This window comes from Fringilla coelebs, assembly GCF_963513975.1.
Source record: "Fringilla coelebs genome assembly, chromosome: 4".
Taxonomy (NCBI): Eukaryota; Metazoa; Chordata; class Aves; order Passeriformes; family Fringillidae; genus Fringilla; species Fringilla coelebs.
In genome coordinates, this window is record NC_140032.1 from 56,618,456 (window position 1) to 56,735,909 (window position 117,454).

General features: G+C 39.4%; 1 protein-coding gene across 4 annotated transcripts; it reads left to right on the plus strand.

Moving 5' to 3' along the window:
* Positions 1–20,906: 20,906 nt before the first annotated feature.
* Positions 20,907–93,724, plus strand: MAPK10 (mitogen-activated protein kinase 10; the record flags this gene model as incomplete). Of its 4 annotated transcripts, none has more annotated exons than XM_084204491.1 (12): positions 20,907–20,978; positions 30,442–30,611; positions 47,283–47,412; positions 49,279–49,337; positions 50,296–50,434; positions 51,376–51,541; positions 54,727–54,798; positions 76,065–76,247; positions 78,430–78,554; positions 87,912–87,975; positions 88,472–88,549; positions 93,582–93,724. In XM_084204491.1, 12 exons carry the CDS (start codon positions 20,913–20,915, stop codon positions 93,722–93,724), a joined length of 1,395 nt encoding a protein of 464 aa, XP_084060617.1. The 4 variants fall into 4 exon arrangements, with proteins under 4 accessions (XP_084060617.1, XP_084060618.1, XP_084060619.1 ...); XM_084204492.1 differs by having other exon boundaries at positions 20,913–20,982; positions 30,386–30,611; XM_084204493.1 differs by lacking the exon at positions 54,727–54,798 and adding an exon at positions 64,448–64,519 and having other exon boundaries at positions 20,913–20,978.
* Between the last annotated feature and the right edge of the window lie 23,730 nt (positions 93,725–117,454).

Consider the following 117,454-nt stretch of genomic DNA (forward strand, 5'->3'; position numbering starts at 1 on the left):
AGTGATAGAAGTACCTAACTCCTTCACAGCAGTGTGTTTCGAAATAGGCTGGTTTAGGCAATGCCATAGAAAGAAAGCAAAACAAGTCCATCTCTCTCACTTTTTGTCTCGCTCCCTTTTGCCCTTCTGCCCCAGCTACCAGCTGTTAAAGCTGTTCCAGTCTTCATCTTAAGTAAGTGCCATTCAGTGTTTCCTCAGTGAGCAGTGATTGCTTTGGATTCATTAGAATCAACTTCGTGCCGAGGGTTTACATTATTGTACACATGAGAGGTAATAGGTGCAAGTGTGGCAGCATGAATTCATACCTATAGTGCAATGAGGAAAAGAAATCATAATTAAACAGTGAAACAATAATGAGCTTATTTCCCTCAGTGATGTTAAGTTTTTGCATATATTCATAGTTCAATCTGTGTGGTTGAAAAACACTGCTTTGTTGCCCTGGCTGATGAGGAATTTGTTGGCTAGTAAGGGATTCTTTTGTCTGTCTTGCTACTCCAGTTCAAAACATAACTTCTGTTCATTTAGGCACTTGGATTTTGCACTCAGAGGGGTTGGATAATACCTACTGGGCAGAAAAAGCTCCTGTGTAATCTCAGTAGAAAAGGACAGTGGAAAGACAAACTCAATACATTATTGAAACCATCTTTGTGAAAGGCATCCTGTCTTCATGTTGAGCTGTGGCTCAGATGAAGTGCACGCAGGCTGCTCTTGGATGGGAATTTCAGCAACCTGACCTGAGGAAAGATGTCCTGGCCCACAGCAGGGGGAATGGACTAGATGATTTTTTTAGATTTAGATTCTGTCCAACCCAAACTATTCAAGGATTCTGTGGTTCATGCTTAAATGTTTAGCAGTCATTCTGATCATCAAGTTTCACATCAGTAGCCACTTGGATACTTGACTTGGGCCAGCATTTGGGAGGACAACTGGGAGGAAAATTTGAGAGTACAATTGTACACTTGGACAGTGTACAAGTAGTATTCTAGTCAGCTGTTGCAGCATAAACTGGAAAGTTGTCTGGAGAAACTGGATGTCAATTCTTACTGTTGAAAATGGTTTACACTTTTTATGCAAGTCTTTTCTTTGCACATTTTTGGTGTTCCGTGTAATGTGGTCATGTTTGCATAAAAACAAATATGTTGAAATCTCTTGTTACAGAGGGTCTCTGATACACTGGGGCATTTTCTGGTGAATAAAATCCTGTCCTGTAAGCCAGTGCCCTGCAGTTGCTCCTTCACATGAGCAATTTTTTCTCAAATTAAGCCAAGAAGATTTCAGTACTACAAAATCCCCAACACACGTACTTGTCTTGTATGTATTCATAAGGGTTGCAGTAGATTTATACACTGACTAGATTTTAAAAAATGCTGTGCAGTGCTCATGGTCACAGTGTAGATGAGATATTGTCTGTGTTTTGGCTCTGCATTACACCAAGCTGACCCTTAGTTAATGCCGCAGAATTTTATGTCAGTGGAAATTTCTTTCAGCAGATTAATTGTCCACCCTGCTGGCATACCTTTGCTTGGATTCTTAACTCTTGCATGGTGATTCAGCCTTCATTAACAGTGACTGACACCAGTCACCAATGAACCTGCTTTTCCTCCCACTGCAGGAACTGCTAGAGTTTCCTTTAAAGACTGGTGTTAGAGGAAGGCTCTTTTCAAGAAAAGAAACTATTTGAATTTATGGCCACACATTGGTTAAATAAGCTTATGCCTAGGTCTGTCTTTCATTTTTCATGTACTCAGAAATCATGAGTTGAAGTTGCAAGAGATTACTGGGTCATTTTTTTCTAAATGAAAAATCTTTGTATGATCTTTCTTTTTTGACCTTCTGAGACTATTGAATATGTTCTTTGTTGCCTTTCTGCAACTATGAGGAAGAGAAACATCCTTTAAATGAAAGATAAAATTCTTAATCTGAAGCTTTGAGAATAGCAACAAAAACCATTGGACTTTGTGATACCAAAGAGTTGTCAGCAATAACTGTAGTAGACATAGGAGAAGTGAGCAGAGGCTGGCCCTGCTGGGCAGTGGATCATGTCCTTCCGAGGACACTACACACCTGAAGTCAGAAGGGCTACACCATGCTATGGATTTAAGCAAATAATTAAAACATTTCTTTTGCTGAGGATTATTTATAATTGCACTCTGCTTCTTTGCTGGTGTTGGCCTTCCCATTAGAGCCTTGAAATTTATCTAAGGAAGACTTGTGATAAATTTTGTGGAGTTGCACAGGCCACATACCTTTTCTCCTTGTTCCCTTCCCTACTTCCAACTCAGTGCAGAACTCCTGCACATTCAGTTTCCATCCTGTCAGCAGCAACAGCTGCTTCGTGCCCTGCTGTCTTGAGAAGTTCTGATTCAGTTGTCTCTTCCATTCCCAGGAATGGAAGTGCTTCTGCTGTGGAGCTGGTGCAGTGTACAAGTAATTTTATTTTTATCTTCATTGAAATGCAGCTGGGATTAGGCATGAATGCACTAAAAGGTCTTGGAAATGGAAACATCTTTCTGTGACTGGTATAATGTGCCTTTCTGATCGAGAGTTGGAGGCACCCATCTTGCTTTTTAAACATCCCATTCATTATTGCTGCTGTTGTGAATTTCATTTGTGCATCTCTTTCAACATATGGATTGATAAACTGCATCCTGTGTTTAACAATAGGATAGAGATTTATTTTTTATGCCATCATTGAATGTTGTTCAGGAGTGATTAGCTATTGAACAGCACATGCTGGCTAGACTAGAAAAAGACCTGATTATCTTCTCTAACCATTCAAGGATTGCAGGTAAGCTCTGTGTACCAAAAAACCCCAACCCCCCAAAATCCCAAACACTGCACTATGTGCTCTGAGTTTCACTTTCAGACATCAGTTTGACATCAGCAAATGCTGCCTGGTTCTTTATGTCTGAAGACAATTTTACTGAATGAGATAGGCTTAATTTCTAAACTTCATTGAAATGTTAGGATTAGTCCAGAGCTTATGCCCTTTCTGCAACCCAGTAGAATTGTTTGACTGGTAGTACATGGCTGTGAGTTTGGGGGAAAGCCTGTTCTACTATACGACAGATGGATGTATGTCTCATAGAAGAATGGGCCATTTTACAGCTTACAGCCTAGGCTGTTCTGCAATAATGTGGGATTAGTAACCCACAAATATGACTTTATTTGTCTTTTGGTGTATCTTTGAGGTAGGAACTTCTGTTTAAAGTCTACCACCACCATTTTAATTGAGCAGCTTTTGGGCATTGTTTGGATTATACAGAGCTACAATTATAATAATACACACTGTAAAAGAAACAGGGGCAAATGATAAAACTTCATTGAGCTCTTCTGATCAGGTTGATTATAACCTGTTTAATCAGATTATGGTAATTCAAATTACAGTAGCTGTTTAAGATGATATTTGGCATGTGTAGAGCAACTGACACAAGAGGATACTAAACACACAGACTCCTCATTAACAGATACAACTCTCAGACTTTCTGGAGGAAAACATCATGGGAGTGGTCATAAACCCTAATTAACTTTTCTTCCAGCAATTAAATCGGTGTATAAATTTTCTCTGAATTCTTGCATATCTTTGTGAGCCTTGCACACTGTTGAGCACTGTTCTTCTGATGCTATGGATTTTATTCTCTGTAAACAGGAATTCTCCACTGACTGTAATGTAAATTGCAAGGACATGTTGCATTGTGAAGAACAAGTTATGAAAATATCTGTCAGAAATAATTACAGTTGATCCTGCTGTCAGGCAGGAATATAGATTGCATAATTTACTGGTGTCTTCCTCAGCAGTGTTTTTTATAGCACTGTTATCAGGAATATTAGCATCTAACTCAAAATAGTGATAAAGTCACTTGTAAGGGGGAAAAAAAGAGAAAGGAAAGGTTATTGATCATCTACTCTTGACTTTGCCTGGTGGTTTGTGACACAGGCCTCACTCATTCATGCCTGTGTAGAAAGCAGAGTATGATCATTGATGCTGTTTTTTTGAAGATGTGGAGGCTCTTGAATGTACAAATCCTGTTTTTGACTATCATGTAAGGGTGTCCTAAAGGCCTCAAACAACTGTTTGCTCCTTTTGAAGTTTGTATCCTAAATCAGATGTGGCACATAGTACAAGCCTTTGCAGGAACCTAAGGACACCTGGAGGTAAATGTGCCCTGTGGTGGGCTGAAGGGTGTATTTTGCCAGGTCATCCGTGCAAGTGACATTTAAGGATCCTGCAGAATGAGTAAATGGGAGAAGCTGCAAGGCTATTGATTGCCCTTGTCCTCCCTCCCCCACTCTATAGATTATGAGACCTGCTACAGTTGTTCAGGACAGCGAGGCAAAAGAGAAAGATGGAAATGTAGAGTTGGCAGGTAGGTTGGTAAACAGCTCTTGTAATTTCATGAGTTTGGTAGAAATTGAAGTGTCAGTATTATTCTTAAACAGTGGACAGTAATACATCTTTCTAATGCACCCTCTCCTCACAGATATGCAGCTGATAAGATTTTATTGATTTCCTCCCTTCCATTTCTACTCCTGATTACTTCAACACTGATGTTTTTGATTTACCTCTCCTCAGAATGTTTCTTTATTTCTCCAGATCCGGAGTTGTCCTTTTCACATAAGCCCTCAAGTCTGTGCAGAAAGAAGATGCAGGATGTGGACCCCTTAAACTTGTCTAACGGCACATTTAAGAAATAATGTATTTCTTGTTTATTTGCCTTTTGAAGAGCTCTCTATAACTAAAGGTCCATTGCAACAGAAATATTCTCTGCTACTGACTGGTATCTGCCTATCACAAGGCATCATGGTGATCTCCAGGCTTTTTTAATCCAACAGACTATGGCAGTACATGAAAGGACTGACTTTGGAAAAACTGCAGAGGGTTTAAAAAAACCCAGCTACTCTAATGAGAGAAAATGGACTGCTTGGTATCTGTGCTGTTTTAAGCTGAAACACGGTAAAATGGAGCAAACAATCCCAAAATGAGCTAACTGACCCAAGTCAGACCAGCTGAGGCTTCCTTAACCCTGCCTGTGTTTAACTCCTTTGACAGCTGTCTTCCACTGGGACGGAGGTGAAACTTCGACAGACCACATTTATTGAGCAGTGCTCCCCAGATTTGCAGCTCTCCCCAGGAAGACCTGAGAACAATTACAAGTGTGTCACCTGGACAAAATGTAAAACTTCGCTGTCAGACTATCCTATCCCTGGTAAGGCATCTAAGGCCACCTAATTACTGATGAAAACAAGCTTAATAAAAAGGAAAATATCCTGTAAAATAAGGGAACTACTAGGACATGTTATATGTTTGTGAAATGTTTGCATTAGGCTGTGATGAGCATACTGTAAAAATTGCATGCAAAGTAATAGGAAAAAAACTAGTGCTGGAAAAGAAACACTTTCTAAAGGTGTTCTGTTTGTTGCTTTTAGACATTGTTTTTAGTCTGCTTCCTCTGAGGAAGAACTGGTTGTGACAGTAGATTCATTTATGAAAAATGCCTGTATGTGTTAGGACAGAGCAGGTTTTGATTTGCCCTGTCAATGAATCCTGAAAAAAATATGGAATGAAAATATATAGGAATAGATGACAGTTCTAAGCCTGGACAGAATGGGGAGGCAGACCTGACCTATTTAGCTGTACATCTTACAGTGAAGTTTCACCACTAAATCTAGTTTTAATATTATTTCCCTTCTGTAAGAATGACTCTGCAGCTGTGGATCCTATGCAAAGCCTTATGCACATATTTACCTCTGTGGTCTAGAGAATATTGCACATGCTCCTATTCCCTTTAGGCCTGTATTTTTATTTTTTTTCCCAAAATCGAGGTCTCACTACACTTGTAAAATTCTCTGTGTAGTATGGATGTGTAGTACTAAGTATAATAATTGTGTAAATGTTAATATAAAAGATGAGTTAGCAGTACCCAGAACAATACCACTGTCCTTAGGTCATCATGGAATGCCCATGAATTAATAAAAAATGATTAATTGGTTTAATGTGCTAAAACACTAAGAAGGACTAAAGATAGTTCTGAATGACATTGTGTGTTAAATTAATTTGCTAAGCAATGCTGAGAACAGCTGCAGGAAATCGCAAAGCATTCTTGTATCTTATGTAGCCTAATTTTCTTTTTCCACCTCAGTGAGTGACTTACTTAAGTTTAACTTGTTCGGGTTTTTTGTGGTCCTTTCAGTTTGATAAACATAGTCAATTAAATTCATGATAGGATGGGACTGGGTAAACTCAGTTTCCTAGGAACTGATCCTACTGGAAGTACGACTGTTGACTGCATGTTAAGTGAATGCACAGGAAATTGGAATAAATGAGGATTTTAATGTTTGAACTTAAAGCTCTTTTCCAACCTTTATGATTCTATGACTCTATTTCCATTTCTGGGTCCCCAGTATGTTAAGATGACCTGCCATTAAACAATGCTTGGCTGTTGCTGGCGAGGAGGTACTGCTGCTGTTCCAGCTGTTCTGCCTGGAATCCCTCTCAGGTCAGCTTGGGAACACCAGTGCAGAGCCTGTACCAGGATTCATTTTGATGGGAACAGCATTGTCATGACGATGTTGAGGTCGGTTCATACCTGTCTAGGAGAGGTTAGAGAGGAGACAGAACTGCTCATTAGTCTGTGTTGGGGAAGAGTTGATGGCAACTCAAAATGCAAGGCAGACCCAAGCTGAGCTTATTAAGACTTCCATGTTCTGACTACATTAGTACAAGAAAAAAACCCTTTAAGTCCTTTTTACTTTGTGTCTAGTGAAACTTTGCTCAGTACCAGGGTTCTCTAACATTCCCAGCAACAAACCAACAACAAGAAGTCACTGAAATGGTGGAGCTGGCAGTTTATGGCTAAAGAGAGGAGGATTAAGGCTGAAGCATGCAGGCTCCATGCCTCCCCAGAAGTAATTTCTTGTACGTTTTTGTAGTTTCTATGCACTTAACAGAAAACAAAATGAGTCCTCTTCTCTGAGACCATAGTCTCTGTTGGCTAGGTGTACAGGGCTTACATTTCCAAGGAGGTCAGTGTTTCCATAGCTTAGGTGTGAAAAAACACTGATATTGTTGCCATTCATGCTCAGAATATCTACAAGTGTGCAGAAGCTGTGCAAATTCTTTATGTCTTAGAGCTAAGGATAGAAAGCACACTTCAGCACAGGAACATTTTCAATATGCTATACTGGATACTGAAATCCTGTCATTCACAAAATGTATCTGTTTCACATACCTAGTCTGCCAAACCTGTTCCATTCAGTTTAGAATTTTTTGGTGTTTCTTGAGACACAAATTTACATGGTCAATTTACATTTTTCAAAGTTAGTATCTTCAGCTGTAAATTCTGAAGACATGCTCCCTGCAGATAAAATGTTGCAGTTAATCAGAGACCCTGAGAGATTGTGAGAGGAAACTGAAATCAAGCACAGTTTTTGGGTAGGACTGAGGTAGAATCAGTTGCAACTCAGAGTAATCTCCTTAAATTATTCCCTCTTGTTCTTTCAAATAATGTGTTTTATTTGACTTACATAGCATGGAGCACTGAGCCCCTGTGTGAGCAAAGTAAAGACAGCTGGCACAAGGGATGAATAGTGATGCTTCTTTATTGCAGGGGTTTGGCCCTGTAATTTAAAGAAATAGGCCAGAGTCATGAGAAGGAGAACAGGGCAGCATTTTCCCTGCTGTTCTGTTGAGGCCAATTAGTGGCATTTCTGCTGATTGAGTTTCAGTTTTGGGAAGTGTTTGAACAGTTTTGTTTATATTGTGTATAATGCACATATCTATGTATATTTGTGGAAAATCAATAATGGTATAAAATGCCTGCCTTCAGTTTTCCCTTTTGTGTAAATCAGGGATGAAATGTTTTTATAACATTGTGTCTCACTAGACGTCTACTGCAGTGAATTTGTAGAACTCATTAAATATCATAGAGGACAAGATGCCCATAAATTCACTCAAATGACTTCATGAACAGTTAAACTACTAAAACCTGATTTTCTCCATCTTTCTTGCTCCTGATTAATCACACTTCCAAAAGTGATTCAGTGTTGAGGGACGAACAGACAAGCTTTATTCCATTAGGGAAAAAAAGAAAAAACTGAAACTTTCATCCTGCTTAGCAATGTCTGCAGGAAGGGCAGAGTTTACCCTGAGGAGCTGCAGGACAGGAGGTGTCTCAGCCTGTCCAGTTTACAGTGCAGTGACAGTCACCTTCAGGTGCCCTTCACTGGAATTGGGCTGGTTCAATGTGGCACCTTTCAGATGTGCTCTGCTGTAAGGCAGGAGGGCTGGTACAACTCACAAAAGGGTTTGTTAGGTAACAAATGGCAGCTGGACATAAAGGTTGGAACTAGAAAATAGCAGTGAAGGTTAACCAGATTTCAAGCATCTTATGGTGACAGTTCGTATTTATTGTTGTAAGTATCCAAAGTGTTATTATATTAAAGGTTTTTTCATAATGCAAACAGGCCTAATAAAAGTTGATTTTTTTATTTAGTGGATGCATTATTGCTATATAAAGATGTGGCATACTTTTGGAACTCTACTTTTAAGCAGATTTATTTGTGGTGGTCAGCTCAAGCTAAAAAAAGCCAGAAGACCATTCCAGTGTTAGCCACATCTAAAACCTAAACAAAACCTCAGACTTCAAACAAAAACCAAAGGAAAGATTTACAAACAAAATATATTGTGAAAGTAGCATCTGCTTTGATAAACAATGCATTTTGTAAGATTGTTATTCAAGCTGATGGGCTAATGAGATTAAAAAATAAAATAATATTTTTAAAAAATATATACTATTATAAAACACCTTCTTGTGAGGTCCAAATCTGGTGTAAGATTTTATCTTTTGTTTGTTTTTAAGGCTCCAACTTGTATATTGCTAGTGGTAGGTACTTAAATTACACAAAATCTCAGTTGCCTTCTTTGTCATGCCCTAAAGAGCAGAGTATTGAGGACAAAGAGGATCAGGGGGGACACAGAATGATTGATGCAGTCTTTGTAGAGAGGTAGGGGCATGGTTACTTTTGTAGCCAAATTTACAAGGGCTTTAAAGGCTCATCCTGCTTCAAAAATGTCACGTTCCTTTTCCTGTATCCCATCATCATTCGCAAATTTCTGCCCAGCCTAAATTGAAACTCCCTGCCATTCAAAAGAACATCTTATTATTCATGTAACTGTTTGACTTCACACCAAAATCCGGAAATGTTGTAGGAAAAAAAAAGGGAAAAAAAGATTATAGACATACATGATTTCACAGAGAAATATATCAGTTTATTCAGCTGCTCATTTCTACTCCAACATGTTTGGATTTGAAAAGGAAATGCAAAAAAAGAAAGCACTTGGTTATGCAAGCAAAACTGGATTTTGTTTCTTTGTTTCTTGGAAACAAGGATGGGTTTCTCTTAAGTCTTCCTTGACAGAAACACAGTCTTCCTTAACTTTTATTTTGTTTAGGAATTTGACCTTTCTTATTTATATTAATTTTCAGTAGGTGGATTAAGGCCAGGCATCCAAGCCACTATTCCTGACTGAGTGAACGTATAATTTATTTCCAGTGCCTTTGTTTTATTATCTGTCAAATGTGTGTGGAGGAACTCCTGAGGTCTTTACAAAAGAACCTATTTTTGTGAAACATTTAGATCCTACTTTTGCATGGTGCACTGTACTTGGAGAGGGGAGAGGTCTAAAATGTGTTGTTTTATCACCATGTTTGCAGTAAATTACTTTGGAAATACATTTACTATGCACATTTTTGCAAGGGGTTTACGTAGCATAGGGAGTGAAAGCTATCCTGTAGTCTACAAGACGCTGGAAACCATGTGAAGAAAATTTCTTATCTAAATTCAGCTATTTTTCATGGACAGAGAGTCATTTTTGTGCTGAGCAGCTTTGTGACATTCATTGCATGTTGCAGTAGCTCACACCACCATGTTGAAATGGAGAAGAGGAATCAATCAGCTGTTTCACAGTGGGATAATGCCTTGCAAGTGATGTCAGGTCAGTTGGATTTAAGTTGATTAATCTCATGTTTTGCGTCTACGGGAGCTGGAAATGATATCGGAAAACACTTAGGCTCAGTCATATCTGATTCTCTGAGCATCTGTTCTTGTTTAGAAGGCAGGCTCAAACTAACTTATGATACAGGGAATTAGTGCCTTTCAGTGCAGTGCTTTCAGCTTGGCACTGAAAAGCAGGCAGCAGAGCTGGCTGGTTGTGCTTTCTGGACACGTGGCCTTTGCAAGATTCAAGAGAACAAGGAAATGTATGAATATATTTTTTATATTTATGTATTTTATGTATACATGTTTTTAATAATATTTCATACCTGTTTAGAAGTCTAGAAGATATCAAGAGAGTTCAAGTAAGCAAGGTGCTGTAGCTTCTGCCCAGTTCAGGAGAGTTTATGTTTGTAGTTGAAGTATAAAAGCAGGAGGAGGTGACTTCATCTGCCCTTGCATTTGCTGGTCTGTCGCTCACTCAATCTGCAATTGGCAGATTCCTTGCAATTCCTTGCCTGCTGCAAGAAAAAAGCTGAGTGTGATTGGGATTTTAGTGGCCAACAGATGTTCCAGAGACAGAAAACGATCCCCTGCTGAGCCCTCAATAAAGGCTGCCACCCCAAGAAGACCAAAACTAAAAATGGTAAAGCCCTGAAACCTTAATCCCAAACTCCAGAGCTCTGGCATATGACCGAGTTCTACTTTTTTCTCATTCATGTTTGCATTTCTAGTTTAGGACAGTGAATGCCAGTGCTCCAGTGGGATTGGGCAAGGGCTGTGTTATGCTTTATGAGCATGGGCCTCCACTGAGACTAATGCAAAGCTGCACTGTCCCCATGGGAGCTCTAGGAAGCATTTATGCCTTGGGCACACATACTAAATGGTTGGGATTTTCCTAGAACAGAAAAGGCATTTGGGTTTATATCTCCCTTAAGAGCTTTCTCTTCTTCAGATGACCATGAGCATTATGAACAAGTGTAAGGGGTGTGATTATTATTGCTACTGATCTGATGGCTTGTGTGCATGAGGCTTTGCAGGATGTGTAGTGTTTGTACACTCCAAGCTTGTAGTCTGACTGGGATGCATATCAGGCAGATGGGTTAATGATTTATAGGGAATAGAACTAATCAAGTGTGAAAGACTGGGCAAAATTAAGGATATTTATCTTGCTGTTTTCTTGTGAGCCTAATGAAAGCTTGGCACTTTGGACATCAGAAGGTTTCTAGCTGTGGAGGAGCTCTGCTAATTGAGTCACAGCTGAAAAAGAAGCCAAAATCATGGGAAGAACAAGCTATGGATTGTAGTATTTTAAAAATTAAATAAGAAGGTTCTGAACCTGAGAATTATTCTTGCACTTACATTTAGGGAATCAAAAGTGGGATATGGTTGTGTTCTTATACTTCCTAAATTCTTTAGTATAAGTATTCCTGTAAAATATGTTTACCCTTTTCATCTTGGGTAGTCCAGTCCAAATTCTTTCAAAGTAATACCTAAGTTTGTAATTTAATTTTTCCTTTGGTCCTTCTTCCCCAAGTGCTTCCTTGCATTGCTTACCACAGAGTGCTGGTGGCAAAGGCTGTCTCAAGGATGCTCAGCTTTTTGTTGCTGGGGTGTGCCTCACCTTATTAATGGTAGTGTTTTGGGGGAGAGGACAGAAGTCCTCAATCCATCTGGTGTGCCCAGGTAAATTAAGCTTGTTCCTTTATTGTCTGTAGCTCCCTTGCCTTACTGGGCTAGATACCCATGGTTGTTGTGTTTGCCCCTTTTCCCAGCTCTGAGGGGAACTGGGATACAAGAAAGAGTAGAGTTTTTAAATGTCATGTCACATTTGAGTTACATTCAGTACCTGTGAAAATTTTGTTTTCGTATGAGGTGTTGGACCTTGTATGTTTGTGCAGATTTTTAAAGCCTTTTGTCCTTGTCTCTGAACCTTTGTTCCTCAGCAGAGTCAAATACTTCAGAAAACATTCCTCAGCAACCCAAGAATAGGAGAGGCAGAGTCACCTGTCTGTCTAAAATGTCTGTGCTTCAGTTCTGCTTTAATCAGTCCCAGCATTTCTGTCTAACTCTGAGGGCACCCATGCTTTGAAGTGGTGCTGTGGGCCTCTGCCTGGAAAAATCAATTCCAAATTGTTGTTTACCCATAGCAGGGAGACTTTCCCTGCAGTCAGAAAGATGTATGAGCTAGTGTCTCTGTGTTTTAGAGGCAATGAGGAGGGAGGAATTATGAAATAGCCTGTTTTGGTTTCCACTTTTGCTTTTCCCAAGGGATTTGTCTAGAAAATTGCAGACTTTGCCTCTTTGGCTCCTTTATTTCCTTACCGAAGAAATTCCTATCCCCTGACTTTATCAAAGTCACTTTGTTCCAATGCTACAGAACAAAGAGAACCAAAGAAAAAGAAATTTCTTGTGGTGATTACCTTTTGTATTTTAACATGCTTTTCCTTGTTTTACTTTTATATAAGAAACTAAAGGGAACGTGGCTTGGTTTTGATCATTCCTTACCTGTCCAGTCTAAGTTCACAGGACTGTGAATTTTTTCCTAATGTGCTAGCTTGCAGTTATCTGTATAATAGGAAACTAACAATTGCCTTCATGATTCTGTATTTATGCATTAATCACCTACTGTATTTCTGGTTTTGCATATGGAAAAGCAAATGGCACTTGCAGCAGCACCCCTTGGCAGCAGCAGATACGCTTTCTTTAAATAGCTCATCTCCCATTGTCCTGTGATACTCTGGAAATTTAACCTTATTCAGTGCAAAAATAATTATCATTATTACCCCTTATGCTTTGAAGAACTTTGACCCAGCATTATCTACAGCTAGACTGGAGTAAGGGAACACCCACTTTTGCTGGTTTTGTATCTGCCTGGATCAAAGGAGTGTTTCTTTCTTTAGCCATTCTACATTAGTATTCTAAATAACAGCAGCATAGGTGAACGGCTACAGTCCAGCAGTAGACAAGCTGTTCTTTCCTGTCAGTTATTGATCATCAGAAACACAGGTATTTTCTTACTCCATTAAGAGTTGGTTTTTTTTCTCATAAATTTAGGGTTTTAATCAAAAGCAGCCAGAAAGTATCAAAATATTTTCTGTGTTTTGTAAAACAATATGTAACTGCCATTTGATATTAACAGCTTGCAGAGATTTTACAATAAATCCTGCTTGCGTCCTGGAGATGAGTTGTTCTAGTAGTGTTTTGTTATGGGAGTAATTAAAATTTGCAAATATTAAAGCTTAGAAGGGGGAAAAGCTTTTCAGAAGCAAATGAATCTGTATTTTAATTGTTTGAGAAATAAGCTGTTTTATAGCTGCAGAATTTACAGTGTAATCTGCTCATGGCTGCAGCCTTGCACTCCATAAATAAGCTTCTTACATTTTTTAGAGTAAGAGTGTTTTTAGTTGTGTGGCTACTGGATGCACCCACACAACTATTTGTAAATACAATATGTATCTGCAAATATGTAAATACAAACCAAGGCAGGGATTGAGCACCCTAACTTTGCAAATAATGAAGCAACTGTCCTTGTTTTGATTAGAAAGTTTGGATTATAGGTGTAATAAAGTCCCTTCCAAGGTGAGTGATTTTTTCACTCTCTTCCTGAATAAGCTTGAGGTGTGAATTAGCTGGCTTGGTTCAGTGGCTAGTTACACAGCCCTTTTAAAGTTGTGATGATAAATACAGATGTTGCAGCTGAGCTGAGTCCTGAACAGCTTTTCATATCTCCATCATGCATACTTTGATACAGGAAAGATGGGCATTGGTAGAATGTAATACAATTTTTATCAAATAAGTAAAATCATGGCTAACTATTATTTTGGTTGCAATTATTTTTTCCTCTTAAGTGACCAAACCTGTCAATTTTTCCCCTAAACTGAATGAAACTGACAAAAGTTGCTGTTTACCTCTGTGCCACATAATTAAGGAATGCTGAAACAGGATCTATAACAGTGCCCTGGCCTTTCCTACATTTGTCCCAAAGTTAGAATTTTGCTTTTGGCTGGGATATTAATTCTTCTTACAAGCCCCCTTCATTAATGGGGTGGTTAACGTGTAACAGAGCGGCTTGTAAGAATGAGATCCAATGCCATATCAACTATCAGAAATTAACTTCAAACTATTCAAATTTAAAATATATGTTCTATTCAAATCTAACCATTTTCTTGATGCTGCTTGATACAGACAATAATCAAGTATTTTTCTCTATCCAGTCCATAAAATATAGGTCATTTTCACCCATTATAAAGTGCCAGGGACATCTGTGTTGAAGGCAAATATAACTGAATTTGAATTAGGTTTGGAGGTTGACTTGGGAGTTTATTAAAAATAGTTTTGATGTGATTCAGTGCATACCTTCAGGCAGCTTTGCCACTGACATTTATCCAAGGAACAGCTTTATATTGATTTTATTTTTTAATAGAGAAAAACAAAGTTCTGAGAGAGCAGAATTTTTCATTCAGCTGTGCTGAGACAGTTACCTCAATTTTTTATCTTTTTCTTTTTTCCTCAGAAAGAGAAAGCAGATTAAAATCAAGTGCTAAAACAGGAAGAATGCATTAAAAAAAATAATCTTGCTTCCACTATTGTGATAAAGGTTATCATATGTGATGCAGGCAGTGTTTTACTGCACTCATCTCTTTCCAGTTAGCTTTTCTTTTTTTTTTTTATTTAACAGTAGTAGCCACAGTCTCACACTCTTGCCACTCCAGGTTCATCCTATGCAAATTCAGAACTGCTTCCAACATCAAAGTTTAATTTTATGACTCTAGGAAGTGGCTAGGATTTATTTAGGGAGTGAAGATATTCAGCTGCAAATGAAAAGATGGTATGAGAGATTATGACAAGATCATCATAAACTTTGACTAACTAATCTGCTGCAGCATCTTGCAGGAGTAGGCTCTTTTCCTCATAATACCTGTTTATAACATAAGTATTTCCTCTGGATGTGGTATCTTGGGCTGTATAACTTGGACATTTAGACCAAATATAGTCAGGTGAGGAGTTCTCTCTTGTAATAACTGGCTGGAGAAAAACCAAGAAGCTGGTAGCAGGACCAGACTGAGGGCTCATTTGTTCCTGTCTTCTACATGTGAGCTGTGCTCATTAGGAATATCTGCCTATCAGTCCCTTGTCTTCTCAGTTTGTTTGTTCTTTTTTGTTTCATATATATTTCCTTTTCAGTGCTATTCCAAAATTGTTTCTTTCCTTTTCACTCTCTTTTCCAGCAACTGTTTTAGAGCTACTTGCATGATTCTTGTGAATTTTAACATGCCATCACTTCTCTTCCCAGTGGAAGATGATCTGTTTCTGCTGGGATATAACCTTAATAATTACATTGTTCACACCACTGCTTTCCCCGGTTATTCCAAGAATAATTAAAATGGGAGAGTAGACACAACAGAAAGGCACTCTTTTGCAGCAGGAGTACTCTCCTTGGCTATTAGGAATCCACTTGCAATTGTCAGTTCATATTTATCCTCTGAGGTGTCTTTAAGCTTCTTGTTAAGCAGTGGGATTCCTGTTGCAGTGCTGTACATCAGAGCTGAAAGAAAAAAAGTTATATAAAAAAGCTGATAACCCTCAAGATTTGGTCTCTGAAGTGAAGACCAATTTGATAGGATATTTGAACATGCAGATCCCTATTATAACTGGCAGCAATTATATGAAAAAATGTGGGTGAATTGCAGGACTTCTTTCTTGATCCAGCATGCTAAAGATGTCAGAGCCCACCTTTGAAATTCTGTAGGAGTTTGGGGATCAGACACTGCCATTCTCTGCTGACACACTTTGTCATGCTGTGTGAGTTTGTTCAGGTCTTCATTATTTCCTATGCTCTTGTTTACACAGAGCCAAGTTTCAGTAAAGGAATAGCCAAGTTTCAGTAAAGGAAAAATATAGTTACAGAAGTTAGAACATTACTGAAAGCTTCAGAGAACTTATACTGTGGTGAGAGTACTTATTTTCAGATGAAGGAAAGAGGAATTCCAGTACTGGAAATGCATGAAATTGTTCAAGCACATTTTCAGAACAGGAAGCATTAATAATTCATGAAAGCTAATCTTTGAACATTAGTGTTTTTAAAGGTTTTTAAGTGACAACTGAATTGATCAATTGCCCCCTCTCATTGAATTAGGACAGGAAGAGTTTTTTAAATACCTTTAAGAGATAGTGCGATTTCATTTTTTTTTTCATGCCCTTCATTATGTTCATGAATGAAACATAATGAAGCAGTAATAAATACTTTAATTCTCCTTTTTCAGGACAAGTAGAGAACTGCAAGTTGGTGAAGATAGGGAGCACATTCACTGTGCCCATTGTACATATGCCATGTATTTGGGTGGTAATATCAAATAAACAGAAATGCTGGATTTGATTACTTGATATGACTATATATTGCTTCCCCATACTATTGAGATTATCACAATTGATGGGACTTGGCCTAGATATTGGTGGATGTCCTGTGATCCTTTTACAACCCTCCAGTTTGCAGCCACAGTATGCCAGGTTTAAATCTAGTGGAGTTTTACATACAAGTAGTTCTTTCTACTTTATCTCCTGCTGCCATTTGATTCCTGTTAAAATTGAGACTTGCATTTCTAATTTTTTTTTTTTTAATTCCATGTGGGGCTACTTTTTACATTGGGAATTTAAGCATTTGTTTCAATTTTTTCGTAGGCATGTAAATACCTCTCAAAGTATAGGAGCAGGTGGGAGGTGATAAGAACAGCAGCAGGGCTAGTTTGGGATATTCATTTCAAGGGCAGCAACAGTGGTTTAAATACAGGTCAAAGAGCTGCTGCAGTTTTTCCTCATGAAGAGCCTTGTTTGAGCCCTGGGTCAGTGTGTTTGACACAGATGGTTGTGCTGTGGGGTGGGATGAGCAGCCCTGCCTGCCTGGGCTGGGATGAAGGAAGCAGTATTGCAGCAGGGCAGCTGGCTCCTTTATCTCTCTGAATAAAAAGTTACATGGGACTTTACTGAGGCTCAACATTGGCCTTCTGACCTTTCACAAAAGGCTTTAAATATACTGTGTCAGGCTGATGCCCTGTCCATTGGGCATCAACAGGGCATCCCTGTTGATTAAGGGATGCAGAGATGATAAACCATCATGAAGGTATTTTCTCAAAAGAAAGTGATGCTTTTTCCAGATGAAGGAGCTCAACATGGTGAGTGCAAGTGCTTAGGCTCTCCTTTGGGCCAGCAGAGCAATAGCCCAGACCCCTCAGACTGGAGGTCTGCATCTCTGAGCCTTAAGGCAAACACAGTCTCCCTGTCCGTGATCCAGGAACCACTTATGTGAAGGATTAGGCAGCTTGGGTAGAAAACAACACTCCTAGGCCAAAAGATTTAATCTGACTGGGCCAAACTGCCCAGACATTCCCTGGGTACCAATATCATATAGCACTGAGGGTGACGAAAGATTTCAAGGATGAGCAGAAAGGTTTACTGCAGGAGGCTATATTTGAGAGCTACAGCTACTGTTGGTTTTCTGGTCTGTTTTAACTACTCTCATGGTTTTTTCTCTGTTCTCTGTAATTATACTAATAGTATTGATTTAATCCTTTCAGTCTTCAAAGAGCTGTTTGAATAATAATTAGATAATCCTCCTGACCCCTGGAGAGACAGATAACCATTATTAAAAGTAAAAAAAGCCCGAAAAAGTCCTTGTACAGAAAAGGAAGATTTGATAGGAGCACTGCAGGTAAAGAGAAGTTCATGCCTGAAATCTGGACATGTCTTTAGCCCACACTCTGTTTTGAAGAACAGCTTTCCATAAGGAAGGAAGAGTGGAGTGAAGAAGAGGATGGCAAAGCAGCAGGCTAGGTGGAGGCCAAACCTCAGTGGGTCCAGCCAGCAGTTCCCTTGGGGGCTGTGCCACAGCTCAGAGGATTTTCAGGATTTTCTTTATCTTGCATTCATGGCTGGTTTCCTCTTCCTGATTTTAGTGCCTCCTAGTTTTGTTTTGCCTGGAAGTATGTCATATGTTTGCTGCTGAGTCTTGTATGTTTTTGTGGCTTCTGGCATACAGATGCCTTGATCATAATGAAGATTTGGGATCCAGTTGTGGCTTTGCTGTTTCACCGGCAGGTTTTCTCCCTGTAATGCTACAGAAGTCTCTGGCTTCCCAGAGTATCTTATTCTGTCAGCAATACTGTTCTCCCAGTTCTCCGCCCCTTGGGAGATTTCACTCAATTTTGAAAAGGGAGAGTGTCAGAGGTGGGGTAAAGAAATATTGGATGCTTATGCTCTCACGTAAAGCTCCAGTTGCTGGTGAGTGATGCTGTTTGTCTCAGTAGCTTCTTGTTTTATAACTGGTTTATGTTGTAACGCAATTATCTCAGCATCAGGCCAGTTCTTTATTCTGACACTTCTTAAACATCTCTAGTGATGTGGTGTCAGCTCGCACCAGAGGAGATGTGATCAAGGAGATCTGCGCAGCTGAGCGTGAATCTGTTTTTTCCTGCCTGAAGGAATTAGAAGTTACATACACATGGGATCCCTTACAGGGCACTGAAGGGAACCTTGTATGAATTTAGTAAACATTTTAGAACGTTTAGAACTCAAGTCTGTTTTGTCCTGGGTACACCTTTCTGTGCCATGGAAAGGTGGCATTCATTCCCGTTGTACAACTGGAGGAACTCAGCTCTGTAGTGATTCATTTGGTGTATCTCATGTACTGAGGAGTATGAGGATTGATCTAGGCCATTAAAACATACCATACTTCTATTATTTTCTAAGCATTAACTGCCCACAAGGACAACATCATAAATTTAAAATGTATTCCAGTTCATAAAACTCAGCAGTCTGTTGTTCTGCCCAGGGTGACTATTAACAGTCACAGTAATTCCTGTGGACAGCTGAGGAGCAGGGAATGACTAGTAATGCATGCATAATATGAAGTATATCTTCTCAATAGACCCTCACAGCAAATTCAGGGAGAAACCAAAGTCCCCCAATTTTCTTCCCTTCCTTTCTTCACTTTCCACCATTAAGATCTGTCTTGAACATGGTATACCACAGCTATTGACATTTCAGTCATTGAATATTATAGCAATGTAATGCATACAGCCAGGGAGTATATCTGCAGCATGACAATGTAATTACCTGCTGGCTTTCCAGAAATCATTGGCAATATGACTAATGTTAAAAGCCTTTTTTCCTTTTTTAAAAAAAAACCCAAAACTTCCTTTCTTCTTTTTGTTTTAATATAAACTGTAAAAACCCTCTGTGGAATATGAGACTCTGGTAATGACTCAGTGGGCAGTGAGACAGCAATCTCAGACACTGTAACGTGATGCAGAAAAGGTCATAAACTTGCTTTCATAACAGGATTATTCATATATTCATTCATTAAAAATTAAACACATGTGGGAGCACATGGTGCATTGAAGTTGGCAACTATTGGTGAATACTTTCTTATAGTTTTTTTAGTCCTGATCAGTTGGCGTGAGTTGAAATTGCTCCAAATTAAGTCTTGTCTTATTTAGTGCCATTTACACTTGAAGTTAGTTAGCTCCTACTGAAGACAAGTGCCACAAGTAGCTACATAGTGTTTCAGAATCATAGCTTTGTCTTTATGGAGTGATGGTTGGATGGTTGTTTTGTTTCCATTTTTAAGTCTTTACAATATTTAACAGAAAATCATTAAGTTATATATAATATATCTAATTTTAGCTGGAAGTTGCTCATTTTTTCATTGTACTGTTCACAGGTTTTTGTTGTTGTTTTCTGTGTTTGGCTGGGTTTTTTGTGGTTTTTTGGAGTCATGCAGAAGAATCTATGTGCTCCAAAGTCCTGTGACGTAGCTGCTTATCCCAGCCTGACAACATTGCTGGGGGTGTTTGTCACTGATGTGCCATGCTAGAATACAGCTAGGACAGGACTGGCTAGGCAGAGCTGGATGGGGTGCTGTGGAACTAAATTAAAACAGCTGTGATGGGGAGGCCTGTCTAGTCTAGCCTATGGCTCCCTGGGCCAGTATCAGATGACTGGGAAATCCAGAAATAGGCTGGGCATGGAGTGGCAGACTGTGACTCAGGGGTGTCTTGAGTCAGGGGTGATATTTCTGAGGTTAATAGCCTTCAGCAGATTTCTTCTTATGTGAATTTGCCTAATCATATTAGTGCTTATGTTGACTTCTGGCTTCCACAGCAACATGAGACACAGTTTCACTGTGATGAAACAGTGTATGAAGAACTATGTCCTATTGTTGATTCTAACCCTGATAACATAACTTGGTGCCTTTTTTTAATTTGAAAAAAAAAAGGATGAGTGTTTTCCTTTCATTTTTCAATATGCCGCTCATTTTATGTATCTCCAGCATATTTCTGCTCAGACAGTTCTTTTCTAGGCTAAAAAAAAAAGTCTTTGTGCTTTAGACCCTTCTTACTGCCCTTTTCTGTAGCTTTTCTAGTGGTAGAATGTTAAGAACGAGAACTACATGGGATGCTCACAAAGTGGATGAATTTCCACAGTGATGTAGCTAGTGTTTCCACTTCTATAACTTTCCGAATACTTGTCAACTTAGGACTTGTTTTTCCTCTGTTTTTCCTCCCCATAATAAGAAGTGTCTCCTATTCCCACATTGTTTAGAACATTATTGACCTGATTTTGTTGGTTTTATTTTGGGTGTAAGAATATGCAAGTGACATGATAAACTTTGAATTAATGGCACCAGTTGCTGTAAAGTTTTCCAGATCTAGCCAAGTCATATTTGGGGCCATAACCTTGACAGGCATTGACAGAATTTAAAGCTTTTTTACAGTTCAGTGTTACGACATTTCTGGTTTTGACAAGCTGGGTAACAAATCAGGTTGGTTTTATAATCCAAATGAAGCTAGAGCTGCATTATTCTTGCACATCAGCAGCCAGACAAGAATTCTATGTCTACTTTTTTTTAATTGCAGGTATTTATGAGCCGCCATTTCTTGTATTATTGTGCTGAACCTACTCTGGATGTGAAGATTGCCTTTTGTCAGGTGTGTGTTCCTTACAGGTAAAACAAGGTACAGTATATACTTGTACTTCATTTTTGTAATACATGCTATAATAAGAGAAAAATAGAAGTGAGTTTCAGCAGCTTACTGCAAGTAACTAGTTATAAAAATGAGAATTAATTTTAAAAAATAGAGAAATACATCACAGAGAATTACTTTTCTATTTGCCCTCAAGTTTATTTTGTAATTTGGTCTTAATGATTTTTGCTTTTGTTTTGATAAACCATCAGTTAATATTCTGAGGTTTTTTTAGTGGAAAATAATGGCACAGTATTCAAACAGAAAAACTTCAAATTAAAACTATTTTTTCTTAGTTTCTGTTCTTCTGATACAGAGCCTTTTACATTGTAGCCTGTGACTAATTTTCTGTTTACCTATACTGGAAGTGGAGCAAGTGTAATTAGAATTGTGGTCTTTGTCTTGTCTCCCATTGAACACCATGTGCTCTTGAGGTCCTGGAGCCATGAGGCTGCACTAAAGCCAATTCTCTGTTTCTACATCACCCTTGAAATGGTTTGGTCACAATGTATGGAAGCCCACAAAGCTGAAACTAAATCTTTGATGCAAAGAAAAAGGTTTTTGATTTATACAGTTTTTAGTTTTCTTGGTTAATTTAGTTAACATATTTATTTGCAAATCTGTGTGCATAATTTTCCCTTGTGAAGGAAAGATTAATTTTTTTGCTCACTTCTGAACAATGTTTTGTGCTTGAATTCTGTGCCTTCATAATTTTAAGGGCTTTTTGTGAGGTGGGACATCAGTACTCTAACTGGAGACATATTAGGGACATTTCACTTTTTGAAGTGGAAAATAATGCTGAATTCTTAGAGGAATTTATGATAAACGCTATTTTTTTCTTTTATATTACATGTGGAGTCCAAGTGAAAGCACAATTGTGAAAAAGGAAAGGGATATTACTTGTGTGAAAGCATTTAACATGAGACAGTGACAGGTGTTAGAAAATTTATGTTTTTTAACCCAGGGACACTAAATATTAATTTTACTGAGAAGGTTGAATCTGGACTTAGGAATAATCAGCTGTGGGACGGGTCTTGGCTATTCAGTTTGATAATCTGCTTAACTGTATTTTCTATTTTTTTTTATTCATGTGCATGTGTTTAACTGGCTTAATTCTTCCACTGCCAACTTTGTCAAACGTAGTATTTTTGTAATGTTTTGACAGAGTTTGCTTCCAAAAAAAAAAAATTGCTGAAATTGCAATTTTTTTTCTCAGATTGTATGAGAGAAGTGTTATTGATAAAAAATACTTTCACTGTGCAGAATAGAGGTTTTTGCACAGCTCTCCTCTCCTTTTTACTTAGACCATTTTGGATGCATTTTATCACTGAGTGAGATAATTCCTATTTGATGGCTGCAGCAGGTACCCAGAATGGCGTCATCCACTAAATGCATACAAAGAGATACTATCCTGGCATTGTAGGGAACAGAATTCCATCCTTCAAGCACTTACCACACACCTTTTCAAGGTCTTCAGACCTTCAGATTAATTCTCTTGAGGATAAAAACTGGTTTAAGCTTCATGTTAATTTATTTTCTCCATAAAGATAGGCTCTGATCCAAATAACAGCTGTAACTATGTGCAAGAACAGTCTCTAAATTAAGTGTCTGCTTGCATTAAGATCTGTCTTGGGTGCTGTTCATTTGTATTGTTTAGAGTGGGATGGGGGTTATATCTCTGTCCTTGGTCCAAGCGTCCAGATCTTTATTTAGAGACTAGGAATAGTGTCCAGGTGGTAATATTGTTTAGTCCGTTCTTATTCCTGTTCCATTTGAAATTTATGCTTCACTGTAGACTTTCTTCAGAGTGTTTGTGCCTAAGTGCCTTTCTTAAAGCTCCAATATTGAGGAGAACCCCGATTATTTTTAGTACTGGGGGTGTATTTTTCTTGTACTATGTATTTTTGGCCTAAAAGCTTTATGTGCTCTGAAGGAAAGTGACATATTTATAATTACAGGCTCTTATCTTTGACATGGAGCTTATGTCACTGAGCATACCAGTTTTGTACAATGAAATGCTAATTCAGCAGGAATGGAATTTTAAGGATTTCCAGCTTAAGGAAAAAAGAGCTGCCCTTCCTGAGAAACACTCAGTAGCACAAGTAGGGTAAATATGTACCTCCCCACCCCTTCACCCTGTTTGCAGTGTAAAAACACCCAGGTCTGGAATTACTGGGCATGGGTAGCCAATTCATGTTCTGAAACAGCCACCTCTTTTAAGGCTGAGGAAGAGAACATCTGTTTTTCTATCATAATAGAAAAGTAGGACAAGAATTTCACTAGACTTCTGTAGAATTTCGCTAGACTTCTGTAAGGCTGGTATCACCACCAAGCTTTTATCTGTAGGACCCTACACATTTTTATTGTAGCACAAGGTAATGCAGAGTACTGTGTCATGAGTAGAATGGGACATTAAATTTCAATACTAATATACTAACAATATCTACTAATTCAAAAAGAATACTGACTTCTTCATCCATATTTTTCTCCATTTAGTCTTTCAGTATCTTTTTTTTAATGAATATCAAGACATGTATAGCCTGCCAGAATTTACATGTTCCCTAAGCTGTAGGTATATGGGATGCCTTTATTTAAAATACAATTCTAAATGTAGTGTGTCCTGTGATTATGCCTTCTACCCAAGGGGAGATTAGTTGATATTCAAAAGTTACCAACAATTGATGTATTAGATTTTTATGAATAAAATGATTCTTCATAGGGTCAAGTGCTCTCTATTTCTAGCTAAAGGTGTGATTATTTAGCCCCATATATTCTTTAATTGTAAAAGGGAGAACCCTTTCATTAGCCATTTTCTTCACATCACATACTGTAATTATATAGTTCTATTGAGAAATCTACTTTCTCTCCTGTATCTTTGGCTACATTTTGCATTTGGATCACTGATTTAGTTCCTCTCCATAAAGAAACCTCAGTCTCAAGGAACCTTTCAGTGTTTCTTGATCAGTCCTTTCAACCTTCTTTGGTGTGATGGCCAGCCCTGGATGTCACCTGTGTGTCAGCATTGAGTTCTTCAGGCATCAGGGGGAGGAGGAATCATTTGAAGTAGTGTTTTCTTGTGCAGACACTCTCAGATTGCTCATTTGTAGGAATCTGGCCTGGAATGGGGGCCACACCTCTGGGACACAGTGACTTCTGAGCAATACATGATGCCACAGTTAGAAATGAGCTATGAAAATTTGGTTTCATAGGAAGGAAGGAATTAAAAGCACCAAGAACTCAGTGAACATGTGGAGGACAAGAGAAGAATAAGTAAATAGTGCTTTGCTTCATGCTTTGAGTAGATACAATTGAAAAGGAGAAGGCAGACCTGCTTCTTAGTGTGTAATCAAAACTAGGTAAGAGCTAGGTAAGGCGATAGGTTTTTGGTATCTCAGTTAGAAGAGGCTGAACAAGGACAGGGTGTTTAAACAGACAGACAAAAAGCAACAGCTATTCAAAAAAAACCCCAACCTTAAAAAAAAACCCAAACAAACAAACAAACAAAAACCAACCAAAAAAAACCCCAAACCCAACCAGCACTTAGAAACATTGTACTACATTTAATAAAATGCTTTAATATGGTGTATTGAAATAGAGTGAATAAAGCAAATGTAAAAAGATTGATCACTGATCCGTCAAGGCTGAGTTGTTTGCAGGGGTCTGTTGTCTCCTTAAAAGGTTAAGTGCAGAAAGCTCCCTGTCTGGGGGGCAAGGCAGCTGGAGAGAGATTAAAAGAAGGCCAGAAATTAGCTTTAAAATCCCACTCAAAACACTAACATCAGGAAGACTGGGTAACTAATACAAGCTTCACAGGAGGGGATTGTGGTGGAAGAATGGAGAACTGGGGTAAGATGTGGCTGGTAATATCAAAATATGTAATATTACATCCAACCACACACACATGAGATGAAACCCTGTGTAGGAGATTGGATCATAGTTTATGGACTTTTGAGTTCAGGGAGAGCCAGAAGAAGTGAGAAGCCTGGCTTTATGGAGAGAAAAAAATAGGTAAAATTTCTGCCATAAATGTGTCATATATAGAATACACAATTTAAAACAAAATAGTAGATCTTTCTATGCAAAGACACTCTCTATTTCCCAAGTGACAGCTTCTGTGGCCATTCAAATTTACACAGCAAAACCTGTGACCATGAAATTTGAAGCAAAGGGCTCAGCAAATTCATGTTCATGCCAGAACTCTGGCACTTGAAACTTCTGTGAGAATTGGAGCTGTGCAAGTGGGAGGACAGCCATTAAATTCCTAGTGCTGCTGGCTGAGCAGATGCACCCAGGTGAGCAGGGCTTGCCTGTGTGCACATTTGCAGAGCTGGCCAGAAGCCTGAGGGTTTTACCAGACTCTTGAATGCCCGTCTGTTCAGCCTCAGCATTTGTCTTTCAAGGTTAAATTGTAGCTTTAAGATATCCTCTCTATCCTGAGGGATCCAAAGGCATCCACCTCTGCAATGTGCTGTGGTCCACCCAGATTCTTTGTCTGAGGCTGGGTGCAGATGTGGGGGCTGCTGGGGAGCCATCGTGGTGTCTGGCTCAGAGCATCCTCTCTGCTTCATCCTGCTCATCTCTGAGCTCTGTGCCAGCTGGAAGTCAGCCCCTCAGCCTTCCATCTGATTCTTTCACTCACCTGTCTTTACACACACCTGGAGGGCTTTAATTGATTTCAGAAGCTTGCATCATGGCACCCTCGAATGGGTGTTCCTGCCAGGATTTCTGTGGGTAGACAGGGAAGGATACCAACCCTGAGGTAAAGTTTCCCCTCTGCTGATGCTGCCAGCAGAATCTGTGACAGTGCTCACTGTCTTGGAGATGCAAGGGAGAGCAATTTGCCTTAAATTGCTGCTAGCATGGTTTGTATTTATAAAAGCTGAAATGAATGAGATGCTGAGCTGCAAAGACATTGCTCTTCAATAATAGAGGGAATGGTGTTCAGAAACAAAGGTCTGTCAGTAAAATATGATAAGTGTAGTTATTTTGTAGGATAGAAATGGACAAATAAAATGGGATATCAGGAACCAATTCACCTTACATTATAGAAAATAACATAATTTTATTTCTATTGGGCTTTTTAGCTGTCTTGCTCTCTGTACTCTGAAAGAAAGGAAAAGAATACAGTTTGTAGCTCTGTGTGAGGCAGTGAGTTATTTGAGTTCCACTGAATTTTTAGATACTTGTCCTTTGAAAGCAAAATACATGCTCTCTAAGCAATTAGCAATGGTGAGAGTATCTTTTTCCTTCATGTCAGATGCTTGAGTCTTGACAGTTTATTTTCTTTTCTCTTTCTCACTTGTCAGGTTACTAAGCAAACATCATTGCAAATATGGCTATGTGCTCAAGTGAGCTAACAAGGATAGTTAGGTTTTCAGGGATGAGAAACTTTCACTTTTCTTACTCTTAAATTTCTCAGTATGGAGGAAAGAGAATGGCATTGGGGAACGTGTGTGTGTGCACTAGAAGTTTTCAATTAGGTAGTGAAAGGAGAAAGTAATGGTTCATGCATTTTTGTACATATAAAATGAAAGCTAAGTTGCTCTCAGTGTTGAAGTAATGTAATTTCATTGTCCAAATGTTTATGGAAACTGAGAACAAATGGTATTTCCATGCATACTTTGAGGAATAATCTTTCACCTTACACAGAGGTCTGAGAAACTTTAATGTGTTTTGTTCAAAGTTTCACAGCTTCAATGTTTCCTGTTCTGGGGCCTCAGTATTGTAGCTTGCCCAAGTTCATTTGAAGTTCATCTGAAAATGTATTAACTCATTGGAATTCACTTTACTATATGAGACCTATATATTTTTACTGTGATATCCTGATTACAATGTGTATCTATAAACTTCCTCCCCCCATCTATTTCTTAATGAAGTGCTAATTCCTGGTTTCTTACTATGTTAGCCTCAATCCCATTTGAAAGGAGTTTATGGTTAGGTGCATCTAGAGAAGGGTGTATACTGGAAATTGCTCACCCTGGGTTCCTTTCTGATGCCCCATAATCAAAGCTTTAACTTAAGCTGCCTGTACAGGATTTGTAAGCACTGTGCAGTAAAACCTGAATCTGAAATAACTTAGTGGTGTACAGAGGGGCATCTGGGGGAATATCAACATCTGTAACAACACCAAGGCTTCTGGAAGGGGGTTTAAATGAGCACTGAGGATGTTAGAGGAGAAGAGCAAAATGTAGTGTGTAGGCTTCTTTAAGATGAGCTATGTGAATTTGAAGATTGGGAGGAAAACCTTTTCATCGGGGTTTGAAATGAAAACTAACATTGGCAGGCTCTGTAAAGAGTATGAATTTCCTTGCTAAAGGGAAAAATTTTTTTATCTTAATTTTGGAGTGAAACAAAACTGCCATTTCCTTGTCCTCAATAGGAAGTGGCTGTTGAACCAACCAGAGAGGGTTCTTGATTATGTGTCAGCTTGGTTTGGGGATCTGATCAAATGTGATTAATCCAATAATGCTGTTAATTCATTGACTTAGGGATTTGGTTTAAGTCAGCATCATGACAAGGATAGTTATATCATTCATCTCCTGTTGTTATGGAAGTAAGCAGTGCATTGGACATTAGTAACCTTACTGTGCTTTTGTTTTGCTTGTTTAGGCTTTGGTAAAAACTGGAAAATAGAGAGTAGGGTAGGTTTTTTTTGTAGTTTTTAGCAGTGTGGGTTTACAGCGAGGAGGCAACTTAGACCTTGGCCTGTCCACAAAGCTGAAATTTTTGTCACTCAGAGGAGGCATTCTGCTCAAAGTAAACTTCAAACTAAATCAGCCTGCCTTGAATTTTTCCAAGTAATGCTTGGTGTTTGTTTTCTATCAAAGACCTCATGGGGGCACAAATTTTTAAGTAGGGAAAAAGATACTAATCTAAAAAGAAAAAATGATTCCATAAAAAATGAAACAGTCTTTACCTTTCCCTCTGTCACACAGTTAGGAGCAGATTGTCATTGGAATGGTCTGTGCTGTGCAGAGGATGAGCTGCTCATCAGGACATTTGCATTTTCTTATCAGTTGTGGTCTTCTGGGTCCGCCACTTTAATTGCTGTTGACTGAAGCAATTGGATATGTTAATTACCCATATAACTGAGGTACTACAGAGTGGTTCTTCTCAGCTGTTTTAATTGATTTTTAAGACATTTCTACATTTAAAAGAACCAGCTGCTGGAACTGCAGCGGTTCAGAAACCCCGCTGTACGCAGCTTGAGTTTCCTGAGGCTAGTAGTTCACATGGTCAGGCTAACCTAAAAGCAAGTAATTTTTATTCTAGACATAGAGTGGTAAAATATGTGCTCCCATGTAGCTCCATGCCACACAAGGAGCTGTCAGGTGGCTTGGGAGTGAGGACACAAACAAGTTGTGGCAGGCCTGGCTCATCCAAGCCTTAACACAGTCATCCAATTTGTTTAAAAAATTCACTCTGTCTGTACTTCCAGAAGAGCTGGATATGAGTCAGGCTCACTCAGAATGCAATTTTTATGCTGACACTTTATATATAAACACTGGTTTCAGAGTAATGGGTGTTAATGCTGAAGATGTCCTGCATTGTTCTGATAATGACATCAGGAAAAACACGCTCCAAATGTGTTTGTCTAGCCAGAAGGAGTTGTGAAATTCCTGTCAATCAGGAGCATGTTATTAAAAAAAACCAAAAAACATCCCAGTTTCAGGTCTGGTATGAATGCCTGAGCTGAATAGCCAAATTTATGCATCTCTCTTCACAGATTGGAAGATGTTTTAAGACTGAGGCTACACAGTGTGAATCAGATGCAGCCTGTTTGTCTTCCAATGAGAGAAATTCAAACCTCTTTTGGAATTATTTCACTCTCTGGAAGCTTCAATTTAGCACTGTGTCAGTGTCCATAAATCTCTCACTTTTTGTGTTAGGGCAAGGCCTCTCCTGCTCTCCCCCTCACAATGTTTGATGAACAAGTTAATATAAAGTTACCAGTTGGTTTTCTGAGATGAGACTTTGTGTTTGAATGAAGAGCTGCATTGATTAAAATGTTTCAAAGTCTCTAAATGAGGTTTTTAGGATGATGCTGTCCAGTGCCAAAGGGCCTTCCAGTCAGATAATGGACAGAAAAATAACAATAATTTTTCCAAGGCAAACCTTAAAATCCAAGTTCTTTGAAAGGTCAGTAATCTGTTTTTAATGGCCAGATTTTTGGAACACTGGAAAGATGCCCTTTTTAATTGAACGAGTAATGTAATCAAAGTCAACTTTACTTTTTTCCCAGCTCCATCAAATTTCAATGTAGTAGTCCATAAACACATAATGCATTTGATCATTCAGATTTTTTTTGGGGAAAGAAATTTATAATAGAGCAAATAAGGGAATTTATAAGCTATGTTTGGGAGCACCAAAAAAAAGCATGCACAGAGGCATAGCTGGTTTTTTGGTTTTGCTTTATGGAAGGCATTTGGGCATGTCTTGACTTCCATAACTGAACTGTCAATTCTTTCAGGGCAGATTTGTTGTAATATGTTGAGCTTTTGATTGCTGTGCTCAGCATCACGTACTATAGAATCCTAAATGACAAGCACTTAATTCTGATTTTTATCTCAAATTACTATAAATTTGCTCTGTAATCCATAGGGAACTGAGCTCAGCAGTAGTCATAAAGAGGTTATAATGTAACTTGCTGCAGGGTAATTTTACAAATTTGAGGGAGGGTTTTTTAAGTCTTGTAAAAATTATTGGTTTTTAATTTTACAGTTTTGGGGAGGAGCACTGCTGTGCAGTGCTAGCTACAGTGCTTGGTTTTATGTCATCAAAATTGTTGTTTGCTGCATTTGTTAGGCCGTGAGAGCAACCCTCCCTCCTATCCTTAGGAACCCAGAACTCTTGAAGACCTCTGGAGCTTCTGTATGAATCTCCATGATACTGGGCCATGCTGGGTCACAGCTTGTCTCATTAACTGCTCTGTTTCTTTTGCAACCCCTGTTGAAAGGTTCTCAAAGCCTTTATCAGGTGCTCAGGGAAAGTTTTAGCCTTCATGGGAATACATTTGCTTGTTCTGTCTGATCCATAATGAAGGGCCTGATTCCTGTGTCTCCTGTCTCACTTCCACACTGAGGAAAGTCACCTTATTTTAAATTAATTGCAAAACAAATGAGGGCAGAATCAGCACGAGCTGATAATCCAGTAGTCATGAGGCAGGAGTGATGGCAGGCAGAGACCAGTAGTTGGCAGTGACTCTGTCACAAACATCAGCTGGAGAATTCACTGGTTTTCTTTAATCAGTGCCTTTTTATGGTGACTTCCTGGATGAAAGAAGTTTTGATACAGTCTTTATGAAAATGACAAGAATTTATATTGAAAAATTAGGCTGACAGTGCTTTATCAGTATTCTAATGCTTTAGCAGCCTTGGTTTCTCTGTTTTTACCAACCCCTCTCCCCTTCCCTTCTTCTGTACGACAGGGATTTGGGAAACAAGTGGATGTGTCATATATTGCCAAACATTACAACATGAGCAAAAGCAAAGTTGACAACCAGTTCTACAGCGTGGAAGTAGGTGACTCGACCTTCACAGTCCTCAAACGCTACCAGAACTTGAAACCTATTGGCTCTGGGGCTCAGGGAATAGTTTGGTGAGTATCAGCACTTTCTCTTATGATGCTTGGAAACAGAATTGGCATTTTGCATCTCCTCACAGTTTGCCAGCCACAGCTGTTGTCTAAAATTGCAAAAGTAGCAGTCAGGCAACAGACGTCCTGAGGCAGAGGGAGCCCAGTGGTTTGCTAATAAATTCCCCGGCTGGTGAGAGCGATAGCACTGGGTTTGTTTCTCCACACAGCAAAATGGAACTAGCAAGAAAGCAGGGGAGAGATCTTATCATAATTGACAACTGAGGCTCTATTTCCAGAGGCAGTGCAAATAATATCCCAAGAAAACCCCGTAATTTTAGTCTTTGTGCAGTAGAAGTCACTGGGAGCAATACAGAAACTTGTCACATCCCACAGCATTCTCAAATGTTCAGGGTGGATGCCTTTCGAATCGAGGCAACTGCTAATGTTTCCTTTATTTCTAAAAAGTGATGTTGCAGTGATGTGAATAATGAGAACAGAAGACGAATTCAGTAGCTCTCCTAAACAATGCAATTTGAATTTATCATGTTCAAAAGTTGTGGAATCCTGGGTGGCTTTTGCCTCTGCATTTTTAGACATGGCTTTTGAATTTCTGTGGCTTGTATTTAAATGTCTCTGTGCAGGCATTTGTTCCCTGTTTAATTATGAGGCATTTGGGTAGCTGTAACAATCTTTTATCTATAACTTGATCGGAGGTGAAGTCTTGATTCCATCTGTCACCTCTGTCACTGGTTTTTTTTTCAGAATTTGATGTAAAGTGTGTTGCTTTACAGGTGGAGGCAGTGGTAAAGCAAATGTTCCTTTAAGCCAGTGGCAAATGTTTTTTCTATGGATTGTTGGAATTGGCACCATAATTGCCCGTGTAACAGCACTGAGAGCACATCCTTATGTGTCAGTCCATGACTTACAGTGTTTAGTATACTTTGAGACCATGCAAGTCCAAAGATTGACCTAAATGACCATTTGCCATATTCCTTATCCTTAAAACAACTCAAGGCTGCTCTTAAATCAGCCTTGGGAAAGAGGCATATTTTGGGTTCAGGACTACTGAAATTAATTTTGCATTGTTTTTTCAATTCCATATAAATCAAAGATGTTTTTTCTTCCTCCTTTCTATTCTCTATTTCAGAGGAAAATCTATCCTCTGTTTCAGAGGAAAATCAGGGGTTTTTTTAACCTCTCTGCAACTGAATTGCTGTAATGATCAATTTTGAGCAGCAAAAAATAGAGAAATTAAGCTAAATAAAATCAAAAGCACCCTGTGAATGTTACTTTTATACTAAGAGTTGACAGCAAAATGTAAGAACTTCTTAGGAAAGAAAATCAAATCAGAAAACAAGCAAGTTCAATGAAAGTTCAATGAAAGTTAACACAAATCCCCTGAAATGGTGAGTAGCATGGAGAGGCCATTAAAGGCCTTTTTGATGATAGAGATATAGAAATATTACACGATAGATGGGGAAGATAATGAGCATTTTTTTCTTAGTTTGTGTTACATGGTAAACTGCCTTTCACAAGGCAGAATTTACCAGAAATACAATAAACCATCCATCATGAAGAATCAACGGTGAAGTGATTAATTAATGAAAAAACAGTTGAGAGATTTGTAGTTTAGCTAAGAGAAAACAATCCATGATGAGAAACATCTTCAGTTGTGCAAGTTTCTCCTTAGCTAATATTACTAATAAGCTTACACAATAAGCTTTATTAGAATAAGTTTCTACTGTAGAAGATTACTCTGTTTAGAAGGATTTTGATGGAAATAGAGTTACATCTAGAAAAAACTGATTAAGGCAAAAAACCACCAAACACCTGCCTATTTATGCCATACAACTTGCTCTGGTGGAGGTAATTTGCCCTGCTTGTCTTGTTCCTTTGCAAAGAATAGCCATGAGGAGTGCCTCCATGAAAATAGTGGGGAAAACTTAAGACATAGCTTCTTTCAGATCCAGTGGCTCTGTTTATACTCGATGGCTTGTTCAAGAAGTGTCACAGATCTGGGATGCAATTCTGTCGCCTGCTGCCAGAATTAGGAGAAGTGTTGAAGCCTAATGGGTGATTTCTGATTGTTCCCTCTGCCAAGGGCAGGCACAGGTAGGATGGCACAGAGGGGTTTAGGCTCAGTCCTCTCAGAGCATGGACACTTTCTGGATGTTCCTTCAGGATAACTGTAGGTGTGGACACTACCTCTTATTGAGTGGAATAGAGAGACAGCTTTGGTGCATAGTGACACTTGGGTTTATGGAGTGATGGAGCACGGCTGCTGAATGCTAACTCCTTTTAGGAGGAGAGGCCTGATGTTTTTCAGGCTCTGGAAGGTGTTGCCAGGGCTTCCTAGGCAAAGCCACAGAATACTGAAACCTTTCTCATACCTGTTCTCAAACTTGTTCTATGAACACGTTTCAAGATAAGCCGGAAAATGTCAGTGGAAAACAAATTATGTCATGGAACAGAAGCAGGCACAGGAAGCAGAAAATGTGGTTATGAAAAAAGTAGGCACTTGATTTCACTGGATTCTGCTGAAAATTACATCAAAGAAAAAATTATTTTCTTGATATGGAAGCATTAAAGATATTAAATCTTCAGGATATGATAATTCAGTGAATTATGTGAAAAAGAGAAGACCATATGGTGCGATTGTTATAATTGTGCCCATGTGAAATAATTATAAACCCAATGAGGAAATGGTATTTATACAGACATAGTATATGTAGGATCTTTGGAAATTAATCTTTGGGCTCTTTCAATGGGTTTTGTATTAACTATGTTCACAAAATGATTTTAGCAGCCGAAAGAAGGATACAAAACAAGCTGCTTGGAATCTCTTGAGCAGGGAAGCTGCTCTTCACCCTGCAAACACTATTCTTTATGAAAGTGTGGGCTGTTTTCCCACTGTACATCACAGTGACATCTGTGAGAGAGCCTCTAAAGGGTGTGTTTGCATATCATTATCATGCTGTTATTACCGCATGACGACGATGGGGCATGGCTGAAACACAGCTCGGAGTTTATTAAACCAAACTGTAGTTGTAAAAGCTGCACAGGCCTGTAACCACACTAGTTAATCCTTGAGTCTGTCACAGAAACAGAAAACAGTTTTCTGAGCTTAATTAGATATGTGCCATTAAAGTGCTGAGAGAAGAAGTAGCTGATACCCCTCTGCAATGCTAGGAGGGAGTTGACACCTACCTCACTTTGCAAGGGGCTGAGAAAGAGTGACAGGTCACTTTCAGCTCGGGTTTGTGCATGGTGGATGATGGTGGATGGAGAGGAATTCTCATAAAATCAACAGAAATATGCTGATGTTGGAGTGGGTGTTTCTTTATGTTTTAGATGAGGGCTTTTTGCCTGGAAGCAAGGTAATTGATCTGTAGGTTTTCTGCTGTGGTTTGCAAGCCATCATTTTTATGTTGCCTGTGATATTTCTGATACTGTCTGTGATGCCTAGAAAAATGGTGTTGTACAGAAATATTTCAAAAGCAATTTGAAGGGCCTCGAACAGTTTTTGAATTTACGATTGAAGCAAGGGTGAAGTCCAGGTTTCTGAGGCAGATAGGGAAGACATCACTTACAGGCTTGAGGACACAAGTAATTAAAGTCTTAGCAGTATCTTATAGAAGACATTTGGCCTGGTTTATAACCACATGGTGGCTATGCCTGTGTGTATTATCAGGAGAAAGCTATAGCTTTGAAAACTAAGTTATCTGAGTGAACATCAAATAAATGAGTCTGATGATGCCTTTCAGCTGAAATCTTTTATCTTGTTTTTTTCTGAAAAGTGAGCACAAGCTTTCATGCTGCATGATGTTGAGATGTGGTCTAATGATGTGTCAGCTGGACTGGAGAGGTTGGCTGGGAAGGGTTTTATTGTGTCTTGTCGATGCAGGAAGTTTCTGTGTGAGTAATGTTTGAGTGGAGGATATGGGAGCAGGAATTATGCTTTTATGAGAGCATTTCAGTGAATGCATTATAAATTTAGAAAGAACACCTCATCTGCGGATATAGAGAAGACTGTAAATATATTCCTGAAGTAGTAAATTGGGGAATGTGCTGCAGATATCTTTCTTTGAATTAGTGGTTTGGTAATACTTTTGAGCCTGAACCTAAAGGAGATAGCAATCTTTTTGTGTTCCCTGTAATAGGTAGAGCCAGCAAGATAATAAAAAGCTTCCTGTCTTGCCTAATATTACCATAGGTTCTCCCTTGCTGATTTAATTGTAATTTAGTGATTGACTCTTATGGAGTACAGGGTTCTTTCAGATCAGCCTGTGGTGATGGTGGTCCTTGTTGTAGCTAATAAATCTGCTGATTCTTTCCCTTAAGTAATCACAGCACCACAGAACCATTTATGTTGGAAAAGACCTGAAGATCACTGAGTCCAACCATTCCCCCAGCACTGTCCATCACTAAACCATGTCCCCAGGTGTCACATCTGCACATCTTTTCCAATACCTGCAGGCGTGGTGACTCAGCCACTCTCCAGAGTGTTCAAAGGCTGGAGGGGAAATGTGACAGGTATTGCCCACTACAAGGTGCAGAAACACTTGAGCTCTTTTGTACAATGGTTATTCTTCAGTTCTGGTTTTGTGTAGCACCACTGGCTCCTGGGATGGCTAGAAGGATCTCAAGGGATATTGCAATGGGAATATGGTAAAAGCCATAGAAAAGAGCAGTTGATGCTTCTGACCACAATCAATTCCAAGCTCATACTTTTGCTGTAGTGTAGTGGGAAAAACACAAAGAATAGTGGTCATATCAGTGTCTAACATCTAACACAGAATTTTATTTATATTGTTTAGCTGGACACTTGAATATTTTTCTCCATCATGGCCCTGCTATCCCAGCAATACTGTTTTGATTTCTTTGTGTCACTGAATGAAATACTGTATTCCCTGATAGAGATCAACATTTGTGCATGTATAAACTGGTATAGCTCAGCTGAAGTTCAGAGATGTTCTCTGTGGGATCAAACACTGATTTTCCTCAGAAGAGGAGAACAAAGAATGCATGTCATTCAGAGGCAAAAGGGGGTGAGCAATGTATTTGGATATGCCTAGAATTTCAGTGGCCCTGAAGAGAGTGGCAGCATTAATTTTGTCAGCCCCGGAGTCCCACGTGAAGCAGAACTGAGCATATGTCATGAGTTTGATTACTTTCATTCCAGTTACAGTTACATCTTGCAGGCTTTTTGTGCTTAACATTCTGTTGGCTGGCACTGCAGATTGATACTGTTCTGTTGAAGGTTTTTTCAAGCTGTGTCCATTAGTTCAGCCAATGTTCTCTTCCTCGTGCTGTTGTGCGCTTTGCTGATGTGCTCTGACATCCTGCTCCCGAGGAGGTTTTTGAAAACAACTTTTAGAGAGTTTTACAAGTGTGTTCTGTGAGAGGAATGTAGGAAATAGCTGTCACTTTGCTCTGGGAACTGTTGCTGTACTGATATTCCAGTGAACATTGCAGTATGAACAAATTCTGCCATGTTTCCCAGTGCTAATCCTATCATCCCAGTGCTATCATCCTATACAATGGCAACCCATGGTGATTTAAATTTTTTTTCTGCCTTTTTTTTTTTTTAACATTTTGGGAAATTCTTGTTGCAACACCAGAAGTTAAACTCACAGCAAGCTTCAAATCTCATTCATTTGTACATTGCAGGACTTCTCCCCAGCTCCCAGTTTGCAGTTACACTGCGGTATTCTTTGGATTTTCTAGCATGTCATTGCTCTGAAACACCAAAACCATGTATTGCCCATTGATCTGGTGTACATGTGAAACAGCACATTCTGCTTTGTGGTTCTGATGTATCTATGCCTTGGTTCTTGAGAGAGACAGGAAATTTCCCAGTTGTATTTGGAATCTGGATCACCAGCAGGTGACTTTTATGGTGCTGAGAGATTCCCAATGGGTACAGCAAAGGCTGAGTATCTCTCTGTATTTGACCTCCAGAATATTGAGTGGAGATGCTTGTTTAAGTTGGTCAGATTTGTGTTTCTCAGGCTGATTTATTAGAGTTTGCATATTAACACATATCCAGAGACAGTTTTCTTGCATATGGAGTGAGAGGTAGAGGCCATATCTTGGAGTGCTCTTGCAGCAAAGAACTGAGCTTGGATATGGAAGGAACTGCTGTTAGCATCACAGAGAACTGTTGCCATGTGACAAACTATACATAACATCTAAAAAATAGGACAGATGGATTGGATTGTGTTTGAGTCATTGTTTGCTTTGATTCTTGAAGCTTCTTCTATGTACTACAATTATCTATAAGTGAAAAATCTTCTTTTTCACTTATAGATAATTGTAGATATAGATATAGATAGATTTTAAAAAAAAAAAAGGATATACCCAAAAATATTTCTCAATTTCTTATTTTTCTTTTTCTTTTTGGTAATGTCCTTTTTCTATCAGAATGCAGAGATTCCTGGTAGGCAGGGAGTTGCCACATATTTCACATTTGTCTTCTTTTGTTTCATTTCCCTTTGCTTGTAGACAGAAATCTAAAATTTAAAATGTAGTGGTAATCACAAATTGTTTGTAATAAAATGTGCCACAGTATTCTTTTATAGCAAAGAAATCATGCCCTCTGTCTCTAAAATACACTGCCTATATTTCTATGTCCTTTTTTGACTCCTTTCTCCTTAAAGAACTCGTATAGTTTCCATGACTACAACAGTTAAGCAGGCAAAATCTATTCCATATTTATACTCTGCAAGTTTCTGGGGGAAAAAAGTAAATAAATTTGTGAGGGAGCCATCTCTGTGCAATCTGTTTTTGTGAACCCTGGCAGCAATGCTCCCTTTACCTGGTCAGTACTGTAAAGGCAGGGTCAGGCTCATTTGAGAGCCCTGGCAGCCAGGGCTTTCAGCTGGATTGGTACAATTCTCAGGCACAGAGCAGCTTTCCTTATAGCTGTGGCTGGACCTGTGGTCCCCTTGGAGCCATTAAAAAATGCATCAGCTGTTTGTAAATTCTGTGTCTGCAGGGAACTAACTGATGATTGTGAAACTTAAGCTGTATTTGTTGGTTAGAAACTCCATTCAATTTACACCTTTTGCTGTCAGACAGTGATGTTTTCAAGCCCTCTTCACAGATGTCAGGTGCCTATCTGTTCCTACACTGTCAAAAGCTTCCTTTTGGTCACTGACAGATCTCCCTTTTCTAATATTTGTCCGGGGTCACTACTGTGATGCAACTTACTGGAGCGATTTTTTCAAGGCTCTCTTTTCTCCTCCTGGAAAACCAGGACTGGCATTAACTACTGTCAGTGCATTGTAGCTGCTCCTTAAGAGACTTCAGGCTTATCCTTCCATGCCATTCACCTGAAATCCTATCCCCACTGACATGAACACCCTTGCCATCATCATCACTGTTCACCATGTGTTTCACATGAGACCAATTGCACAAAACGCTTCTGTTCCTTCTTAGGACCAAGGGGTTTCTCCTGGGTAGGAGAATGGCCATGGCCACATGGAATCAGGGAGGTGGGGCAACAGGACAGGGCATCTAAATAAAAGGGCAGGCATCAAAACAAAGAAGCAGTGGAACCAGAAAAACTGGTTAGAAGAGTGGAACTGTAGAAAAACTAGAGCCAGTCTGGAAAGAAGTGCAGCTCAGGTAATTCAGTGTTCTTTATCAGCATGTATTGCTGATATTTATTCTCTAAAATTAATGTTGTCTACAGATTTTTACAGTTCTTTACAGAAGGTAATATATTGTAATTAAGGCTTGTGTCTAAGGACCTGTCCTTAGACAATCGTAAGAGTCAGTGGCAGCCAAAAAATATTAAAAAGAAGTTGTGGAAGATAGACAGTATGAAACAAGATATTCTGTGTGAAGCCTGGGTGAAATTTGTGAACAATGCAAGGCATGTCTGTCATGACATGAGTGGGAAAACAGCAGAATGGGCAGAAGTCTGCAATAGAGACAGATAGTTAGAAGGGGAAGCAGAAAGTAGGAAGACTCAAATACAGGAGTCCCTTTGCAAGTCAAAAATAGGACATGGAGGAGTTGGTTTGTTTGTTTGTGGGTGTTTTTGTATGGAATTTCTTTCGGGGAGTTGGTTGGGTTTTTATCTTTTTTTCTTTTCTGGCTTCAAATACAGTGTTTTAAAATTCTGTATACACATCTAAGTCTTGAAGTTTCTGGTGTAACATGGCAACTCAAAAACCTCATTTTAGGGTGAGGGTCTGGAGTGATGCAGAGTGCCCAGGGAGGTGCCAAGGAGAGCTGCTTTATTGAAAAATCCAGGCCTTTTTAAGCAGTCAGGCTTTTCTCAGTTACATAGGTTTAAATCTTAACAAACATAATTCAGCCAACCACCATACACCAAAATGTGAACATGCTAGGTTTATATAACTTGTTTTTCTACCCCTAATTCAGCTGAGTCTCTTTGCCACAGTCCTTTTCAACATAGCCAAAGTAGTAGACCTGAGCCATGATTTTACGTGGCCTTCTCTTTGTAAGGTTTTACCTCCATGCAGCACCTAATATTTTTTTATTTTGTTCCCACTGGAAAAAGACACTTTGGCTTGTAATGCAGCAGGTAAAATATGCTGGTTTTGTCTGCTTAGAACAGCCTTGTGTAGATTGCAGGTTTAGTTTGGGGCGTAATGAGAATTTGAGTAGCCTTTTAGGGTTAAACTTCTTACCTTTTTTCTCCCATGATTATCATGTTGTAGGTGAAGGATTGGTAGCAGTACACTTTTATTCCACTCTTGAATTTTGGTTTTTAGGCATTTGAGAAATGCAGCAAGAAAAACGAAATAGCATTTCTTATTCACCCAAGTGACAGCTTTTGTTCTGTTTGTCAGGCAAGCAAGCAAGTCTTTTAAATTATGGTTGTGAGGGAATAATAGCAAGATAGTAACTGGTTTCTATTCCAGTCTGTAGGTCCAAAAAATAGCAGGTTTATCACGTGACTGACAGTTTGAATGTGGTAGGTACTCAGCTTCTGGCAGATGCACAGACTCTGCCTCAGTGCCATTATTTCCCATGTCTTCTAAATTGCTGTTAAACAAGGAAACTGGACTTTTTCTGGCTGTGCTGCTTAACAATCTTGAAAACTGTCCAAAGTTTACATTCCCTGCTGAGTTCAGAGAAGTAAATATCAGATCTCTTTGCCAAATTCAGTGTCTTATACCCATTTTCCAGATGTGGGATAAACATCTACTTAATAGGGTTTACCTGCAAATCATGATTAAGCTTCTTTTGCCCATGTGTTTCCTGCCACTGAATATTGATAGGCACCCCAGCTCTGGTCCATTTTTCAGTTTTTTTCCTTGCTCTGGCTTTGGTAAATCCTTGAGCATGCCAAGAGTGAGTAGTGCAGGATAATCTGGAAACCATGAGGTTGTCACCTCTTACGTGCTTCACATGTAGTAGAAACTGTATTGGTCTAGAGCCCTTTCAGAACAGGATGGAAAATCAACTTGGCTCCTTTTGCTGCCCAGGTTGATTTTCCTAGGCTGGCAGCTAACAAAAGCTCCTGGCAGCTAGCAGACTGTGTAGTGAGTTAGTGACAAGAGACATTCAAGACCAGAAAGTGCAAAGCGCTGATTTTACAGTGCTGTTCAGAAAAGTATTAAACAGCCGAACAACTTTCTGAGCCAAGTACAAAGAATTAGCAGAGCACATGCAGATGAGAAGTATGTAAACATGCTCCATACTCAGCATCCTCATGAATATTTTAATCTCCTGGCAAACAGAACCAGAGCCCATTGAGTGGTGTGCCAAGCAATGTGTGAACTTTATGGCTGTTTCCACATTGCCTTTCCCACTGTATCCCTGTATCCCCACTGTCTTTGTGAGAGAAAATGACTATGGGAAGAGTTTTAGCTTGCATCAATATGCACAACTGATAGCTGGTGGGTAAAATAGTCCTTGTTAGGGCATCACCAACTCACCTAATTAGAAAGATAACTAACTTTTATTGTAAATACGTTTATTAAAAATAAGTGTTCCATTCTTTTTTATCCTTGCAGCTTCTTTTACATTGTCTTATATATGATGGCTCAAACACCTTTCTTCAGACCCTCCCATCTGAAATTTTGGCAGATAAGAGCTCTCTCAGCGTGACTAAATTGTGAGATAGATTTCACAGAGAACTTTTCAGATCCAGCTGTCCTTAGAATTATGAATGAATTCTGCTTCCACTTTTATCTTTGCTGCAAAAGGCTGCTTGGCTTTGACATTTTAGGAAATGACTGTTGTAGTTGACAAAGAATGAGCAACACAGATTCAAAATTGGACTGTTATGAATATAGCAATGATACAGTTTAATCCTTTATGGGTGGGAGTAAAGGGACTGAATGATATGTGAGCTTGGACTTTGTGTTTGCATGTAAGCATGTAGGCTGTTGAGCCAGGTAATAGACGCCCCTACCAGAGAGAAGATGACTGAGATACTCAGTTTTTTCCCTCAGTCTTCAGGGGCAACCTCTCTTTCCCACACCTCTGCAATGGAGGGACAGCAGGATAGGGGCTGGGGGAGCAAAGTCCCTCCCACTGTAAGTAAAGATCAGGTTCATGGCCACCAAGGAACCTGAATGTACAGGTGTCTGTGGGACCTGATAGGAATCATCTCAGGGTGCTGAGGGAATTGGCTGATGTAGTTGCCAAGACACTCTCCATGATGCTTTAAAATCCATGGCAGTCAGGTGAAGTCCCAGATGACTGGAAAAAGGGAAACTTTGTACCCATCCTTAAAAATGATAGAAAGGAGGATCCTGGGAACTACTGACCTGTCAGCCTCACCTCTGTGCCTGGGAATATCATGGAACAGATCCTCCTGGAAGCTGTGCTAAGGCACATGGAGGACATGGAGGTGATTCAGGACAGCCAGCACGGGTTCACCAAGGGCAAGTCCTGCCTGACCAGCCCTGTGATGGAGTGACTCCATCAGTGGACAAGGGCAGTGCTTCACATGTCATTTCTCTGGACCTCTGTGAAGCCTTTGACACAGTCCCCTGTAGCATCCCTCTCTCTAAAATGGCAAGAGGTGGATTTGAGGAGAGGACATGTGCATCCAGAGGGTCAGCAGGTGAGAGTCCTGATGGACATCAGTGAGAAGTGGTGCCCCTCAGAGGTCCCTACTAGGACCAGGATTGTTTAATATCTTCGTTAATGACAGACAAAGAGATCGCGTGCACATCAGCAAATTTGCAGGTTTATGACCTTTAAGAAGACCAAGTACAAGGTGCTGCACCTGGGTTGGGGCAACCCCAGGATGAGCACAGGCTGGGGATGAACAAATCCAGAGCAGCCCTGCCCTGAAGGACTTGGAGGTGCTGGTGGATGAGAGGCTGGACATGACCCAGCCATGGGCACTGGCATCCCAGAAAACCAAACACATCCTGGGCTGCATCCAAAGCAGGGCAAGGGAGGGGATGAGTGAGCCCAGCTGTCTTTCCTGATAAAATGCTGAAATGTAAAGATAGAGCCACACACTTTGAACTTCTTTCTAAAAATTCTCCAGTTTTTGTGGCACGTCTTTGAAGTTTAAGCACTACAGAACTCACTATTACTCTTGACAGTAATGCCGCATTTTCATTCAAGGACTGGGATGATAATCCCAAAAAATACAGGCACTTCAGTCCTCTCTCATGTTACTTCATTCCAACACAGGATAATGGATCATATGTTTCACATGCACATTGCATCTGCAATGCAGGAAGGAACATTTTGAACCCAATCAATAATCTCTGCAGTGAGGAGGAACTTCATGGAAAACCTTGGCAACTGATTTATTTATTCTGTGAAACTGGAATCTGGTGATAGTAAAAAAATGATGACTTGTGTAGCAGCTGGGGAGGCAGCTTGGTTTTATTTTCTAATCTAGCTGCTTCCACTGGCTTGCAAGAAGCTGTGAGCTGATGGAAGCGCACAAAAAAAAAACAGCCTGGAGCCATAACTGGCAACAAGAAAAGTGCAGTCATCATCCATTGTGAGGCTATATTGGTCTTCTTTAGGATCAGCTCTGAATATTCTCTCAATTTCTCTGCATTTTCAGAGGGAGCAGAGCTGATCCAGAGAGTGTAGTAGCCATTCCTGACAAGAGGTCTGCAACTCTTCAGTACAGTCATTCTGGATTTTTTTTTTTTTCAGCACAAAGGGTTGCTTCCAAACCTAATAAGGACATTTAAAGGTTTTTTGTTACAGTGGCCTTTGGCTTGTACTGCTTGGGGCAAACTTTCTGCACCCTGGTTCATGTATGGAATTCTTTTCTTTTTCCACTAGTTTAATGGAAAACATTCACTATATTTAAGTTTACTTTCTGGAGAGTTTTCACTCTAATAACTTTTTTCTGGTTAAAAGTAATTATTGAAGAGCAGAATAGGCCCTGTTTGTATGAATGCCTGCCTTTAGAAACTTGTAAGTTATATATCAAGAGGAGTAAAAACAAGTTAAGAATGAGAAAGTCTAATTTCATTCTAAAATTTGGACGGATACATGAGGGCAATGTAAGGAGCAAACAAATGAAACCCACCAAAAAAACCCTGCCACAGTAAACTTAGAAAAGTTTGCTTGAAGCAAAATAACATTTTCACTCTTTTCTGTTGGAGTACTTGGCTGAAAGGGGACCACAGTAGAGAGAATGTAAAGCACTTGAAACATTTTATGGTTAAGCTTCATAAAGCACACCTACAGAAATTTTGCTTGACACAGGAAAAAGATTTGGTTCTTGTCATTCCTATAAATTACTTCTTCAGAAACTGCAATACTGATAGTTATCTGAAACCCAGGGCTTTGAAATTGCCACAGAGAAATTGCTGTGGAAAGGATTCATATATACATCCCTCTATGCTTTTCTTTTTTATCTCTCTGTGCATATACATTTAGATGTGTATCTGAGCATTTCTATAGATGGTGTTCCACTCCATATATTGGTGGTGATTGGTTATTGAGGGTGAGCCATCATTAGCATTCCTGTTAAATGTGATTTTCAGGTTATCCTTTATTATCCTAAGAAACCATCTCTAAGGGTTGGCTTTAAAAAATTTTCTGTGGGTTTAATAGTCTGTTCTGGCAGGTAGACTAAAATGGAATTGATAAATATTAAGTTTCCCTGTTGATGAAAAGATGGGAGGAATAAATTTAAGTATTTATTTGGTCTCTATTGAAATAGAAACTTGGACATGAAACCAGAATGCTTTCCATTTCTTTTCAAAATAGGTGTAAAAATGAATGCCTGGTCCTCCAAGTGCACGACAACGATCATTGTTCATTGATCATCATAGTCTGAGCTCACACAGAATATCATGGTAAATGATGACCTGGATTTGTGAAAATCTGGCTAGGAAGAGTTTCAATTTTTTGCTGCCAAAGTCAGCAAAAAGCCTTGTTAAATAACTGTGATTACATGTATCTCTTGGTAGTCATGAATTTATACTCACTAAATTTTTTAATCTCTGCTAAATAGGTTTGTTTCAAATTATTTACAGTTTTAAAAGGCATTTTTAGCACTAACATTTACCATGTCAAACTAACTGTAAAGAGGATTTATGGGGAAAGAGTTTATTTACTGCCTTTTCTGTCTGTGCAGCTGCCAGAGACATAGTAATAAACTTTGAGGATTTTTCTGAGCTCATGTTGCAGTAAAGCTATCATTTTATTACAAGACCAGGGGTAATTTAGAGTCTGCTATAAAATCAAGAAACTGCACAAATTAAAAAATAAATTCACAGTTGAGCAAGAGGTGTTATGATAGAGTTTCCAGAGAAACTCTTTTAGATGCAAGTCCAGTCCCTTATTTGAGATTCAGAGTGACTTTCATACTCAGCCTTTTCACCAGAGTTCACAGACACTCATTACTCTCCCTCTTATTCCTGATCCCTGGAGCCATGTGTTTACACAGCCACTCTTCTGCCAGTGGCTGAAGTTTGTCTTTAGAAGGCTTATCATCACTACTAGCCTTGGTGTTCCAAGGTAAGGATTTTGTGTAGCAAGCAGCAGAGAGAGGACCTACATCTGGTGTCTGTAGTTTCATTGTAGTGAAGTGCAGAGTTGGCTGGCTGTAAACAAAAGCTTCTTTCTGGTGAGCACAGAAAAAACCCATCAGAGCTGTGGATTTACCCAGTGCAATGAATTTATGTAATGACTTCTCCCAGTAGTTGGACACCTACCATTTGATAGAAGACCATGATAGAATTGCAATCAACATCCTTGTGTCTCAAAGTAAATATCCTCTACAAAGGATTAGGAACTTTAGTTCTTCCATGGTATGCGAAGGGGCAGGAATTGATCATAAAAGCCTACTGCTTAAGAAGCCTTTGGTTTTCTGATTTTAGATTGATTGTTTTGTCTGTTGCTTGGACAGAGAGAGAAAATTCAGAAAAGCAGAGATCAGAAGCTGAAGAAAATGTTTGCTCAAACTTTTGTTGTTTTCTAACTCCTAGTCAGTAATTTTATGATGTATCTAATGAGATTAAAATATGAAAAAATATTATTAAAATGATTCACAGTGCTCTTACACAGCTCAGATGAGTCATACATAGGCTTTTCATCCTAAAAGAAGTTGGGTGATCAAGTAATATGGATTAGCTGAGAGATTTGTCTGCTGGAGTATATTTGCAGTATATGTCCATGAACAATAGGGACAGAATATTTAACTGTTTAAAGATCCTGTATATTTAAATCTTCAGGCTTTGCATTTTATTTGTTCAGTGCTTTCTTAATGGAACTAAAGGGTATTTTAGTTGTGGCCTTTATGATGCCCTGTTGTGGCTGAACTACATCAGAATGAGACACGGCTCTGACAGCTGCTGCAGGAGGTTTGCTTTCTGCTACATACTGTCAGGCTGTAAATCACAAATCATGCTCCTCCTAACACAAGGTTTAGTTGAGTGAAATTCTGTGGCTAGGGAGAAATCAAGTCAGGCTGGATCTATGATAGCCTTGTCACCTAAGCTGCTGCTTGTATGGTTTAACTGGTGAGTGCAGTATCTTTGTTTGTGCATGTGACTAGCTGGGTCATGGAAGTTTCATGCCTTATTCATGAATAAAGAATTGTTACCAACTGACAGAATGGATGATATGGACACCTGGTCCAACCCACCAATTCAAAGCAGAGCCAACTAGAGCAGATTGCCCAGGACCACTGGAAGAGTCTGGCTCCATCTTCTTTATTCCTCCCAGCAGATATTTAAGAAAATTGATAAGATCCACCCTAAGCCTTCTCCAGGTTAAACAACTCCAGCTGACTCAGCTGCTCCCCATATGACAGACGTTCCAGTCCCTAATAATCTTAATGGCTCATCAGTGGAATTGCTCCTGTCTTCATCTTTCTCATACTGGGGAGCCTGGAGTACCCCCCAGAAGTCCAGATGTGGCCATGCAAAGATCACTTCCTTAGACCCACTCTCAAGAGACTTCCTAAATAAGTCCTAAGAGTAATCTTTGCAAAACTTCTCCTTTGGGAAACAATTGTTCTTAGTTGTGGGATGCATTTGGTGTGTTATTTATGCAGATGTAGTGAAAATTCAGTATTTCTGATCCTTCTCTCCTTGTGTGGTTTCCCAGACAAACAGTACCAACAGTTTCTTACCTATTTTGAACATATGTACATTTTTGTTGGTTTTGTGAGTAAGCTTCTGATGCTTGCATGCTTTCTGCTCAACTTGGTTAGTTAGCCTCTGTCACTGAGTGTCTGAAGTAAGCAAGGGTTAATGAGAAGAAAATTTGCAAGATTCCAAATATTTACTTCATGCTTAGGAAAGCAATTAAGCAATTTTTAGAACAATGGGTGGTTTGGTTGATTTATCTCCTGAGAAATATACTGTTGCTTTCCATGGACTAGCAGAAAACTTGTGTCATGCCATTCCTATTTCTTGGTAAAAGGAAAAATCAGGAAGGGGGTCTGAGGTTGCTGTCCATTTGGGAATGCTTCTAGAACTTAGTGTGCTTTGTGGTATTTAGAAGTCAGAAATTATCTAGTCAGGTTTGAACCATCAAAATACGTGTTTCAAATACATAAGAAGTGACGTTCATAAAAATAGCTGAAGGTTGTGAAAAACACATAAAAGTTTAAGGAGCATTTTAGGGCCCCAGCTTTAAAAGTTCACTTCTCAAACAATGTATTTATTCATTTTCAAAAGTTGTAATTGTCCATATGTAACAAATATTTTTGTTACCAGGAATCGGTAAAAATCCTTGTGAAATGTTCTGTTCCTAGGTATGTTATTGGAATTGGATGATATGGTCTCAAAGAATGACTAAATAACTTGATTCCATTAGAAATATCGTAAGGAAAACACAAAATTCATTTTGGGTAAGCGGGCACTTGGTCATTGAGGCACGTTCTTAACTGCAATAGAAAAGGCAAAACCCTTTTCTGCTGTAGCCCTGCACAGAGAGTTGCTTTATGATACAGTTTCCTTCTCATCCAGTTTTTATTGTATTTTTATCTGAAGTTACTTAAACTTTTTCCCCTTGAAAAGAAGTGCTCATTTCCAATGGAATTGGAGTTCAGAAGTAGTGGTGTATGCTGTCTTCTGCTGATGCGGTGCTACGTTTCCTATTGATCTCTTACTTTTTTTTACTAGAAGCTGTCTTCTTTTGTCCCAGTATTTTTGTCAGTGGGAAAAAAAAAAGGAAATGGTAGACCTGAGGTTCAGGAATTTGCCATGAGAAGCTCTGGATACCCTCTAAGAGGCATAACCCCTATGTTTGTCCTCACTGCAGTGCTGCATATGATGCCGTCCTTGACAGAAACGTGGCCATTAAGAAGCTCAGCAGACCATTTCAGAACCAAACTCACGCCAAGAGAGCTTACAGGGAGCTGGTCCTCATGAAGTGTGTGAATCATAAAAATGTAAGTGTTCAGCAGGAGAAATAGTGTGTGCATTGCTGTGTTAGAAAGGGAGCGGTTTTGTTGAGTTCCTTTTTTAAATGGAAGAAATGACAGGTAAATTATGCTCAAGGGCTACACACTGTCTGGTACTACATGCCCACAGGAGAGACTGAGGGTATTCCATGTGCTGATTTAAAGGCTCTGCCAAACTGGGATTGTTCTAGACTTTCCTGCTTCTTGCACCATCTACTGTATATCATTTAGTATCCATAATGAATGAAAATATTCCTATGCTGCACCAGGAGTGTTCTTCCAGAGCTGTATGCTAATTTTAACCATTATCTGTTAGAACTATCTGCCTGACACTGTATCAACTTGCTTTTTTGTAGTGAAATGTGTAGGATTGCCACACTGCATTGTAAAGGGATGTCCCAGGGATTTCATTTTCCTCCACCTCCTAGATTCCCTGCTGCCATATCTGTGTGCCCTTTTCTTTTCATTAGGAGAGAATTTTTCAGTTTGCAGTGTTTACCCATCCCTCAGACCTTGCAATTACTCTTTCTCCTGATGCAAAGCCTAAATGAGCTTAAAACAATGTGATGTAAGGGGAAATTTTACACTTGTTCTCAACCATATATTCACATGGAAAGAAAAAGGACTGACCCTGAATGGCAAATTGCAGGACTTGACACTACAATGTCTCTGCCTCTCTTCTGGGCTGTTATTTATCCTTACATTCCCACTGCGTTGATTGGGACCGTTCCTGTCTCTTCCCTGTTGACTTGATGGAAGTTATCCTCAGCCAGCCCAATGCATGAGGATTTGAAAATGCAGGGATGAGTGAGAAGTTTTTTAATTGACTGGAAAGAGCAGAGGGGTAGCAGGAGTGTCACTAATTTTAAATATATAATTTTAAACATGGTGTATGACAACTGCTAAAAGCACCACATGGGTTGGGTCAGAGCTTTAATCTGTCTCCTCTGAGAAGTGCAAAGGAAGGAGAGGATTGTAAAGGTACAGTTGTAGAGGTAAGATTCAGTCAGAATACGTGGAGTAAGGAGAAAGAATGTTGAACAATTTCTATTAGAAAACCTAAAGAGGTGATGGATGTGGGAAGGGAGACATTCTGATGTTGCCTTCATGGCAGCAGTGCTGGTGTCATCTACCTCTGTTACCTGCACAGAGGGAAAACAGGGGAAATCCCCATCTGTGGGGTCACCTTGTTTCCTCTCTTCTTTTTCACACATTCTTACCAGTGTCTTTCAGCAGCCCAGCCCATTTAAAATAAACCAAACAAAAATGCTAACCAAAGAAGAGAAAGGAGAAAAGGAGTTGAACTCTGCAAGATGTCTTTGCTCAGGGGGTCTCTGTTTCAAAGTGCTTCTACTGAAAAGTTGTACCTCTCACAAAGGAATTTGTGTCAGCCAGCATGTGCATGTGTGTGCCCTCAAAGGAATTGAGGCCGTGTCAGAGAGAAGGAAGGACTACTGTTTGATAAGATGGTCCTTGGTTATTTGCCCCCTCAAATTAGCATCCTCATGAATAAGAAAATTCTGGCTGTAGCACAAAGACTGCTATGCTAGATTGAGCTGAAGATGATCTTTGAACCTGCAACTTCAAAGCTGAGAGGAGTGTCTCACCCTTAGCACTTTGTTTTGTCACTGGTTATCCTTCTTTCAGATGATTTCTAGTGCACCTAAAAGAAATCTGAGAGATCTGTGGTATTTTATTTTGAATGCTGCTGAATTTTACTGATCCATGAAGTGGGAAGTGTTAATACAAACAGAACAGTGAAAAGACAGTTTATTCTTCAACACAGTTCAAAACAGGTTCAACTGATTGTGTATATCACTTATTTTTATTATTTTGTCTTACTTTGCTTTTCAGATTATAAGTTTATTAAATGTCTTCACACCACAGAAATCTCTGGAGGAGTTCCAGGATGTGTAAGTAACAGGGATGGTAATTAAACGAAAGCTTTAGGGATGTGTGGGGCATTATGGTGTACCTTGATTGCAATAACTCAGCAGAATACAAAGGTTACAGTCCCCTCTAAAAAAGATAGTGTGAGTCTAGTGGGTAGAAAAATATTCTGAATTCCCATACTGAGAGCTCTTTTGATAATTTAAGGTGAAAATCACCAGTTTCATATTTTTTGTGTAATGTTATTTGCCTGGGGAACTAGGGGTAGGTGCAGAAGACAGTCAGCATCTCTCTTGAAACCTTGCCCTGCTGGACAACCACTACTGTGCCTAGTATGAACCTGCTGGGAATGAAATTTAAAGTATTCTCTGTTTTATATTGTTGCTCTCCTTTTATCTTCCTGTCTTTCCCATATGTATACATTGAATAGAATTATGTTCCTATTATATAATCTGATACCAGGAGTAACCAATTAACTGTAATGAGAATTTTGTGTAGTCATGCAAGCTGAGGAGAGTTTTGAAGGCATTTTGCATGGGGATGCATATTTTACTCTCTCAGACACCTCTGTTCCTCTCAGATTCCTATGTGTACTGTGGTAGCCACCCTTGCAGTGGTTGAAGGCCGAGCAGTCAGATCATCTGGTGCTTGGGGATTTTTTGGTTTAGTGCATATCTTTGTGGTGCTGCCTGATAGCCCATGTAGGGTATAGTCTCTGTCATGGGGAATGCACCAAGAAAGGGCAAATAATCCACCAGTTTTCCTGGTATGCTGGAAGAGTGGTGTCTCAGCAGTGAGATGCAAACACCACCATGGTGCTGTGGTTAGTGGGCCCTGTCTTCAGCTGCGTTACTCCCAGTCATCAGAAATAAAGTGAGTTTTAAAGCAAGAAAAGACATTGTTTCTTATCTGAGATGATGCTGTGGTTTGCCTTCAACACACACAAAAAAAATAACCCTGTGGCTTTGCTTTTCCATTCAGCTACTTGGTAATGGAATTAATGGATGCCAACCTGTGCCAGGTCATTCAGATGGAGCTGGACCATGAGCGAATGTCTTACCTCCTGTACCAAATGCTCTGTGGAATCAAGCATCTTCACTCTGCAGGGATTATTCACAGGGTAAGGGGCCTTTGGCTTAAAACTTAAGGCAGCATACGAAATGATCATGAAGACTTTAAACGCCCCTTGGCTCTCTTGTGCACTGCGGATCAAAGCCCTGTGTCGCAGTGCAATGAATAAAAGACAAAAAAGCCACAGTCAGAGGTCAGGGGATATGGAATTGGCATTAGCCATCATTTACATGTGCTGAAGCAAGTGAAAAGACTGCTGGGTCTATATGAAATGCATCCTCTCATTTTGCTTTTTCCACATCAGTGCTGTGTCTGGTAAGGCTGTGGGACCTGGCTGTGGATGTGTGATAGTCGAGAGGAGGGGGGATCTGGTCATGTCACTGTGAGCAGGAGGGAATTCTCAATGGATTGAAAATTGAAAAGTGCTTTCACTAATTTGAGATTTCCACATTAGAAGAAAAAAAAAAGTTTCCCTAAAGAAAAGAAAGGCTGATAAAGTGGGTCACAAAGTGGATGTTGTTCTACTGAAAGTTCTCCTTTCTTGGCATGTCATGTGTTTAGCAGAGGGTTACAGATTTGGCTACCAGATAGTCATCCAGCAAAGGATGAGTTGAATTATTATAAATGAAGCATTAAGGTATCTCTCCAGGTGCAGTTGGAATGTCTCTATCAGGTTCACAGCATTAAGAGAAAATCTAATCAAAAGAGCACTCGGATACTAATCCTAGTAAATGCAATTAATTTAATGCCAGTAGGCTCCTGATATCCAGGTAAAGCCCAGCATGCTGAGGTAGAACAACTTCCAGAACAGTTTGCTGGAGAAACAATAGCAAGTCTTTGCTGTAATTTTACAAGTATTTCTGATAGTAACTGGGTCAGAAGAGGAAAAGAGTATTTGAAGGGTGATCTTAAGTATCTGTTGGTATCATAGCTGTGCCTGGCTTTATTAAGGACAGTCACATGGGGGTTTTTTCCCACTGTCTTTTGCAGGATTTAAAACCAAGTAACATTGTAGTAAAATCTGACTGCACGTTGAAGATTCTGGATTTTGGACTGGCCAGGACTGCAGGCACTAGCTTCATGATGACCCCGTATGTGGTGACACGTTACTACAGAGCACCGGAAGTCATCCTGGGAATGGGCTACAAGGAGAACGGTAGGGCTGCAGGGCCACTGCACCAGGTCCTCCCAAGGGCAAGCTCTGCTTCACCATTGTAAGGGAGACCCAAAGGAGGGACAGGAAACGTGATGGGAAGTGATGGGAAATGACACCTGGAGTTAGAGCAGTTCCTCACTATTGTGAACTGCAGCTACAGAATGTATTTGGGATGCACTGCTGGTGAATTTATCAGTGTGGGATTGCAGAGTAACAGGAAACTTATTCTTAGTAATGTTTGAAGTTAAAACTACAGTCAACTCATTTTGACCAGAGCTTTCATCTTTGTCTTCTGTGGCCGTGAAATAATGTGGGAACCACTGGAATTGCTGAACGAATGATTTGTTCTAAATTTGAGTCTGGATCTCTGAATTGTTTGAAGGAACAAGAAGTACAAGCTGAAATAAAAAATCCTAGCCCTTCCAGCATTTCTCTAAATCCAGAGCTAGATCTGAATTTCAGGAATTAATTCCTTCTTCATGATAAATTTAACCAAGTCCCAGGTTTTGCTGACAGGTTTCATCTTGCCAAGATCTAGGTATAAATTTTGCAGTTTGACTTTATCTTTTTTAAATGACAAGTAGAATTGCAGAGAAGAAGAAAAAGCTGAAACTAAAAAAAAAAACTGAAACAAAAAATATAATTTGTATGTAATCTCCCTAGAAGTAAATAGGATATTCCTCTGCATAGTCTGAGAGAGATCTTGGTCCTTGGAAATATTGTGAAAAGCGGGTGGGCGTGCTTGCTATAGAGAAGTGGATAACGAAAAACTCCGATTTTGCAGAAGATGAAGGGAAAACTTTTTAAGTTATTCTCATTTTGTAACAAAACTGGGAATTGCATCTGAGTGCCAGGTAGACCAGGCAGAAAATGAAGAAATAGTCTATGGCTCAGATTTTGCTGTCAAAAGTATAATTTGTCTGTTTGAGGAGATTTTTTGATGGCAAATACAGCAAATGTGACAAGATCAGGAATTTATTAAAAAGTGTCCTATTAGATTTATGTTGAGGAGGTTAGCTAACCTGCAGGAGAACTTTTACTAACAGCCAACTGCATCCTGTAAAGGGCAGTGAAACAGATTTTGGGAGCCAATTCCATGACTTCAGCGCTACTGAAAGCACAATGACACAACCTCTTCCGAAATTAGCAAGTCCCTGTATGGATTATTTGTAATATTTATGAGTTTAAAGTATAAATTTTAATACAAAAGTCTAAAAAGTAGAGAAACTATTATTATTTTTATTATTACTATTACTATTATTATTATTTTGCAGAGTCTTATCTTAGATAATAATTTCGGAAAATGAAGGAATAATATTCCTTAAAGCATTTTGATTGAAATTTTTGCTAAGTGACATTAGAAATTTGAGCTAGCACTCTTTAGGTAGTTCTTTGTCAATATCCAGAGTTCTTCTATTGTCAAATGAATTCTTTTGTTGTTTTTTCCCCCTCCAGACATTTAGTAGATGATTAGAATTATTGTTGCTGCTATTGTCCATGAAAGGACAGAGAGAGCGTTTGCTTTTCACATGATTAAAACTGCACCAAGAAAAAGTTAGACACACTTTTGTGACGAAGCACACAGCTGGGAAGGTTCTAATGTTTGCCACATCCAAGGGTCCTGATCAAATTCCCTTAAGGTTAACACAGAGACTTCCTTTGACTTCCCTGGGCAGTGAATCTGGCTAAAGGTGAATGATCCTGTCTTACTTGGACAAAGCTGAAATAAAGAGAGGAAGAAAACAAAGTGTTTGAAAATGAAGCTCAGCTGTCAGAGGAGCCACTCTGCTTGGAGGCTCTGACCCAGCTCCCAAGGAAGTCAACAGAAAGGGTTGTTCTTTGCTTCCCTGCTCTGGCCTGTGCTGCCACATTACTGAAGCTCCCCAACTTTTTTCCCCTCTGACTATGTACACTGCCTGTATAAGGACTGTCCACTGCTTTCATTTTCTTTCTGCACTTGGCTAAAGATGCATAATTATCACCAGTTTGCTGCACTTCTATGGAAGTTCCTAAAACTATCACTAGGAAGAAAACTCTGCCTCTGGCATGCTTTTGCTGTCCCATGCCCCTGATACCTGTACCCTCCTTTTCCCAAATGGAACATTTCACCTTTATTTTGTTTCACCAAGAAATGAGTTGTTTGTTTGTTTCTTTGGTTTGTTTTGGATTGCTTTTGTAGGTTAAGAAAGGGGAAGAAAAAGAGGAGAAAATTTGCTTTGTAGGTTAAACATAACCAGAAAATGAGGATTTCAGGCTCAGAAATGACATAGTCTTTTAAAGCATTTCAAAGCAGTTTTTACCTCTTCACATGGAAGACAGGGTTTTTTTGGTTTTCTCAGTTTTTTTGTTTTCTTTCTTTTTTTTTTTGGGGGGGGAATACTGTGTTGCTATCTATCCAGCATTTTTTCTTTAAAGACTTAAAGGGCAAAAAACCCCCTATCCAAGTCAAGCAGATAAGGTAACTCTGCATATTTAATCTAAAAGCTGAAGGCGTGATTGTGAATAGAAAATGCTCTTAGTCTTGTTGCTATTTGTCCTTTGGAGCTTTTGTTATAGCATTTATTTTGAGTGCCTACACAGTACAAAGCAGAGTCCACTCAGGTCATGCTCCATGATAGGTACCTATAGATAGGATATAGGTATAGATCCTGAAAGAGGAGTTTTAAATAACCTTTAAGGGTGGTATTTTTCCATATGGCCTTTACTTGTGTTAGCAGCTCCATTTGGAACCTCTTGTCAGCTGCTGCAGAGAGACTCAGTGCTGAAGAACAAAGCCTAGAAGCTCTGCAAGAAGGATTTATTCAGATTATCATTATCTGGTTGTTTTGGTTTTTTCCTAAAAAAAGAAAAAAGGGACTGGTTTTTAGCCATAAATTCATTCATAAATACCATGGGTCTGTGCAGTTGTTGATCTTTACTTGTTTGCTCTGCACCTTTATCCAAAATGTTGATTTTAAACTTTTTCCACTGTTGTTACTAACTGCTGTTGAACTGACTGACACAGCTTTTATTTGTTTAGTTACTTATTTTAGCTTTTGGTGAGACATGAAAAAGAAACCCAACAAAACCACAAAACAAACTGTACTGTGCTGATCAACCTTTTTCCCCTCCTTTAGGAGTGAAATGTTGTAGTTAACTTTGCTTTTTTTTCCTCCTTCTTCACTTCCCTGTCTCTGCTGTTCTAGTGGATATATGGTCTGTGGGATGCATTATGGGAGAAATGGTTCGCCACAAAATCCTCTTTCCAGGAAGGGACTGTATCCTTGTGCCATTTGCTGCAGCTTCACCTATTATTTGTTCCTCTCCTCCACCCCATCCCTTTTACCATAAAATGACTATACCAGGACTGTAAAGATAGAAGCAGAAAGTTGAATCTCAGAGGTATGGCTAAATGAAAATAGCTCACTACTGATATGCACAAAATTGAAAATGAAAAACAGATGCACAGAATTATTTCAGTCAATTAAATTACTCTAAAACCTGTAATCATTCCATTTTATATACTATTTATATCATGTCAATAAGCAATACAGAAAAAAATCATTATGATGGCAAATTGGACAGCTTTATTTACTATTTTTAAAAGGAAAAACAAGAAAAAAAGAAAAAAAGTCCTATTTTGGCCCACTCATTCCTGTAAATCTGTTTTTCTGCTTTTATGTTTTGGAAATATTGACTTCATAACATTTGTGGTGACATCATAATCTTTTGCTTGCTAATGCATCATGGTTTTGGATTCATCTCAATGCTGTATGGACTCAAGTGTTGAGTCAATACAACATCTTTATTTTCTTTAAAACAAAATGAAGAATTTGACTCCCCCAGTTTAAGGCAACCGTTTTTCTGCTGGGGTTTCCAAATTGGCCTGAAATCAGATTCTCTTGATTTAAAAATGAACTTCCCTTTACTTGCATGAGGTCTGTGTTGTCAACTAAACTATATTTCCCTCCCATCTTGTTCTTCTTGTCTTGGGTGATATTATTTTTACCCCTTCCAAGGTGGTGAAAGCAATATTAGAAAATGAAAACAAAAGAAGAGGTGTGTATTTAGCCTCCTGTTTATCACAGGCTAAACCTGCCCGTGCTGGCTTGGAAATGTAAGTAAGTGTGTTTTGCCCATCAAAATAAAATGAGGCAACATAAAAACTCTTCACTTTTGGAAGCAAAAAGGCATCTTATTTTCAGCTAGTTGGCAGAAAGGCACCACGAAAATCTGGCATCAGCAGCCACTGGCAGTTGGTGTGAAGAGAACCCAGCTTTCAGAGGCATGTAGCCATGGAAGCAATTATTTTTTTTGCTGACTTTTGAGTAATTCCTGTCATGTTTGTCAAAGTTGGGTCCAGCCTGTCCTGTTTTCACAGCTCTGTCAGCTTGCTCTGAAAGCTGATCTCTGCTTGGTGGCCCAGGGAAGATGCAGTTCTACTTCACTAACAGGGAGATGGAGGGACAGCAGGGACCTCCTGTTTGCTGAGGGGGTGACAGCGGCACTTTACTGCTTCCAGTCTTATAAGAGGAGGGGCTGGAAAGTTATTGGATGCAAAACAAGGCAGGGAGGTTAAAATGGTGGTTGTCTTTACTAGTAGGTAGCTTTGAGATGCTTCAAGGTGCTGAGCTGTCCCTGCAGCATGAGGAGCAGGCTGCACACCCACCTTCAGCTGTAACCTCAAAGCTCCCAGCATTCCCAAGATCTGTAATTCAGTGTGATAGCTATGCTGTGTTTCAGTGGTAACACCACCTCAGAAACACCATCATAATACTTCCTCCAAACAATGCACTCTTTTCCTATTTAAAAAAAAAAAAAGAAAAAACAACAAAAATCAAAGAAAAACTAACCTATCTATAATTCACTTGAGGTTCAGCTGTAAATACTGAGGCTATTTCCATTTAATCTTTTCTGAGTGAAGTCTGAGATTTTAGTTGATAAGCAGCTGGAATTCGTTCAAAGAATGGTTTCAGGATAAAAGCATAGAAGCGTGGTTAATGGGTTGCTCTCCTTTTTCAACAACAAGTTAGGAGATATGTTCTTTTGCTCCGTCTAGAAAAAATGTTAATGTTATGCAATTTAAACAATATAGCTTTTTAAAAATCATTCAAACATGAGCATTACTTTGTTTCTCTCTGGCTGTGGAAACAATCTCTTAGGACAGCGTTGTATTCAGGGATAACAGTAAAATAATCTTAAAATTTCTTTTAACGTTTCAGCATCAGCTGAAAGAAACAACTGAATTTTTGAACAAATGCAGCAAACATTGTGTAAATTGTGGGATAGTCCTACTTTTTAAATCGTTGGAAATCCTGTATCCTGAAATAGAATGTGGGCCAGGTCACAATTACTACCACGCTTTAATGGTGGGTTTATGCAGGTGAGTGAGAAGTTAAAAAAAAAAAAAAATTAAAGAAGAAAAAAAAAGTGTACATTCATTTCCAAGTCAGTACTCATTTGTTAACCAGTTTGATCTCATGAATGAGTTGTCAGTGTTGGAAGGACTGGTTTGTGTATGAGTCCATATGATTTCCCACCCCTCCATGGCTGTTGATGAGTAGATCTAGTTTCCCTCCCTCCCAGGTGCAGGAAGAGCTGGAGAAGCATTTGTGCAGCTGCAGGTAAACTTCACAGGAGTACATTACATACTTCCCTTGGGCTACTTAAGGCTTTCCAGCAGAGAGTTTTCTAGCTGGAAGAGGCAAGTCTGTATAGAAATCAAAAATACCAGTTCTTTTTAATCATTCAAAAGACAGTCTCCTGTGTGCACTTGCTATCAGTATGAGCTTACTCATTTCTAGTCTGGAGTAGGAACATTTGTGTATGGCACAGTGTACATCTAAGAAAAAAATCACAGCTGCTGCCATGTTTTATGGAAAGAAAATATTTTAAAATTTAATCTCACCTAAATCATCCCACTGAGTTACCACTGCACTCAGGTGCTGCTGACTTAAAATGAAATTTCATTTTTAAAGTCTTTGTGGACATTAAAACATGGAGGGGATTAATTTCAGAACCTCTCATCTGCATAAACAAGAAAGCCTCTCTTAAGCTGCTATGAGAAAGCTCTGGAATCTGGATGGACTGCAGCTGGTTTTCAAGTAAGAACAGCCTCCAGTGTCCTGGAGAGTACAGGGTAGAGATTGCCTGGCAGGTACCTTCATTCCTTGTTATTCAGCTAGGACAGACATTTCGAAATACTGTCAGGGAAACTTCCTGTCAGAAATCAGACCCTCTCGAGAAGAAATCCACTTTTCAATCCATTTCTAGATGGATTTGCAGACCAAAATATTCCTGGCAAGTTCCAGTAAGCTTTTGTAGTCCACTTCCGAGTTTCTTGCTCAGTGTTTCTTTGATGCTTCTTCAATTTTCATTAAATTGTAAAGAATGTGAGCAGCTAAAAAGTGCCCAAACTCTTGGATGCCATTGGAAATATGTTAGAAAACCCCAGGGCTTTCCCAAAAGCTGGTTCAGCTCTAGGTAATAACATCTTCAAAATCTCATAAGATTTCAATTTAAGAATTGGAAATGTATTTCTGGTTTTTTATTTGAAGAGAAGGGAAAACTTGAATGCTTTCAGGTGAGACAGTGTTATTAAGATCTGAGGTCCCAAATCCACAGAGATGTCCTACAGGCACATGTGACTTAGTGGGGAAAATAAAGGTATCAGAGCATTTCTTTTCAGTACTGAAAAGAAGGAAGCATGTAGAGGATGGTACTATAGCAATTTCACTTGTGAGTCCTTCAGCAGATCAAAGGAAAACAGTGATTTAGCCATAGAAATATACTGTGATAATAACCAAGTGTCCTAAGTTTGGCTAGCCCTGAATTTCTACTGTAAATATGGAGAACAGAATTCCTACTGCAAGTAGCTTAAAGTCTTAGACAGTCCAAAGAGAAAATACCATTAGAATAGGAAGAGAGAAAAATTCCAGCTTTCTTCTGTGTAATTAGGAACATCCAAAAGGAAATATGAAGACAAATCAGCATTAACAGATAGAGTTAATGTTTTCTGTGGTCAGATTTTTAAAAATTCCCTTGCCCACCAGCTGTCTTTGAGAGTGGTGGGATTAAAAAATGTTCTCTGACATCTGACAGAAAGTGTTCTATTGCCTCAGAAAAAGAGTTTTCATCAAGTCTTTTAGGAAAAGGTGTTGCCTTTCCAGCACTCATAAACAGAATTTATCTTTGCATTTGATCTGCATTGATTAATAGGTGTAATTTTAGCATTTTGAGGGCATTTTGGGGTGTTTCTTAAACTACAGTATAATAAAAACTTCTGCATTTTTGTTAAGTGCAGTCTGTTGTTTTACTTGTTCCGGGTGGTATTTTCTTAAGGCTTGTTTGTCTTAAAATCAAAACCAGCAACTAGCAGCAGGATTATTTAAAAGATACTGTTAAGTGTAACTGGCCTGGCTTTCTAGGTGGGATCAGCTGATTCATGTTAGCCTGCTGCTTAAGTGTGTGCTAGCTATGATGGCATTGATAGCTAAGTTTGGATTTTGTTGACCTGGATTATTCTTCCCTGGGTATTTGGTTTTGGACTCAGGATTTGTCTTAAAGTTTGCTCATATGAGGTGAGGCCTGTTTCAAAGAGGTCTCAGGGTAGATGTGAGGGTGATTTGGCTGTTGCCATTTTTCTCTTCTCTTTTTTTAAATTCAGATATGCATACTCCAACAGATTAGAGTCTAATTTGCACTTAGCATGAAACCCCCATACTGTCTGTCATCTGAGTGGCTCTTGGCCTGGATCCCAGGTGCTACAGTGAAGATGATCCACTGCTTGTTTCCCATCACTCACCTTAAAGGTTTTCAAGATGTACTGCTGCCTTCTATGAATTTCAACCAAGGCAAATTTTAATTGTGTTTTCCGACACCTGTGAGAATTGGATGGTCTCAAATGTTTTGGGGTTTTTTTCTGTGGCATTAGTCAGCTTTTTTCTTGATGGCAGCTGTGCTAAATTGAGTGAGCTGAGACAGACTGGAACAGTTGAGCAGAGAATTTAGAACATGTGGACAAAGCAGCACTGAAGTGCCTTTTGTCAAGAGCATGCAGGTATTTGGACAGGATCAAAATAAAGAACTGGAACACCTTCAAAATCACATGAAGCTGAGTCAGGGGAGGTTTAGGTTGGATATCAGGAAAAAGTTTTTCACCTAGAGGATGATCAGGCACTGGCTCAGAGCAGTGGTCACGGCTCCAACCCAACAGAGCCGAAGGAGTGTTTGGACAAAGCTCTCAGGCACAGGGTGGGACTCCTGGGGTGTGCTGAGCAGAACCAGGAGTTGCCCTTGATGATCCTGTTGGGTCCCTTCCAACTCAGCATATTCTGTGATTCCTGTTCCAGATATGAAAACATACAAATGATCTGCTAATCTGTTTGTATTGTAGCAAGAGAGACTACCTGTGGGTTTCCTGCTGGAAGAGGTAACACAAGAGTACTTGAATAGTCTTTAAGACCTGAAAAGAGATACTTTGAAATCAAAACGTAAAAGAAGCTAAAAGAGGACCTGAAGCTAGGAAATGCAGGATCTACAAAACATGTTTCCAATGCTATGGTCTGTTAGACACAGAGTAGTGTGTTTCGCATTCCTTGGCAAGATTATCTCTGGGTCTCCCTTACTGTGATGGTTTTTTATATAGATATATCCAAAAGAAAATGGGAGAAAGGGAAGGGTGTGAGTCATCCCTTGTGCCTCCACTCATTATTGAGCTTTCTGCTCAGGATTCCCATGGCTTTTTCAGTCATTTTTTAACAGTCATTTTTTAGCACTTGTTTGGCACTGCAGCCCAAGAGGCAGGAGCATTCTCCAGTGCAGGCTTCCCACTGGGTCACAGAAAGTTTAAAAAAAGACAGAAATTCATATGTTGGTTTGAAGCCTCGCCCTTGTGAAATGGTGTCAATTCCCTTTTGGTTCCACATATCATCTGTCAGGAGAGCACCTGTATTCCATGGTGTTTGGCAAGAAGAAAATTAGAAGTCACTAAGACAAGTATTCAAACACTTAGGAATCTTATTACTGTTATTGAGAAATATTAAGGTTTTCATACATCATGAGGAACGTGGTGTTTCAAATTAGAAAGGAAAAACTTTCTCAGGAAATCTTAATGGATTGACCTCATACCATGTTAAAATATATTGAAATTCAAGCATATAACAAATACAAGCACAAAGGGGAGAGTTTTGGTATCTCAGCAAGGTCTCAGCAAGGAGATTGGAATGTCACAAAACTGTGAGTTTGCCATGACTTAGCCAGAATTGAGGGAGATAAGAGTTTGGTGGTTTGGGGAGGGTTTTAATCCTTTTCAAGAGTTTGAGCCATCTACACAATGGTCATTGGGAGTGCCACACATCACAGACTTTCCTTGGCATTGGCAGGTCTGGAGCCTTTATAGCTGTGGTATCTGAAGCATGCGGAAAAAAACCATCTTTGCCCATGTATTACTGAAAACTACCCTGTATTTTTATAAACCATGCCTTTTTTTTTGTTGTATAGAAATAACAGAAAAACCTTTTTTAAAAAGGTACAGCATCTGATACAGGCTATTGTATTTTTCATGCTGAAAATTCAAGTAAGGGCCTAGAAATGCTTCTTCAGAGCAGACATCAGTACAGATCTGCAGGAGTACTCAAAACAGAGATGGAGGTAAAGAAAGGTCCTGCCCAGCAAAGGTGTCTGTCCATTTTAGGAGAATTTGGAGAGAGAAGCTCACTGTTATCACAGGCATACTCAGCTGCCTTGACATTTTACTGGAGTTTGCACCTTAGCCCTTGGCAAGCAGTGTTGTGGGCTAAATATTTTGGCCTACAGTTACACAAGTAAAATCAGGTGTCATGATTTTTTTCATTAATATGTCTGTCATTATCTTCTTCAGTTAGTTTTGAGGAGGTGAACGTCTCTTTTCAGCTGTCAGAGGGGCGATCTCTGCATCACTGAAACAGGAGCTGTTACAAATGTGAATATTTGGTATTCTCACTAGTCCTCTGGGAAGAAAGTGTGAACCAGCCCATGAGGTTGGAAAAGATAGCAAAGCTCATTCAGCTGTGCATGCATCTCTGGTCTCTGGAGTGTCCTGTGGCTTGCATTTAATTAATTTCATTTTGAATATCACAATTTTCATTGAATGACAGTCAGATATTACTGAGTGCAAGACTGAAAAGCCACCTCAGTAGGAGTTTGGGCAAGGGCAGTTACAGATTCCCCCTATGGGTTCCCTCTCAATGTTTTGTAAAGCCCCAGAGAACCTCCAGTTTTGCAGGAGAAGAATGTAGATTTATCAGGGAAATGTCTACAAAAGGTTAATTTGGGTCCTCTCCATACAGAAACATCTTTGGGTAGTTCTACAATTCCTGACCCTTCTGCATCTCTGCTGGAGGGAATCTGAAATCTGGAACGACGAGCAAGCACTCATTTGGGTCAGGAAGTACCTGTTTGGTGGGGAATTAGAACCAGAAGGTGGCCCAGAAAAGAAGATTTTCTGTATGGTTAAAATGTTTTTTCCTTTGGTCAGGAAGCCACATGCATTTGGGTTTTGGTTCAAGCATTTGGTTCAAGCTGGCTATGCCAGGGTGGCATTTGGTGTCCTTGGCAAGTTTACTCATATTCTGAAGTGTGTGTACACATTTAAGAAGGTGCTCCAGAGTGTGCAGTAATCTGGTTTGTAGAGCTTCTGAACACATTAAAAATCCCCTACTCCTGGTAATCCAGGACCTGGATATTCCAGTGGTGAGTGAGTTTCCCTTTAAGGGCTACCCAAATCCCAAGAGTTCCACTTCAGAGAGTCTTGAACAGCTGTAGGTTATATTCCTTAACACTGTTTCACATGATCTTACAAACATGAAGAAGGCAAATAGTTGCTAAACTGAAGCTTTACCTTGAATCGTGAAGAGGTCAGTCACTAGAAGTTAGGCTGCCCTTGATTAAAGCTTAGGGATGTTCCTTGTGCTAATGCAGCATTGCCAGCATTTGTGATTACTTACATTTAAAAAAATAAAACTTTAACCAGGTGTAGATTTTCAGTGCTTTCGAGCTGAACACAGGTGTTTAGAGATTGTGGTGTGCTTGGTTTTTTTCTGATGCTTGTATGAGTGAAATTACTCGGGCTGCAACATCTGGATTGATGTTGGACTAAATGAAGCAGAGGATCAAGGCATAGATCTCAGTTCTGCAGTCCTTTCTGGAGCTTTGCACAAGTCTCAGTGCCCTGACTGGGACTTCTGAGAGCTGCTGCTGTATGTGCTAAAATTCTTAACCTCCAACTAACCACTTCTAACATGCAGCCAGATCCTGGTTCCACTTTGATTTATTTCTAATTGCCTCAGAAGGTAAAAACCAGGCAGCAGTCAAGAAGGACGTTGGTTATACTTAGGTGTTTATCTTTGCTCCTTCTAGTTTGGAAATTTTCAAAGAGCTTCCTTCCCAAAACCTCAGGCACAGAGGGGAATAATCATCTCTGATTTTACATGGTTTGCAGTTTAGTAAGGCACTAGTTCAACGTGTGTGTGTGCCCTCTGGAGCATAGCATAGAGCAGTGATGTCAGGAGGCAGCCTCTGAAAAGAAAAAGGAATTAATAACAGACGAACAAACAACTGCTTGCTCTATCTTTTCCTGACATTTTGCATGCCATTTAGCTTGTGATGAAAGCAGCAATAATTTGCATCTCTAGGTCTGCTTACTGCTTCCAAACAAGTAGCCTTTTCTTTAGTTCTTTGGTTTTTTGTTTATTGATTTATTTGTTGTGTAGTGTTGAAGCTTTTCATATGCTAAATAGAGCAACAAGGGAACCTTAGACACAGGCATGTTAAGATTTCCACAAATAGGGCATTTGCCTTCAAAGTCAAATGCACTTTAAACTGTTGCTAAATGTGAAATTGTAAGAGTAAATTTAACCAAGCAGCATGATGCTTTCATATTTTTTCCCCACTTCCTGGCCCTGAGACACCAGTCTGTCCCTGTGCTTGCTTTCATGCCCTATGACTTATCATAGAGCAAGGACAGCAGAGGTAATGTGGTTACATGGAATCAGTATGGGGGAAAATGCCACCTTAATCCTGTGCTGGATATAAGGAGTCTAAGTTTCATCTTGTGGTCCAGTGTAAATTGTGGTGAGCTTTGTTTGACCCAGCTGAACTGCTCTTCCCTGTAGGAGGTAAATAGGCCTCAGATTTTCTCTGAATTTCACTGCAGAAGGTGCAGCTTAGCACTTCTGTGTCTCAACTGGCCTGTTTAGAAATCACCATTTCCTATCACAGCAAATGGAAATCTTATGAGATTCTCAGGATCCCTGTGATGGACTGCTGGCTTCACTGAGATTCGCTGGAAGTGAGCCAACAGGCCCTAAAGCAAGCATTGTTGGAGTTGAATGATCTCAAAAATTCTATTAATAACCCTGAATCAGCAGTGGATATGTCTTCACAAGGACCCAAGTTCCTTTTGTGGCTTCTGGCAGTTCAGCTTGTGAAAATATGCATGGATCTCTGGTAGCTGGAATGATAAAGGAAGAGCAATTTGCATATCCTTATTGAATACAGAGACCAGCATTCATTTACAAGACAAAGCATCATAAACCTAGGTAATGAATACAAATGAAAACTTGAAAAAGACAAAATTAATTGGTAAATTTTAATTACAAAGTTTTATTATGACACAGTAGCCAGCCGTGGGTCTCAGTTGGGTTTCTGTATTTAATGGCATTGTCTTTCATCCTCACTGGGGTAAAGGAAACTGTTGGAGTTGATTTTTCTCAGACCTGCTCTGTTGTCATGAAACTTGTGTGCTCAGGCAGAAAAGCAGCCGCCGAGAGCAAGAGGCAGCTCTGTGTCTGCAGGCTCTGTGCTATAGCATGATTGGATAAGTCTTCTCATTTGTTTGTTGTTCTGTTCCTGTTTTCTTGTTTACCTTCATTTCATTTTTGTTTTCAGTTGACATGTGGTCAGTAGGGTGCATCATGGGAGAAATGATTAAAGGTGCTGTGTTGTTTCCTGGCACTGATCGTATCCTTCCTAGCAGCCATCCTGGCCCCTGTAGGTACTTCCAACCCTTTCCCTTCCAGCCCCTTCCCACTAGACTAGTGCTGACACACCTCTGTTCTGTACCCAAAGAGCTGGCTTAAGTCCCACTGCAAAATCCCTGCAAACCAAAGTGTCAACAAACCCCTCCTGCCTCTCAGCAAAAGCCTTAGGTGAAAGCCACAGTAAGTACAGCACGAGGAGATGGAAAGAGCATCCCCCACAGCTCATCAGCATGGCTTTCTGCAGCCAGTGACCACAGCTTTGGGCTATGAATGTCTCTTTATTAATTGGTGGTGTGTGTTTGGGAGGGGCGAGTTGCACAAATGAGGGCTTTTTAAAGGTGGTGGAAGGGGAGGCACAAGTCACTGCTTACCTCAGGGAGAAATGTTAGAGGCTCTGCATTTCACGTGCATTTCTGCATCTCTGTGATACTCAGACATAAATCATAGAAATGCTTATTTGTTATAGACTCATAGAATTGCTTATTTGCTTTGTTTGGTTGCTCTTCAGGTGATATTAAAGTACAAAAGTAGGAAATAGTTTCAGTTTGGGCACAACTTCTTCCCAAGACTAAAATCATCACTTGGTTGTAATTTAATGACTCAGAAGTCTGGATGTTTCTTGGAAAACTGTTGTGATGGACTTGGGTCTACCATCCTTTATTTAAGTACATGGAACTACTATGTGAAAGCAGAATATATTCTTGGCATCAACAAGAAGTGATTTACAGATAAACACACTAAATCAGTAGACAAGCAGACTAAGAATATATTTATTTTCCTTAGAGACCATTCTACACTCAGGGCTGAGGCAGCCATATTTCTTATTTTGTTCCATGCTTTATTGAAGCACTTTAGTATTTATCAGATTGTGGAACACTTCCTTGTGTGTAACAATAACTGAGATCAGCACATGCTTGATCTAACTCCAGTTGTTTACTGTCCATGGGATCACGAATATGAGAAATGGACATGGCCCATGTATGAGTTTTCCTTCTATTTTAAATTCTGTACTTAGATGACAGAGGAGTTTCCAGGCACTACTAATTTTATGTAACTTTCTTTGAGTAGGTGTGCATGTACACTTGTGTGTGTATATGCACACACTTACCAGTTCACTTCAGCACTTCTGACCTCATTTACATTTTAAAGGGTCCAATATTTTGATCAAAATGTGGGAAAAGTATCATCTGAAGAGCACTAAAGAAATGAAAGTAGGTAATTATATCATTAATATTTTCACAGCCTTGCCTAGTAAGATTCTAACTTGTGTCTTGTCCAAAATGCTGGGTGAGCATACCCACACTGGAATGAGCAATGCACTTTCCTTGTGTCTTTGTATGATCTGGAGCACATCTCCTCTGCCTATGTGAAAGTAAACCTTTCCCTTCTGTGTGTTAATGGAAATCATTAGCACCGATTTGGGCTCCAGATCCGCTGTGCTTCTGTTTCCTGTCACTGTGGAGTCAAACATTTAAGCATCCCTCAGTGATGTAGTCATAACTGGTTTTATGTTCACAGACCTACATTTTATAAGTTAGCATTTAAAGATATTCCCAAATAAGTCCAAAAAGAATTGAATATGTCTTAAACAGCACTTCAAAAACTGGTTTCTTTGACACAGCTGCAGGCTTGTTAAAAAGAACTTGCACAAAGCCTCTATAATTAAAGCATTGTGTGCCATCTATTATTGCAATAGCTCCACAGAAATTGTCATTACCAGCTGCTGATTTCTTTGGGATTGGTCTGTAATTGAGTTCATGTTCTTAATTTTTATTTATGATACGTTACTAAACTTGCTCTGTGTTTTTTGTACCTCTCTGCTTTTCTTCTGCTGTTCCATGGCTGCCAATTCCATGGACAGAGAACGATGCCATCACTTTCTTTCAGGCTGCTCCTCAAAGCCATTTCTTCTCCAAATCCATCCCCCACACCCCTTCCCTACTGCTGAGCAGCCACGAGCAGGGGTTCAGCACTTCTGGCTCCCCTGCCCATCTGTGCAGCTGAGAACCAGTTGGGAAGCTGCAAGCTCCAACCCAGCCTGCTGAGATTCATGACCTCGTGCCATCCTCTGCCTTAAACCTGCACAGAAAATGCTTAGCATTGCTGTAAAAAAGATTATTTCTGCAGAGGAGTGATGGAGTTGGGCAGCTGGATAATTCCATCAGCAGGGACTCTAAGCCCTCAGAGCTCGAGGGCAGCATACTTAAGGATGTGTTTAAGTGCAGGAGCAAGAGTAATTAAACATCCATTTCTTTAGAAAAGTTTCCTCTTTGACATAAAATGGGTTAAGCCTGGCAGTGTACCAGAATCTGCTATCAGCAATTTTTTCTTAACAGGCAGAGTTTCATTTCACATCCACACTGTGTTTTGAAGAGTATTTAATACTAATTTGTGTCAATTTTTATGCATAAATAACCATGAAAAGCAGTTTTGAAGCTAAAAGATTGAATATTCATGAGAAATGCACTGTCAGTCATATATTTGACTGCGAAATTTACTATTTGCCATTTTCCAGTGGTTAAGGAATGCAGGTCATTTGATGCTGTTACTGTTTACACAGTTAAAGAGTCCATTCAGCTAACTTTAAAAATTTCATTAGCAACATTCAGAAGCAGAAAAGTAGAAAATGCCTCTGAGTAAGTGCAGAGTGGAGTGCTTTGCTAGGCTGCTGCTTTGTTCCACTCCTGTAATCCATCTGAATTCACTGAAATCACTGGGGTGAAGCTGAGAACAGAACCCACCTCTATTCTCTTTTAAACTCCCAGTTGGGAAGAATGATTGGCTGTGTCCAAAATCCTCATGGTCTTTACTGATCCTCAAAATTTTACTATTTCTCCACCATTTTTGGTGGATGCATGTGATGCACTTAATTTGTGTGCTATAGCTTTTTCTTTTTTTTCCTTTTAATTTTTTTAGTTTCATATGAAAACATCTCTTCAATGTTGGAAGCAGTAGTTCTGCTTTCAAAAAGCAATCAGCATGAAGCTTGCACCTAATTGTGCCTCGAGCAAGGACGTGGTGTGTTTTGTTGCCTCAGGAACAATGGGATAAGCTGGCTGTACCTGAGTCTGACTCTTGCTGCACATATTCTCCTCAAGATTTTATGAGGGAGACTGTTGACCTTTTCTCATTGCTGCATGGGTGATCTGGAGGAGTGAAGGAGGTGCCTTAGTCCTCTGGTGAGCTGTGAAAGTGTAGTTACACATTTTTTTCAGCCACTGCAGGCGTTTTGGGCAGACAAGGATGAATGTGCCTTTAAATCCTGTACTTGGACAAGCTCAGGAAACAAGTATATATTCAGTAGAGAGATGTGATGTCAGCAGCTCTTAGTATATGTCTGCACAAGCTTATGCAGCCTTATTCTACCTTATTCTACAGCTGCAGTCGTGCCATGCATGTTGTAGGGATTGGAGTACAAGGGGATTGCTGGCTTTTGTGCTCTGTGGAAGCGTCCTTAAATAAGTCCCAGCTCTGTTCTGCTCTCTCATCCCTGAGGGCAGATTCCCACAGTGCCCTAATGTTCAAGACTCCTTGAACAGCTGGAAATTTGCTTTCCAAAAATTTGGGATCCTGACTTTACTCTTCATGTGACCAATATCCCTCAAGGACTGCAAACTCCACTAGTGCAGGATCGCTGCAGCCCCGGCAGCCTGCAGTGGATTTTAATGGTGTCTTGTCAGTGCTGGGTTAACAGCTGGGCTCAATGATCCTAGAGGTCTTTTCCAACTCAAACAGTTCTATGACTGTATGAAATTTCTCCCTGAAGTTATTAGGTATCAGTCATATCAGAGCTCTTCAAATCTTCAGCCAGTGCCAGGTGCAGCAGCAGATGTGTTTGTAGAGGAAGTTCTCCAGCCATCAACAGATTTGATGAGCTTATACTTCAGCTGAGCTGCTGAAAAAAATGCTGGGCAGAGCTTCAAAGCCATATTGTGGAATTCAGGAGATAAACAGGGCCTTTTTGAGTTCAGGAAGGATAGCTGAATTTCAGAAGATAACCAACATCATTAAAGATTCTCACAGAGTTGAAACTCCTTCAGCAGAGGAGTTGAGCTGAGTCTCAGTGCTCAGAAAGTGAAGAACATGACCAGTGTGAGATGAAGAAAATAGACAGAAACACATGTGAGCCATCAATACTCTTGAAGGACCTCTTTTTTTAAATCCACACTTCTGGCCATTTCATTTCAACAAAAACAAAACTGTGTTTTTCAAGACTCATGTTCTGAAACAATAGTTTCACTTTTTGATAGATTCCTTCCAGGCAACTAGAGTTAATTTACTTACAAACTTTGCATCAAATTCATTGATTTTAAATTGATTAATTTGCATTGCTGGTGAAATGCAAAGCAGAAAAATTACTGTAGTTTCTGAAAATACTTTTCAATATACATATTTTGCCCAATAACTTTGTCTAGGCTCCATAAACAAATGCTGCTGTATTGAGTGAGAATAATCTATAAAGTCCAGCAATATCTGTACACAAGTCATTATAGCACAGGCCTTAATCTTTTTTTAAAAGATGGGTTTGTACTTTCTAAGATTAGTGGCAAAATTATTTTCTCAGGCATCAAAGATCTCAATAACTGTCCTAAAGCTTTCTCTGCTTTATGCAGAAGATGCAGGGACTGTTCTGAAAACATAAGAGAACAGGTTATTGGAAACTGTTCCAGCAAACCTTCTAAGAATTAATTTTTTGTACCTTTTCTTTGTCAGGAAATCTGAACTGATGGAAAAAGACATAGAGCCTGCAGAAATTTTGCACGGAAGCCTACTGTTGTCTTACCTGTTAAAACAAGTACAGATTTAAAGGTTGTAACAGTAAGAGAAACAGCATTTTGTGATTTTCAGGGTATCAGTGGCAGTTAGAAATCATAAACTCCTTAGGAAAAGCAGCTTTGTGTATTTGCACAATAAATTAATTCTGCTTTAAATCCGAGATAAGAATTATACTCTATTTGAAAAGTAATTTTTTGGTGTGTTTTTTCTGTGAGTAATAATGCTGAATGAGCAGTGGTTCCATGGGAACGGTGCTGTTTGTGGATAAGCTACCAAAAAAGGAGTGCCCAGGCTGCAAAAATCCACTCCCAGCACTATTAAATGGATGAAAGGTTATTCATTGCCTACTTAATTATTTTCAATACAGCAATGTAACTCTTTTAGAAATGTTTGTAATAAACACAAATTGTTTGAACTTTGGCAGTGTGCTAACAGCTTATCATTTTATTTTGGAAAACCTGCCATCTCTATGTAAATACAAGGAAAATGAGAACACTTGCTCCTATCCAATAATACAACTCAGATCATACATTTTGACAACTGCTCTATTGCATATTTATTATATTTTCTCATGAAGATTTTATTTTATTTCTCTCTTTATTCAGCCTTTTCTCTTTGCTGACTTTCCTTCCTTTGAGTGATGAGTATAGCTTCCACTCCTTGGAAGTCAGAGACAATGTAGAGATAAAACTGATGATAAAGATTCATGAAGTGTTGGTGAGCTGAGGGTTGCTGGAGGTGGCTCAGCTGATAGATAGATATAGAAATAGACTGATAGATAGAGGAATATATAGAATGGTGTATATTGTTGAATATTCTTGAACTTTGAGGCAAAAATTTGTCTCTCCTTAAATACTGGGCAATTGAGTAACTGTTAGTTCTTGTAAAAACTCACTCATAAAGGGCAAAATGAACTTTTGAATAATGACACAAATGAAAACACAGAATGGTTGTGCTATCTCCTGATTCTGGAAGAGGAGCAACCCTACAGTTTCCAGGAACCTGTTTTCTATGTTTTGGGCTTGAGTCTATTCTCAGTTTCTTATCCAAGTTGTTGCAGGTACACCTGAGATTCAGAAGCAAACTGAGCTCATACCAACTTCACTGACAGTAAAAACAGAAACATTTTAGGATTGTAATGTATCACTAAGATCCTACTTCCTATGCCAGCTCCTAGGTGGCTTTTATGGCTTTTTACCTGTAACACGTTTGTGGATGCCCCATCCCTGGAAGTGCTCAAAGCCAGCTTGGATGGGGCTTTGAGCAACCTGGCCTGGTGAAAGCTGTCCCTACCCATGGCAGGGGACTTGGAATGAGAGGATCTCTAAGGTCCAATCCAAACCATTCTATGATTTTATGATTTGCTTGCTGATGTGTAAGCACAAATGAGCAGCAACTGAATGAAATACCAGCCAAAAAATAGTATTTGAAAATTTTAGTTAAGGAGCCACAAATGGGCATCCAAAATGTTAATGATGGCATCTGCACAATGAGCACTGCTATCTCCTAACTCCTGAATGATCAATGGTAATCTTCTTAAGTAATTTATTTGTGCTACATGTTAGTTTTTGTTATCACCACATTCTCTTATTCCATATAAATAGCAACTATTATTCTGAACACTGCACAGTATTTTCTGTTGCAGTCTAATTTTTACAAATGCCACATTCTTCTCAAAGTGTTCACCTTGGAACAGAAAATGCTTTATATTTACTCTCTTGTCAGATGGTAGCATTTTCAATTCCTTTTGTGTGGGTTTTTTTTGTAAACTGTGTTGGCATCAATGTGTAAATTGTGGGACTGTGGAAAAAATATAAATGCGACACTGATGTCTCCCACAGTGAAGCTGGTTAGTGTCTTTTTTAGCAGATTTATTTTTAAAAGAAGGGTCCAATTAAAAATTGAAAAAAACCAAATTAGCCTATCATCTTTGCAGTTGTTGCCACAATTTGGTGTTGGGGATGGAACTGCAGAGCTTTTAATAGTAATTATTCTAAATTTGACAAGTTACAAGCATTAAAAAATTGCCTGAAGTGGAGCAGTTAGTTTTTGTTTGTGGAATATGCAGATTTATGAAGAAAGCAATTAGCAAGGTGGTTCCCTCAAGATTTTGAGATTGAAAAGAGATGATCTTCCTCTGTCTGCCTGTAACAAACAAAACATCCTGTGTCTGTTTTGTTTATGTTGTGCCTACCTCAAGAAAAGCAAGATTTGACGCATCCTAATTTTAATGACGTCCAGAAGCAGCACATTTATCCAGAAAGAGCAAATCCTGCTCCTGTACAGCAAAGCTGGTGCAGAGGTGCTGCTGGACAGGTGGAGCAAGAGCAGTCCAGTGTGCCAGGCAGGGGAGCATGATTCCCACCAGCACCACCACTGCCCAGCACAATTCCAGCAGCTTTCTTACAAACAGCAATTCTGGCACAATTACTCCTGTTTCCCACGTCACACTCCATTGATACTGCTCCAGGAGGGTTTCAGAAAAAGGCTCCTCTTTCAGATGAACAAACATGAGAGATTAAGTTATTTGTATTGCAGTACAACTGAAACATCCTAAGGCAAACAGTAACTCCTCCTGCAATACCTTGCTGTTGAACTTAACAAAACACAATTCTTTGCTCAAAAAAAGAGTGTAATTTACACAGACACGTCATGAGAAGGAAAAAGAAAAATTGTGATTTTGAGGCTAGATAGGAAGACAATAATTTGTTGTCCAAATTGTTTTTTAATTACAAGCTACTACTTTGTACAATGTATAAATGCTTTCAATATTTTCTGATTGAGACAGAGAAGTATTGTAAATTTTCTCTTATAGCCAAACTCAATTTCCTTATAGTTGTATGGAAATTTTCAGGAATTTTATTTATCTGAGGTTTACAACTGAATGAACAAAACACTGTTTTTTTTATCCATGCTTTTGAACTATATTGCATCAATGCACACAGAAAAAATAAGAACAGATACACTTTCAGCCTGTGCCTCTAAATAGATGACTTTTGATTTTTTTGCAAAAGAAATGCTTTATTGTTAATTCACAATATTATTTTCCCATTAAATTTTTATACCTTTGCTTCAGAAAAATATGCCACTTAATCTGCAGTTCAGCTTCGTGTTGTTTTCCAAATAAATAACCAAGTATTTAGAAAGGTAAGGAGAACTATCCTTAGGAGAGTATAAAGCTGCAAAGAGAAAAGGTGATGGGTGAGCTTGAGGCAACCTGAGGCCTCAGTGACAAATCTTCATTCAGAAGATACTCATTTTAGATCTATTTTTCCAAATCTTTGCTGTAACTCTGTGTGGCCATCTTAATGCTACTAAATGCCAGATTGTTAGTGCCAGAGGCAAGCTAATAAATCCAGGTTAGATCCCCTTCTTCTGTCTTAAATCATACAGATGCTGTTATGAATGGTTGACACGTTTTCCTTGATCCTGCCTGGGGCAATGGACAGCTGAACTGATTCAAATAGCTGTTAAGCAGAAATTCCATCATTTTCCAGGGCTTTGGGTTGGAATTCTTTCCAATTGTCAGTCTGTCCAATATTTGCTGAATTTCAAGGGGAAAACCAGGGTCCTCTTTTTTTTCTCTTTTTCTCTTGTTCTTTAAGGGACTTTTTCTTTTTTGTTTGTTTTTTTTTTTTCTGGAAACTTCTGTCAGTGTTATGTGATCACCAACTTTCAGTACCATTTTTTCAATAACACCAAGAGCAAGAGTTACAATCTCTAATCAATTAATGTCACCTACTGTAGATTTTGATTCACATTAGGTTTGTCCTGCAGTAACATTTGTTTCCTGCAGAATTGCTGGAGCTAATGCTGACTGGCAGCTAGAGAAAGCTGTTTCTTTGCTTTGATGTGCAGACCTCAGATTTTTTCCAAGACTCTCATTTTTAATCTCCTACCATGATAAGTACAACTCCTCATCACCAAGTGTATCACAGATGCATCACATGTGGTGACTGGTGACTGCATGAAACATCACAGTGAAATGGAGCTGGACCAGCAGAATATAATCCAGTGGGCTTAAGGTCTAGGTAAGGGGAGAACCATGACTAGAGGGAAAATGTGTGTGTCCAGCTGACTAAAACATTATCTAACTGCTTTCCCTTAGCATGGTTTTGTTATTGCTATGATCAGGACAAAAACAATCCTGAGTGCTCCATCATGTCAGTTGTGTGTGTGTGTGTACAAGTAAATGTATCTAAAGAGCAAATGAATGTATTTTATTCAAGGGTTTTGGCAGTATACGAACAACATAAGTCAGAAAAAATACAGTAAAGAAGCACAATTCAGATCATTCATTACTCAAAACCAGTCCCTGAGGTTGCTGTGACCTTTTGGCTCTTGGTAAGAGCAGGGCTGCAAAAGGTCAGGTGCTATCCTGCAAATCAAGTCCAGTCAAGGAGCAGGACATGGTGGCTCTGCCTGTTCTGTTGCCTTTGGCTCTGGTTTTTGCAGTGATGACTCCATCTCAACATGTCACAGTCGTGGGTGGCAGTCTGCTTCTGTGTTGTTTCTTACTGGGACCCTTTCTGTCAGCTTAGAAGAAATGTGTGCAGTGGGAGCTGATCTGCTGTCTGTGGATTTTCCTTCTCCCTTCTCCGTCACCACTGGCAGTGTTCCCATCATGTAGGCCCTATTTTGGGAACTTCTTGTATCCCTTTTCCCTTATTGCTCATGTCTAGGGCATCTTACTACATCTTCCCTCTCAGTGTGTCCAAGTCCCACAAAATTCTGTGATCCCAAAGATCAGTTTTCCTTTGGCCTTCACTAAATTGTTCACCTACTCTGTACAGGGGTGACCTTCTGTGAAACAAGTTCCTGTGTTTGGCCCTCCCTGTTTATCAAACCCTTCACTCAACATGCACAGGTAATGCTTCCAGGGATGGTTTTAGAGCTTGGCTCTCTCACTCATTTAGCTTCTCTTGGCACAACTAACAGCCTCTTCATTTCTGTACTCTCTGTTCTTCTCTGCAAAGCATTTACACACTCTGTATTCTCAAGTTCCTCAGAGACCTGCTTCTGAAGCTGTTCAGCTAGCAGTCACTGAGGTGTCTTGACTTGAACATAAGTTTAAAATGTCAAACCACTTTATTTTCTAATGAAATATTTAATGAAATATTCAAAGTACTCTTTGAGCAGCTATAGTCCTTGATAACTTTACTGTTGTTGCAATTGCTCAGTTTTCTGTTGAAGAAAAATTATTTTTCATGGACAACACAAGATAAACTACGGATAACCTACAGGGTGTGTGTGTGGGAGGGGCTTTTCTACATAAATATTCATGTTAGTTTAAAAAATAACAGGTATTCAGAAAAAACCTTTCCAGACTGCTGCTATTTCTAGCAACCTTTTTCAGCTGAAAATAAAACCATTTAAAACACTGCTTTGGAATCCTTAAAGCACATGTTTAAATGATTTTCATTCCTTTAAACATTTTTGTTTAGTAAACTTGCCATTTTTTAATTATTAGCGCTTTTTTGTTGAAATAAGATAGTTCAGGTAAATCCAAATTTAGTCTGTCTTTACTTTCCAAGATATGTGAAAAGACTGTTTTCATTTCTCTAAAATAAAATACTTCTAAAAATCTGAAATTGCTACTGCAACCAGAACTGGTTTTTGCTTGACTATATTTTTCTATTATCTGTCTTAATATTTGGAAAACTCCTCCATACTTATGATACTGATGAAAATAATAACTTAAAAGAATACTTTTAAAAAAAGAAATCTTTGTGCTGAAATGCTTTGAATGTTTGTCTTTTAAAAGCCTTTTCTTTCCAGTGTGTTCTCAGCAGAACTCCCTTCATCATATTTCTCAGTATCAATGTACCCACGGTTGCATGTAACCCTCCTTTGTTTTTCCCCATGTAGTCATCAGGTTCTTAGCTCTGTGAATTAGTGTGATGTAGAGATGCTACTGATAATTTGCTTTTTTGTTGGCGCAGTCAGTCTTGTTCTGAATGTGGCTGAAAGAGCTACATAACACCCATCAGGTGCCTAAATGTTAGCACAAGAAAACTAGAATATCAACACCTCAACAAATAAAATCTCAGTACAAAATGCCTGTAATACACTTTCTTTTTAGGCATTAGAGCATGTTCCCCATTAGCCAGTATCAGCTTAGCAATGTAGCTGTCTCTTTCTCAGTTAAAGAGAAACACCTGACTACACCTGTGCATCATTTGTCAAGAGAAAATGAGTCCCAGTGCATACTTACAAAATCAAACAAATTGTTTTTGAGGGGTTGCTAGTTGGCTGGTATTGGAAAAATTAGCATCAGTGAAGCTATTGGAAGGAGTAAAGTGCAAAGCAGATGAGTGGAAGAAGATTTTTGTCCTGTGCAGAGCTTCTTTAAGCCAGCTGGGTCTCCCTCTCCACAGATTGAATAGAGAGGCAGGTGCACATGTGGTTCTTCCAAGCTGACGTAGTGACAGTTATCTGCATGTAAGAAAAGGGAGTGTAAGTCACTGGATTTCAAGTTTAAAAGAAAAAAAAATGGTAACAAGTGTAGACCCAAAGAGAAGAATCTGTGTGTCGTTCTGTGGCGGTCATGGTTTTAGAACTGCAGTTGTGTGAGAGAGTTTTTCCCTTTGCAGGCTGTTGGACCTGAAGGAATAGTGAGAAGGATAGTGACTGTAAAGATGTTATGAAGGGAGTTAAATACCTCTGAGGATTCTCAGAGAACACAAGTAGAAATGACAGGAGGCTACGTGGGGGTTTGCATTTTGTTTCCCTTAACTACTGGTGTTCAGATATTGATCAGTGGAATAAAGTTATTGAGCAGCTGGGAACACCATGTCCAGAATTCATGAAGAAGCTGCAGCCAACAGTACGGAACTACGTTGAGAACAGACCCAAGTATGCTGGCCTCACGTTCCCCAAACTTTTTCCAGACTCTCTCTTCCCAGCGGACTCAGAACACAACAAACTCAAAGGTATGTCTGACAAAGGGCAACAGCTGCAGTGGAATGAAGGCTTTTCCGATTTTTCTTCTCTCTAGTTGCACTCCATTTAATGGAGTTGGTTGCAGACCAGTGACTGCATGGTTTTGTTCAGCTGAGAGGCAGGCTTTGGAAATGGTTTTGGAGATCCTGGTGCTTGGGCAGCCAAGGGAGCATAATCACTGATGCACTGAGAATGTTCCCATGGTGTTCCATGTGATGATCCTGTGCCTCAAGGAATTGAGGTGTTCCTTTACTCTTACTCTTGAACTTTTAACTCAGTGGAACAATCAAACTTCCATTGGGAGATCTCAGTACTTGCACTCGTGGTTTTTTAAGAGAAAAATACCGGTTCAGCCAGCTGCCTGCCTCATAGCTCTACCTTTACTAGAAAATAGAAATATATTAGCAACATCAGCCAAAATGAAGTAGAATGAGGTTTAGTATCCACTGGGGTGAATTTCTTCTTTTGAAAAATCCTGTGGGTCACTTAAGATATGTGAAGTAGAAAGCTAACTTAATTACAGTGCGACTAGATATCCCCCTGTAGAAGAAAAATTGCCATGATTTTAATCATATATTGAAGTATTTTTTTTCACTTGAATGGGGCATTGACCTTCAATGGGAAAGAGTGATTATTGTGTGTTTAGTAGGCAGCCCCAGAGCCCCTGCAGACCTGTGCTGTGTACTGGTTCTGCACCACTCCAGTCCTTGGAGCCACTCACCACACTGGCATTTAATGGTTTTCAATTGCTTGCAATTTGCATGTCATTACACGACCCAGAATTTTCTTCCAGTTAACAACTGCTTCAGAGCCAAGCTGCTGTCCTGGCTCTGGGAGTAAGGGGAGAGGTCTGGGCAGATGCTTTCGGATACACAGAATTTTTTACTCCTACCACAACACAACTGAATAATGGAATAATGGAATTTTCCTGCATTTGCAGCTAATGAATAAAAATGACTGTCAAGCAGTGCTGTTATCTTTTGGGTACAGAAAGCACATACATTTGAGCATCCTGAATGCCAGTTTTGAAGATATAGCAACGAAGCAAGAAACTGCATTCAGGAACCCCTACTTGTGCAGCATTGTATCATCCCATGCCCTGCCTAAATATAATGTAATATTAATGGTTTAATTAGATACTCATCCATGTATGATGAGATACCTAATAATATCTTTGCACTTACTGCTCTTTGCAACCTTTTTTCCTTTCACTGTCTTTTTCACTTACACAGCAATTAATTTTGAGCACCTAAGAGCTTAGAACACTACATAGTTAATAATAGCAATAATAACAGAAATATTTGTTATTATTTTTTTTGTGTGGGTTAAGATGGTATTATATTTTTTACAAACTCCAACTAGGAAAAATCCATTTGGGTAATATAAAGCTGAGTTTGTGACTTGGTTGTGGCATTGTTTGCCTGATAGGCACAATGGAATATATTATCAGGTAAAATAAATCAATGCTGCAATGTAAAATTCAATGTTTGTGTGTATATGTATATATATATATATATATATGTATGTATATGTAGTGCAGGATGATGTGCCCTACTGATTTACATTTCATTATGCAGGACAAGCAAGACTCAAGCAGTTCCAAACACTTCCATACCCCAAGGCTACAGATTTGAAATTATTGCTTCTAAGGGGATGCCTTAAGATTAACCTAATCTCTATGCCTCATTAAAATGTCTAATGCCTCACAGCAGGTTAGGTGAGAAACTTTAAAACATCCAGAGAACTGGGGATGTTTTTCTGAGCCAGTCTAAGAATGCTTAAGTTTCAGGCTTTGATTCAGTAATGCCATGATTTTAGACTTTATGTGAACTTTTGTACTCTGATCCTGCTAATAATCACAGACACATCAAGCGTGGCTTTTTTAGGGTATTATTCATCCCTCGTTGTGGAATCTGCACATATGTAAATTGTCACTAAAGCTTGTTAGGGAACTTATGGTGTCAGCCCTGATTTTGGCACCTTTCTAATGAATCAGACCTAAAATGATTGCTGAAGAGCTCTTGCTATGAGGAGGCAAGGGAGCAGAGGTACATACACAACGAGTCTCTCAAAGGGTTGTGCCCCTGCTCTTTTCCTACACCTACTAAGCCTTCTCTGGAGGCAGAGGTTGTTTTGTACTAATGCTGTGTTTCTCTGCTTCCCTTGTTCCAGCCAGCCAAGCCAGGGACCTCTTATCAAAGATGCTGGTCATTGATCCGGCCAAGAGGATATCGGTAGATGAAGCCTTACAGCATCCATACATTAACGTCTGGTACGACCCAGCAGAGGTGGAGGCGGTAAGTGAGGCAGCACTCCTCCCTTCAGCATGCCAAGCACAAATGGGATTCAGTGATTCCTGCTGCTTTACAGGAGCAGCACAACAATGAGCGTGCTGGAAAGAACAATGCCGGGACTGCGGTGGGCTGGGGATTGATGTGAAGTGAGATCTGTAGGGACAGAATATCTCTCTTTATTACACTAACTGATAATAGATGGGAGGAATAAAAGCACTCCAAGCATATGAAGCCATTTTCTGCTTTCTTCTAGAAGGATTTTGAATCCACTAGCTCACCCATTCAGCTGTAGAACTCAATCTGGCAAAAGATACCGTGACGGTGTTCGCAGGGGTCTCAGGACGAGGGAAGAGACGAGAATGTTGACTCCATGTTTCAGAAGGCTTGATTTATTATTTTATGATATATATTATATTAAAACTATACTAAAAGAATAGAAGAAAGGATTTCATCAGAAGGCTGGCTAAGAATAGAAAAAGAATGATAACAAAGGCTCAGACTGACTGAGACAGTCTGAGACAGGTGGACTGTGATTGGCCATTAATTAGAAACAACCACATGAGACCAATCATAGATCCACCTATTGCATTCTACAGCAGCAGATAATTATTGTTTACATTTTGTTCCTGAGGCCTCTCAGCTTCTCAGGAGAAAAAATCCTAAAGAATTTTTCAGAAAATATCATAGCTACAAGAGACTCTCTTTCTTTCCAAACCTTTCCCTGTGGAAGAGAGCAAACATCCCTTTTTATGTTTGTGTTGTGTTTGTGTTCAAGGATATATGTAGAGAGGAGGAGAATTCAGCAAAAAAAATAGTGGAAATTCTGAAAAAAAAAATCCTGAAGTCAGAATTCAGAAAAATCTTAGCAGGACATAAATTTTGCCATAAAATGAAGGAGGGGCTCCTGTGTTTTCCTGGGCTATGGTTCAATGTACAGTATCATGTACACTGTGTGCAAACAGAAATGGATTTTTTCTTATAATCCTGTCATGCTCTAGACACCTCTCTGTAAGCCTTGGTGGGGCTGCTGTTAACAGGGATAAGTGCAATCTGTCAGCACTTCAGTGACATGGTATAAAAGGTATGGTAAAATGGGTATAGGTTTAAATTCAGGGAGGTGCTCTGTAATGCCCTGTATGAAATGTATGAAAACAGGTTCAGATTTAGCCACCACAGGAAATGAAGGCCTAGTAAAATTAAATCGCTGTTGTTTAGTGATATCCTTCAATTCAGTCTGTGTTCTTGAAAGTGCAGTAAACTTCAAAAGTAAATTGAATGTTCAAACCCCCATCAAATTTCCAGCACATGAGATTTTTTTCAGAGGATGTTATTTAGGAGTACTTTATAGGGCTTCATTTTGCCACTCTCATTTTCAAAGGGAAAGTTAAATTGGAAGGCTTTCTTTCCAAAATGAACAGTTTATTAAGTTATAAATATCCATCTGTTCATGCTGACACACCTTCAGTGGTTAGCTATAAGTCATTTACTAATTATTTTCTGGAGAAAAAAAATATTTGTGGGATATTGGTGGTTTTCTGTTCTTGCTCAGAAGAGTGTTTTCCAGCAAGCACTCCACTGAGTTATCTGCCCTGTTACAGTTGCAGAAGAGTTAGGATCAAATTCAGTAAATATTTCCTAAAGCCATGGACAATAGGGAAATGACTCATCTCACGTATTTTTGTTAGATCTTGCCAAACTTATAGCAGGCTTGGAATTTAGAAGGCATCTAAAAACATCCAACAAATTAGCTGTTTGAGAGGTAGATACTTTTGCTTATTCACTTAATAATCTGACTCTGTAAATTTGACTATACTGAACAAAACCACGGAAGCTAGAGCCACAGAAGGGTACAACTGAACAAAGAAAGCAGCATTTGAATGACATTTCAAAGCCTAAAAATGGCCATGTGGCTCGTTAATTTTGAATTTGCAGCATGATGAGACTCTATGAGGCAACCCTGCTTTTTCACAGAGTGCCCTGCAAATGTCCAGCCAGAGAACCTAACAAGAAAGCAATAGAGCAATAGGAAAATTAGTGACAGAATTGTGCTTGGTCACTTGCATAATTCTTAACTTCCCTCTATTTTTCCTGGTTTTTTGAAGCCTGCAGTGTGTTCCATGTGCCCATATTCACAGCACTCCTTTTTTTTTTTTTTTTTGGTAATGCTTGATAAGCACTTTTACACAGAAGTTTTTCATCATGTAGCTAAAGTTTTGGTAGTGGGATGTTTTGGGATTTTTTTAAGTTCTCCTCCCATATTGTGATATGAGGCAGGATTCCTCCCACTGTCAGTAATCCTGTACAGTAGGGATAACAGGAATTAGGATACAGAGGTATTAAACAAGATGACATTTTCAGCCAGTATAGTACTGGGGAGGGGGAATTAGGTAACTTCTGCTGTCTAGTTAGATTTCTCCTTCTCCCCAGTAAATGACTTCATCAAAAGCAGCCAGGCATCTGTTGTACAGTGTCCATTTCATTCAGGAGCATGAGAGGACAGGTAACTGAAAGCATTTAATGTGACAGGAATGTTGAAGTGAGCTGTTGCAGCATTGTTAAATGTCAGCATGTGCTGGAGCAGACAATGCAGGGCACTGAAGGCAGCTCAGGGAATAAGCAGAGAATTTGGTGTCAAAGTTTAACCTGGAGGTAACAACCCTCTGTGTCTGCTGAGATTTACAGCATTATAAATGTGAGGGAAACAGATAAAACAGCCCTGCCCAGTTAAAAAGCAGACTAGTGAGACAGTTGCAGTCCCTTTTTATAAGTCTATTATAAGTCCATGGTCTTTCAGAGACTGTGTGGGGGCAATAAAACTGTTATGTCTTGTTCTAATGGGCAAACACTGTGCACAAATGGGACGTGCTGGGAATCCAATACCCTTTCTCCCACAATGTGTCACAGCATTAAACTTTTCTGGGTGGCCCTAAATGCCAAGTGTAATTCTCTGACCCAGAGAGGAAGAGCTGTTATTAGATGTGGGACTTGCTATTCACCAACCACAGGAGGTTACTCAAATAGTGCTGTGGCCCTCCCACAGAACTTCAGCATGAAACAAACACAGCCAAAGCCCTCACCAGCTCTGAAACAGCATCATACTCACAGCTAGAAACAGGCCTTGCACAGGTTTGGAGCTTACCTGTGGATTTTGGATTTACAGGGAATTCTTAGGTCTAACATAGGTAGCTTGCCAGGTTCTTTTAAGCACACACAGCTTGCCACAGTATCTCTGATGAGAAAGTCACAGTGTTAGGTTCTCCAGAGCATACACCATTGTTCTGAAATTATTTCGAATAGCATGACAGTTAGGATAATTTCTGTATTCAGCCAATGACAGCTAAAATGTGTGTTTTTAAAAACAGGAGAACGTGCAGGTAATGTATGGTTTGGGCTGTGTGGAATTTCCAGATGTTGAAACCTGTTATCAATCTTCACACCTAATTAAAATGTAAGGAAACAAGAGTTCACAGGTCAAAAGTATTATTTACTAATACTATGCAGCAAATCTATTGTAAAATCAGAATAGGAACGTATAGAACTTACTTCTCTGTTTTATTCTTTAGTTCATGACTCTCCTGGAAGTCTCTTTTTTTCCAGCAACTGTCTCAGATCCACTTTTAAACAAATATTATGTTTATTACTTTGGTGTTAGGATATATACCTATATAACAGCATTTAGACTATTATATGAATAAATGGTACACACGATACCTATTCTCCCTCCAATTGCTCTGTTTTCTGGAAAGAAGAGGTTTCCAATATCTCTTGCCTCTACATGCAGACTCTCCTGTTTATTGTAGATAATCTCAGTATCTCCCTGATGACATATTAGCTTCTCCATTTTCCTGTCTGAAAATGCTGTGCTTGAGACTGTTTTCAATTACCCAGCTGCCTTTTTTTTTGAAACTGCTATACATTCTTATCCTTCATTGAGATGATTTGAAAATAAAGCCCAAATCTGGTATTTAATTTTTCATATCTACTCTAAAGTTTATGCCTATTTGCAGGTCACTGGGTTTTACCCCAAAAGGATCAAATTGAGAACAAAATGGATTCCTACACATTGCTTTAGCACAGTAAAGTTCTTCATTTTCTTATTGATATATTCAAAGAGACCATTCATGTTGTATTGGATTCCATTTTGGAACCTTTTGAATGTATGTGTGATGTCCTATTGATTCCTACTTGGGAATACTTGTTCCATTTCATGGGAACAAATCTAGTAGCAAAATTTGCTGTAGATTATTATGCCATGTTTCTGTTAACTGGTTTCAAAATTTGTCTTGAACTTTCCTGTACCTGCAGTTATTGTTTGTTATCTGATATGTGCCATCCATTAGAAGAGAAATTTCTATGAAACAGAAATATTAGGTGTTAAAAATATTCCTTTCAAGCATTCCTCTATGTTTGACAGCATTATACAGCACTGATAGATTTTGTCGAGTTTTATTCACTGTAACTCATACAGCTTTCATTCCTGGTCTTATTTTCATAGGATTTATATTTCACCAGAGTATTTCTGCATCTAGAACTATCCACAGGGGGCTGAGTTGCAAATTATCATTCATTTTCCTGTGCATACCAATCTGTGTGTTACTGTCTATTAATGTGATGCTGTTTCCAGTGTTGCCAATGAAAAAAACTTGGTTTATGGTTCTCAGTCTGAGGTCCAGGACAGAAACAGCTGCTGTATTCTCTTAGCCCTATATAAACTATCTATGACCAGCTGTTGAATACAATTTTTTAAAACTAGTTTGTCACAATTAAAAAAAAAAACAAATCACCCACCTCTTATTTTACCTGTGAGTGCTAAGCATCCATTATGATGGAGAAGCACTTTGGAGAGCTCTGTGACCTTGGCAAACACACTGCAAAGAAGGTGTCACCTTCACTACATGACATAAGCAAGGCTGTCAGGTTGTGCATCATTTCTGCTGTTCTTTTCTCTTGCTCAGCTCTGTATGTATAGATGTTGTACAGAAAGTCTTCAATGAGCTGCCACATTTTTTAGCACTCAGTTACAGGGCTTGGTTTTTTGCTCAGAGATTGATGGTATGCATCTGTTGTCTCACAAAAGAAGTGTGCAGCTCTGCTTTGTGCACAAACACAGATATTTCCTCTAGTCAACAACATCTATCTGCTCAGAGCTGATTGATTACGGAAGCTGAACACAGCTTCTGCAAAAATCTTTGTTAATGTCAGTGAGGAGGAGTGGTTAGAGAAGAAAGAGGCATTTCTTGTCTTCTTTTTCTTTTTTTTGAACCAAACTTAATCTTTTTCCAGCTTGCTTGTTGTATCTTCAAGCTGTTCAGTCATCTGTGTGTAGCCCAGTAATCTTGACTCCTGCTGCATGCCATCCTTATGGTCCAGCTGTTCCCAAATAGCTCCGTCTACAATTTCCCTGATGCACATAATGTGTGGAGTATTCCAAAAGCCTCTGCACAAACTCTAAGGAACAAATGGGCCCAGAGTCATCTCTCCTTCCATATCCATAGCTGAGATCATCCCCAACCCGCTGTGGAATCCCTTGGCAATACAGAGTGAAATCCCAAGCACTTGGTAAATAAAGAGATGCCAGACCTCTGGTGACAAGCACGCTGGTGTACTTGGGCTTGCACTGCAAAAATAAATATATGAATAGTATCAGTAACACAATTTAGGTAGCAGCAAAGCACCAAGGAATTTTTGTATTCACTTGTTATAAGGATCTAAGCTATTTACAATATGTTTAACCTCACACCATTAATTTTTGCATCCTCCAGCCCCTCTTTTATCTGCATTATCTTGCTAATTCCATCGCTGCCTCGTCGTGCTGCTCCACAACTACTGCCCCAGACCCTGCAATTTTGGGAAGAGATGCAGACTCAGGCCTTGTTCTGCCAAGCTTTCTAAAAACAGCTCATCCCAAGGTCTCCACTGTGCTGGCACTAGCACTGCAGAGGCAGGGACAGAGATGGCAGGATTTGCTGGAGTGTGAGCTCCAGCCCATTGCCTTTGCTTTCTAGCGGTGGCATACAAAGCAATCTGCGTTGCTGTGGGAAAGTGGGAATACATCGGTTTCAACATATGTTTTGTTTTTTTCTCTAGTGAAAAGCCTTCCCTCTCTGGATATTAGAATGGTATTTAACAAATCCAGTAGACTCCTGCTGTTTATCTGACAACATAACCCCCCCTTGTCTTTTGTGTATTTTGTTTTTTGGTTTGTTTTTTGATTGGTTTTGCTTATTTGTTTGTTTGTTTTGCTTTTTTTTTTCTCAGAAGGAGACCCATGTGGATAATTTCTGTTGGGGTTTTTTTAAAATTTTTATTATGTCCAATGAATGTTATATTTATTGAAAAATATTTTGGAAATCAATTTGTAAAATGGAAGAGCCAAGACCCATTGAAACAACAGGGGGGTCTTTTAGTACCTATAAGAAAAATATAATTCCTTCTTTGCTTCGGCATCCAAAAATAGATTCTATTCTTTTTTATTGTTGCCAATGCAACTGCCTGCAAATCAGTCTGGTTTGGGGAGAAAATGGCTGCCTTAAACTGAAGCTAGATGCTGCCACCCATAGGATTGATCCACACCCTGCCTTGATTTGATGCTACTTGAACTCTGTACTTTTTCTGAAACTTACAGAATTGCAGAATCAACTAGGTTGGATAGGACCTTGGAGATCATCAAGTCCAACCTATGACCTAACACCACCTTATCAACTAAATCATGGCACTGATTGCCACATCCAGTCTTTTTTTAAACACCAAAAAAAAGCAAACTATGTAACTCATCTGGCATGTGGAGTATGAAAGATTTATAAGAGTACCTATGGCTCTGCAGCTGCATCCACATGGAAAGTTACTTATTATGAACTCAGTCATTTTCTAAGATGTTTGATTTAAGTAGCCAAGTCAGTTTTAGGCAAAGCTTTGCGCCAAGACTAAAATCAGGTGCCCAGGAGGACATAGGTATGACAGCTGCTCTGATTGGTCCATTGCTGAGACAACACTTTTTTATTGTCTTTAAAAACCTCTAATTTTAGAGATTGTTTTTTAAAAAAGCCACAAAACAAACATGTTAGCAGAAAAGGGGTGGTCAGCATGGAAAGGATTACAATCTATTGGTAACAGTGCACTAAGCTTTGTGGCTCTCCTATGAATTAATGAGAATTGTGGGAAAATAAATTCTCGAAATAGTTTTGGTTATTCACAGCTCATGTCTGTACCTTGAATCAATAAAAAGATGAAGACTCAGGGAATTTTGATGGGAAGGCTTCACTTCTCCCCATGTGAAGCACAAGGCTGGGCTCTCAGCAGAGCTCCATTTGACTATGCTCTGCACAGGCTTTAGAGTGGTTACAGACCCTGCCTCTGCAGAGCAGGGATTTATTCATGCTACTGTCTTGCTGGATATTTGTTACCCTTGGCTCCCTCATGCCTGCCGAGAGCCATGTCTCATAGCTGTGGGTTCTGCTAGCTCACAAGTAAAAAGTCTGCAATGTCAGCACGGGCAGAGCAGTGGAATGCTGTGCAGGTGCAGCTTCTGGCATCCTGCAGTGTGTGAAGGACAGCTTGGTTGCTCTCCCTTGTTTGACTCCAGAGAAAAATAGGAGCAGAGAAAAATAGGAGGAAAAAATGAGTGAGGTTATTCTGGGCTCTCTCCCTGGAACATGCCTTTGTTTCCAGAGTGTATTAATCTAGGCAATGATTACTGCTGATTTTCTTGTTGCTTATTAGCCAATTACCCCGGCTTAAGATGTAGCTGAAATAAATTAGAAGATAAATAACCCAAAGATTCTGTGATTGTGTGAATTGAGAACAGGTGCATCTGATCACTAGTTCCTTTTGATTCTGCAATTTGTGTTTGGGAATTAAAGTAATGAGGGAATCTATCCTCTTATTTCTGTCTGGAGGAGAAATACAAGTTTTCCTGTGGAAGGTGTAAAAAGAGTGTTTATACTTGGTTGAAGCAATTTTACCCCCAGCTATTCTTTTTGCAGGCTTCTCCCTGAAGCTTTTACAAAGCTACTTTCAGGATATTCTTGTTCAACTTGGTTTGCCTGTTCCTTTTGCACCTGGCAGAGAGGAGGTGGTTCTGTCACTGTGGTTCAGCTCAGCCAAGCACCTCTCCTGCTACTCCTGTAAATCCCCATCCCCTCAATTTTCTTGGCATGCTCCAGGCCTGACTGAGGAGCTGAGCAGGAGCCCAGCAGGCTTAGCTGGAGGAATGGAGCTTACCTATCACACCCACTGCTCAGTGGTGAGGATCACCTGCACTCTTCAGCTCCCTGACAACACCCAGCAGTAGCACAGAATCCCCACAGAGGTTGTGCCAATCTTGGTGGAATCAGGACTCATGGGAAAGGAATGAGAAGGGTGGTTATGCTGAATAAGAGAACAGCTGCACTGGTCTGGGACTCAGACTCTTACAGGGCTGTGTCTTACCTTGCTGATATAACAAAACCTCAGGAACCTGTGCTGAGGCCTGGCACTCACTTTAATTCATTATGTCTTTCCTTCTCAGGTATGAGACTTAGCAAACCATGACTTCACCTAATCCACTTATCTTCAGCCCTGATACAAATATCACTCTGGGGAAACTTCCCTTGTTTTCAGTGGACTTGTCCAGTTCAGCTATCATGTAATTTTCCTGGTCCATATCATGTCACGGAGCTATTACTTTTTCAGTTTTGTTTGTAGCATGCAAATGGCTTAATGGACTGATGGAGATAGAGTCTTGAGACAAATTTTCTAAATTCTTAGTGATTCCAGAAACCAGCTTGGTAAATATGCATTTAATAGGAGGATGTTTTGAAGGGGACACAATGGCAAGTGCCCAAGATGGAAGTCAGAGGAAATACATCCGAACAAGATGGTAATTTGGTAATTTGGAATATGGATTAGAGACTGTGGCATGGAGACTCAGTTAAAAATTAGAGTTACTTTGGAAATTCTGTATAGCAGCAAATCTAAAGAGCAAATTAAAAATGAATATGTTAATGTTACTACTAATTAATCAAGGTTGCTATTTGTTTGGTATTCTGACAGTACCTCACTGCCGGTACAAATAATTTAGGTGTGGAGTTTCTGGGCTCAATATAAGCACAATGACATTGTTGACCTGGATTTTATTTCAACTGCAGCTATGCCTCCTCTTTAAGAAAGGAAAACAGAGAAGTATGTTGATTTCTTCTACAAAAAGAGTTAACTTCCAGAAGTGTTAATTCCCTTAATATTCAAATGTGTTTCAGATGCTTTTGCATGTACAGGATGGATTGCAAAGAGAGAGAGGAGAAATTATCTTTAATTAAGTAATTAGTCCTGATTATTTACAGTATAACAGACAATTGACTAAACAGCTGTGTTTCTTTCCTGCAGCCTCCTCCTCAGATATATGATAAACAGCTGGATGAAAGGGAACATACAATCGAGGAATGGAAAGGTAATTGCAGTTTGGAATTACATGGGAAGGAGTATTTAGTGGCAAAATGGCAAAAACATAGCAAAAAATATGGAAAGTGTTCTGAGGGCTATCATTATCTACATAGGTTAATGTTAACACAGGAGGTGTGGATTCCAGTGTCACTGAAACCCAAGGAGAAGAGAATACTGTTCAGCAGGGCAATGCATCAGAATTTTAGCCACAGTAAAAGGCGCTGTGATATTGTGCTGCTTCTCTTCTAGATAGTGCAGCATTAAACAGTTCCCCTGCTCCGGCTGAATCCCATTTGACTCCATTCAGCTCTAAAAGGGGATGAGAGGAGAGGAGAGGAGGGGAATGGAAGAAAGAGGTCTTGGGTGAGTAGAGCTGTCAGACTTAGGAAGACAAGGCAGGGCAGACTTAGGAAGCTCAGGGCTACAACAGGGTGGGGCAGTTGTTTTGTTCCTGACCACAGGCACTGGCCTCTGTCAGTAACTGTCCCATTTCTCTTTTCCAGAACTCATCTATAAAGAAGTAATGAATTCTGAAGAAAAGACTAAAAATGGCGTAGTAAAAGGACAGCCTTCTCCTTCAGGTACTCAGCCCTATTGAATAACCTTGTGTTCTGTACTGGCAAAGAGAGAATGGAGATTGCTGAAGGGCTTTGGCTACACTTGCACTTATTGCAGGCCAATGAAGAAGTTTTTATGAGATCCAGTGCTTCTAATGGGTTGACCTTTATTAATAGTACTCCAGTTTCATGTTAATATAGTACTTAAAAGATTGTCTTCTTGCTATTTGAGAGACAGTTGTGCTGGTATTGTCTGTGGTTACAGATTGTATTCCTCTGAGTGGGGAGGTTTCTCTCACAATGGTATTTTCATACTGCTTATGGGTGAATAACTGAACCAATACTTTGCTAGTTGAAACAAGCAAAATTGGGGATGTTAGCACACATTAATTTCTTTGGCACACAACACTGCACACCTGACCTCCCACACCCCCATGTAGGTGTCTGGTACTAATCTGGTAGTCTATCCTCTCAGAAGTCCAACCACATTAGAACAGCTGGCTGACAGCACTTGATGACGCCTCAGTGAAAAGGGAAAGTTGTCTTCAACCACTGACTCTTAGAGTTCTGTCACAAAAAAATCACAACTAAAATTTTTCTGAGTAAAATTCATAGCAGCAGTCTTTTCACAGAAATGCAAACTGTTACTGCCAGTACTCAGAAGTACATAGCTGTGAAGGTACAGTTTCACTGGCAAACTTGAAGTGCCCAGATTTTGAGCACTGTGTTCCAGCAGTATTTATGAGTAAAACTGCCTTCCCTCAAAGCATAATCATTTAACTCAGTGTTCTCTGCATATTTTCAGAGAGGTTTTTTTTTTTCACTCTCATTTTTCACTTGCTGCTGAGCCAAGGTAATGTTAGAACAAGAATACATCACTAGTAATTGACAGGACAAGGAGAAACATGGCAATAATGGAGGGAGTTAATAAAGTGCTGGGTGGTGATGTTGGAGCACAAGCCCTGCACCTGGATTTTGACATGGATGAAGTAATATGTTGGAAACAGTCCTCTGTGTTCTTGCCAGGTAGCAAAGAACAGAACTTGCAGATTTAATTTACCTAACTACAGTGCCACCACTGAAAAGAAATCTGGGGCCCTAAAAATTATCTGATAAATCCTCATCCTTAAATTTTTCTGCCTTACAGAATTGTGGCTGCAGGTTGATTTATCATCAAGAAACACTGTAGTTGGTTGTTTCAGGAATTAACTATCCAGGAATTTCTTTATCAATTTCATATTCTGGTTTTGCTATGTGGAAAATTTTTATTATTTATGTAAAACATTGTCAAACATACAAAATTGTATTTTTTTTTTACCTAGCATTTATTCTGCTGTTTCCCTTTGACTGTTTTTTGAATGTTAGGCACCAACAAATTCAGAAAATATTTCAAACTGCTCTCAGATGAGGCTGTTTCATGAAACAGGATTTCCTGTTTTTCTTCACTTTGTGTGTCTGACCTAAATTTGAATGAAATAATGGAAGAAAGAGGTAAAACACCAGTTCTGAGCATAAGGAAAATGAGAGATACTCTACTCATTGGTTGGTGTTCCTGGCAAGAATTCAGAAAGCTGAGATTTAGTGCTCTATCAATAACCATGGCAAGCAAGCTGTAGCTTAGTTTCCATGATTACTTGATAAGAGTTTTGGAGGAGACTGCTGAAGCTGACAGCACCAGGGATAATAATTTCTCATTGATAGAGCCACTTAGAGTGCCTGTGTCAATCTCTTTTATGTGAAGAATTGGTTAGTACAACATATCAGCTTGGAAACTCAAGTAGCTGCCCCTCATGCTTATGTTCAGTGAACAAAATCAACAGTGTCAAAAATTGGTCCCAGCAGAGGCTACTTCTGCTTGTCCAAAAAAAAGTGTTTCTGTTATTATCAAACAGCAGCATTTGAAAAAAAAAAAAAGTTAAATATAAAGCTGTAGATTATTTAGAATTAAATTTAAGTTCTGTCCATACTATCTAACCTCCTCTCACACTCTCCCCTAGCCTTCACTACCCAGCTGTAGTTTCACACATAACATTTTCAACGGCCTTGTTCTTTCTGGGTACAAAGTATAGTAAATAGCTGACATCTTAGTGCAGCTTGTTTTTAGCATTCCTTTTCTGGGTGAAAATGGGTATTTTCTTCTTTTTTTCCTGCCTTTTACTTGCTGTCTGAATTGCCATCACCCCGGAACTACTGGACATCTTTACTAGCAGGACACCTCTTCTGTCATGTGCAGACTCTAAATTAAGCAGCTGATGGACTTGCCAAGCACTGCCACACTCCATCCCAGGAGCTGCTATTTACACAATTTATGAGAGGCTGAGCAGATCCCCAGTACAGACACTGGGCTTTTTTGGAAACTGCAAAAGCTGCAGTTCTCCTTTCAGTTTTTTTACCCCAAATCTGTACCACTTGAGTTGAAGTCTCAGAGGCACTTCCATTGGTGCTATTTAATAGCATTTCTCAGGAGCCCTTTCAGGAATTAATCCCTTCTTCACAGCACACAAGCTGATGTGTGCTTTAAAAGAGAAGCTGTCAAGGCAATAGCAGAGCCAGGAACAGATCCCAGGAGCTGTTTCTCACCTGTTCTAACCTTTAGCACTTTTCCTCAATCCTGCAGCCAGTGAGAAGCTTCCTGCCAAACTGCAACTTCATAAGTGGGGATCTTTTTCTCTTTTGAGTGCACCTCTGTCATATCTGCGCTGTCTCACCTGGCACACATCCCTCCAGGAGCAAACTGCTGTAGCACAGCAAATGGAGCATTCCTTACTGACTGGGACAGCTTTCTTTGGGCTTCTGAGTGTTACTGCCCAAGTCCTGCTTTGTGCTGCTGAATTCTGTCATTGAGGTTTAGCGTGATTTCCTTTGTTTTTGTGGATCCTTTTGAGTCTGGGTGCTTTGGGGCTGCAGCAGGAGCTGTCACATCTGTGTTGTGTCATGTGGAATTGTGCTGAAAGCTAGGAATAGCCGTAAAAATGAAATTTCCAGGAACTCGTGGGCTGCACTGATACTTGCTGAGAAAATCATAGCAGGCTTTATTGAATTCAGTGGTGCTGAATCTGACAGAGTGTAACAAAATCTTCACCCATACAATTTCTGCAGCTATTTCTTCAGTTATTTTGCCTAGCTAAGTTGAATGTATGTTCATCAAAGATAGCAGCACAGCAACAGTTTGATCAAAAAGTTGATTGAACCTACTGGAATTTTTTCCATTTTATTCTTGGACAGGATCCATGACTTTATGACAGGCTTCTGCCCAGCATGGTAAACATAGAAAGGTAATATATTGTTTAGTCATTAATATGAATGAATTCAGTCATATTTTGACTACCCATAAATGCACTTGTCTTGACTGATTAGTATTTTCATAAAATACCCCATGATTAAATAACATGTAAACATGAAGTAACAGTATTGTACTGAATGATGAGGTACACATAAATAACCCTTTGCAAAACACATTTTCTGACAGAGAGGATGGATGATTGCTGTCTGCAGTCACCAGTCAGGCTTCATTATGATTACTCTTTTTGCAGCGTTTACAAAATTAACTATTTTATTTTCCAAATATATCAGGAGAGTAAATGAATTTAATTGGTTCTGATGCCATAATGTACAACTAGAACAGCAGAAATCAGTTCCCATCTAGAGCTCTAAGTGTGAGCATATCTATTTTGTGCATATTTACAGTTGATGTGTCTTAAAGGAAGAAAAGGCTGAGGAATTTAGAATAGTGGTTTAGAATAGTATGGTGGCTTGTTTTCTCAAATTAATGTTTTTATTGCAAACTAGAAAGTGACAAAAATCCTTCCTTTTGCCATAGCAGCATATACTTTGTCTAGGCTGTAGAGATAACTTTTAATCTCTGTATTAGGAATATATGAGTTGTGTAGTTTTACTGGATAATAGATGTTCATTTCTAGCCATTTGGTGGAAATGAAAATCTGTAAAAGTTGTCTAAGCACACTTTTCAGACAGAAGAATGAAATGGAATCTATCTGCAGAACAAAGACCTGTGTCACCGGCCTAGCTGTAATTTCTAGCTATGCAAGATCATACAAAATTACACATTTTATTATCATGAATATTTAATGGAAATTAATGTAACCCTCTCAAACTGAAGACAGCGCTAATTTTGGTAAAAAGAGAACAAAAAAACATCTTCTGGAAGTTCAATGGGGAAAAAAAAACCCAATCAAACAGGTATATGCTACTCTGCAAACTTTAGTTTGAGCTGAGGTTAATGAGCAGTAACAGTTAAGCAGTCATAGGTGCACGATAAATACATTCTTTACATGGCTCTGTATTTGTCATTCAGTTGTCTCAATTTATCAGGCAGGTAATTTCTGATAATATTCAGGGATGTGATGAATATTCAGTTGCATTAATGATAATCTCAGGAAGGCTCATTCTTCATTTCATAAAGTCAAAGTTATTTTTTGCAATAATATCTGGTACCATCATAATTTTAGAGAGGCGAGGTAAACTTGGCTGGACAAAAATACAGTCATGGCAGGAATCCTGGGCTTAGCTCCCTAATCCTTAGTAAGAGAAAGAAACCACTCTGCATTTCCACTGGGTGGTTTGATCCCACCCACTCTATTAGGCTGCCACTATGAAAACTGGAATTTTATGAGAAGGAGGAATTTATGGGGAATATGAGGAATATATGGAGGAATTTATGAGACTTTGAGGAATAGATGAGAAGAATTTATGAGGAATAGGTGTGGTCTGTTTTTGTTTTGGTCACGCATTGTATGATCCTGCCATGCCTCTGACTGTTGTGCGTTTTGGAAATCCAAGCGGGCTAGAACGATATGGGGTGACAAGCACTCTATGAGCTATAACTTTTCAAAGCAGACTGGTGAGGGACAGAATTTCCTGATAAGATATTTAATATTATCCACTGTCTAAAGTTTGTATGGCCCATTTCCTGCTGAGGTTTGCCACCGGATAAAATGGTCTGCGTGCCACCATGTAAGCACCCTCTGCTCTTTAACACGCGGCGCCTCCTGGGGTTTCGGGTTTAATCACGTTGGTGTTCATTTTCGTAGCACAGGTGCAGCAGTGAACAGCAGTGAGAGCCTCCCTCCATCCTCATCTGTCAATGACATCTCATCCATGTCCACGGATCAAACCCTGGCGTCTGACACGGACAGCAGCCTGGAAGCTTCTGCGGGACCCCTCGGTTGTTGCAGGTGACTAGCCGCCTGCCTGCGAAACCCAGCGTTCTTCAGAGGATGATGGAACCTAGGAGGAAAAAATGATGGGAGCTAAGAGATGAAAAGAAAGAGAAATAAAACACAGAGATTTAAGTGAAACAAAGAAACAAACAAAAAAAATCTTTTCAGCCTGCTTCTCCTACAGAGTTATGTAATGCAGCTAAGCTCAAGTGTGTATTTAACTTATAGTTGCTCTGCTTTGGTCTTCTTCCAGTGATGCTTACTGGGGGGCAAAAGGAAAAAAGGAACTGAAAAAATCCTTTTTTTACCCCCCTCCCCACAAGATGTAAAATGAATGGCTGCAAAACCAGCAACCTGCAACTGTCTTTTTCACACTGGCATGACAAGGTGTGCAGTAGCCACGCTCCACCATACGAGTGTGTGTCTGCCTTCACTGTCTGCTCTGCCGTCTGCCCCGCGAGGCAGGCAGGGATCTCCATGCATTTTTTCCTCACACACATACACACATGTGCCAACAGAATCCTGGCAGTGCATGCAGCTGTGTGCCTGCACATCTGCACAGGCACTTAGTGTGCACTCCACCACTATAAATGGCCCATTCCAGGCGAACTGCTTAACTACATGTGGGATCTTACAGTACATATTCTATCTGTTTGCTCCTTGATGAGGTTACATATGAGGACTTGTGGAAGTGTAAATAACCACATAGAACTGTGGCTCCCTCAGACACTTGAAGATGTAGCACCAAATTTCTGCTGAGAGTTGTATATATATTTTGAAATAATAACCAGTTTTATTGAAAGAAGAAGCCATAGAGCTTCATAGAAAAAATGCTAGTTTGTGAATGTTAAGACTTGTTGTTCTGATTTTTAGAGCAGATATGCCAAGATAAGACTGGGTTAGAAGGAAGCACATGTATCTTTGCAAGCTACAGGGAACAAGAATGAAGGGGTTTTATGCATGTCTAAGTGCAGAAAGGTATCAGTAAGCAACTTTTTCTGTCAATGTCAAGTGAGTTATCATCTTAGGGCATAGGTAGGCTCGCTATTTTGAAGTACATGTATGTTTGTAAATTAGAGGGTATGACAGGGTTGGGGAATAGGCAAACTATGATCAAAAGAACATGCACCAACTTGTTTTTATTTTATGTCCAGATTTTTATTAGGTTAGCTGGAGAAAGGATATTTGCAGTTCACTCCCTCACAGTGTGTGTTTGTAGCTCAGAGATTGTTTTCCCTTTTCATCATTCCCTTGCAGGCACTTCTGCTACTCAGAGAACAGGCATTCTCTGGGTGCTTTTGGCTTTTCATTTCCTCATGACAAATCAGTGGACTCCCCAGGAAGTTTTAGCATCTGTGTTACACAGAAAAAGACCACAGAGCGAATGGGTCTAGTTTTCCTACATTCTAACCAAGGTTATCAATCAGCTCGTGTGCTGGCCTGGAAGGGTTGCAGCCAGGGGTCTTGAGCAGTTTGGACAACTGAAGAACTGAAGAACCCAACAGTGACTGAATATCAAATTGAATTTGCCAGGTAATAAAGCAGAGGCTTTCCCGTGGTAAGTAACAGCAAGAATGACAAAATTCCACACAAAATTTCAGAACCATTGAATATTTTTTCCAGCCAAAACAGCAATTGGCATTTTCCACTGTGAGGTCATCATTTATCTGAGTTGGAAATTAACTAAAATCCAAGTCATCTGTCCTTTTACCAAAGTGTGCCATGTAAACTGAAATGAGCTAAATCCTACTCTAATGCTTTTCCAAATGCCAGAGAGAGAAACTGTTTAGACTATGTTAGTGGATATTTTAAATTCACTAATTCTTTAATATTCAAAACTCTACCAAAATAGGACTGTTCCATTGTGTGGCTTACAAGCCTGCCATTCTGTAGCAGAAAAAAAAAAATAGTATCAAGTCAGATTTTTTTCAAAGGGAAGAAAGGGAAGAAAAAACTTCTCTCCAGGGTGGGGAGGAGGAGAGATAAAAATGAAGAGGATAGAAAATAAAATCAGACTTGGTAGGTCTGAGCTATGTCAGAATTGCTCTAAGAAGTGGGGGTCTTTCCCTGGTTATATTTTTGGTAGATTTTTATCAAATTTTTTTTAGAGAATAAAATTAGGTTGTTGATGTTCTAAAAACTCAGAGCAGTAATTTTAAAAGCAATAATTTACTACTGCTAAATATATTTAGCAATATTCTCTCTTAAGCCATGAAACATCAGGTCATTATTGAGTGGTGAAACTCTCACTCCAAAGCCAATGATCATAAAAGTATTGAAAGGTTAACAGCAAAGCTCTGTAGGTATGTAGGCAATAACACCAAGGGTGACTTCTTAGCAATAATTAAATATATCACCTCCAGATTTAATTCACCATAGATACATATTAATAATATTCAGGTAACTAGTATCTACTTTACATTCCTTAGTGTGCACCATTCGGGTGTGTTATTTAAGCAAAGCTAAACTAAGTCTCATTGAGGCAAAACTGCAAAAATATCACCAGTGTAGACTGTAGAAACTTGGAGTAATCCCAGTTCATTGCCAGTGATGTTGTAGACCTCCCACATTTCATCTCTTGAAGGCAAATCTGTGCTCTTAGTCTCATGGTATTATTCAGTCCTGTTTGGGTTCATGAGTGCAGGGTGGAGAAGCAGTCACCAGAGAAGGTGTCCTTAGGTGGGTGCTGGATGGACTCACAACACAGGAGTTACATAATCAGCTTTATTCCCTGATTCTGCTGAGCACCAGGGTTTGTTCAAACATCTCATGGAGACTGCAGGATGCTTACAAAAAATTAACTAGCATGTGCTTTTGTCCTTTGCTCAGCAGTGATCGACATCAGCATCTGCTTAAGTGCCTTGCTGAAATGGGGCCTGAAAGAATTACTGCATCTCTTTTTGTCCTCAAATCAGTCTCCTTCATGAGAAGCTCTGTCTGAGGGAGGAGACTTGGAGCTGTCCACATTGGACACTAGTAAAAAAAAGCCATCAATGAAGAAAAGCATTAGTTCTTCACAGTTCTGGTCCTTGTATGTCCAAACTGAAGTAGCAGGAATAGCATCCTTCGTTTTGCTTTGTGCCAGGAATTCGGTGTGGTCAGCTGATACCTTACAATAACACATGTACTCTCAAATAAAGATCGCAGTGATGATGTTCTGAGGATGTTTTAAGGGAAACCACTTCTTTTTCTGATTCTAGAAGTTTTGAAACCATCCTCTTAAAGTCTGTTCCCCATTATTCCAAATTTTTTTTCAGCTTGATATTGATAGAAGCCTTCCTTAATTTTGCCATTGATCTTTTAAACCTACTTCTGCTTAACACATTACTAAATATAGTACTTTGGCAACAATTTTCACTTAATATTCTGAGGTTTGCAGTTGTAAGCATCACTACCACCAGTGCAGACGTGAAGGAAATTGGGAAGCCAAAGATCTGTGACGGACGTTCCAAGGTATTTAGGCACCATAGGAGGCTATCAGTGAGCCTGTGCCAGAAGTGGCATAACTTACATCATCCTAAATGGCAGCTGAACACCTTGGCATTTCTGAAAATATGCCTCAGAGCCTCTTGGTGTCATAAGTGCCTCCATACCCAAGGAAATTCTGTTCCAAGTGGTTCACCTAAGTCCTGTATATAGGCATTAGCACGGGGAGGAGAATGGCATGAGCATTATCTCTCAGTGACTGCTCAGAGCACTAGCTGCAATGAGATGGTAGGGAGGAAAATTGCTGCAAAACATCCCTGCTTTTTTTCAGATAGAGAACTTTGGGATAGTATGAGGGAAAAAAAAAGAAATAAGTCAGAACAGTTCTTAAAAGACTGTCCCTTTATTTTTTTCTCACTGCTGAGTTTAAACAGGGATGAGGCACTGATTTATTACAAGTTGATGCAAGGTTATGTATGTTTTCAATCCAAAATTTTGGTAATTTTTGGAAACAGTCTTCAGATACTGACTTGGTAGCTGCAATAGTATTTTGTGAGCTTTGACTGTATTCCATTAGAATATATCTTCAGAGAGTTCAGATATTTGAGTTGATCACTGTGATTTATGCGAATTGTATTGTGGTTGATGTTCCCCCCTATCTAGAATTCCATGGCACAAATAGATTCATGAATCATAGCAAGTTTGCATTTCATAAAACAGACTGAAACTGGAGTGCAAGTATGGCAGTGTGTCAAAAGAAACACCAAAAAAACCCCGCAAAAAACCCCAAACAACAAAGTTACAGAAAGCCTGATCAGGTTTTCTAAGCCCTAGTGCACTGATGGTTTTCCTCCGGAAATCACCAGTTCCTGCAAAGCATTGGCTTCTGAAGGTTACACGAGACAGATGATCATGTTACTATGTCACTCTTCCAAATTTATAAGCAACTTGGTTAATAAACATTCCTTTATCTTTATAGATATTGCTTTACTTTCTAATTCTGGGATAACAATACTGAAGAAATTAGACCTGATGCAGTGCCTTTAGGGAATTTCCCAAAGCAGTACTAATTTGGATTGTATTCTAAATTTGTCAGTGAGCACCAGTGATTTCTTTTCCACCAATTTATTTTCTCATGAAAAACATGCTAATAGTAACTTTTAGAACTGCCTGAGAGTCACTTTTAGAAAATCTCCCATATGTTTTTATTAAAAAGGTGTTTGGAATATTCTGGAATTATTGTTAAATGGAATTGGAATATTTTAATTCAAAGTAACTTCCAGTAACCAATGCTAGCTATATATATTGCAAGCTTTACAGTAGTTCAAAGGACAAAAAACTATTTTCGTTTCAGATCTATTTATTTCTATTCAGATCTATTTACATTTCTTCTTTCATGCTTATTTAGAGTTTAAAATTTTGTGTGAATTCAAACATGCAAAAAACAAAAAAACAAAAAAGGCATTTTGCAACAAAGTCCGTGCTTCCAGGGAGAGCAATATGAAAGAAAACCTGCAGGGTTTAGTTTTCTTTTTAAGGTCTGAGCTAGTCATTCAATTTATGTTTAGGCTTTTCTTTTTCTTTATTTCTGTATGTGTGTGTAGAGAAGAGGGTGTTCAGATGGATTTTTAGAACCTCTGTTCCACTTGTGCTTGATCCCAGTTGTCAGTGTGGATAAAGAGAGGAATTGTAACATAATCACACATCTTCAAGAATCTGATGGCTGTGCTTATTTGAACTTCCACCACTTTACAAAGGACACAGTTAACTAATTGCAAGCTCAAGGTGATCTTTTTCACACACACACACGCGCACACACACACACACAAAAAAAAAAAAAAAAGAAAATCGTTGTGCAGTAGGTTTGACTACTACATGAATATGTAATTGTCTTCATTAGTGAGATGCTTGAGGTATGCAGGGGAATGGTGAATGTGTCATCTTCACCAATGAGCTGGAAAACCGACCTGTCCAGTGGAATTTAGTGGAATCTTAGTGTATTCGGAATGTGCCAGTGGGGCCTGATTTTAATTTCATTTTTTGTTGTAGGTTTGGGGTTTTTTAATCAACAATTGATTGCAAGAAGTGAAATGTTAAACTTAATGCATGTTCAGGCTCGTCAGCCAGTGGCAAGTTTGAGTTTTAAAGAGGGTTTGATTTGACAAAAGAATGTTGAAAAACTTCAACTGAGGCTAATGGTGCCTTTTTACCTGAGAGGGAAAAGCTGAAAAGCACATATTGAAGGAAGACACAGTCAATTTGGGAAATAAATGTATCTCTACCATGCTTATAATTTCAGACAGGTCTCTTTTGCTAATTTTCACTGAACAGGGCCATTCTTGTCTTCTGGAAAGCAAGATATTTATAATGTAAATAGTTGTATGGACTTTTTTTTTTCCTTCCTCTGTAACTAATATGTAATAATCCAACACGCTATTTCTGTTAAAAACTTTTACAATAAGGCTGCTGTTTGCCTAAATATGGTTGACCTCTGACCTTCTCCTGAGTCAGTCACGTGTTGATAAAGGAGGGTGCTGGAAGTTTCAGTGTACATATAGAATCATGTATATTTAGTAAATTGGGTAAGTGGGACTTATGGCCAGTATACATTAAGCCACAACAGTAACAAAGCTCCAGATCTTAACAAGCAAAAACAACTGTTCACCTTGCCATGTCCATCCTGTAATAAGATCTAAGTTGCACCTGCCTGTAGTTCTGCATGATCAGACTTCAAAGTATAACTAACAAGATCTGTAATGTATCAGTGTTGATAAACGTAGATGTAAACAAGAAAAAAAAAAAAGAAAAAAAAAAAGAAAAAGGAAAAAAAAAAAGAAAAATAACAGAAAAATCAAATAACTTGACCAAACAAAAGAAAATCAGCAACAGCTCAGTATCAAGACTGGAAGATGAGACATGTCTGATTTTGTTGCACAGTTATAACTGAAAAGAACAACCGGTGTCAGTCAGCATAAATGGACTACAGTAAGACATTTGTTAAGGAACCAACATTATTTCCATACTGTTTTGTTCTTACCCTGTTTACTTTGAGCATCTGTTGTTCCCTGTGTGTGGCACAGGGGAGAACAGGGCCTCAGTGATCAGTGTTTTATGGGTCAATGTCGCATCGATGATTTCAGATTTCTGTTTGTTTAGCAATTACTGAACGAAGATGGGACTCTCATGTTCTCCTATGTGTCAAAAGGAATCCTGTCAGAGCTTCCTCATGAGGACACTCTTCTCACTGCTGTCCTGACTCCTGTCTGGTGAATGACTTTGCAGTGCTCCCAGGACAGAGCACAACGCAGCAGAGGCAGCCCCCACGGGTTCCACTGCGGGCGCGTTGGGCGTTGTGCTTTCACGGGGACTCAAAGTCACTCGGGGACAGGACTCAACTGAAGTATGGTCTGTACTCTATGCATGACGCCTATATCACACCTTTATGACCTTAGAGTGGTAAAACTGATGATCTTTACAGATGTGGATTTGGACCATCTTTTTTTTTTTTTTTGGAGGAAAACTGTCCTTATCCCACAATCCACTCGCTCCTATCCAGAGCAGCTAAATGGAAGTTAAAGAGGTGCAAGGGCCTTCTCGGGACCGTGCCCACGGGTGAATTTCATGCTGTTTGAATGTGATCTTGCCAAAAAGCCTGTATATCTAGCAGGGGAGACTGTGACTGTCCTATAAGGAGTGTTTGTGTTGTTTACTTTAAAACAAGCTTTGCTAATTAAAGTAGTGTATTCCGGAGTCTATTTGAATGGCATGAAGGGTATCAATGAAGAAGGTGGAAAGAATGTTCCTACAGCTCTTCTGGCCTCTTGTTTCTTTTCCTTCAGCCCTCTCTAGGGGACACAGATAAAGCAGTAAACACAAGGATGTTGCCAGCATTACTGAATTCAGTGCTGCTTTGGGTGGGCTTTCTTTAAGAAGCATCTACAGCACTACAGAAATGTAAAGGTATCTTAAGACATATGAGACTCAGACATTTTTTTCTTGGAGTAGCTTTGGAGTCTATTCCTCTGGCTGACTGCCTAGGAATATTGGAGGGGGTGGGGGAAATGTAGTTCTGACACAACTGGTCAGAATGAAGAAAACCTGCCAAGTAAAACCTAGTCCCTCTCCCAGCTCTTCCCCAATTAAAAATTGTAAACAAAAATCAAGCTAACAACTACAAGCCCAGAAGAAAAACAAACAGAAAACCAATCCCCCAACCCCCATACTAATTGCAGAGTTAATATTTGGAGATTGATTTTTCACAAATTTGAACACACTTCATTCTAGATGAAAAAAAGAATGAATAGGAAAGAGATGCATCATTTGGAAAAGATTGCTGATTTTTCAATTCTTGCACAAGCTAGCTATGTCCAGAACATTTCCAAGCAAGTCAAACCATAATACACAAAGGACATTTTTATATTTGGATTTATCATGTATAGAGATGAAAATTAAAATCCCAAAAAGCTTTCTGCCAAAACAACTTGAAGGCAGGAGCTGCAGAAAAGGATGAATTAAAGCTCCTTGTAAGAACTGTAAGGAAAGAAATTCTTATAGCTGTTGGTACTTGAATGTTGTTTCAAGCCTACTATGCGCAGTAATACTCTTCTTTTGACTTGCTGTTCTTCTCCCAGTTCCTATGTGCAGAGATTGGCCAAGCTACCCGATCTAATAGAAACCTCTGATTTGCAGTGGCTGGGCAATTTCGGCCTCGTGATTCTTGCTGCAAAATGGGAGGCACCCATTTCATATTGACCGTCTTTTTTGTTTTCCTGCCTACTTTCCGAAACAATTGGAGGGCCATCTTTTTTGAGAAGCTCTCCCTTTTCGGGGGGCACACCTTTCTGGCCACATTTCAGGGATGGGTATGTCCGGGAGCCCTGGAGCTGTACGTGCGGTTGCCTCCCCGCAGGCCCCTGGGCTGGCCTGAGCCCCGCGCTGCACGGCCCGGCGGGGCCTGCGCCACATCCACGGAACCCTCTGCGGGGAGGGAGCTCCGAGTGCCTCTGGCAGCCCCGCCGAGCTCTCTGCCCGAGGCAGACCGAGGGGATGAAGGTCGGTGAGCAGCCCTGCGCTCCGGCTGATGGAGCACGGTTCATTGAGCACAGCGCCGGGAGCCCCGCTGGGTGCGCTGGGGCCGGCCCGCGGCGCCCTCACGGTGAGCGGGACTGCGCGGTGTGCCCGTGGCACAGCCCCGGTTTGACGGCTGAGGTGAAGCCTTGCCTCTCCTGTGGAGCCCTCTGCTGAGGGCTGCTCAGTTTTTATTGTTTCTATGCGCTGATGCTGGGAAAGCAATGATTCTCCTTGTGCTGCTCCGTGCCGGGACTCTCCTCGAGTACATCCAGAGAGAGACTCCTGCTGCTTTTCAACACTCCCCCAGCCTCTGTTCATGGCAGAGCTTAAAATTGCAAAACGGCTTGGCCTCCAAGAAAACATGATTTCCTGTACAATGGAAGAAGGTTTAGCTAGTGAATTAATTCCACTTTCCTAAGCTATTTCTCTTATTTTGAAATTGACTGCTGGGAAGAAGTGTTGTTTGTCACCTGATGCTTCCATATGATGTTCTGCCCCATTCCAGGAGTACTTATACACAACATTTTATCCAGGAATTAGGGTCCTGGGTAAAACAGCTCCCTTTCTGAATATGTCTATTTAATAGATTGACTGGGACTTTTGTTAAATAAGTCCCACTATGGGGAATGGTTGATTGTTGTCTGGAAGATTTTAGCCTTTCTTGCATCATAAACCAGTTACTAACAATGGGGGCATTTAACGTTCCTCCAGGCTAAATTTAAAATGTGTGAAGTTATTCCCTACTCTACTCCACATCTGCCAGTGGAAAATGAGGGAAATTATTTTTGATACTTACAAACCCATGAGGAAGAAATTACAAAGAAGCAGCTAATGCAACAAAATAACCTTTCTATTTTCCAGAACAGTTAATGGCTTAAGGTGTACATGAGGTAAAAAACAAAGACCCCTTTCTGCTGTTAATGCCAGCTAGGTAGAGACATGTCTGATGTTACAAGATTAAGCTGATCGTAATTAGCAAATTAATGGCAGATCCTATAAAAATGTCTTTGATTCTTGATTTGTCATCAGAGATGTTCAGAAAGATTACTTCTGGAATTTTTTGCCTTGGTAGATACCTTTATGCTTATGCTTTGATGGGTTTGTCCTCAGCATTCTCTAGACAACATCCCTGCTCTTGGAATAATCTCATCTTTTCAGTTCACTTGCATCATCTTAGAAGGAAAAAGATATGTTTTAAGTGTATCATCAGAATGCTAAATCACAGATAGAATAAAAGTTCATTTTTTGGTTTTCTTCTTTTTTTTAATATGAATAATTATCCAAGGTGCCCTAATAGTGAAAATCCTGGAGGTATCTCACCACAGGGTGCTGTTAAATGTGCCTACCCCACATCTGTTTTCTAGAGAGCAGTTTGCCTTTCAGGGAAAGATTTGTTGATATGGGTGTTCAGGGGAAATGGAAACTCCTTCTTAATGTCAGCCTCAATTCAGACTTAACAGGGTTTGAACACAGATAAATTCAGAGTATTAAGAGAGCAAAAGCTCTCTTCAGTAAAATTGGAAGTACTGTAGGGTCCAGCATGTCGCTGAGTGGACTAAAGGATGAAGCTCTGGTTTTAAAATCAAAAAGCATTATGAGAAATAGTCCAGGAATCAAACCTAATGTCTGAATCCCACTCATTTGAGAGTTCCAAGCAGTCAGAACATTGTCCAAATTTGTTGTCAAAATCCTAATGCCATGTAACAAACCAGAAGATACACCTATGTTCTCAAAGCAGGAGCACTCTGAGGGTTTAGTGCATGGCTTTCTGGAATGCCAGTTAGTTGAAGGATTATTATGATTCTCTACATAAAGAAAAACACTGGTTTTTGGCAAAATGCAGAACTCCCATGTTTTTCATCAGAAAGGAGAACAGTAACATCTTGAACAACACTGCAACACAATTCCATGCTGCTGACTGCAGGTGGGTCAGTGGGGTGGTGCTGGTCAGGTCTCAGCGCAGTTGTACTCATCAATTTTAGCTTTCTGACATTTTATCACAAGCACAAGAGGGGGTTAGTGGACACAACAAATTACAGCATGCATTGCTAAAATAATTCATCTGCCAATGTTGTCATATGATTTCTGAAATATATGAAGGCCGTTTTAATTTCCTTTCTTGGCCATAATTATGAGCATGAGCAAACTGACAGGACCATCAAGCCATCCATCACTTTTAGTGTTGGATTTCTAAGCAGTTATCACACACAAAAAATTTACTACCACTGTTGTGTGACACTAAATCCAGCAGGACTGTGACTGTACATCAAGTTTGCACTGTGTTGCAACCAATTCACAGGAGCATCCAGCCACTGGGGAGGGGGAAAATAAATTTAAAAATCAGAATGTGCAGTGTTACAGAAGGAAGACAACCAGCTTGGTTGTCTCAGCTCTGTGTTAGATAGATCCCTCACCTCAGGTTAATGTAACACTCGTCTTGCCCCTCTGAATGTGGTATTGCAGAGCTGCAGCAACAGAGCAGCCTTGGAATTTTTCTTCGCTCGGCTGGTGTGACACAGACACAGCTCCCTTCAGCGAGGAGGACGCACGGTGCAGGTGAACAGTGACACCTAAAGGCACAAATGTGCTCAAGGCTCCAGCAAGGGCAAACTTCAGCGAGCTCTTCAGCCTACGATCTGCTTGTTGGATTATTTGTCCAGCCAGATGGACCCTGGACAGTTCATCATGGACTTAATGGTCTGGAGCATTTCTTAGATGCTCCAGGTCTAAGGGCAATGCATAATTCTACTTTTTCAGTAAGTTTTTGTTATTTTTTCTTCCCTTTCCAATAGTTTTTCTGTATGGTTGAGTGTAAAGGACTCCCTGTAGCACAGGGGATTACAAGAAAGATGGTCAAGTGAGCAGAACTGAGGGGTAGAAGAGAGTGGTGCTTAAACCAGTTGGGGGTGTGGGTAGATTTAGGCACCCTCAGTCTCTTCAAAACTGTTTGGAGTCCTGAAAGTAAGAGGCCAAAAAGAATTCAGACAATTACCTTTTATGTATTTTTAACTCTCTGGTCTGTGATCAACTAGAAATTACATAGTGGAAACTTCTTCCAACAGAACATGCAAAACTGCATCCAAATAGACAACTTGTGTTAGGATATTCCTCTTTCCTATAGATAGCTCAGCCATCAGACAGCAGGACAGCTGGACAACATTGCCATTTTGGGAAATTCCTTTGTGTTGAATTATTCTCAAATCTATGCTCTTTTGTTTTCTTTTTTGTTGTTATGTTCACTTTAACACAAAGGCATTCTCTGGGCAATTTGTGCCTCATCACTCCCACAGTAAAGAATTTCTTCCCGATATCTAATCTGAACCTGCCCTTTTTCAGTTTGAAGACACTCCCCCTTGTCCTGCCCCTGTACTACCTTGTAAAAAGTCCCTCTCCAACTCTTTTGTAGGTCTCTAGGTACTGGAAGGGGTTCTAAGGTCTTCCCAGAGCCTTCTCCTCTCCAGGCTGAACAGCTCCAGCTCCCTGAGCCTGTGGAGGGGTGCTCCAGCCCTCTGATCATGTCCATGGCCTCCCCTGGACTCACTCCAACACTCCAACAGGTTCTGAGCTGAGCACTCCCAAGCTGGACCCAGCACTCCAGGTGGGGTCTCACCAGTACCACCAAACTATAGAGATCAACTTTATCCTAATTAATAATTATTCCTTACCTCTATAACAACTTCTTCAGCAGTGGAAACAGCCAATGGCTACTAGTAACAGGTTAAACTTTCATTTAAATCTGTACAATTGAACCTGCTGCTCCCACATAGAGCAAGCATTTTAAAAACCACACATCTTGCCAACTGATACAGCTTTTCATCTTCTGTTTTATGCTGTAGTGCATTTATTTATTAGAGGCTACTCCATCAGCTCAGGAAATGAGTTCTCTTAAAGATAATAGCATTCAGTAATTATCACATCTCTCATTTCACCATGTCAGAGAAGCCATTTGAAATGATGATCACATGCAAATTCCCGCTACATTGCCTGCAAGAAGTATTACAAGTAAAGAAAAAAAATATTGCAGCATCAACATTGCAATTTTGCTGTGAGGAACTAATGATTTGCACTAACTAGTGAAGTCCATGCAAGAAATTCATATTGTCATTGATTTGATGTTTGAGGTGGTTTAGAGTTAATGTTCAGAGAACAGGTACATAACACAGCAAATGCACACAAGAGAACTCTCTTTTTTTTCTTCACAGAAGATCATTAAGAGGAAGAACAGCCGGAGTAATAACAACATAGCCACTAACTGAAAAAGTGCAATTCATTCAACAAGCAAAATGAAAAATATTTCCTTACCAAATTTTTTGTAAAATAGAATCCAGCAAGGCCTGTCTGAGGCAGTGAGTTTCTGTCAGGTGTTTCTTCGAGCAGGAATTACCTCTTATCTGTGCTATGTGTGTGTGAGTTAGTTCTATCACAGTATGTTCAAAGGCAAGTTAGAAAAGTAAATGACATTGCATGTAGGCAGCAGTTCATTACAATTAGTGTGGTGTTTAGAGAAAATATCCCTGGAAACATTGTGTCACAATAGCTTTTTCTTTTTTTTTTTCTTACAACACAACACTGAAGTAAGGGTGTCTACTTGACCCCAGGTCCCAGCAATGCAGAGGATATTTTATGTTCTCTTTCCTCCACTCTTTTTAACTGCTGAGGAGCACAATTGTCTCAGTAGTATTAACAAAATCATCTACCACAGTGGCTTTTTTTTTGCAATAATGAACCCAAATGAACTGATATACTGGAGTGATGAGTAGCTGGTGGAAACAGTTCTGACACTACAGGCAATTAGGTTGCTGAGGCTGTGTTCAGCATTTTGAACTGATGAATAAATACCTGACAACCTGACAGCCGGTTTCAGTCATCACTCTTTTAGGAAATACCAAGTTTAATGAGCATAATGAACAAAACAACACCTGCTAATGGGAAACAGTCTCCCTGTAGGCAAGTGGCTGTTAATAACACCAAATCAGAACTTCACCTTCAGCCAAGGTCAGAAGTTGGTTAAATGCCACCTGTGGCTTTGGAGCTTTAGGCTTTTGTAACCATGTGTAGGATTACCCCTAAAACACAGGGTACACAGAGGAATGTACATCAGGGTAAGGAAAAAGGGAGAGCTGGGAGTGGCCAACGCATTGTCCCACTGTGTGAATACAGGTGTGATCGTTTTGCACTGAAGAGAAGGAGTGGATTCCCTATCATCCCTCTGCATGGCAGGAGTTCTTTGATTCTCTGTGGTGCTCTGTGAACAATTGCTGGTTTGGTGGTTGTGGCCTTTGATGCCAAATAATTTGACTTGTAGGTTTTGCTTCAGTTGGCACATAATATTTTTCCTGAGGCTCAGTAGTGGGAACTGGAATGTTTATTGTCACACAGGCTAAGAACTAGTCCATGCTCTGCCTGTGGGAGGCCTCTTCTAACGAACTCGCATGGTTCTGACCTACCCATCCAAAGAGTTTCAAAATTAAAAGACTAAGGCAGGCAGCTCTTAAGGCTGGGAAAGAAAATTACTATTCTTCCACTGAGCAGGACTTAAAATAGCAATTAAAAGGACTAATGTGACAGTGAAAAAGTATGGGAGGTGTATCCTATAAAGTACCCTTTAAAGTTTAACTCTTTCCCTCCATGTTCTCAACGCACTAAAATCTTGTCTTGCCCTTTCAGGACAAAATGCTGTAGGAGCAGTATTCACTAGTGAGATGCATTACAGTCTCCTCTTTATCTCAGTTATGGATGCCACAGCAGAACAGAGCTAAAACCTCAGTGAGAAAGGGAAATTCAGGTACTTGCTGCAGTCATTTCTGCACCTCAGATCTCATGTGTACATTCTCCTTCAGTAACACTACTCACTCAGGATCCCTTCTTCAAACAAAAACTCCTCCTTCACTGTCTAAGAGGAGACTTGGCTGACCAAGGTCAGAATCAAGGTCAAGCCTTCTACAGAGATGAAGGCTGAGAAAGAAACTCCTTATCAGGTGAGGCTTAAGTGTAATTATTTTCTATAATGTAACTAAATAAATAGCAGCTCAGACGGTTTTGCCTCATTTTTCTTTTTAACTGATTGTGACTGATTTTTTTTTTGTGTGTGTGAGAAGGAGTTAAATGCAGTTTCTCTACAGTAGTATGGTGCATGAGTCTGACAGCTCCATCGTTTTCTCTGCTCCCTGCAATCCAACCACCACCAGATTTTCAGAGAAGTATAATAATTTCAGAAAATTACTTACATGTGTCTTCCATCCTGAACTAATTATATTTTTTTAGAAGAAAGAACCAAAAAGGGGCTCTAGATTTAAAAATTTTTCTGTATTAATAACTTTATGTGACTTAAAATAAAAGCAAGTCTTTGAAATCAGTCATAATGTGGACCTTCATGCACTTTCACCTCTCAAGCCCTGCTTTGCAAGGGTATCATTGCAATCAAATGAAGTGCAGCTATGTTTGGCAATTGCACTTCAGAAGACAGCAAAGCAAATAAAAAATACTTTGTTTTCCAATGTAGATATACTGGATATAGTCAATTTCTATGCTGTGGGAATACTCTGGATGGTGGTAGTAAACATTTGCCATGATACCATATTTTCAGCCACTTCCTTTACAAGACAATTGAAGATTGAATAATATGCTGAAGACGAAAACAATTTACTGCCAGGGTTAACTCTGTTTTGTTTATTTTCAAATGCTTTGATTTTGGGGAATGCTATAAAAATGTTGCCTATACTTAGTCCAGTGCTTTGATTACAACTGGGTTATTTTAGCTACTGAAATCCATTTACAACCAGAAGTCACTTTGTCTTTCCTCCAGACATTCTTCATAAATACATTTTTTACAAAGCTGTGACTTTATTCAATGAGAGATTTGATTAGAATGGAAATAGAAAGGTACTCTCAGTTTAAAAAAAAAAAAGTTTTTTTCATATTTTATCTTGGTCATTTGTTTTCTTGTAATTTTGGTTTGAATACTAGATATAAATGAAATGCCTAGCATTTCCAACAGTTGGCTGAAGTTTCAACACCACCTGGGTATTAAGCCAGGTTTTATTGAGGGAAATCTGAAATTCATTCTGTATTTGCATTAGATTTTTACAAAACTATTGGTGCAAACAGCACAACTTTAAGGCTGTACATTTGCATAATGGCTCTATTATCCACAGCACCCTGTGATTCCCCACTTCTCTTAGTCAGAAGTGCTGCAAATCAGAACAGACCATCTGAGAGTGTTGCAAGTTGCAAATTCAATCCCCAACATTTGGAGCTAAACTTCCTGAGATGGCTACCACTCCACTTAAATCATGTGCAGGAATTCAATCACCTCCCTCTTCCCTACTTGTTTTTATCAGAAATAAGAGATTGTCCAAGGGGTTGCAAATAACAACACTAAGATGTACATTAATGTACTTTGTTATGCTGATGATGCAAATAATTTTTTTATTATCCAGCACATAGTCTGAAATAAATTTGCTTGAACCTCCCTGCATTTAAGAATCTGTAAAGTTGGATATCAACTCATTATAAATTATAAAAAGTTAGCTTGCATGCCTACAGAATGGAGACACAGAGGTAAGGGATTTGTTATTAACTCATTTATGGATGCTGAAGCACGCAGAAGCTAGCAAGAGAATGCAGGTAAATTTAACTACAACAAAAGTAAAGGAGGGTACAGAGGAAATACAGCCATGAAAATATTTTGTATGAATAGTACTGGAATTTCAGCTACACCTTCTGCTTATTTAAACATCATTATAGGACCATGGGGTTATTGCTGAAAGCTGCCTGTTCTGGAGTTGGAAGGAGACTGAGGTTTTGGTCACAGCATTCATGTTAATGGTGTGCTACCTGTGCCAAGAAAGTGCAGCTTCACTGCAAGTACTGGAAACATTATATAGAATATAACCCAGGCTAAACACCTAGTCATGCAGACAGCAAAATATTAGACTGAAAGATTAAATGGCATTTCAAATCCATTTGTGAGACTATCTGCTTTTGTTCATTATTTGCTTTAACAATGAAAGAGATGAACAAGGTGAAAAGGGAGCTGCTGCTTTGTTTCCTTCAGACCAGAACAGATGCACATCAGATGCTGCAGTCCTTTGTGTAAAGAAATATATTGCAGTCTGCAACATTCCCAAGACAAAATGAACAAAATCAGCAGAGTTTCAGATTTTTTTTTTAACATTTAACTACTTGACTTGAAGTGTCTGTGGAACAGGTTTGCAGTAAAGCATGTTTCTGAGGCAGAAAGGAGTACCTGAAATGTTAAGGCAGTCACAAGTGGGCAAGTACATTTATACCTGCTTTTGGATATCTGTTTTGCTAGTATTCCACAATAGAAAGCTTTCCAGCCGTGTCATAAAAAATATCCTCTGAGCTCCTTCTTGAGTAATAATTACATAATCAATGGTAACAAGGATGTCAGTCTAGTTTTAGCAGGCATAACTAATCAGTGCAACTCCATTGCCTTCAGTGTATTTGTGGCAGCATCAGTAAATTAACTCACTTGGAATATCTCCTTTCAGAGAAAAACCACATTGAATTCCATCTTCTAAAACAGAATAATTCCTATTATGTTTCCTATGCTTCATACCATATTTGAACATCAGAAGTATTAGATAGAAAGACAAATGGCATTGGAGTAGACTAATGCACTTCAAACAAAAAAAAAAAAGCTTTGAAATTTTATCTTCTCTGTATAAAATAAAGTGGATGCTGCACCATTGGTGAAAGTAACTCCCAGACTGAGCAGGACAGAAAAGAGATGGAAAGAGAAGAGCTGGTGGATGGAAATATACAGAATGTTTCAAGTCGAAAGATGAAAGAAGTCTGTAGAGAATGACAAGCCCATGAGCAGCAGGCATTACTTGAGCAAAGAAGGCAACCGAGAGTCATCTCATCTTCACTCCTGGAGAAAGAGTGTGGACACGCCACAGAACTGTAACCTCCCTGGATCTGGGAAGTTTTAGGTTCCAAGAGCAGATCACATGGACATTGCATGTGGGGCACTATTAGGAGTCCTTTATCTCCAGTGAAGTCTCCTGCACCATATCAATTTACACCAGGGAAGGAGACTGAGCTGCAGGGATGTAACAGGAAACCCCTGCTGTAGGTTGGAGTGAGGTGAGAGGAAGTTAATGTGCACAACTCAAATGACTGCTGATTTGCTGATGGCTCATGTATTTAGTGTTTAAGATCCCCATACAGGTTGCTTTGTTTCTTAATTTTTGCTCGAGAAAGAGAAAGAACAACTCGTAAACACAAAGGATTTGAGAATTAAACAATACTTGCCCACAGAGTGAAATTTTGATTCCTTTTTTTTCCCTTTTCCAAACTACATCATGGACTGCTTTGGTCCTCCCTGGTTTTCTTTTGGTAAGTACCTCTCTTCTCAGTAACATCTTATGCATAGCAACACTCAAATGACTCCAATTTAAGGCCCAACAAGAAAGAAAATCTTGGTTTTTCTTACTTGCCATCTACATGTACTTCTACCTCCCAAATTTGGGTTGCCTGCTCATGGAAGAGCAACCACTGCATTTGGCTCGGGTTTCCAGTCACTTGGACTGCTAGAATAATGTCAAGGACTGAATACCCAAAGTACACAGGCTCATGTTTATTTACACAACTGCTGATCAAACCACTTAAAAAAAATTTCACAGTTTACGTGCAGAGAAGTCTTAAATTAGAGGACAGACCTCTCTGGCTAAACACTTCAGAAACTTTTGAGCTGATGTAGCTCCAATTCTCAGCCTTGTTCCACTATCCAGGTATGTTTGTTGAATATTGTGACACTGACCAGCCTACTGTCAAAAAGACCTTTGATTCATATTAAAATTGAGTAATGCCGTGTCAGCTTCTCTTTAGAATAAAGAAGAATTACAATATTGGAACCTCTCAGGCTTTCTTAGAGAAAATGCACTGCTCATATGGGAATAAAGCAGCCCTGCCAGCAGGGAATATAAATCTAAAAAACTATTTTTAAAAATACTAATATTTTTCTCTAGGAACAGATAAATTCTGCAAATTTTCAGTGATCTTCAGAGAAAATAATTTTCAATAAGTTGTTCAATAAGTTCCATAAGGTGTTTTTATTCCCACTATTATACAGCTTAAAAAATATTGGGGTTTTCCTCCTCTGGTGATTTCATACCTAACGTATTCCCACAGTTATCTAGCAATGATAATTTCACTAAGACTAAAATAAGAAAGGAAAAATATATTTTTTCATATTTTGTTTCCTGAATGTGCAGAACATATGGCTAAATTTGCTTGTTTAAATCTCTGCCTGATAAGCCTTAGAGACAATGGGTCTATCTAAAAGTTGTAAAGGAAACAATTGAAGCCTGAGAGTTTCCTGTAATAGAAGAGTGACTTCTCTCCAGTCACATTCAGCGAAGGGTTTGATTCAATAGTACAGCCTAATCCTCTTATTTTAGGCTTCCTTTTAAACTCTCAGGTAAATTAGAGATAGATTTGGTCACACTGAATTTTTATATTTTTTCCTATTAGTCTGCTGTCCTTGAAGTTGTCAGGGTGCACCTCGATGGACCTTTGGTACATGAGGGTCAGAAAATATGCTGTGAACAAACATATGCCTGTATTTTTCTCTGTAAATAATGGCAGTTTCCCAATTCTGACCTCAGGTAGACCAAGACTATGATATGGATCACGGGGGAATAAGTGTTATTTGTAGTTGTGCAATAGCATAATCCAAGTAATAAAAGCACTCTATTAATGACAACTTCTTTTTTTTTTTCCCCTCCATCTTAAATTGGTAATGTGGTTATGATTTGCTGTCATGGCATGCTGTATGATTTGGACATATCCCTCCAGCATTTTTTGCTTTCATGGTAAGTGTGCCTTCCCTAGAGCACTATTATTTTCTCTTTCCATGTAATGGGATATATCACATTGAGATGTGGAAAATACAGTCAAATCCTAGCTCAAGAAACAGGAAAGAATCCCTGTTTCCTACTTAGACACTTTCAAAAGCTTCTTTTATTTTAGATTTAGATTATTCTTAACACCAGTGGTGATAAAAGACAGAGACTATGTCATGGGTGGCTGTGTTTTCTTATCCCCCAAACACCATGTCACAGATTGTCCCTTTCAGACACTGGAGTCAGCAGACTTTCCTCTTGCCAGCTGTATGCTTCTGTCCCTGTTCACTGATGGCACGGAGTGCTGGGGTTAACTTTGAAAAGAAGGCGTTTGAAGTGCTTGTGGGTTTAATGATGCTATGAAGAGACAAGTACCACATGCTGTTGCTTCAGTTCACCCTGCATTTCTCCTATTAATGGATTCAGCCAAAGTTGTGTGGATCTTACGATGCCTGATTGTAATTGACATAATAAGATGCATTCCCTGAGTATAAGGCAGCTGGACTGTAATTAGTCATGTGATAAATAAGGACATGTGGTACATTTTGTGCTTGGGTTCTTAAAAATACAAGCTGCCAAACAGAAAGAATGAGATACAGTTTCTTTGGTTTTTAGGTGGCTCATGCACATTAGGTAGTGTGGAGCCAGAGTGGCAACTTCAGAACAGCAGAGGTTACTCAAAAGATCACAACATTCTTATGCTCTGACTGCATTTGTACACACTAAATTTGCTTGCAAATGTAGCCTGAAATGCTCCTTGTGTGCAATGCCCTGTAATTTCTAAACATGCTGAGTAAAGATTTTATTTAAAAGCATATAGTGGTGGTTCCACCATAAGGAAGTACTTTACAAAGAAGCCCTTTGAAATTTAAATAAGATAGTCTTCTACCGAACAATCTGCAGAGTTGCAGGGAGAAAAGGGCATGTTTTAAATTAAAAAAATATACAGGACTCACTATGGAAGGTAGTAAAGTGAAAATAGATTATTAACTACTGCTATATGTAGCCAGAAGAAAACCTTTCAGAAGAGCAAGGGTCTGATTCCTTCTGACTACCAGCTCTTCTGGAGGAAGAATGTGGGACTGGGAGCCAAAGCTTTACACCAAGTCAATACTTTGCACCAAGTTTCCTGCATAACCCTGAATATGTCAAGGAATGCCTCAGCTTTTCTTTCTTTGAAATGTGGATAATTTTACTCTTCCATGTGTTGTGAGATTTAGCAAATCCCATATAGCCACCTGCTTTGAAAGCTTCAAGAGGCAGGAGTTACAGAAGCCAAAATATTATCAGGCATACATAAAAATATATAATTAGGACTATAAAGGCAGAATTGAAAATTAAGCAATTCATTAACACTTCACCCCAATTGTCAAGTGTTTCCTTCACAGGGATTAAAGGATGACCTGTTTCTGAGAAGTGAGAAACTTTTCCAAGGGCGTGTTTCTGTTACAAATTGTTTCCTGTCTCTGCTTGTTCTAAAAGTAATTTATGGCCAGGAGATACTAAAGAAATTTCTCTTTGGGGTAATAACTTTTAGAAAATCTGTTTATGTTTCAAGTTGTGGAAATACATAGTACAAAAGAAGCATGAGGAATAGTGTCCGTCACACTGCTCCATCTGATTCACACTTCAAAAATGCTTTCCAGTAACAAAGCAGTAAAACATTACTAAGAGAAGCAGTGTGACACAACTAAGTGGAAGTTGGAAAGAATTGTCCAAAAATTATTACATAATTATATTAATCAATATAATTTTTTTAATCACCAAAGTGTGAAACTTTCACAAGCTGTTCACATGAAATTCTCACAGAAGTCGGCTAGAGTGGCTGACCTGTGTATTCCTGGAGATAAAATTCACCAGGATGAAGAGATGCCACCCACTCTGTGGGAGGAGTTATCTTCTTCAAAAGTATTTCTTTCTTTTTAAAAGACACTTGATTTTAAATCCATGAGAGCAAAACTAATTGAGAATGACTTGCAAAAAAAGAGTAAAATTACCATGAAAACTTGGTGTTAATAAGCAATTAAGAAGGCAAGGTAAAATCCTGGAAAAAATGCTTGCACAAACGCATAAGCACTACTTATTATTGCTTATTATTCCAATCAAATTAAAAGCAATCCGCCTCAGTGGGTGCAACTGTTTGAAAAGGTTAACTTCTAGGTGGAACTCAGTCCCTTCAGTATGAAAAAACAGCTTTTTATCTAGTCAAACCAAACTTATCCTCAGATATCCCAGCACACAGCTTTTAAAAGCACAGTTTTGTACAAAAAAAATTTAACAAGTATATTAAAATAATCCTTATTATTACATAGGACACAAGACAACTTTTTGGTCAAATTAGTTCACAGCTTTTTATGGCAAATGTGAATAGAAATAGAAATTACAATGGTTTATAGAGTAAGTAGGTGTCACAGTAATTGTCACCTACAGTCAGATTATGGTCACTGTAACTTCAGTGCAAAACTGGACTAATTCCACAGATTTCAATATAATTACTCTGGAATAATGCTGGTGGAACTCTTGTGGAGAATGATGACACCCTTAAGTGATTTTCAGACAGGTAGAAGAGATTTTTATGAGTACGAAAATAAATTCAAGTACCATTACAGCGAGTACAATATTTCTATATCATCAGACATATTTTCTTATTTTTGTTTTCTTCTGACCCTTTGATAGCTCCTTTAGTAGTTTATACAGGGATTCTACTTTAATTCTATGTTTCTCTTGCAATGCTCTCTGGGAGTCTATCTTCAAACTTCTTTTTGCTGGTTTTCCAAAGCATTTAATGATTCAACAAGATGTTTGTATCAGTCTATCTTATTATTATCTCTTCATCCACAGGTATTTTAACCTTTACTGCAATATTTCATCATCTGTAATGTCAAACGTTTGTTTATAAACCTTTGGCTGCTACTAGGAAATGCAAGGACCCTGGTACTGCCTCTGTAAAGATGGCACTGGGAACATAAAAAAAAACATGAAGAAAATATTGAGCACAATTTTCAGGACTCAAGAGTTTGTTACACTGTTGCTACAACCAATGTCCCCAAGTGAATGCTACCCATGACATAAACTGGAAAAAAAAATCTTACAGATGTCAACAATCAGTGGTAAAAAAGTTAGGAAAAAGAGGGTTGAGTTATGTTAATTTGGTTTGCTAACTTTTACTGGGTTTACTACCTTTTAAAGAAAAGCACTGCAATTACTACATGCAGTTCCTATCCCTTCCAGTTAGGTTTAAGATCACCCATCTGAATATGCACATATTTGCTAGTCAAAAATAGCAAAACCGGGCAATCCTTAAAGATGAATATGAACAACTTAGTTTCTGTCATCTCTGTCACCTTAGCAAAGTGGGATTTGATCAAGCAGAAAAAATTCATGTGCGTAGCCTGAGGAATTCCAACAGCTTGGGAAGAGTAATAAAGCTGTACACACTGTAAATGTTGGATTGTTTGCCTGCAGAGAGCCACCTACACAAACTGTCATTGTGCAACTTTCCTTGCATGAAACCAAACCCAAAAACAAATTTGGGGATGACCCCCAAATCACAGAATTCACCACTAGATTAGCAACATTTCTTGTTGACCTGTGAGTACTGAAGAGCACAGCCAAATATAAAGCTGCCATTTGTACAAGTCACTCCTTCTCTGTTTGAGGGAACCATGGGGCTCTCAGCAGAAGCTGTACTCTCACTTGCACACAGGATGATGCCATGTTGCATTGCAGCAAGAGGAATGAATTGAAGACAACCACACTGCTTGTAGATGCTGGAGAGCTACAACAGAAGAATATTCAAAATCCACAATGCCTGGCCTTTACAACTTGGTCAGCAGAGAGTCATCAATTATAGAATTATAGAAATAATAGAAACACTACAATTTTGGGAAAAAAAAAATCTTTTTTTCTCTGTGCCCCCCTGTGCCCCTGGCAACTTGTCTAGACTTTGGTCTGTCCCTCCATACAATCTAGCTACTGTTGATGTGAGAGCCTTTTCTTCCAAACAGACTGCAGTCTGGGACAGCCTTTGTGTATTTCTCAGCCTTGGTGACCCTTCATCTCATTTCAAATCTCAGATGAAAACAAGTCCTTTTCTCCTACTCTCCCTATACATTTTAATGTCTCTCTTCCGCTGCTCTGTTTTAACTCTTCACTGTAATATTCCTGAACAAAACCTTCATTAAGATAGACTCCAAATTTAAATGCAGAGAGGACCAGTTTGAACAAGTAGTTTCTGTCCCGGCAAGATTGTTCTCTACTGTATATTTACTACTATTTCAACCAGTCTGGTTTTAAGTATCTAGAGCTAATTAGCTCCTGTAAATTAGATTTTTTTGAAGATTATCCTCAAGAGCTAAAAGTCTTGGTGTAAGAACTAC